General features: G+C 43.2%; 2 protein-coding genes and 2 long non-coding RNA genes across 7 annotated transcripts; 1 reads left to right on the top strand and 3 right to left on the bottom strand.

Annotated features, from left to right (window-relative positions):
• Positions 1-34236: 34236 nt before the first annotated feature.
• On the bottom strand, positions 34237-53365 carry MTPAP (mitochondrial poly(A) polymerase). The gene is made up of 9 exons (XM_006177911.3): positions 53171-53365; positions 47360-47532; positions 46449-46682; positions 45253-45477; positions 41074-41285; positions 38643-38869; positions 37005-37097; positions 36851-36924; positions 34237-35203 (listed from the first exon to the last, which is right to left on the bottom strand). Exons 1-9 carry the CDS (start codon positions 53322-53324, stop codon positions 34850-34852), a joined length of 1746 nt encoding a protein of 581 aa, XP_006177973.1. The 5' UTR covers positions 53325-53365; the 3' UTR covers positions 34237-34849.
• A 15869-nt stretch (positions 53366-69234) lies between these two features.
• On the top strand, positions 69235-93557 carry MAP3K8 (mitogen-activated protein kinase kinase kinase 8). Of its 3 annotated transcripts, none has more exons than XM_032473565.1 (8): positions 69235-70046; positions 74016-74374; positions 81636-81803; positions 83931-84192; positions 85672-85778; positions 90458-90610; positions 91265-91511; positions 92417-93557. In XM_032473565.1, the coding sequence occupies exons 2-8, from the start codon at positions 74039-74041 to the stop codon at positions 92545-92547; spliced, it is 1404 nt and encodes a 467-aa protein (XP_032329456.1). In that variant the 5' UTR covers positions 69235-70046; positions 74016-74038; the 3' UTR covers positions 92548-93557. The 3 variants fall into 3 exon arrangements, with proteins under 3 accessions (XP_032329456.1, XP_006177974.3, XP_032329457.1); XM_006177912.3 differs by lacking the exon at positions 69235-70046 and adding an exon at positions 70090-70430; XM_032473566.1 differs by lacking the exon at positions 69235-70046 and adding an exon at positions 70543-73062.
• A 3533-nt stretch (positions 93558-97090) lies between these two features.
• Positions 97091-116205, bottom strand: LOC116661488. The gene is made up of 3 exons (XR_004317363.1): positions 115978-116205; positions 97415-97430; positions 97091-97101 (listed from the first exon to the last, which is right to left on the bottom strand). It is a non-coding gene; the product is annotated as an uncharacterized LOC116661488 (long non-coding RNA).
• Positions 116206-124933: 8728 nt separating this feature from the next.
• On the bottom strand, positions 124934-138237 carry LOC116661487. Of its 2 annotated transcripts, XR_004317362.1 has the most exons (4): positions 137599-138237; positions 135118-135479; positions 133227-133372; positions 124934-125057 (listed from the first exon to the last, which is right to left on the bottom strand). It is a non-coding gene; the product is annotated as an uncharacterized LOC116661487 (long non-coding RNA). The 2 variants fall into 2 exon arrangements; XR_004317361.1 differs by having other exon boundaries at positions 135118-138237.
• Positions 138238-144179: the final 5942 nt, after the last annotated feature.

Here is a 144179-nt window from a genome sequence, read left to right as displayed (position 1 = left end):
TTGTGTAAGACCTGTACTCAAACAGCACTGTTTCAGTACAGTCTGTACTCTCGGAAACCTTTGTCTGCACTTGACCATACTTGACATACAAAGGGAGGATCAATGACTCCGGCTCAGAAAGTCTTCCTCTGAGCCCCAGCTCCAATGCTGGTTGGCCAGGCATCTCTGGCTTTACCACCTTCAGTTTTGTCATCTTTAAAAAGGCATAATAATTCCTGCCCCACCTTTCATAATTACCATAGCTGCTGGTTGAAATCATACAGGTGGAGACACCTCCAACAGGAGAAGTACAAATGTGAAATGCATAGTTTTTAAAAGTCAGACCCAGGCCCTGTTGACATTTTCTTTTCTGCTCTTTTCAAAACATCCATCCCTTGTATAATCTCAACTGGGCTTTCGTATTTAGCTGGAGAAATATGACTGATTGCAACCATGCACCACCTGGCTAGGCTAAAAGCAGCACTGAGATGCTTCTGATATGCAGGGTGTTTTCAAAGAGGCCTTGCCTCCTCCAGGGAGCTGGTTGTCAGACTACATCCTGGCATGTGGAGATGAGCCCGTCCTCCTGCGAATCGGGGCAGGGCCAAGGTGGAGGTCCTTCCTGGTGTTACCAGTACAGCTGAAGCCTCTTCTCTGTTCAGCAAAGAAAGTACCTCATGACTTCCTGTATTCTATTCTCCAGGGTCTCATCCTTGCCAGGAAATACTGAATTCAGAGAGGAAATGTGTTTGCTAAAATAGAAATAATAATTAAGTCATATAAATCAAAATAACAAGATACGTATGGAGTTTCAAAAAAAAAAAGCACAAAGAAAATCCAGTGAGTCAAATCTAAATGTAATCGTATGAATAACTGACTATGCTCAGCTAATTAACAAGAATTTATCAAACATGTGTCTAGATGTTTTTGTGCTGCTTAAGCACTGCTCTGTATTTTGTGAGATGTCTACAGTGATCTTGTAATACTTTAGTGATCAGGAATGGGGAGAGTTCTGTCAGAACAAATGGAGTATCTTTGCAAAAAAGAAATGCAAGAATGATAAACTCAAAACTGATGAGTAGGTAGAAACAGGATGGGAGGTGGGGTGGAAGGAAGACAGCTTGGAGTACACTCTCACTTTTTTTTTTTTTTTTTTTTTTACTTTTGAACCATAGAAATGTCTTATACGTTTAAAAAAAACAAAATCAAATCAAAATGGATTTTTTTAAATCCTAAAACTGAATAGGAACAGAAGCAAAGAAACTTTAAGAGTGATAAAGAGCCACATACAATGCTTGAATCTCAGGGGGATCCTGGGTTGGACAGAAGAGTACAGAGTACCTATGACAGGATGTCACGAAATGCTGTTCATTGTAGGTGTCATATTATGACATTGCAGGTATGTAGGCGAACATTCCAAGGAGATTCCTGCTGAAGTAGCAGGAGGTGAACCAGTGTGATGATTACAATTTACTTTCAAATAGTTCAGCCAATACATGTACATAAATCCACAGAGAAAAAAGAGAGAGGGACAGACAAAGACAGCGAGAGAGCAAGAACATGGGGCAGAATTGGTGAATCTAGGCCAAGAGTACATGGGTTGCACTTTCTGGTTATTTCCATTTTTCTGCATGTTTGAAAATTATCAAAATAAGAAGTTGGTGGGGGGGAGTATTGATGATAATACCTTTGAAAAATCAAATTAAGTTGCTGCAGGAGAGAGAAATGATTGATCTATGTTTTGGGTTAAGAATAGTAACTTCCCCCACAGCTGGGGAGGAACACCGCGGCCCCGCCAGGCTCACCCTGTGACTCTGAGCATGCCTCATTAATTTAAGAGGGCAAAGCTGATCCACATCCTCCCAGGCAATCGCTACAAAAGCCAGGAGCCCTTTCCCAGGGCAGCCAAGGGTCCAGGCAGGCAAAGCTTTCAGGGTGAGAGGACTTTCGATTCAGAAGAGCTGGGAGGGAAGTAAATGGGACTTGCCTTTGAAAGACGGGGCAGGCACATGTCAAGTGCACGACCGGAAAGAGAAAGCAGCAAATGACTGACGGGATGGGAACATGGGGCTAGAGCGTGGGCTCTGAGATGGAAGCTTAAAATAATTTAATGCATGAGAGTGAAGTCTCCCAGTTTCCGGGAGAGCGTTTTGGCTGTTGTTAAGGGAAGACTTTCTCTGGCCTCTCAGCCTGGCCTGGTGATTTCACCTACCCCTCCCCTGCCACGCACATGATCATCTCTCTCCACGACCTCTCCTCCCCACTCCCTCCTCCAAAGCACTCCAAGAAACACTCAGCAGCTAGTTTCCTGGTACCCACTCGGGTTTTCCAGGGTTATTTCTGTGCTCAGCTGTGCCATGAAGGGTGGCTAAGACTTGTTAATGCTGAATGAGGGGCCCTGCAGAGTGGAGAACAGGCCAGGGCACCCTGGCGCTTCATTTCTTCCCATGAAATCCATTCAAAATATCTTCTATTGCCACTTTTCATAAACTTTTCTTCCTTGAAAAATCAGATTATAGATGTATCGAGCTCAAGTATAAGACACTTGCTTTTGTATAATTCAACAAGGACTCCTTTCCACAAAGGACTCAATTCGTACCCGACAGGTACTAAATATATACGTGCTTAGTAGAACCTGAAACACTTTATGCTCCTTTTCATCCTGGGGACTTGGAGGGCGGGACGAATATTTGTTGGATGGTACCACAAGCTGGCTAAATCCACTTTCGATTTCCCACTGACTGCTGAGATGTTCAGAGCCAAATTTGAAACCCATCTCTACCAGTGTGATCAAAACCTGATGCCCTGCATTTGGGGCATGATTTTTGCAGCCCCCTGATGTGTTACCTTAGATTGGTTGTAGTTTCTGTAATTCACTTTGAATCCTTCTTGGAATGAGGAGGTATGTACGGGTTGGACAGAACACAGGCCGAACCTAGACCCTTGCAGAGGCAGCCCAGGCTCCAGGAGGCTCTCAATTTGTAGTGGACCCCAGGATACCTAGCCAATCATCAGGGATAATTTACTGAAGAGCCCCAGGCCTGAACCCAAATTCAATTCTGACCTCCGAGAACAGCAGACTCCTGGAGAGCAGCTCTCAGTTGGCAAGACCAGTACATGAAGCTGCCATTTTTTGTTTCTTAGGACGCACAAAGCGCGTCGAGGAACAAGGCGGGGCTGCAGTGCGTCACCCAGCACAGGGACACCTGTAGACCTTTTCATGATGCACAAACTAAGAACCTGAGAGAAAGAGGAATGAGCTGTGCTGGACACTTGGTATACATTAAGCACATACACTCTGTAACAACCCTGTAATGGAACCATACTCTACTTATACAAAGAATCTGAGGCTCGTAGAAAATACATTGCCCAAGATCATGCAGCTGCAAGAAAATGGCAAAGCAAGAGTTAAAACCCTTGTGGGTCTGACTCAAAGTCCTGGGTCCTGGCAGCATGCCCTTGCCTCCATTTCCCCAAACATCAAGTGCATGAATGTCACTTCTGATGAGGCCACTGCATGAAGTCTATCAAGTATTTTAATTCTTTGGAGGCAAAGAACCTCAGAAACATAAAGCCAAGTGGAATGAGGCTAAAGAACCTCGGGATGACTGCCTGGCTGGATTTTGGGTCCCTGTAAAAATTAGGGAGCAAATGTCAAAGAACAGATCTAGCCCTCGGGTACTCACAGATGTCACAAAAATTCATGGAAACTCGGGAGAAATCCTGCAGACTTCTGTAACCACCGCGTCATGGGGCGGCCACAGCTCCAGCACCCTGAACTGTCAGCCCCATCAGCAAGCCCTGAGCACAGGCAGAGGCAGGGCTCGGAGGCCCCTCCTCCTCCTCCACGGGAGCCACGGCTGGTTTCCAGCCTGGGCTGCTGACAGCGCAGGCCAGGCGCTGCAATGACCCCAGGGGACGTAACGCTCAGCGCTTCCTCGGGAACCCCCAGTGAACCTGCTTCAGAATTTGTGCTTTTCACGTCTCAGATCCTTCGGAGTGGTCCTAGAAGGTGAGTCCTGAAATATCTGTCATCCTCTCCAAAGAGAACCTGTATGCTCCTCTTTTTAATAAAGCTCCAATCCTTTCTTTTGGATCCCTTGTCTCCTTCTATCCTGATATTACTGACACTTGTCCCTGTGACTTCTCCTCTGGACCATGCTCTCTCCCATCACCAGCCTTTGCACAGCTCTCCCTGCAACACTGGCACCCGCCTGTCCTCAGACCCCTTCCCTGGCTTTGACTTCCAAGTAGTTCTTCTAGTTTGGTTAAGTCATCACTTCCAAGAAGGCCTTTTGGCTTCCCTAGAGGGTTAGAGCTCTGCTAAAGAGCTCTGCTGTAGTGCCCTGTGGTCCTTTAGCTTTCATTCCTGTATGATTGTTATGAATTGTCTGTCTCTTCCGTAAGTTCCATGAGGGCAGAGGCCACACCTTTACCGGTTGCTACTCAAAGTTAAAACAATGCTGGGCACAGAGCAGATGCCCAATAAATGTCCAGTGAATAAATGAATGACTCTTTTTTAAAGAATGAAGATAAAACTCAGATTAATGCCATAAAATAATAAAATGTCCTCAGATTTATGCGGCTCTTCATAGTTTAAAAAGTGTTTTCTACAAATCTATGACAACAAATTTGATAACCTGGGTCAAATGGATCAACTCCTTGAAAGACAGAAGTTGCCAAAACTCATACAAGAAGAAATAAACAATCTGAATAGGCCTATATCCATTTAAAAAAAATAAATCAATAATTCAAAACCCTCCAAAACAGAAAGCACCAGGACCAGGTGGGTTGAAGTCTACAAAACATTTAAGGAAAAAATCATACCAATTCTCTACAATCTTTTTCAGAGGATAGAAGTAGAAAAAATGTTCCCTAACTCATTCCGTGAAGCTGGAATTACCCTAGTACCAAAGCCAGACAAAGACATGATAAGAGAAGAAAACTGTAGACCAACATCTTTCATGAACATAGATAAAAAATCCTCGATAAAATATTACCAAATGATTTCAATGATGTAAAAAATAATTGTACACCATGATCCAGTGGGATTTATCCAAGATATGCAAGGCTGATTCAACATTCAAAAACCAATTAATGTAATCCAGGACATCAAAAGTCTAAAAATGAAAAATTACATGATCATATCAAGGATGCAGCAAAAGCATTTGACAAAATCCAACACCTGTTCATGATTAAAACTGTCAGTAAAACTAGAAATAGAGGGGAACTTCCTCAAATTAATAAAGAATATCTACCAAAAAAAAAAAACAAAACAAAAAAAACAAACAAAAAAAAAAAACAAAAAACAAACCCCTACAGCTCACATCATACTTAATGGCCACAACAATAAGCTTTTCTTCTAAGACCAGGAACAAGGAAAGATGTCTCTCTCACCACATCTTTTCAGTATCATAGTGGAGGTCCTAGCTAATTCAGTAAGACAAGAAAAGGAAATACAAGGCATAAAGATTGGGAAGGAAGAAATAAAATGATCTTTGTTTGCACATGACATAATCATCTATCGGAAAATCTGAGAAAAAGCAGCCAAAAAACTTCTGGAACTAATAAGCAATTATAGCAAATTTTCAGGATATAAGATTAATATAAAAAGGCAATTTCTTTCCTATGTACCAGCAATAAGCAAATGGAATTTGAAATTAAAAATACAGTATCATTTACATCAGCACTCCAAAAAAGAAATTCTTAGGAATAAATCTGACTACAAAACTCTGATGAAAAAAATCAAAGAAGGACTAAATAAATAGAGAGATGTTCCATGGTCATGAATAGGAAGATTCAATACTGGCAAGACGTCTCTTCTTCCAACATGATCTATAGACTCAACAAAATATCAGTCAAAACCCTAGCAAGTTGTTTCATGAATATCAACAAACTGATTGTAAAGTTTATATGGAAAAGCAAAAAAGCAGAATGACCAACACAATATTGAAGGAAAAGAACAAAATTGGAAAACAGACACTACCTGACTTCAAGACTTACTGTACAGCTGCAGTGATCAGATAAGTGTGGCATCAGCAAAAGAACAGACAAATAAAGCAGTGGAACACTACAGAGAGCCCAGAAAAGGAGCCACATAAATGTAGTCAGCTGATCTTTGATGAAGGTGCAAAGCCAACACAAAGGAGCAAAGATGGTCTTCAACAAACGGTACTGGAACAAGTGAACATCTACATGCAAAAAAAAAAAAGAACTAGACACATACCTCACATCCTTCACAAAAATGAATTCCACATTATAGACCTCAATGTAACATGCAAAACTGTAAAATTCATAGCAGATAATATAATAGAAAGCCTAAATGACCTTGGGTGTGGCATTGACACCAAAGGCACAATCCCTAAAAGAAAGAATGTATACGCTGGACTTAATTAAAACTTAAAACTTCTGCACTGTAAGAGACAAGGTCACGAGAATAAACAGACAAGCCACAAAATGGGAGAAAATGTTTGCAAAAGACACATCTGATAAAGAACTGTTATCCAAAATACAGAAAGAACCCTTAAAACTCAACACCAAGAAAATAAGCAACCTGATTAAAAAAGGGGCAAAAGATCTTAAGAGACACTTCATTAGAGAAGATACACAGTTGGCAAATAAGCATGTGAAAAGATGCTCCACATCATATACCATCAGGGAAATGCAAATGAAAATAACACTGAGATAGCACTACACACCTATTGTAATAGCCAAAGTCCAGAATATTGACAACACCAAATGTTGGCAAGGATGCAGAATAATAACTCTCATTCACTGCTGGTGGGAATAAAAAATGGTATAGCTACTTTGGAGGACATTTTGGCAACTTCTTACAAAACTAAACACATTCTTACCATGTGATCCAGCAGTTGTGTTCCTTGGTATTTATCCAAAGGAGTTGAAAACTTATGTCCACACAAAAACCTTTACATGGATATTTATAGAAGCTTTATTCATAATTGCCCAAACTTGGAAGCAAACAAGATGTCCTTCAGTAGGTGAATGGATAAATAAACTGTGGTCCACCCAGATGATGGATTATTATTCAACAGTAAAAAGAAATGAGCTGTCAAGCCATGAAAAGACACAGAGGAAACTTAAATGCATATTACTAGGTGGAAGAAGCCACTCTGAAAAGGCTACACACCATAGGATTTCAACCCTGGAAAAGGCAAAATTATGGAGACAGTAAAATGATCAGTGGTCGCCAGGGTTTGAAGTGGAGAGGGATGAACAGGCAGAACACAGAGGATTTTGGGGACAGTGAAAGTACTGTTTGATACTATAATGATGGATATATGTCCTTACACATTTTGTTATACATTTTCCAAACCCATGGGATGCACAGCACCGAGAGTGAACCCTAATGTAAACTATGGGCTCTGGTAACAATGAGGAATCAGTGTGAGTTCATGAGCTGTAACATGTGCCCCACTCTGGTGGGAGATACTGACCATGGGAAATCCAGCATGTGGGGGGGCGGGCAGGGGCTTTATGAGAAATCCGTACCTTCTCAGTTTTGCCGTGCATCCAAAGCCTTTTAAGAAAAATGCTTTCACGAGTACCCTGTTTGATAACACTGTAAACTATGTGTTTCTTATAAAAGTCTTCCTTTATTTTTTTTTGAAATCTTTCATTCTTGTTAGTATATTTTTGCCTTGGAAGTGGCAGCAACCCCACACTCCCACCTCTTTGTAATTTTTCATTGACATAGCTAATGTTTATTTAGCCCTAATGGTATACTAGGCACTTTACCTAAGATTTCTTACTTAAAACTCAAAGGAGGTCTTATGATCCCAAACTTACTGGCTGGCGGACCGACCCCCCGGCAAGACGCCAGCTTCTCCATTTGTCTCCTGGTCTGTATCCCTTCGGCCCCTCCTACTTTGGCCCCCATTTCTGCACCTGCTTCTGCTCCCCCACCTCCTGCCTTCCAGTTTCTGTCTCCTGCTAAAGGGGAGCACTCACACCTCGGGATCTGACTCAGGAGACTGGTCCCAGCTCCTCCAATACTGGCCATGCCCACCCCTCAGACCTCCAGGTCCTCAGGGAGCTCGAGGCTGGCGCCACCTGCAGGCCCCTCCTTGGTCCTGGCCCAAGTCCACCAGCTTCATCCTGGCCCTTTCTGGAAGCAAAGAGAATCTGACCCTGGAGTACCTTCCTCACCAGAGTCAAGTAAACACACGTCCGGCAATTTAAGAGGGCATCAGAGACAAGGCTGCAAATCCAGCAAGAGGAATGTGGATGGTGACCCCAAAATTAGCTGCTGATAGAGGGTCTACCCCCAGGAAATGAGAAGGTCTTTGCTCATCTGCCGCCAGAGCCAGAGGTGGTTTTTGTCCCAAGTGGATGCTAACTGCAGATACACTGGCTTTCAGAAGAGTTCATGAGCTTTTGGCGAGGAGGGGACATTAAACACAAGACCGCTCAGGGCAGATGTGCAAGATGGCAGATCGCATGCAACTCCAACTCACAAACTCAGGACTGGTCTGGCCTGAGGGTGAAGAAATGCAGTGGAACTGGACCTGAGAACTACTCCTACCTTCATGGAAAGTGGGGGGGGGGGGTGGGAGGGGGAGCTGGGAGAGGGGAGGACATTCTCGAGGCCACAGGCTGCAGGGGAGTCTGGCCCTGTCCAGGGTTTGGCTGGAAGACTCACATCATAGCCAACTTCATAGTTTATGTGCTTGGGTAGTAAATTTATCTCTTTCTTTTCTTCATGGGGTGAGGAGAGGGGACAGGAAGAGGAGAGAGGCCAAGAACAAGTCATCTGACAACGTTTGAATTAGGTGTCTTCACTGTATTGGAAGAAAATATTTGGCTACTGGATTAAAAACTAAAAACCCAGAGAATAATAAATAAAGCACAGTGGACGAGTACCCCGGGGGAGGTCTGAGGACTTGATCCAGAACTGCAAATGCGAACTTGAACTCTCTTTGAAGTCTTAGGCTTGGTCTTTGAAATTCATCCAATTTTGCATTCTGCCCATTACTGTTTATTTTCATATGAAAATAATACTTTCTCCTCCAAAATCTTCAAACAAAACCCAGTGCTCCAGGAAGGTGTGGCAGGGGAACACACAGCCCAGTTTCATATGTCTGGGGATTTGAATAAGCAGGTATCCAAAATATATGTGCATTTAGAGCAACTGCTGGTTGACCATGTGGTTGCCGTGAATGACAGATACGAGCATTGACCCCGGGCTCTGGGTGGACGAGGGATGCAGAGGACCTCTCTCTGAGGGAGGAGGGCAGAGACACTACGGAGCATCTTTCCTAAGTCTCACTAGGAAAAAGCATTCTAGCTTGGGGCAGGCACGCAGGGTCTCATGGGCTACTGCTGCTCTCGGTGTCCTTGTTAGAGTCTGCGTTAGTTCCGGTGGGTGACACAGACATGCAATGCCTCAACACCACAGAAACGTCACTGTCCCCGGAGGTCCAGGGAAGTGGCTCTATTCCATGCAGACATGCAAGAGCCCAGGATGAAGGTGGCTCTGCCATCTTTCACATGTGACTTCCAAGGTCGCCTGGGGTTGCCACCCCAACCACCAGGAAGAGGAAGAGAGCACGTCAGAGAATGAGTGTTAAGCTTGCAGGTCTGGAAGTGATACACGCACACTCCTGACCAGCCACGTGATCACACTGAACTGCAAGGAAGTCTGGGAAAGGGAGTCTATCTGGAGGTTCAGGAGGAAGAGAAACTGAGATTGTGTCCAGCAGTACTTTCTGCCACAACACCTAAGACCAGGGGCCCCACAAAGCTGTGGGGGTTCATTTCACATGGATTAAATAATGAGATCGCTGCTGCCCGGGGCACCAGCACACTTCTGGGTGACTCTAGGCCCCATTCAATATCTGTTACATTACAGAGGTTCACCCCAAGTCAACAGGCTGCTGGAAAGTCTCCTTTTTTGTAAATAGGAGCGTTTTTTTTTTTTATCATGAACTCTTTTATTTTATTTTGTGTATGTGTGTGTGTGTTTATTTTTATTTTATTTGTTTATTTTTAAACTTTTTAAAAACATTTATTATTTATAGTCATTTTACAATGTTGTGTCAAATTCCAGTGTAGAGCACAATTTTTCAGTTATACAGGAACATACATATATTCAGATCATCAATTCTTTTAAAAGTTTGATCTGATTCAGTTAATTCCAGGCCTTCTGTAATGTAATTAAAAAAAAAAAAAAGTCACTCTAAGACCCAAGTTTTCTGCCTAAAGCCATCCCTTTATTCCTAAGACTGTCTTCCATTTCAACCTTTTAAAACTAAGAACTAACAAGCATTTCTCTGGAACACAGGAAGTACCAATGAGACTGATTCAAAAGAGCAAATAATCCAACGGTCCTTCGCAGACGATCTCCCCGCACGCTGAGTTCGCTTCCTCTCCTCGTGGACTGGGCTCGCGCAAACACACTTTGTAGTTTGGCACGTTAGAGTGGTCGTTACCAGCACGATGCATATGACAGATCTTGCTCTGAACTGAAACGCTTCACTCTCAGATTCAGAGCCGGGACTGGCGTGGACTGCTTTTCCAGCAGCTGGAGGGTGAGTGTCCAGCACCACATCTCTCAGCCACTGTCCTCCACCAGGCAGATTAGGTAGGCCACCCCCCGGCCACAGCCAAGAGACACCCTGGATGTGTATGGCTTCCTCGCAGGACTTTTGTTTGCAGAAGGATGGGACTCATTTCAAATCGTCTGCCATGGCTTCTTCCTTCCTCCCAGTGACGGAGCAGTGCCACATCAAGGCTTGTGTGCAGTGTGTCCTGAGCTGTGCCCTTTGATCTTCACCCAAAGCACCACACTGCACAAGTCCAGTGCACCTGAACGCACCCCCTTCCATCATCACATTAAACAAAATAATAATAATAATAATAAATCTAAGCAAAATAAATAAAACAAGTCCACACCTGAACACATCAATAAAACTGCAAATCAGAAGCAAAGAGAAAAAGCTTAGAAGCAACCAGCAGGAGCCCTCTTCAGACCGACGTACTGTGCACAGGCGCCCAGCCTGTGGCAGCAGCAATAAAAGCCAAAAGGCGGTGGAAGAGCATCTCCAGGGCGCTGAAGGAGTCTCACTCAATCCAGACACTTACAGCCACTGAAACTATTGCTGAGAAATGAGGGAACATTTAAAATATTTTCAGACAAACCAAGACTGAGAGCAAGGAGCCCAGGAGCTCTCACTGAAGGAATTGCTAAAGGATTTTCTTCAGGAAGAAGTAGTTAAATCAGGAAGAGGCAAATATGACATAAGAAGCAGTGGAATAGGTAAGCATTCAGGTAAATCCTAATTAGAATCAGTTGTGTAAAAACCAGTGTTGGATTTTAGGAAAGAAACACAACAAGTGGAATAAGATACCAGATACCAGTAACACGTTTGAGGAGAGACAGGAGGGGCAGAAAGTCTCAGGGTCTGCACATTGTACAAGAGAAAGGCAGAAAGAATGGATGAGTAGAGACTTCGTTAAGTCAGGGATGGATAAAAATTGCAAAGGTAGCCACTAAAAGAATAAAAATAGAATATATAACTTCCAAAGCAGTGGCAGCAAAAGAAAAGGAAATTAAGACACCCCAATCATTCCAGCAGAAAGCAGAAAGGGAGAAAAGAAGAAGAAAAAAACTTACATATACATACGGTGAACAGAAAACACAAAATTATACGTTAGGAATGAGGTTTTTAAACCTCGATAAACATGGGATATATAAAATATATCTTAAAATATAGCCATAAGTGTCAGTGCATTAAACTTACGTAAGACAGATTTAATTCACCTCCTGGAAAAGGATGCAACGCACAAAAGATTTAATACAACTGACTACAAACATATGGAAAGAATTCTCGGCCTCCCTAGTAATTAAAGAAACAATGAATTCACATATGGGTTTTAAAATGACAGTCCTTAGTGCTGAAAGGAGTGGGTAAATTGGCATTCTTTTAAAATGTTGACTACAAAGTGAACTGGAACACATTTTCTGGAGTATGGTTTGGAACAGGCATCAGAAGCCTTAAAATACACACACTGAGCAACTGCGCTCTGAGGAAGCAATCAGATGACAAGCAAAACTATCTGCAAGAATATTCTAATGGATTATTTATAATATCAAACACTGGAGATCTAAACATCCAATCATTAATTAATGGCAACTATTACTACTAATAATAGTGATAAAATATGATACTTCTTAAGGGTCATTATGGGCCAGGCATTGTTCTAACTGCTTTACTGATTAACACTTTGATCTCCGTTATAGCTGTATGACATACGTGTTATAATGACCCTTATTTTACAGATAAGAAAACTCAGGCACACAGAATTTAGTAATTTGCCTAAAGTCACTCAACCATCAAATGGAAGAGCCCCCCCTCACCTTTTTTTTTTTTTTTAGGAAGGTCTTGTTTTCAGTGGTTTGTCTCTTCCACGTCACAATGCTTTTTTGGGACACTCATCACAATTGAGAGCCAGGGGCACTGACAGATGGTGCTGAGAATCGGTAACACACACCATGGCAAGTACCGAAGCCCACAAGTCCCCTCCCGCAGTCTGACCCGGGCTGTTCTATGTTCATCAACTCTGTTTAATCTTACATCATTCCAGTGATTAGCCTTTTGCAGAAGACAGAAGGACACAGAAGAACAGGTTTTCTCCAGTGATTACAGATTACTGGTGTGATAGCCAATCCAAGCAGTGAACATCAGGCCATTTTTTTTTAATAAAAAGAAGCATTTTCCCAGGTCACATGTCTTCCAGAAACTTGCGGCTCCCCCGTTAGGAGGTGAGGACCCATGTCCCTCCCCAGGAACCTGGGTGGGTTCTCCAGAACCACCACGGCGCATGTGTTGACGAGATTATGCAGCCAATAAAAAACATGTCCGAGGGAATATTATGTTTTAATAACACTAAACATAAGAAACAATCTGTGTAGTAAATCCTAATATTGTAAACAACCGTGTATGTTAGTATAAAAGTCATACTTATACCATGGGCATATTTAGATGCAGAACAAGTATGGATATATTGTACACTGAAATAGTAACAGTGTTTGCTCTGGGTTCCAGGGTCACAGGAAACTGTCTTTTTTGTGCTTACTTTTCACATTTCTACAAGGAACACATATTACTCACGCAATTTGAAACAAAGACTAAAAAAAGATAAAACATTTATAATTTCAAAACTAAAAAAATCGATGTGGCTGGTGGGGGAGTTGGGGTGGGAGTCAGACTTGGAGGGAGAAGACATCTTCTGTCCACTCAGCAGGAAGCTGCTTTGCTTCTGAGGTTTCCCAGTCCCCCTGCAGCCTGATGTCACATGTCCCCAGCACCCAAGCCAGCCAGGTCCTTTTCCGTCGACCCCCAGCTGCACCTCTTGGCAGCCATCTGTGCAGGGTCAGCTGCTTCGCCATTGTTCTCTTGGTCCAATCCAAGAAGACGCTAAATTACTTGCGGGGGTCACACAGGTATTTCCTTTACGTCATCTGAGGAAGTGAGGCCAGGTGTACCGTCCACAGTGGGGGACAATGGCGATCAGTAAATTCATTCAACAAATGTTGACTGGGTGCCTACCACATGACGGACACCATCTTTCAGGTCAAGCACCCTTGCATTCAAGGACAGTAAACTAAATCAGCCTCTTCCTCTAGTGATTTTTTTTTTTAATAAAGACCACAACAAGAAAGTTACCTTTGATATAGACATACACCATAAACTCCTCCTGTGGCAAGATTGTAAAAGTTCTACATCTGAGAACAAGACTTCCTTGATCCATTGATAAGCTCATACATACTAACAAATGTCCAAGTAGTCATTTGTGACTCATTTGGATTCTTAATTGAGTTCCTCAGTCTTTAATCACGCTCTGTAACATCCATTCCCAGCCCCCCAGAGCAAACAGAGGCTGTGGCAGTGCTGCCGCCTCACTGCACTTTTAAAGCAGTGAACTATTAGCCTCTTTCGGGTGGAGACGTCCAGCCTCCCGGAAGCTTAGAAAACGCTTCCGGCTCAAAGCACACCTTCCATTGCAGACTTGCCCGAGTCTGAAGCGGCAATCTGATGAGGCCCTCAGGAAACACCCTCAGGCTTTTGAGGTGAAAATCTGGAGATATTCTTCCTCAGGGTCCCAGTTTTTACCTTCCCTGGCTCACCTCGGACCTTCCAGCCCTTCTTAAAAAAGCCGTACGTAAACCAACAGTGTCCAGAACCCTGCACAACAGGTGTGCTTCTCCTTGAATTAAAATGGCACTTTGAAGATGGAGCTTCAGCCTTTTCTCTGTTACAAACTCTTTTTCTCTTCATTGTTGGGATGCTAAAACCTTGCTTCAGCTAGCAGGGAAACATTCTATCCACAAGAAGCCAATCTGAGAAAACGTGAATAAAAACCTTTCAAATGAGCTTTTCTTTTTCCCTTGGCCTGTTTCCACATTTACTTTATTAAAATGTTATTTATTCATTTATTTAATGGGATTTCATTTCATTAATTTAGAAGTCATCTAGGTTATCATAAACTTTATCTCCTTAGAATCCCTACACTGGTCTAAACTAAATTAACCAGAGCTCTGAGTAGATTATTGCTTGGCTATTTTGGGGTTTTTTCCCCCTGAAGTTATTAAAGATTTACACAAAGTAATTTTAACTAACCAAAAGAAAAAGTTATTTTTCTTACACAGCAAAGACTGAAAGAAGAAAACATATTGCCACATGCCCCATAAAGAAAAATCCCCTCTAGTGTTTAACTGGACCAAGGACTTAGGAAGCACGGTCACTCCTGATCCCTGCCTCCCTCCGACAAAGAAATTAAGAGGCGTCTGGAAATCAGACTCAGCCACCTTGCACACAGTAGTCCAAAGCTGGATGAAGACTAAACATCGGGTCACACGTCCAGGCATTGAGAGGATTCTGTTTGTATTTTAAGTCTCACTTACTTGGGGACATTGATGCTCAATTATTTTCTCTCTCTTCTTGTGTCCTGGAAGCAAAGAAATCTCTCCTCTCTGAGAGAAGTGTGGACAAGTCTCTTAAAAATTCACATTTTTCTCCCCATAGCCAGTGGCCAGTGCCAATGCTCCAGTCCCCACCCTCTTTACTTCCTCCAAATACACAAGAATCAGGCAGGGTGAACAGTGTGACTTGGTGGCCTGTGTCCGAAGTGCAGTTCCCAATACAATACTTGTTTTTTGACAAGTTAAACATGTGCTCCCATGTCCCGTGGAATCTCAGAGTTCGCTGCCATCACAGAGCAAAAGGATTGGAACTAGCGTTTTAATGTCTGGCTCAGGTGGGCTGAGACAACGAGCCCCAAGACCATCAGCTGAGTTCTGGATCCTGAGGGAGGAGGGTTTTCTTTTCAGTCAAGTGGAGTTCCAATCGCTGAACCTTCGGTGGCTTCCGGGTAAGTCCTGCTCTGACCCTTCTCCAGCTCAAGATGCTGTCCCGGCAGGGATGTCGGTGGGAAAATGCACGTGATCTTTCAAGTGTCACCTGCAGAGCCTGAGTGCTAAGCACAGCACCCCGCGAGACGAGAGGGAAGCACGTTCACCGCGGCTAGCTCTGGGCTGGAGGCTGAGCCATGTGTTTTCCTCTTTAATGTGGTATCAATTTTCAAAACCATCTACAATGAGCACGTAGTACATTTATAATCTGTAAGATGAATTTAAACAGTGGATGGCAAACTACATGGAAAAGGCAATGGCTCTCCCTAGAGACTCCAGGGATGCTGAGTTCTCAGGATGCTAGGAGACTTCTTGTGGCCTATCCCTAGAAGGTAGATTTTCCAGAGCCTTTTGGAAGCGCTCTGGAGAATCACACTGGACTAAGGCCTGTGCACTCCCAGGGTGGTGATCCACCCCATAGCAGAGCAGTAGTGAAAGGAATAGCTAACCTGATTCTCTAAGAGCATACAGTTCATACGTCACTGTGTGATGGATACACAGCTCTAAAATCTCCAACGTTAACCAAGGGACCCATAGATGCCTTGGAGGAAAAAAAATACACTGAGCGCCCCCTGCAGGTCAATGATAGTATTAACTGACCACCTCTCCATTCTTGGCTTCCTTGAAAGAACCCAGGACCCAGGACCCAAGCTGCTGTTATTTTAAAACAAAATGAAATGTGCTGACACCAAAACAATGGAGAGAGAGAAAAAAAAAAAAACCTTCTCCTGTGCATGCTATGGTAGCAGAAAACAGTATTTTAAACACATACAGAAAACAGAAACAGCCCTTGTAATTTCAGTTCCAATGAAAAAAATTCAGCAACGAGTGATTAAAATAGCATTACCAGTTCAAAAGCCAAAACCAAGGCTGCAAGGGCAGTCTTCCCAGCTCCAGTGGACAAAGGCCTCCCCCACGTTCTCACGCTGCTGTGCGAGCTGGAGTTGGTAAAACAGGGGGCAGGATCAGAGAGAATCTATTATTCCTTCTTCCACGTGTAAATGTTAGTCGACTCATTGAAAGTCATTCTCATTCTCCTCAGTAAAGTGAGAGTAGGTTAGATCCTGTCTCAAGATTCCTCTAAGCTCTAACAGAAAAGAAACAAATACATGATAGCAATAATATGTATTTGTTACCAACGTATGTACTAGAGAGTGTATGGTCTGGATCCACAAGTTGGTATCGGGGTGTAATCAGAAATCCTGGGGTCACCTGCACTGGTGAGACTGGGAGGGTCACTTCTCCTGGTGTCAGTCTAAGCACTGGTAAGAGCGGGAATATTGTCAACAGTTGGAAGACGTAATGAAAGAAAAGTCGCCACCTTCACAGTAGCAATAATATGGATAAACTTCTTAACAAGAAACGGGCATGACTTATATGAGGAAAACTGAAAGCACACCACTGAGGGAAACAAAGGAAACTCTAACCAATGCAAAGGTATACACCGTGCTCTCAGGTGGGCAAACTCAACATCACATAGCTATTAATGCTTCCTAAATTAATCTGTTAATTTGATATAATCCCAATTTTAAAAATCAATTAGGTTTTGTTGAAATTTGACAAGATGATTCTAAAGCTCACATAAAAAGGTAAATACACAAAAATAGCCAGGGAGGTTCTGAAAAATTAGAGTAATGAGAGGGACATAAGCCCTTTCAGATATTAAAACAAATTATAAAGCTATAATTTAAAGAGTTGTTTAAACAGCTTATTAAAACAGTTTGATATTGGCACATGAACAGAGAAATAAAAGAACATAGAAAGTCAAAAACAGACCCTGATACAAATTGGAATTTATTATTTAATAAAGGCAGGAATTAAAATCCACAAGAGAAAGATGTGTTATTTGATAAATGATATTGGGACAACTAGGGAGCCATCCACAAAAAATAATGGACACCAATTTCATATATCATACTAGGGTAAATTCCAGCCACATCTAACACTTAAATGCAAGCACTGAAACTGCACAAATATTGGAAGAAACAATTAGATAATTGTTTGAATAGCCCTGAAATGGAAAAGGCTAATTTCACTCTAAACAGAAAGTTGATATACCTTACCATATAAAAACAAAACACTTCTGCATTGCAAAAACCACAATAGCCAAGTCAAAAGACAAATGGCAAACAAGAGAAAAACACAACCACTTCATGGTAAGGAGCCAATGTCCTTAATATATAAAAAGTCCTTACTAAACAATAAAAAAAGACAGTAAAATTTCTTATGAAGGAAGTAAATAATTCACAGAGTAGGAAATTCAAATGAATCTGAAACTTTAAAAGATACTCAACATCACTTATAATAAAGTAAAATTATGACATCATTCTTGGAGTGATATTAGTAAAGATTTAAAAATTTGATACGCTTTGGGTGAGGGTACAAAGTAACAGGCACTCTCGTACATTGATGGGAGGGCAGCTTGGAAGTACTCTCAAAATTAAAATGCACAAAACCCTTTGACTCAGAAAGTCCACTTCGAGGAATTTATCCTATAGATACATAAAATAAATGATCATAATACAAAAATATTATTAGTAGCATTGTTTGTAATTGCAAATGATTGGGGGGAAGTGTCTGAAAATAGGAGCCTGGTTAAATAAATTCTAATTTATCCACTCAGTAGAAATTTATGCAGCTATAAAAATGGAAGAGAAACACTCATTATGTGATACAGAACAATTACTAATATATAATGACAAATGAAGTAGAGAGGCAAAAAAGTGGAAAAGAAAATATATGCAAATGTTTTTGCATGAGCATAAAAGATGGCCGGCAAGACAGGCAAGAGATGTGTAAGACTGGGTGCCAATGGCGAGAAAATGTGGGTGGCGTGGGGCCGGGTAAGAGGAAGACTTTTCACTTGTTTCACGGTATATCCTTTTGTAAATTTTAAACTTTGAACTACGTGGAAGTTTTCCCTGTAAAAGAATTAAATTATAAGGGGTATATCTTCAAGCTCATTTCAGGCAGAGGGTTAAAGGTGATGGATAATCTTTATAACTACACAGCACACAGTAGGTTCTCAACAAGTGGTTCTTGAAGAATGAGCGAGCATTGCCATCTGGGATGGGGACTGTCTCTTGTCACAGTGGCTGGTCCCAACACCAATGGTCCAGTCTCTCCCTGGAAGAGTTGGTTCAGGCATTCTCGGACGCCTGTGACTGGCCTTCCCACACTCTTCTCTCTATATGTTTGAATCCTACTTAGATTAAATATGACTTCGGCTCAAACTCCAAGTCCCAGCAATAATTTTTTCTTAAAGACAGAAAATTTGAAACCCTACTCTCATGGCATTCATGCAAAGAAGACTGAGAAGGGAAACTGTCTTTGCAAGATTCTCTTTAAAGCTGTTGAACAAAACCAGAAACAAAATAGTTTAACCCAGACTCTGATCGTGCAAACAGAACCTGGTGTGCTTGCAAGGATTTGCCTACCGGACAGGTTATGACAGCACTGTTCCATTCTTTTTAGAAGGAAGCAATGCTAAAGCCTAAAGCTAAAGTCAAGTGAAAACGAGGCGTTTCCCTTTATGCAGGAGTTAAGATGATTGGTTGGAAGACAAGCGAGCTGCACCATATTCTAGACCAGGGTTCCTGCAGGACGGGCCTCAGCCTGTGAACTGTGTTTTACTGGTCCTTGGTGTGATAAGTACAGAAACTGAAAGTGAGAGCATAGAATATTATGTCTACTGAATCCAATATCTTAAAATTAAGCTTGCATTTTACATTTTGCTATTTCATTTTTCCCCCCAGTAATTTTTTATTTTACTTTACAAGAATGTCAGTCCAAAATAGATTGGGAATTTGAAAAAACAAAAGCACTGGTCCTACACCAGAGGCAGTTTGAGAGGCACTGTTCTGGTCTACATTTTCTTCCAGACACAGTGACTGTGAAGTTCCAGTAGAAATCGTGGTCTCCCATGTGGCAGCCACTAACCACATGTGGTTACTGAGCTCTTGAAATGTGGCTGGTCTAAATTGGGATGTGCTGTTAAGGGTAAAACACACACTGGATCTGAAATCTTTGTGCAGAAAAAAGTACATTATATCAATGTTTTAATAATGATTGTGTTGAAATCACAATATTTTGGATATATTGGGCTACACAAAATATATTATGATTAATGTTTCTTTTCACTTTTTAATGGGGCTTCCAGAAAATTTAAATTACATGTGTGGCATATATTTGAGGCTCACATTATACTTCTAGTGGACAGTGCTGAGCGCTGCTGTGGACTTTTCCCTTCCTGCTGCCTTTGAACCAGTTTCATGGTGCCCAGTCTTTTCACTACATATTCAGCTTAAATATCTCCTCTTCCATTAAGTCTCATGAATCATGATTAAAAGTAAAGCTGTTTTTTTTTTCACGTGAATCTTTATACATTCACATAAAGATTTTCGCTGTGAACATAGTTTATAGTTCCCTTGGGTGAATATATAGGAATGGAATGGCTGGCAAGGATATGATTAACTTTACAAGAAGCTACCAAATTGATTTTCAAAGCAGTTGGACCACTCTGCATTCCCACCATACTCAATATGAGAATTCCAATTCCTCCTACCTTTGCCAGCACTGGGTACCATCTAATCTTTGAAAATAAGTCATTTTAATTAATGAGTAGTGGTATCTTATCTGCATTTTATCTTGCATTTCCCTATGACTAGTGATGTTGAGCATCTTATTTGGCAACTGAATGTCTTCTTTCATGAAGTGTCCACTCAAGTCTTTGGCCAATTTAGTTTTTATGGAGTTGTTCACTTATTGCTGAGTTTTGAGAATTCTTTATATATTCTGGATACAATTCCCCCAATAGATATTTGATTTGCAAATATTTTTCTCCTAGTCTGTGGCTTGTCTTTTCATCCTCTTAGCAGTATTACTGTAGATCAAGAAGTTTTCAATTTTGTTAAAATCTGATTTACCCTATTTTTTAAATGGATTGTTTTTATGACATATCAAAGAATTCTTTGCCTAACTCAAGGTACATACAGATTTTCATACATGCTTTCTTCTAGAATTTTTTTTAATTGAAGTACAGTCAATTGCAATGTGTCAATTTCTGCTGTACAGCACAATGTCCCAGTCTTGCATACACATCCATATATTTGTTTTCATTTTTTCCATTAAAGGTTATTACAAGATATTGAACATAGTTCCCTGTGCTATATAGAAGAAACTTTAAATAAATCTATTTTTGTATATAGTGGCAAACATTTGCAAATCTCAAACTCCCAAATTTATCCCTTCCCACCCCTTTTCCCTGGTAACCATAAGATTGTTTACTATGTCTGCGAGTCAGTTTCTGTTTTGTAGATGAGTTCATAATGTCTTTTTTTTTTTAAGATTCCACATTTGAGTGATATATTTTTCTTTCTTTCTAGCTTACTTCACTTAGAATGATGATTTCTAGGTCTATCCATGTTGCTGCAAATAGCATTATTTTATTCTTTTTTATGGCTGAGTAGTATTCCATTGTATAAATATGCCACAGCTTCTTTACCCAGTCATCTTTCAATGGACATTTAGGTTGCTTCCATGTCTTGGCTATTGTAAATACTGCTGCTATGAACACTAGGGTGCATGTATCTTTTCAAATTAGAGTTCCCTCCAGATATATACCCAGAAGTAGGATTGCTGGATCATAAGGTAAGCCTATTTTTAGTTTTTTGAGCAATTTCCATACTGTTTTCCATAATGGCTGCACCAAACTACATTCCCACCAGCAGTGTAATGCTTTATAAAGTTCATTTGCATTGTAACAGATCAGAATTTCCTTCCTTTTTTAAGGCTGAATAATATTTCATTGTATTTATAAACCATATTTAGTTTATTTATTTAACTATTCATGGACACCTGGACTGTTTCCATCTTCTTACTGCTGTGAATAATGCTTCCATGAACATTGGTATACAGGTATCTGTTTGAGTCTCTGCTTTCAATTGTTTTGAGTATATACCAAGGAATGGAACTGCTGATCACACGGTATGATCATTCTATGTTTACTTTTAGAGGAACCACTAAACTGTTTTCCACAGTGCTACTCGTATTATATTCCCATCAGCACTGTACCGGGGTACCAATTTCTCCATATTTTTGCCAACGTGGGTTATTTTCCATTGTTTTAATATAATAGTCATTCTAGTAGGAGTTTGAAGTGGTATCTTATGGTTTTGACTTGCATTTCCCTAATGACTAATGATTTTGAGCATCTTTTTATGTACCTATTGGCCATTTGTACAGTCTGTTTGGAGAAATGTCTATTCAAATCCTTTGCCCATTATATTAACTGGGTTGCCTTTTTGTTGCTGAGTTGTAGGAGTTCTTTATACTTTCTATATATTAATTCTTTATCAGATATACAGTTTGCAAATATTTTCTCCCATTTTGTGAGTTGCCTTTTTACTCTACTAATATTGTCCTATGATGCATAAAATTTTATTTTATTTTAATAAACTCTAACTTTTTTTTTTGGCCTATACTTTTGGTATCTTTTCTGTATGTAAACAAAGAGGGGAAATCAATATTGCAAGTGAGGAGAATGGTCAGGAGTCATGGCAGTGTGAGCCAGGGCACTCAGGGCAGAGATGATGGAAAGCAGACACATCTGGGCTGTACTCTGGAGAGTAGCCCACAGGACATGCCAATGGATTGGAGCATAAGGATGTGGGAAATAAAATAATCAAATTCCAGATATATTGGGAAGCAAATAAATCAGGCCAACTTTTCACTTTTAGTTTGGACTTTAAGAAAAACCACTTGGCTGAAAAACAGAAATGAGCTTGAAGATGAATCAGAAGATATTTTCAGACAGAAAGAATGTGAAGGTGTATAGATACAATTATCATTTTACACTATGATGCAATCCATGTTTTAATATGACAGGATCCTGCAATCTGAGAAAACTGGGACAAGAGCATCTGAAAGAGACATAAGCCACTTCCCCACAACTCCCCAAATAAGGCCTCATCTGTGTTTCCTCCACACCATAACCAGTGACTTAATCCCTCAGTGCTGGAAGAATGTACATTATGACAAAGGACTATATTGCTCTTAAATCCTTTGGGTGCATATGAGAAAATTATCATTTTAATAAGCTTCTGGAAATTTCTGTGAAGCCACTACTTTGGAGCCAAATGACAGCCCTCATTTTGCCTTTACATTTTCAGAGAACACCAGCCCTTTTAAGAATAAGATTTCTAGTCCACAGAGCAACAGAGCCTGCTTTAGTAGCACAGAAAAACAGTAGTTGGTTTTTGTACATAAATTTTTTATTACCAAAAATTTGCTGTTGTTTTCTCAGTCGTGTTAAATAGCTTCTGTAAGGTGACACTGCACCTAAGCCTCCAGATGCCTTCCCTAGCGGACCAGCCTTCTCTGCCCAGAATGTGTTCTTTAAGTAGTCCCTCCTGGACCGAAGCGCATCAAGGCTGGGGGAGAGACGTGCTAGGGTACTCTACTCTTTGCTGCCTGGAAATGCTACGTTCCAACTCTTATTAGCAAATATCACTATTAAATTCATTTCTACAATTTTTCTATCCAAGACTAATTATGTAATTTTTTCTTAATTACAGCTATAAACCCCTTGCACATTAATATTTGTGCCAAGAAATATGCATCCTTATGAATATATTAAAAATGTGCTATGGCTTAGTGATACATTTCAGGACGAAGTATTATTACTGCATAATGTTTGAAGCATTTTTTTTCTGGTGTCACATGTAGAGTATATATAATCTTGCTAGTCTTCTGAACTACAACTTGTACTGGCAAAATTAAAATATCCACCACTATTCTTGCATTCCTTTTTCTCTTCAATGTAAGTAAGTCACCAAACTTCTACTTTTCCATCACTTAAGGCTAAGTCTTCCTTTCATTTAGATGAGCAGGGTGTTCTAATCTAATGCAGCTTTCAGAGGCAGAGACCAGGCATAGACAGACTTACAAAATTATTTTCATTGAACCTAAAGAAAAAAGAATATAAAATGTCCAAATTTAGGAGATTCTTGATTTATAAATCAGTGTTTTTGGATCAAAAGGCATTATTTCTAATAGAAAACTTAGAGCCACTTTTCCAGTGTTGTTTCCAGATCAGTATTCCAGTAATTAGAAAGCCTCCCCAAGCTTGCTTTCTTTACACCGTAACTGATGTAATTAATGTAAGTCCATAATGACCCAGTGCATACAATAACTATTTCCTCGAGACACAAAAGATTTGACAATGGATAATTGTCAACAAATTCAAAATTAACTTTTTTCCTCTTACCCTTAGGGGGAGAAAAGCCAAGTGATTAAGATCAGTATAAAGCACATTTATCTTATAGTATACTTTAAAAAACTATGATGCTTTTTCAATTAACCTATTTGCCATCATTAAAATGATTTTTAAAAGGCAAAGAAATATCTTTTTAATGGATAATTTTTTAAGGTTATCATTATAAATCTAGTTCATAGTGTAATTGGTGAAAACTAAATTTTACTAATAAAATTCAAGGTTTAAGGGTTAAAAAAATTGTAACCCTAAATCATTATGTGACTTTTACGTATTTAAAAAGATTAATCAATACTGGCTTCTGCTTCCAGCTAAGATGGAATAACAGAGACTAGATTTATTATCCCACCTAAAACAGCTAAATGTCAAACCACGAAAAAACAGTTTTCATGACTTAGGACATAAAGTAAAAAAGAAGTGAGCCCTGAGAGTTGGTTTTCCCAGCTTACTGTCTCAAGTTTCCCAGATGCAGCTCTGGAAAGGGGAAGCCGGGCAGAGACATCTCCCGATTTCCTTTACTTCTTTGCTTAATGATTTCCTTGATCTCTTGGCATATTCAAGATATTCTAAAGTCAGTTCCTGTTAATTTTTTTCCTCAAATAATGGGCCATATTTAGTTCCTCTGCATCACACTATTTTTTGAAACTTGAACATTTTGAATATTATAATGCGGCAACTCCAAGTTTGTTGTTGTTGCTTTGAGGGAGGTTGCAGTCGCTTGTTTAGTGCCTTTTAATAAACTAATTTTGCAGACTATTTTATGTCACTAGAGGCCACTGGAGTCTCTGTTATATAATCTTATTGGTAAGCTAGTGATTTGAGAAATTTCCTTGAATGTCTTGAGCCAATCACCATATCCACCATCATCATCATCTCCCAGTACTTGCAGATTGGCTCTGTGTTTGGACAAATTACCACAAAGTTCATGGCTTAAAATTCTGAAAATCTCTTAACTTACACTTCTGGAGGTCAGAGTCCTAAAATCAGGGTGTCAGCAGGGCTGATTCGTGTGGAGGCTCTGGAGGAGAATGTTTCCTTACCTCTTCCAGCTTCCAGAGGCTGCCCACACTCCTTGGCTCATGCTCTTCAGAGACAGCAGTGTAGCCTCTCTCTTCTGACCTCTGATTACTTCGTGACATCTCCTTCCTCCTTCTGAGTCTTCAGCCTCCCTCTTATAAGTACCCTGAGTAATTATGTTCAGTCACCCGGATAATCCAGAATAATCTCCCCAGTTCAGGGCCTTTAACTTAATCACACCCGCAAGGTTCCTTTAGCCACGTGAAGTGACGTGTTCATTTTCTGGGATTAGAATGTGGACACAGTGGGGGCGCTCAGGCAGTCCAGCACAGCAGTAGCCTTTGGCTGTGCACTAATGCTGAGGTATGTTTACACATATACCACCTCCATCACTTCACTGCCAGTCCCGAACGTAGATACTCACACTGTAAAATGGATAAACAATGACTCACCTTTCACAGAGGTTTTCCCTAATGTACTCATTTTCTGTGACTACGTAACAAATGACCAAGAACTTAGCAGCTTCAAATCATACACATTTCTCACAGTTTCTGTGGCTCGGGGTCCTCTACTCCATCTCAGAGGCTAATGTCAAGGTGTTGGTCAGGGTGTAACCTGACCACCTGAGACTCAGGATGCTCTTAAAAGCTCCTACATTTATTATCTCACAGTCTCCTTTTGGCTGAAGCCAAGGTCCCTGATTGCTTGCTGGCTGTCGGTAGGGGTTGCTCTCAGCTCTCGGAAGCCACCCCCATGTCTTAGCCACGTGGCCATCCACAATATGGCAGCTTACTTCTTCAAAGCCAGCAGGAATCTCTCTCTCCACTCTGCTAAGGAGTCGTAGCAGGTAACAATCACAGGAAGGATGCAACCTTCACCTCTGCCATTCAATGCAACACAACAAGGGAGGGACTATTCCATCATACTCACGGGTCTGACCATACGCAAGGAGGGGATTACACAGGGTGTGTACTCCAGAGGGTGAGGATCTTGGGGGCCATCACAAAATTCTGCCTACAATATCATGCATCAATTTTGAATCTTTCTTTTAGAAAAAGAAGTTAAAATTTTTAAATGGAAGCTGAGCTCTTAAATTTTTCCTGGTACTATTTTTATTTCTTAATACCTTTAAAATCACGGGCTAAGAATGGGGGCAGGGTAAGGGAGACAAAGTAATGCTTAGATCACCAGATATATGCCAGGTAGCGTGCTAGGCTCTATGCTTTACAATCCATTCCACATTAGAGAAAAGAACTGCATTTGAACTAAGGAGGTACTATGAGAAACATAACCAAATCAAATACGAAGAGTGTTCTTAAGGTTTTAAGTATAGATAAGGAAATCAGACAATGGTAACAAATGTCATTAAGTTGACAGGCTAAAACTAGTATTTCAAAATTTTCCCTAAATGAGATTGGGTATGCCTTTGATGGTCTTGGAAAACAAATACTCTACATTTCCCAGTGTAATGAACATTTTATTTTTAAAACAAAACAGATTTCACTGCACAGAATTCAAAACAGACTGTAGCTTATGTAACTAAATTTAATGGCCTAAATATTTTCTCCTAAATCATGCTGCACATATTTTATTAATCCATGAATAAAATTTCTTCCAGGATGGTACCACACATATTTAATCATAGTCAAGTCTTTCTTCATCTAGAAGATCAAATACAGCTAATATTGCTTAGAAAATGGGAACTACAAAGGGCTTTAGAATTAAATGTTTTAAAACCACATTTAAATTCAAATACCACTTAGCACAATTTTCACCCTGAAGTATCAAGGAGAAGGTTGAAGTACTGGCTTTTTTCAGAGGAATTAAGACAAAAACATCTAATAATTCCAGCTTTCAAAATGATTTTATTAAATATGTAAAGACTTGAATTAAGGTTTCTGGCAATATAGCAATGCTAGAATACATGTAGCAAACTATAAACACAAGTTGAAAACTAACTCAAAATAATGACAGCTATTTTTAATTGCTACTTCTCTGTTACCTAAACAAATACTGGCTGGTAATATAGCTGGAAAACCACAAGAATGAAATAGTCAAATATTAGAGAAATAACTCATAGAAACACCTGAATTATTTCACTGATGTAAAAATGTACTAAAATTTTGTGTTCATAAATAAGATACCCTGATAATAACATATGCTTGAAGTTCAAAAGAGAATTTTTAAACTCTCTTATAAATCATAAAACCTTCAAGAAGCATTTTGGCCTAAAATGCTTCATTCTTGGTCTCAACTCAGATAAATATTTTGGAAAACTGGAAGAAAAACTGTATTTCATAGCTGCTGGAGGTGTCTGAATATGGTTGGAAAAAGAAGATATTTTCCCCATTCTTATTTGGGCACTTTGCACTCATTCACACATGGCATAAATTTAAACTCTGAATTGGCATGGATAAAATCCTGTAAGGGAACCACAATCCAGAAATAAAAGTTGGCAATTCCTGATGTTGAAGCAGAGCACAAAACGGCGCCTGCACGGCCTTGCTCCTCAGCAGTGAAGACCTGGGCTCTCACCCCAGCCAGGTGCCTGCACAGCCGCGGGGGCCCAACTCAAGGCGTGTCTGCAAGTGAGACGTCACGTGAGAGCCCCCTACAAGGAAGTGAGCTAAACGAACAGTGTACATCATTCTCGCAAAATTAAAATTATAAAATATATACATATGGCAACCAAAAAGAACTCAGTGGCCTCCAGTAATGGCAGACTGGGTTGTATATACCAGCTCTCTTGCTGGGCAAAACCAAAAGCGACTGCTTGAAAGCATGCGAACGCTAATAAGGCCGTGAAGAACAATTGGGCTGCGCAGAAGCCGACCTACACGAGCGAGCCACTGATTTGGGTCTGCTTTCCCCACAGGGATGTCTGCTGATGGGGCCATTCAGAGCAAAAGCAGAGCTTTCAGGAGGATCACAGGGAAAGATGACAAAAACTGGAGTTCAGGGCCTACCCAGGAGAAGAGGCCCTGGTAAACGCTCGTGGCTTTGAGGGAAGGTCCATTCTGAGTCTGGAAATGAATCCAACTTCAAAACCTCAAGCCCTTTCTGGACCAAGGTGATCCAGGATGTTAAGTACTCCTATCCATCTTCCAGAAGTGGAAATAAGTCCATTCTGAAAGATGATCAACATCCTCCCTCAAGCCATCTACTGTTTTTCACATACAGTGCCAGCATATAAAATGACAACAGTTAGGTACACGAGGAGAGAAGCCAACATCACGCAAAACAGAAGCAGGCCAGATAATCCATCAAGTTATCAGACAGACTTTATAATAAAATCAAAGGTGGAATGGAGAATTCTGTCAGAAAATAAGAAAAAAAATATTTTTAAGTACCAAGTGGGAATTCTAGAACTGAAAAAAAAAAAATAAAAACTAAAACCTACTATTGAGAATTCAATGAATGGGTTTAAAGAAAAAAAAAATGGTAAGCTGTAATATACATTAGAAATACCCAGAATGAAGAGATAAAAAGAAAAAAACAGGAAAGAACATGATTAAAAGTTTTCTAAAACTGATAAAATTAAAAAATTAAGTTATTAAGTGATGTTGAACCGCTGCCCAGCACATGGTCCTCTGTGCTGACAAAATGAGGCCAAGCCATGTTGTGAGACAAACAACTCAGTACCTCCAATAAAGTGCAAACAGAAAAACACATGAAGCAGAAACCTAAAAATTCAAGAGACTTCTGAAACAGGTCAACCAATCACAATGTGGGGACTGTAACTGGATCCTGATCTATACAAACGTACTTGGGAGAAAACCACCATGATGTCCGTAAGACAACTGGAGACTTGAACTCTAAATGGATGTGCAGATACTAGAGAATTATTGTTTTTGTTTGTTCTACTTAGGTTTGATGATGATTTGTTACTATGTTAGAAAAAAGTTCTTTTGGCAATAACTGACATATTTACAGATAAGATGACAGAATGACTGGCATACGCTTAAAATAATACAGATGGGTAAGTAACTGGGTGATATATTAAAGACAATTAGCCACGAGTTAATTACTGAAACAGGTGGATGGATTTATGCAAGTTCATTATACTTTTCAGTTTACTTTTGCTGTGTTCAAAATTCTCTATCATAATAAAATTTTATATAATTATCAGTAAGCTTGACCATCTTTATTGTTTACTTGTCCATTTTAATTGCTTCTATATCTTTGTCATTGCCTATTACTTATATTGATTTATAGAGCTAATTATTAGAAAAATTAGCCCCTTTTCATCAGAATCAGAATTTTAAATTTTGTTTATGGTTGTTTTATGGCAGTCTTCCATTTTAGTGAAATTTATCAATATATTCTTTTATAAATGTATGTCATGGCTGAAGAGGCACACATCCCCACTCCAAGCTTATATTTACCTATGATTTCTTTAGTACTGTGTGATTCCACTTTTTCCCCCTCCACGTGTAAACTCCGACCCGTCTGGAATTTATTTGGGTATAAGAGACGGATCAAACTATGTTTTTTTCCCAACAGCTACCAGTTGTCCCAATAATCCATTTTTCTACTTACTTTAAATGTTGTCTTTTATAATATTACTATAAACTCCCATATATATCTTGAGTATATTTCTGGACTGTTTCATTGATACATCTATCTCAAACAAGTAGTCTTCTGTTTTAATGTTACATTTACCTTATATTTTAATGTTATTTTATCAAATTAAAAAAATGTTTTCCCCTGGCTATTCTTGTTTATTCTTCCTCATACACTTCCAATGACTTTCAAGTTTCTTTTAAAAATCCCTATAGGATTCTAACTGATTGCATCATTATTAATATGTAGGCAAAACTTTTACCCTTACATTAAGCCTTTCTGTTCAAGAACAAAAATCATTTTTCCAGCTATTCTAACTTTTCATCTCTTAATATATCTCAATTTAGAGTGTCTGGTACATAGCAATCACAGGTAAATGTTTACTGAATGAATGACTCCACTGTACCAGTATTTTGGGATTAAGCGTCATTATTAGAGAAGTTTGAAAACTTTAAGTCAGTGGAGTTTATAAACAGAATATATTGTGATGTTACAGGAAAAATCCAGGGTTTTTTTACTAATTAGAACCTTCATTCAGTATCTTTTTGTAACCTGCTCACTGATGTTTAGAATGAACTTAAAGCTCGGTACAATTCCAAGCTATCTTTAGAACTACAATAGACACACACATGTAACTTACTATTTACCGTAAGATGTGCTTTCTTAACTCTTATTCCTTTGAAAATTGATGGTTTACATGGGTGCACAGAAGAGGGGAAACACTGGGCTGGGAAACTAGGTAACAGATTATTGTATTAAATTAGAAGAGAGGTGATGACATGATCTAAACTAATGGCAACAGAAATAGAAAGAGATTGATTAAACAAGGAGGGAAAAAAGGAGTCTAAAAGGACCCCAGAGTCTGAGCTATGATGGCAGAGAATAATGGTGCCAAACAGCAGAAACAGGCAAACTAGGAGGTTAGCAAATGTTAAGGGAGAAAATCACTCTAATTTAAAACAGGCTGAACTGGAGTAAAGCAGAGTCCAGCGCACAATACTGACGTGGTTCCTGAGGGGGGACTAAAATAATGATCTGGCAGTCATGTGCCCAGAGGTGAGGACAAAGCTCTGGAAACCAGTGTTTACATGAAAAATGTGTTTATTTGAACCCATCTTATCACTCAGCAACAGGTAAATGAAGTGCCACTGCTCACTGTTAGAATTTTAAAAAAGAAAAATCAAAATATAAAAATATTTTGATCTAACACAAAACTATAAAATATGTTAAAATGCTGTAATTCTCTTTTTAAAAAACTAAATTATATAAAACTGAAGAAACCATTCAGTCCTGGTGGCTGAGCTTTATAACCAGTGATGCCAAGAAATCAAGCAGGGAAACTCCAAAGATGCTCACTGTGGGCTCCGTCAGAGCACTGGGGGAAGAGGGGTGTCATCACATAAATTATAAACAAACAGCTCTTCTCAAATCACCAAAATTAACTGCTAAAGAAGAAAAATAAGGTGAAGCTTGTGCTAGTTTTACACTGATTTGTGTTACCTATAGAATTATAATATACATTTCACATGGTGTGAAAAAAAAAATCAGGCTTTGAGTTTCAAATTCCATTGCAAGACATCGGCCAGCTTCATAAGCCACCTTTTACTTCAATGTTTGAGAGTTTCTGAGATGAAAGAGATGTTAATATGTTATTTCATACCACTCTCCATGCCCACGTGTAAGTCTAGCAAAGACTAATTAAAACTCTAATTATTAAACTACATTAATCTAAGCCAAGTATCAATAACTCTGTAATAGGAAAAGCTTCAATTTGTATGAAATTCATTTTCATTATACCTGACAAAGGTAACATATTAATGGATTTTGGTGACACAGAACATAACACAGGCCTGATTTGTAATCTTTCATTAATTTGTTCCATCTTATTTGACAGCATCCATTATAGTAAGTTTTCAATATGTGATACTTCAAAACAAACCCAGAAAAAATAACAATCTATAATTTATATTTTTCATTCATTTAGATTTGGCCTATTCCCAATTAGGTATTTTACCATACTATGTATTCTTCATAGTGTTTACTGTCTCAAGTCCTATCTTTTCAATACTCTCTTTAAAACATCTCAGCATCACAACCTAAAACTTCGAAACTTCGCCCATGAAAAAACAGGTTTAAATGTATTCATCTAAAAGTAAAAATGAAATAAAATTTTTTATAAAACAAGCAAAAAAATAAAAAATTAAAAAATAAAAGTGAATGATGCCTTTAATCTAGCTCCGACTCCACCGAGTACGTAGAGGGGTGGATACACACACACACACACAGACACACACACACACACACACACCAAACGGGATCACATTTAAAACACGAAGAGTGTATTTTAAAAATAATTTGTGGTGATTTAAAGATCCTGTTATCACAGATATTACAGATTAAAGATTCTACCTAAAATAGACATGTTCTGGGAGTCGCTGCACTGGGAATTCCAGACGAACACTGTCATGCTCATATTCTTTGGAATATGTACCCACAAGTAATTGAACTCAGCATGGAAGCTAAAATAAGCCTTTCAAGTATTTAAAATACATTTCCCAGCATCATCCCAAGGTGAAAAGAGACTTCTGGTCATGTCTCTGTTCCTTTCCAAGTACATTCTGCAAAGAATTCCCATTAGGAAGGCCTGACATAGAAGCACACGTCCTAACGTGACGATGCTTCCTGACGACAGCTTTACACTTAAACTGGGGTTTACGAGAGTCAGAGCCTGGAACTCAGTGGAAAACTTAACAGCCAGATTTTATCTAACTTAATGATGGGGCTTATTATGGTACTCAAATTTACTAAGAAAAAAAAAAAAAGAACCAGTGTTCTGTAATTACATGGTACCAACAGGTTAATCACTGAAAACACTGCTTTAATTTTTATTATTCTCTTACACAAGAACCTTCAACGCTTTACCGCTGACAATGCACTTGACTTCCTTGAACTCGCCACTGGTGGTCCTTCACGATCTCGCCCCACCCTGGTGCTCCAAGCATCCCAGCAAAACCACAGCCCAGCCAGCCCGGACTGCCAGTCCTCCAAACACGCTTCTGCCTCCCTGTTCACACTGCCTTCTGCTCCCAGAACGATAATCCTTGTGACCCCTCCTGGTCCGCATAGATGATGATTCCTCCAGACCTACCCTGTTCTATTCGATGAAGCCTTTTCTGATCATCTCAGGCAGAAACGGTCTCTACCTTTTGAATGTCCCCCTCCTACCGTGCTTTCCTGAAGGTGCTGAATGGAGATGCAACAACAGCTACTCACCAAGTGAATGCCAAACTCTGGCAAGTGGAGAGTTGCCGCCTGCTGCCTGGACCAGCGGGGCTGCCTGGCTGCTCTTTCTGCTGGCTTCGCTGCAGACAGTCACTGTGCAGGTCTAAATGGGACATGTAAGGAGAGCTCTTTCCTACCATGGCACCAGCAGGCTGTACGGAACTGAACAGAGCTGGACTTTTAAGGCCAAGGAATTTCTAGGAAAATGAAGTGACTTATAACAGTCTAAATGTGTTCTCACCCTAGAGCAAAACAAACAGGCAAGCAGTGAATGACAGCAGAAAATGTCCTACGTCAACTGTCTGTATTCTCTCTCCTCCTGATGACGGAGATCTGTGAATGAGACAGATTATACACTGTTCTCCTAGAATGTCTCTGGTCAATTTTCTAATTGCCTAAAACTGGGTAACAAATCCAGGAATTAGACTAGTGGGCTATAAAATCTAGAATGATGTATAACTGAAACCAATCTGATCCAGGGAGGCTCATATCAAAATTACTTTCACCCACAGACTAAAACTCAATGTTCACAAAAGCTAGTCAATGACAGCCTCATAATAGGTAGAAAAGAAAAACCTTGAAAATGTTTTCCTTACCTTTACTGCTGCAATTAGTTTTAATTAAGAAATGGCAATGACAAATAATCGCTGATTACCCCTAAGAGGTAATAAAAACTATTTTGTAAAAACTTGGGAAGTGACACTCTGAACTTGCGAGAAAACGTAAGAAATCTGTTGGTAGTCTATATGCAATTTACTAGAATCAAAACTTTACATTAAAAGATTGGTGCGAATTAGAACTCATCACATAATTAGACCTCATTCTGAAACGCAAAACAGACCTACAGTGTCACAGCTGTTCTATAAATTATGAAAAAGAAAGGAAATGCTAACACATATATATATTTTATGTGCTAAAATGACCATTTTAGACTTAACACCAACCTAAAAAGGAAAATATCCAATCATATTTCTGTGAACAGAAAAAAAACACAATTTCATTCAGAAGCTTTTAAATATTTATGTGTTTTAAACCTCTTTGTAACTCAATACAGATTTCCAGCCCAACAGAATTAAAGAACACATGAAAGATGGCTTTTAATTTAAGGACACAGCCTGTGTGAAAAGAACGCTAATAGCTGCCTGTCGGTTTCAGATGTGGAGTTAAACAGCACATCCACATGGGCACAGAACTCATGTGCTTCATAACAATTCCATTAACGTGCTTCCCATAGTATCTCAAGCAGAGCTCATTACAATTTCTGATCCAAAATTTAGATGAGAAACTATTTTGAAAAAAACACTACAAACTCTACAAACTCTAAATCTGAACACTGAGGAGCAAGGATAATAATTATACACAACAAACACTCAGAAGGAACAGCTAAAGAGAAGGAACATGCACTAAATGCCAGGCCCTGGACCCAGCACCTTCCACGGGCCTCACTCAGTCTTCCCCACAACCTGGTAAAGGAGGCACGACTGTCACCTCCATTCTGCAGATCAAACAACTGGGGCCCAAAGAAACTGAGTAATTTACTGTGAGGTCAGCCTGGCTCAGTGTTTTCCAACACTGCATTATTTGCTTCTTAACCTGAAAGTACAGGGAACATAATGGAAATTCTATTTCAATACGTTTCTGTTTCCTACAGGAGTTCTCAAAAGAGAAGGGAAGGAATATTGGCAATATCACATTAGTAGAAAAATGATTTTATTTTTGAAAATAGGAAAATTTAGTAAATATTTTTAAACACAATGTACCAGTATTTTTTATATATTTGGCTTAGAATACCTAGAATGTAGTCATTGAAGTGGCATTTATATCTTTTAAAAACATGAACATTTCTGGAAATCAGTACCAACCAGTTTTAATTTATATGTGACTAACAGTACTTTGAAGAATACTAAAATAAAGAGTACTATCAAATTTTGCAGCTTTATTATATTCACTGCCTACACATGTACATACCTAGAAGTCCTCTTAAATGATTTACACCCAGGGACTGATGTGGTGATCAACAATGGTTTGACTCTAAATCTGATTTTTCCCCTTTCGCTTAGCGTGGTCTGTCTAAAGCACATTCCGATCTTCCCCCGCGTTCCCGTGGCTAACACTGTGAGACACTGCCATGGGGCACCGGCCTGCACACATCGCGGGGCATCAGAGCAGTTTAAGGGGCCCAATGAGAAGATCGTGAAGAGACGTCAGATGACAGTGAGACCTGGGAGGGTCTCCCTCAGTTCTTCCAGGTGGTCCAGAGGTCCCCTTATGGGATAAAACCAGTTCTGAAGGCAGGGCAGCAGCCATTATGACTGAGGACTAGCTGCTCTTTTTCCATTGGTGTTGGTGGAATTTTCTGGACCGCTTTTTATGGATTCCAACAAGTTTTTAATTCTTTCACTTGCTGGCTTCTTCTTCTTGGCAAGAGACACACCATTTGCTACAGAAGGCAGCAGCAGGGCTGCCAGCCCCCAGGGCTGGTTACCTGACGGGGAAGGACGACCTTTATCTTCCTGATGTAAAATCCAGGCACTTTCTCTGGCCAGATCTACGAATTTTTGCAGCTGGCTTTGACTTACATTTTTGCTGATGTTGAGAGAAGTTTCAAAAGGATTCTGAATGTGCAGTGGAGAAGATTCTGGTTTGTTCTGTTCCTTTCCCTACAGAGCATTACAAAGAAGGAAAAAATGTAGAAATATTCGAAGGGCTCAGATATAAAAACAGTTTGGTTTAATAAAATGTCAAAAACACGTAAAATACCAGCATTAACTTTACAGAGTAGAGTTCCTTTCCCACGGGGACGGGTATGGATGCGTGTTGTGCATTAGTGTTATATATGTGTGTGTACTTCTGATATTTTTCCCCACTGTAGTTTTACGAGTATTCTTTAGAGAAAAATAAATTAGGTTTATGAGCCATGGAAGATGATGTCACTGCTCAGATGAGTGGTATCTGGACCAAGTCAACCAATAAAAGTATTTTTAACATAACGTAACTTTTACCTAACAGGATAGAGCCGGGAAGAGAAAAAAAAATATGAAAAAGAAAAATAACAAAAAATAAGATTAGATATACTTATTTTTAAAACTTGCTAAAAACACACCTATTACAGTGGGAATAGAAGCACACAAAATCAGAAGCCTTAAATTAAATATGGCAATTAATGTTTCACAAGTATGAAACGAGAAAGGAAAAGAAGGAACAAGGAATCATCCATTATTCATTTTAAAACACTAAAGATTTCCTATGTACACTCCTAAACAGCCAATTTAAATAAGGCTCTGCCAGGTAAGATACCTCACAGAAATAAAAGCAAAGCTAGGACTCCACTCCTATGAACGTCAGGGATCCATCAGCCTATATATACTCTTCTCCTCTTTCACATATATAACTGAAATACTACTAAACCAACAGTAAAGGGTCTCCAACGTGAGCAGCACCTTCACTCCCTCACTGCTCCAAGCGCCGCCCCGCAGGGGCCCTGCCTGTCCGTCACCTCCGAGCCCTAAGGGGCGAGGGTCCAAACAGGGTCAAGAACTTCCTTGGCCCCCTGCCCTTTTTCTTCTAGATTGTGTTCCAGAGCTCTGTCTCTCTACCCCTTCCCTTCCCCACACTTTTTCTTTTCTTTAACAAAATCTCCACGAGCAGGACAAGCGTTAGGGAAGAATGAAAAAAGGAGAATTGAAGAAACAGCAGAAAAGAATACCTGAGTATGTGTTTTATGAAGCCAATCTTATAAGGGCCGTCACCAAATATCCACCCGCTACACAGAATAAACCCAGAGAGCTAACTCAAGTACCCCTCCTTGTAAACAAATTGTGCCTAGGGGCTGCGTTGATACGTTTCCTTTTATGGAAAATGTCTATCATTCTAGCTACTCAGAAGAACCAAAGTCATAAATTCACTAGCCTAAGGGCTCAAATGGAGGGGAAGACCAAAGTTTACCTCTGGGGCGAGGTATTCCGTTTCTTCTACAGAAACCCAAATCCAGCTCAAAGAGAACTGTATGTAAAATTGTGCTTTCTAAAGAACTTTTCATAGCATATCCCACCTTTTGAAGGATACAGTATTAGTATAAGTGACAAACGCAGATGTCAAAAGAGCTGACGCCTGCTCTTCCAAACACCAGACGACTGATCTTGGCCAAGTTCCACAGCTCCACAGGCATCACCACCCATTTCCTCATCACCACCTACCACTGCAGAGCTGCCATGCATTTGCTAGAGTGCTTTTTCAAAAACTAAACTCATTAAATATTAGTACAGAAGACCATATGCCTAATAACCAAATATTAAAACAGTACTTACCTGCCGAATATTTATGGAATTCTTATTGAAAGCGAAATTTCCAAAATATTCAAAAAACTCTTTCAGAAGTAATTCTGTAAGAAAATAAAACAAGAAAAATAAGAAGAAAGTCTGTTTCAGTCCAAAAAGGAGCAAAGAAAAAGAAAGTACCTACCGAGCGTCTCTGTGTTTCCTGAAGGTTTAATTTTATTCAAGTCACGAACAAATGTACAGTTGTGGCCTTCTATTATACACTTATCTTCTGCATCTTAAATAAACAGAAATGAAAAGTATTTCACAATCTATTTCAAGGATATTTTCTACTTCAGAAATCCATAATCACATGTATCAAAGTTACAGACTAATGTGTTCTATTAGCGGGTATTTGTACACGCATAGACAGTAGGATAAAAACTCCATTAAAAAAGATTTGACACCAATTATACTATGGTGAAATTATTTACTTTAGAAAACCAGAATTGTCTATCAACACTCAGTGATTCCTGACCTATCTTTTGACATCATCAGTTTTTAGTTATAAATGAATACGTAGATAGCTTCCATCTTTCACCAACTTAAATCCTTGCATTATCCTTGATCAATAATATTTAATTTAGATCTCCATTTTCATTCTTACTACCCTTTAATACATTTACTTTCAACAATTCATCAATGACACACACAAACTGAATCTTCTAAGAGTTCTGAAAGGTGCCCACCACTCCACCTCCCTGAAAACTTCCAAACTGCCATTAACCTATCACACAGAGCTTTTATTAAAGCTCAATTTCAAGCTATACCAACACAGCATTCACAGGAAAGAAGAGATCACTTCCAATCTGAATAATAAGGAAAAGTGGCATAAAAAAGAGTTTAGAGAAAAAAAAGCACATTCCAGGAAGAGACACAAAGCATCAACAAAGGAGTTAAGAGGAAATGTTATGATCGTATTGTTGGCTGAAATGTGGGAACATATGGAGAGGAATGGTGGGAGAAGCAGCTGCAAAAATGGGTTGTGGCTACAGGTGAAGATCTTAAACACCAAGCTAAGTAAACTGAGGTTTATATTATAGGGAATAAAATCACATTAACGTTATTTTAAACAGGGAGGATTCAGGGATGTACTTTAAAAGAATTAGGTGGCAGCAGTATGTAGGTAGATGGAGTGCATATACATTTCGAGTACATTCCTGAATTATCTTCCTTTTGGAATTTAGGACTGTCATACTTTGGTATCTCCTCCAGTAGTCTATCAAAATTTTAATTTACTTATAATATAAATTAAATAGTATACTAATTGTAAAATAATTCACGTAAGATTGCTTATAACCTTTAACTAAAAAAAAATTTAGGATCTTAAAACATCATGAAACGGTTTTTAGCATCTCTAACAGAAATCAGGAAATAGCTTCAGACTTGGAAAGCCATCTCTGAAGCTGTGATCCAGTCAAAAGCTGTATCCGGAATGTTTTTTTCCCCAAGATTACTCTAAAAATGTTTTTTCCCAAGGTCACTCCAAGCTCGGTCAACTAAGGGAGAGGCTCCAACTGTCTCCCGACAGTTGTAAACAACGTTGCCAACTGACACAACCGGACGGAACTCTCAAAAAATTCTAAAGGCCTCAGCTTTGCAAACCATCTTCTCTCATGACCCCTGGTGGACACCGAGAAAATAAAAGGCACTGAAATTTTAGATTCATAAGGCTTTGAAAATACATGACCACCAACACACACACACACACACACACACACGGCTTGGTTAACACATGGTATTTCTATCCATTCAACCATCAGACAGATGCTTCTAGTCTCACCTGCTAGGGTTTTTAGGTAGTCTAGTGTTGGGAGAATAGGGGGTGATCTCCTCTGGAGAAAAAAGATGACCATGATGGTAAGGGAGAAATTTGTAATCCAAGCACCAGGAATACTACTCGTTAAGGAATGTGCTCGAGCCCAGCACCGGACAGTGAACACCAAAGCTCTCACTCGAGAGTCCAGGGCACCATATATATAAAGGAGCTCAGAACTTCTCAAGGCAATCCTTCAAAAGAGAAAAATAACAAGAATTTTCAAACCCCCAAATTATGATCCCAGAATAGAATGAAACACATACCTGGGAACATTTCTAAATATCTTACCATATCTGAACATATTCAGAACAGCATGAGCAGATAATCGAAAGCACTATGTATTTGCAACATAAAATTTAATGTGAAGGGTTATATACCAAGTACATTCATTACCAATAAAACAATCTCTTAAATGCTGACAATCATGATGCAGTTCTAAAGCTCAGAATCAAAGTTCCTAAACATGCCTTAATAAGAGAAAGACACTGCATGAGTGTCCTTCAGTAACCGCCAATAAAGACACAGACGCGTTCGTAAATGAGGCTTCACATCTCAGTTTCACACCAGGTTATCCAGTTCTTTCTTTTTTTTTAAGTTGTCATTAATTCATGTATTTGTTTGTTGCACCCAAACAAGTAACTTTTGTTATTTGCTTTCCACTGTTTTTAGACAGCATTTAAGAATCCCTGTAGTAAGATGTCCAGGGATGACTCTATAAATTTAGATCAAAGACACAGAATGAACACAGTCAGCACCAGAATCCATCTGGGCTGTAGGCATCCGGGCCAACAACTCTGCAGAGTAACCGAAACTGAGCTTCAAGTCTGTCTCCGATCTTCCTGTCAGATGTAGCGGGAAAGCAAATGGAGTCACCTGCAGGATTTACGTTAGCCCAGGGAGCAAATACGACAACGCCTCTGGGGTAAGCATTTCCTGACAACTGAATTTCAAAAACAAATCTGACTTCGTTTTGGACTGTAAGTGCGGTGACCTTATACTTTATTATCCAAATCAGGACACTTTCGAATGGGAAAGAGGGGTTATCTAGTTCCCTGGTAAGGAAAACATTTTACTTATTTTATCAAGTATAAATGTCTTAAAATTCACCCCAAATTACTTAATATTTATAAAAACCCAACCCATGAAGATAAAATGCCTATTAAGAAATCAAACCTATTTTCAGCAAGTTTCCTGGTCATAACGTTACAATGCAAAGAATTAAATGAAATACTTTAAAGTTAAGCTTTACAGTTCAAAACATGTCTTGTAATTTCTCAGAGAACTGAGAGGGCACAATATCATTTAACATCAACTCCCACTTGCCTACACAGTCCCACATGGATGGCACTTGCTTCCTGAGTTTAAAGAGGAACAAACAGCAAATTAGAAATTCAAGGTGATTAAGCTTGATTAAGCTAAATTAAGCTGAAAAATAAATATCAAATAGTGTGAGGTATCTGACATAAAGAAATAAATCTAAAAATAAAAACCTGAAGCATATTAAAACGATTTTTTTTAAATTTTACCAGCAAGACAATGAAAATAGCACAGTAACAAAGAGAAATGTCATTTTATTCTATTTACATACTATAAAGAAAATATTACAATGATAGAAAGTATAGTATATATTCTTACTAATTTTTACTCCAGGGCTACTTGAGAGAAATTCAGAAGTACTTAAGCCCTGATTTGTTAGTGAGCCTGAGTTGAATCAAAACTGCTCTAGATTGGATTTTCTGAATGTATTATTAGTTATGATTATTTATCTAACAGGTTGGGGAGTGAAACCAAATGCACGCGTGAGAATACCAGAGAGTTCAGAAAGAAACCCCTCCCCTGAGGCGTGCTCCCTACTGAGAACCAAGGAAAAGGAAACAGAGTATGAAAGAACTTATTCTCATCCCATTGTTTTAAAAAGCAAACAGGTTGATAATACAGTAAAAATATGGTAAATAAAAACCACTGTCTGACTTTGCAAATACGAATTTGTTTGGACACAAAATTGACTACATATCTGGAAGCAATTCAGAGGTCAAACTCAAGTTGCTACTTGATTTTCTAAGTACACTTAGAAGACTGTAATATATACTTAAGTACTTTCGGTTGTTATCAGACTACATAAGTGAAAACAATGAAATATAGTTCCTCTCAGATGCTAGGTATGTTAGCATTTTAACACAGTGGCTTAACATTAGGAACACCAAAAAAAAAACCCAAAACCCAACAGATACATGTAAGAGAAAGTATTTTCTACTTTTCAGTTCAAGTGCTTCAAATTTTTAAAAATTATTATTAAAGCATATCAAAGAGTCAAAAGCCACTGTTTCTGTACAAGAAACATTATGTTCACGACTTACAATAGTCACACTTAAGATAACAAACAAAGAGATCATACCTATTATTAGTCGTCAAGTCACACTGAAATCCAGAGGCCTGGTGTGAGAACCTGACGAGCGGACAGCGAGCATTTAGTATTTTTTGTACTCCCACACAGCCAGGGCCAAAGTGGTCGAGGCATTCTCCTATCACAGACAGGATCTTCTGAGATGCAATTCTTTCTGAAGGAACGTTTTTCACTTGAAATTCCATCAGAAAATTTCCTGAGGCCTGAATAATAAAAACACTTGTAAACAGGAACTTTTTATAAAAAGGAATTTCTTAAATAACTTTTCTAAAAGGATGCTCTAAGTCATTTCTGGCCAAACACACATACAAAAAACCCAAACAAACAAAAAATCAATAACCACACACACAGACACACACACACACACACACAGAAGTCTTCATGAAATTGCAGCCAAAAGCGGACCTAAAAAATCTACAGTTTAAAAAAGAAAAAAAAAATCTTCAGTTGTCTTTTGCTTCTCCAGAGTATAAAGTACTAAGCTGAAAAATTACTGGCTTTTTATAATTAATTTATACACCACAGTGTATTACTTATAAAGTAATACTATACATAGAACCATAGAGTATAAATTCAGTCAATACACATGCTCTTTCCAAGCTAGCCTTCACATTTTAATAGATCCTATAAACCCACAGCAGTTACGTAGGAAATACATGTACAAGAACAGATCAACAGAAAAAAACAGTATAAACAGACGTAAGTATATATAGAATTTAATATTTAATAAAATGAACTCTGCAAATTACTGGGGGAAAACTGCTATTCAACAAATAAGTGGCCATTAAAAAAATAAACTAGACTAATCTTTAAATAAAAGTAAATTCAACATGGATCAAAGACTTAAATATAAAAGGTTTTATCGATAAAGCACTGGAAGATAATGGGTGAATGCGGTCATCTTAGACAGGGGTCCCTAAGTGTGACACAAAATTCCAGAATACCCAAGAAGAAATATGAAGGAATAAAAAAACCATCTTATGGTCAAGCATATATTCACTACTAGATAAAAGACAAAGGAAGACAATAATATATAGGTCATATAAAGGGCTAATTCCCCTAATTTATGAAGGGTTTGTACAAATAGAAAGAAGGAAAACCCACCCAATCCTAAAAATGACCAGAAACACTTGAATAAGAAATTAACAGAAGAAATAAACGTGAGTAAGAAACACAGTAGCAGATGTTTTCTAGAAACTAAGAAGAAATTAAAATGGCAATGAGATTTCTCATTTATCAGTCTGGCAAAGACAAAAAGGGTGACAGGACCTGCACTGGTGGGTGTGGGAAAACATACACCTGTCAGGGGGAGTGTCAACACTGACATGCTTTTGGGACAATTTCAATACTGAAATATCGGGACTTTAAATATGTAATGTTCGGACTAGCTGTTAAAATTCTAGAGCTCTATCTAGCTTAATAAAGCCCCCTACCCTCAACCACCCCTCTTTGAGAACTCATTCTGACTGAAAGGACTGAGGCCCCAACAATGTTTATGATGGAAGCCACCCCTCCCCGCAGCCACGTGGACCAGCATGGGCAGCTGACGTAAGTGCTGTCAGAGGGCACACTGCCCATTCACCCAGAGATCGCCACCAAGGACTGCAGCCCAGGCAATCATGTGGCTGAAATGTAACTCAGAAGCTCTGGGGAGGCACATTCTATACCACAAGGATGAAGATGTAAAGAAAACAACGAGGATGGGGAGAGGGGAGTGAAGGGGGGAGAGAAAGATATTAAAGCAAGTATGAGGAGAGAAACAGAACACGTCATGGACTCTTGATAGTTTATACTTCCTAGTCCCAGTGCTTTCCTAAGACTGACCCACACTCCTGACTGAGGGTTCTAAGATCCTTCCTCTACTTTTTTTGTTTAAGCAACTTTGGGTTGGTTTCTGCTATGTACAACCAAAGAATATTACCTAATACAGCTGGCAAAAAGGGGTGAAAAGATACCACCCTCTAACTGTCTAACAAATTAAGGACTGGGTAACTAAATTACAGTCCATTCATTCAATGGAATATTCTGCAGCCACTGAAAAGGATGCAGCAGATTGAATTACTAAGAAACTATTAACTGGGAAAAAAAAATTCACCTTAAACTATGTATAGATTAAGTTATAATCTCTTCCTAACTGCCCTCAAGTCAGGCCAAAGAATGAAGCAAGCCCAGAGGATTACAAACCTGAGTGGAGTGCCAAGAGACACACAAAGTACCACGAGGCAGGAGGAAGGAGAGGCTCACGACTGTGTAAAGTAATCAGACAGGGGGCTTTATGAACGATGAATTTAAAAGTGCTTCTGTTTTTCATCATATTTCATTTTTAAAATGTTTCTATTAGCAAAGCTATTATAATTTTAAACAAGTACTATTTCAAAGTACACATTCATAACAACACTGCATAAATTAAACCTATATGCAAAATAATGTCAAATTGTTGAGTGAGACTGGAGCACTATCTTTTAAAATATCTTTCTCTAAATACCTTTATATTTCAGAAATCTAACATCCAACTAAGTTTCCAACTCCTCCCTCTGATTCCAACAGAAAAAACTGTATTTCTTACTTATGTAATAATAGAACAATTAATAATATTGCTGCTGGTGGTGGTCAACATTTGAACACTTATTAAGGGCTAAGCACTGTCTATCAATCTTCTCAAACTACATGACTTGGTGCTACAGCACTAACTTAATTTTATAGCTGGGAAAATAGAGGAACAGAGAAGGTAAGTAACTCACCTAGGGCCACACAGCTAGTAAGCAGAATTACTATTCTGCCATTTGGCTCCTAAACCCAAGCTTTCACTGTTATGACATATTATCATGAGTCTTAATTATTCAGTAAGGTCTTTTATTTAAAATAAAGAGAGCCCAATACAATTTAAGTGTACCTGCCAGGAATTTAGTAAATTTCAAGTACACGTTAGTCTCAGTAAGAGTGATCTGTTCCACTCTGATGTGTTTCGTATTCCTTGGCCAGTTTCAACTCAGTAATTATGTATTGAGACAGGCACTCTGTGCATTAAGAAAATGAACACACGTGGTTCCTGCCCTGTTCACGTTTATGATGCAGTGAGAGACACACATCAACCACCAGCTGAACATGCACAGAAGGGATGTGGGACAGACAGAAATATGAGCAGGTACTACAAAAAAAAAAAGTGGTTAATTCTGACTGGAGCAGATGAAAATCAAGCATGGTTTCAAGAAGGTAGAGTCAGAACTAGGCCCTGAAAGCTGCTCAGGAATGACAGTCAGCAATGGAGAGGAGCTCACTGAAGAGACAGAATACTCTTTGGTCGTTATTCATGTTCTAAAAGCGCCTTATAATTAGCTAATAAATGGTGTGACTGGAAAACTGGCATGTGAAGATACAGAACGAGAAATGATTATTAAAATGAATTATGAGAGATCACTTCAATTCTACGTTAAAAAGGAAAATCACTGTCAGTTTGTGGATGATCCAGTCTGGGTTTTAAGGTAACTACAGCAGAGACTGAAGGCTGGAATACCAAGGCACGACACGAGGAGTGACAAGCGGAAAGCTGGATGCGGTTACACTCACCTAAGTGGGAACTTATAAGGGACTGTGCGACCACAGCTTTGAGGATATAAATGAAGAGGCAGACCCAAAAGAGAGCTTAGATATCTTTGCCTAGATGACAGCAAACATCAGAAAAGCTAAGATGCCACTAAAACATGGGAAACATATAAGAACTTTTACAAAAATTTATAATTGGACATCTACACAGAGACGATTGCTAGTTTGAAATATACAAGACAGGGTCATAAAAACCTAACATTTTACAAAAACATAGATGTCTTTTCCAGTCAAAGTTGTAATTCAATTAAAGCATCCCTTATATTGTTTGGGATGATGGCAGAGAGACTGATTAACTTTACTCTGTCAGGCATGCATGTTACTAAGAACATAAATGGAATATATAATTTCTAAGCTGTAAGAGGAAAGAAGGGAGAGGTAGAAAGTGCAGAATAAAGAAAATCAATCCAACAGGAAGAGGGAGGAAAGGGAGTGAAAAGCAAAGAAAAAAATAGGAAATAAAAATAAGAATAAATAATAAATAAAAAAGACTCACAGATTGGAGTCTAAAGATTTCCTTTTTTCCCCCTAATATCTTAACTGTGTGATCTAAAGAAATATAATTACCTTGTGAGCACTAAATTTTCCAATGTCATCTAGATCCAAAAACATGTCCAAATCACATCCTAATTTCCCAAAACTGTTCACTGAGGAGCCAAAGGGTCTGATGGCGCAGTCAGGGAAGTACGCGGCAGCTACGTCTTCGATGAGGGAACAGGTGAGGTGGCGAAGCCTGGTGTTCTCCTCCGTCAGCTGGAGCTCCTTTGTCAGAGTGTTCAGCTGATCATCTACCTAGCTGGCCAACACAAAACCCATGAAATACAGAAAATGTTCAGTTCATACAAAATAACTGTCATTTTACTTGGCTTAGGAGACCTACCTTAAAAATATGCAGTCTTTTCAAAGGTAGCCTTAAAAGCAGATTGCACAAATGCCCTTGCAAAAGCACTGAGGAATGAGGACAACAGCTGGCTAGAATTACTACTCCTTTTCTTAAGCCATGAGTATAAAGTTTTGTTTTCAGACAAAGAAAAGAGTAAAATGCTCCAGAAGAGGACATCAAAACAATCACAAAGCTAGACACTTAAGAAAAGTTGTGGGGAGAAAAGAACCAATGTTAAAGGTAAGAAACACAGGAAATAAGCAAGGCTGCAAGGAACGAAGGCCCAAGATCCCTCAGCTCCTTAGAATAACAATCTCGTATGTCCACTAGAAGACTGGGCTTGAAATGACCACATTGTGAAGATACACACTGACGTTGAATATTTAAAATAAAAACCACAGTCTCAGACGCCCACATTTGAAAATAATATTGAAAATAACTGAACTAAGCATTTAACTTAAGAAAAATAAATTACAGAAAGGAAAGGAAATACAAAAGGTTAGAAGTAAAGTTTTAAAAATTAGAAAATCAAACCAAAAAATAGTATTTTGATAAATAAAACCAAAAGCAGATTCTCTGAAAGGACTAGTTAAACCTTTAACAGGTCTGAGTAAAAAAACCAAAACTAACATAAACACTACTCAGCAGAAAAAAGAGATAAAACCAGAAATAAGATACTTCAAAATTTATACAAGAATGGTATGTACAATAGTACATCATTGTGTTGACAAGAAAAAGAAAACCAGGATAATCTAAAGGCCCAAAACTTTTACTCTTCACTCAGTATATTCTGTAGTTTGAATATTTAATAATAGTCAACTTATACAAAACAAGTCAAACACACACATATAAAGCTGGGGAAGTATACCTATAAACTTACATTTTCTGCACAACAAAGTAAATCAAAAAGCTTCCTGCTTGCAGGAGAAGACTGATTACTGCACTGAACACTCGGCTGGCCCGAAGTCTGGTTTGATGGATTCTTCAACTTTAAACTGAAGTAACGCGATCTGAACGGAATCGCAGCCTCTGCGCCCAGGCTCGGCGTGCGAGTCACACTCTGTAGGGAAGCTACACTTTCCTTTTGATGAAACTCTACAACGGCGTAAAGACCCTAGACCAAAAATGTAAGAAAAACAGAGCACACTTCAAAATGCTATTTTTAACAGAGTATTTTAGTTCATATTGCAAAGCAATTTTCATAACATGGAAAATTTTTTTTAATTTTTAAAATTTACAATGATACGCTTCTAACACAAACAACGGTTTTAATCATTATAAGCAGATGAAGAAAAGAAACATTATAAAGTGGTATGAGTTAAAAGAAGCTGAAAAGAATGCTGAAGTAGAAAATTAAAACACACAACAGAGATCTCCCACTGGTCTCTATTCCTAAGATAATGGAACTATTTAAAATATTCAAATAATGGAATGATTCAGTTATAAATTGCTTAGAATTCTGTAATACTCCTGTAAGGATTTCTATTCTCATACCAAAAAAAAAAAAAAAAAACTCATTAAAGAAATGGGGAAGGATATAGCTCAAGTGGTAGAGCACATGCTTAGCTTACTTACAGAAGGTACTGGGTTCAATCCCCAGTACCTCCTCTAAAAGTAAACAATTAAACCTAATTACCTCCACCCAAAAAAACAAACAAAAAAAGAAATTCAGATAAAGAAAGATGTAGGATATTAGAATCTAACTGTACCACATTGCAGAGGCAACATAGCAAAAAAATCACTTAAAAAGAAAGCATGAATGTTAAGGCAGATTGTTTTTCAAATACTTACAAAGCTTTCATAGAAGAAATGGTTATTAATAGGTCCATGCTGGGATAAATACTTGAGAAACCTCTTCTCACTGATTTTGCTCGGGCAGTGAATGAGCACAGTCCGCTGGGCCTGCTCTCGCCTTTCGCTCTGCACCTCACAGAATCTTTTTTTGGGAGTCCTGTCTTCAGAGCCTATGAACGAGACAAAAATATTCCCAACACACATAAACACATAAAATTTAAAGTATATCTTATAAGATAAACAATTTATATTTTCTATCTGAGTAAAACCAACTTTATCCTAATCTCATCTCCTCTCCCTATATGAGGGTGAACCTATGCTGCTTCCAGTGCTCATTTTTCCATTCTCTTAGGACTACAGTTAAACTCTCCACTCTATTTTGCTTTCCTATATTCAATGTATAGCGCTACTAAGGGAGATTTCCACAAAGTTTTAAAAGCAAAACCAGAAAAGTAAACTCACTCACGTAACCAACCCTTCCACAAAATACAACTTACACAGACTTCGTATGTGTCTAACATTCCAAAGCCTAAAAGAAATTATTACAAGCCTGAGTGTTATGAGACAATGAGCTTAGAAGTTTAATGTGTTAAAGTAAGTTGTTATAGTTTTTCTTCCTAAAGAGTCTTGATCTGGCTCAGTCAACCAGTTACCAATGATCATGCACTCTGTATCACAAGGAATCAAAGAGCTCATGATCCTTTCTACTAAAGAAATATAGGTCTATTTTTTTTCCATTAAAAACCACTCCAGGGGTTTGAGGTTTTGCAAATCACAGGAAATGAAGATAAGAGCCGTGATAGGCAAGGATTAAATATTAACAATCAACTGATCACAAAGGTAAGATCAACAAGTGAACTAAATGTAAGGAAAAAGAAAATAATTCAAGCTCTAATTCCAAAGAGATCAAATGGAATAAAAATGTAACTGATGCAGAGAAATAAGCAAAGGCTTTTAGCCTCATCTTCTTTCAAAAGGTTACAAAACTGATGGATAAAGGAAATACTGCACTTACACTGAAACTTCACTTCAGCAAGTGCCAAGACATCGTCATGGACAAGACAGAGCAACATAGACTGATGACAATGAGAACCAGCGGGACCCTAAACTCTGCTCATCAGTGTCGCCCCAGAGGCCAGCCTCCCCGGAGGACTCTGGACCCACACCTACTCCACATTTCTAACAACTGTTCAAACATACTGAGTATCTTTCCTACATTCACAGTGTAGATGTTAAAAATACATCTCTTACATAAAATACAAACTTGTGGTTGCCAAGGGGGAGGGGGAGGGACAGACTGGGAGTTCGAGATTTGTAGATACTGACAGGTATATACAGAATAGATAAACAAGTTTATACTGTACAGCACAGGGAAATATAGTCAAGATCTTGTAGTAGCTCACGGTGAAGAAGAAAATGAAAACGAATATATGTATATTCAGGTATGGCTGAAAAACTGTGCTGTACACCAACAACAGACACAACACTGTAAACTGACTATAATTCAGTAAAAAATGTGCAGCCTCATCTTTATTCCAGATGCCAGTTCTTCAATATCAATCTCTCATTTCAGGCCTGGAACACAGCAGTCTGATTCCTAAACTGGTCTCACTGACTCTTGTCTGTCTCAGGCTGTTCTCTACACTGCCGCCAAAGTGATCTTTATAAAATAATCTTTTTTTAACTGTCTTATTCTTTGACTTGCCTGCTTCAAACTCGTCAACAGCTTCCCTACCGCATCCGCGATCAAGTCTAAACCCCACAAGTGGGTATCAAGTTACCGTCCCCTCTCTCCTCTCGAAGTCAACTTGCACCACTTCCTCCGTCTGCAATGTTCGCTCACGGTCCTCTCCACACACAAGACCTGCACACATACTAGGAACGCTCACGTCTTCTGTCTGGCTGGAATGCCCACCTTCTCATTTTCTGCCTGGCAAAATCCCATTCACCCTCGCAGTCTGGCTCAGGTCTGTGAAGACTTCTGACCCTCCACGGCAGAATCGTTTCCACCTCTGCGTTACCTCACTCCAACATCCATGAAAGAGCGTAACTCATGGTGTTGCAGTTACTGAACAAGATGCGGGGACACCTGCCTCCCACACTGAGGACAGGGACCACTCTTGCTCACTTTCTTCTCAGTCTACTGACAGCCCTTCCAACTGCTCCCTAGCCCCTTCTTTTTTTTTTAATGGTATAGGCTTTGCCTGGACCACTTCACCCACTTTTCCAATCACCATTACTACCTCTAACTTCCTGTCTCTGATATTTACTGAGTAGACTGATGTCCAGCTGCTTACTGTAAAAGTAAAGTCAAAATAAAATTTTACAGAGCAAAAGTATACATCCTCCCCTAGGCCTCTCCCTCTAATACCCAAGCATTAGGTTTGATACTTATCTTTTTTACCTCCAGACATTTTAAAGGCATATGTAAACAAATACATTTGTATCTCTCCAGAGATAAACCTTTTTCACACAACTGAAATTACTGAAAATGTACTATACACATTCTATTCTGTTCTAATACACTTTCAAATATTTAATACATTGTGGATATCTTTTCATGTCAGCAGATATCCATTTACCTCATTTTTTAAATAATTGCATAAGTATTCTTGGATATTTATGGTAATTCAGTCAATCCTCTACTGATAAATATTTAGGTGATTTACCTTGTTTCACTATTACAAACAATACTGCAACGTTAGCTGTATACAGCGCCTTTGCACCTCCATGCAGGTCTATCCCTGCAGCTGGATTACTGGGCAAGAGCAGAGACTGAATCTGAGATGGAGACGGAGAAGTTTGATAAAAGGTGGAGCATGTGCTTGAGAAGATGAGAGAGGGGAATGTCTGAAGTACTGACAGCCCTGGCCTTGAACAACAGTAGGTATGAATGACGGAGACATGAAGGAGTGGACAGCTCAGGGAGCATAAGTTTAGTATCTTACAGAAGGCTTGTCAAACCTACAAATGACACAAAGTTGGGAGGAAAAACAAATATGTGCTAATATTTTATGACAGTCAAATTTGCAGTGGTCTTGATCCATAACCTAGTGAGCATAAACACAAAAAAATAAGACTAGATTAAAAACAACTTAAAGACACATGCACATAATGGGGGGAAAATTCAGTTAGCAGTAGATGTATAAGAGGCCCAGAAGTTTGATTTGATGAAAGTCCGGGGAATGCCTTAACATCGGGGGTGAGGACAAGGAGCAAATACAGATAATCCAAGTTCAAGGGGTAACAGCACTTCTTTCCTGTTCACTGGTCAGGCCACACACAGAGCATATGCTCTGCTCTGGACATAATGGATATGAAGGATACTGATGAACCAGGGAGGATCCAGAGGAGAGCAATGAAAGGTCTAGAAACTCTTGACAGAGACTTACTGCGGATGAAGTGGGGATTTACAAACTGGAAAAAACTAACGAGAACCTGAGAGCTGCCCTTCCACTGTGCAGCACTTCCCAGTTTTTACAAAAACATTCTCTTCTGAATCTCACCACGACCATTTGAGGTAGACAGCGCAGGTATTCTCCCTGGTGAAAAACTGCACAAAGACAACCATCTAACAAGCCAGGCAGCTCCTGCAGAGTTTGCTGCTGCTGGGGTGCTGGCACCCGTCCCCCTTGTTCTGATGAAAGCACAGCCCTGCTTGTAGAACACCAGGCTGTGTGTTTGTGGGGCTGTCAGGTTATCCTACCCATCACCCCACCTGAGAGGCCAAGACTATCAGACCATTTAAAATAGCTCCTCTTGGTTCAAAAAGTGGGGGTGTGACGATCAAAAGCTCTTTCTTAGAATTTTTCAAATTCAGGCAAAAGATTATTTTATTCGTCCCTTTGGAAAAAGCTGCAAGCTGTGAAAGTGGAGCTGCTGGTGGCCGTCGCCGCCCCCTACCCCGGCAACACCCCTGCTAGGCCAATCTGAGATGAGGAGGCCGTCAAACAATAGCTGAGGAAACACCACCTCACTCTGACCCCATCCACCCAGTGACCTGAAAGCAGCCGCGTCTCTTTCTGGGGTTTGGTTACAAGGTTCCTGTACCCTCCCTTTTCTACCTACGCTAATTCGAGTTAGTTTCTCTCACCTGCACCCAATGAATCCTGAACAATACACTACATATTTTTGTTCTTAAATCAGGGTTCTTCCCACTACTCACATGAACACTATGTCAAAACTAAGACCAAAAAGGAAATGGGAAATGAATAGATTTAGCTCATTATAGGTATCTGTCAGCCATCAAAGCCTGACCAAAAAATGGAACTGGCTGATTTATCAAACGCTGTGTTCCCTGTTACTGGAAAATGTTACTAGCAATGTTTTGGCAGTGAGTTTTCACCTGAGGGAAAAACTCAATTAGATATTTCTCAGTTTCCCTAATTACAACATTATATGCTTCTAAGTGAGTTACAAAGGTGTAATTACCTTGTTCTCTTTTTAAAAATGGAAAAGAAATTCAAATGAGGATTGTTACCTGTTATCCGCACAGGAGTCCCTGAATATTTAGCTACATTATATTATATTAGTGATACAAAATGAAACACATTTCCTGGGAAAACTGCCTAGCTCTATTACATAGTAGTTCGACCTTGGAGTCAAAAGGTTTTATTCTTACCTTTGCTACTCAATAGCTGAGTAAGTCTGAACTAGCCACCTGGCCTAGTCTGTTTCTGCATCTATAAAAGGAGTAACAGTAATTCCTTCCAAACCTAGTTCACAGTTTTATTTCTCAAGGAACATATGAAAAAACTCTCCAATTTAAACCCCTATACACATGTTAAACTATAACGACTTCTGTGGCAGAAGCCTTACTCAAATTTTCAGTCACTAAAGAATTTTTAACAGAAGCAGCTTCCACTGAATACAATCCAATCAGTATTTTCATGAGCTGTCATACTACATAATATTTCTCACTCTCAACATGAGTCTTTCACAGTCTCATAAGAACAGCAATCCTACCATTTATTTCAGGGGGAAATATAGTACTTGTTTAGACTACTTTAGAACTGTTCCCAGAAATAATTTCACATCTTAAAACTACAGCTCTAAGAAATGGTAAAAACCAACACATTCTGTTTAACAGCAGGACTGAGGGTCGGAATTAACTCAGCTGTGCGACGCTGCACGAGTCACTTAGCTCTCTGAGCCTCTTTCTACACCTGTAAAATAGAGGCAGCGATACATTCCTTCCCAGATTGTTGTAAGCGCTGTAAATAACGTCTACACAGCTCGTGGGCCACAACGGGGGTTCACCAATAGTGGCCTTCTCAACACACCAGCATATACATTTAGAACACCTGCGGGACGACAGCCTGTTCCAGCGGACGCAGACCTGTCATCAAGCTGATCTGGCTCAACATGGCCAGAAGAATAAATTAAACGGCAGTAAACTTCACAGGCAGAGCCCTGCATTTGAGGGTCAGGAACCCTGGTTATTCATCAAGGCTTCACTATGCTCGGCCTCCACCAGCACCTTGTGAGCGATGAGCAGCTGACTGAGGTCCGTGGCATCACCACTGTGACTGGCAACAACATTTCGTCAAACTGAAATAGCAAGCTCGGCTCCTGGCCTGCACTTCCCTTAGGTCTGAACAATTTCATTCCCGGGCACGGGAGTCCCCGAAGGAAGAAACGTCGCACACCCCGCCACCACCGCGAGCAACGGCGACGGCCTGGGGAGGTCAGACGAGGACGGGGCACAGGGTCCGCGGCCGCTTCCGAGGCCGAGCACTCGCCGCATCCCGGTCTCCTGCCGCTTCCCTCGCCCGCCGTGGGTCGCGGCTGCAGACACCGCGCCATTACCTGTCTCGGCGCTCCCCGCGGGCTGCTCTTCCCTCCTGAGGTCCGCGGCCACCGTTCCTGGGTAACTGAGAAGTCTGCGGACAGGACGCTGGACTGGACTTCTCTGCACACAAAGGGGCAAACGGGTCAAGAGCCCCACGCCGCGGGCCGCCATTGTCGAAGCCGCAGGACCAGAGACGAAAGGGCGCCGGGCTTCCGCGCAGGCGTGCTGCGGCGAAGACGACGGGAAACCTCGAGGGTCAAACTAGGCGAACGCGCTCCGCTTAGAAAAGAAATTGAACTGGGGCTTGAATGAGGATGCGCGAGCTTTCAGACAGGTCTTATTTCTGCTTCTCTCACGGTTCTCCGAAAGAAGATCCCCCAAGAGAACGCGCACGCCTCCGACTCTTGCAAATAGAGTCGTGAAAATAGAACCAGAGAGCAAGGGCGTGAGGAAGGAGCACTGACTTGGGAATCTATGCTTATAGTAAACAACACTTTTTCTTTACCACTGTTCTAACTGCTTTACATGTGTTGATTCTTTTAATCCTTACAACAGCCCTGTGAAATAGGAATTCTTATTATCGCCATTTATTTATGGGGAGGCTAAGGCATAGAGACGTTAAGTAACATTCTTAAAGTTGCACAGCCAGGCAGGGGTACGGATGGAAGTTAAAGCTAGGTTTACTGGTACAGGCTTTTTTTTTTTTTTCTTTCTTTCTTTCTTTCTTTGTAACAATTTTATTGAGATTTAATTCATATACTATATAATTCACCCCTTTAGATGTACCATTCAATGGTTTTTAGTATACTCACAAAGATGTGCAATAATCATTATCATTTTTAGAACATTGTAATCACCTCCAAAAGAAACCTTGTGCCACTAGCTATCACCCCTAATCACCACACTCCCCCTAGCCCTAAATAGCCACGTATTTGTTATCTATGGAACTGATGTTCATGAAAAGAGTGGTTTTAATGGATGATAAAGATGACAACCTGATTGGAATGGGTTCAAGTGCAAACAAGAGGAGAGAAATTAAAACAAGAGAGTATAGAAGATTATTTTAGCGATTACTATACAGGTGAATAGAGAAATGGGGCATGGAGAAATAGCACATTTATATGTTGATCAAAATAATCCAGTAGAGATACAAAATAGATACTTATGAGGGAGAGAAGGGAAATTGCTGAGCAATGTCTTCGAGTAGTTCTTAAGAGAGGGTGGATGGCATCTAGTTCCCGAGCGGAGGGACTAGATTTAGGAATATGGACTACATGGAGCTGATGTAGGTGGGCAGTAGGTGTGTTCAATGAATGACTGACAGTTGGTCATAATGATAAAGTACTTGCCCCAGGAAATTCCACCTGTTGGCCTGGTATCATGGGGTTTTCCCTGATCTTCTTTGTGAACCGAGGTCATTTTGTAGGTTATAACATTAAAATGTGGGTCCAAATGCTCACTTGTTATCACTTCCTTAAGACTGGCTCAACCATTCTTTTACCTGAAAGCATTTTTAATGTAATGTATCGGGAAACCTACTCAAATTCATGTATGTTTCAAAAGCACATTCATGACTTTTATCCAACATTTTCACTTCTAGGAATTTACCTTATAGATTGATTTGCACAAGTGTGCAAGTTTATATGTACAAGGTGCATTAATTGAAATAGCAGAGAAATGGAAGTAAGTTCAACATCAATCATTGGTTACATCAACAAAGGCATGGATATATAATGGAACTCTATTCCAGAGAGTGAGGTACTATTTCTACAGGGTACCTTTGACATGGGAAGATTTCAAACTTTTTATGCAATAGAATTCTAGTTACGAAATTTTTTATAATAAGCATGTGTCAACATACTAATTTAGCCATTCAAAAATTCCATATAGGATTCTTGAAGGATAATGGTGGTGTTTTATTTTTTAAACTGTGTGGTGTGGCTACAGTTGTTCATTTTATTAGAATCCTTCTTACCACATATATATTTATAAATATTATTTTGTTTCCACTCAATATTTAATAAAAAGTTACACTCATGGTATCCGATTATTTTCTTGTTTGTGATTTCTCCTTTGGAAAGGCAAATGCAAATACACTTTTGTCAATAAGTTGGAGGTTCTGGTTAGCTGAGGTTGGTTCATTCAGGTTTCTCTATGTCCATCAATAAGGACCCACATAGATTCTCAAACATGGGGGAAAAGAACCAAACTTCCATGGATTACTGAGTATTTGAGTACTGAGTACAGATGGTAACCTTAATTTATTGGCTTACAAAGTTTACCTACTATTATGGATTGAATTGTGCCCCTCCCCCCCAAAAAGGTATATTGAAGTCCTAACCCACGACCTCAGAATATGACCTTGTTTGGAAATACTTACTACAGATGCAGTCAGTTAAGTTGAAGTCATTCTGCGGCAGGGGGCTGTGACTGGTGTCCTTACAAGAAGACAGCCGTGAGAAATCAGAAACACAGGGGGAGAGTGCCCTCCGATGAAGAGGCAGAGACTGGAGCTACAAGACAGGGAACACCAAAGATTGCCAGCAGACTACAGAAGCTAGGAAGGGACAAGAAAGAATTCTCCCACCGGCCTCTCCCACATAGCCTTGCTAACAACTTGATTTTGGATTTCTAGCCTTCAGAATGGTGAGACCATAAACTTCTGTTACATGGTGATACTTTGTGAGGCGGTGATTTAGGGGCTGAGATGCATAGACAGAGAGACTTTTAGCGTAGTTTTAAACACTATCTACTTAAGAAAGTAAAAGCTTATTTTAAAATCATATTCTCTTTCATTTAATCCTTCTGAGTCGATTGTAGAAACCATGGAATGAAGATTGACATGATGTTCTATGAAACAGAATCAATGAAATACGTAGATTGATCATCTGACAAGTCAGGTGTTTAATAGGTTCAATGTGCTCATTATAGAATCCCTTCTAGTTGTATTTCCAAACTCCGGTTCCCAGCGTCTCCAGAAGTTCAACCCAGGAGGCTTCTTAGGAATTACAGCCTGGCATCAGATGTCAGTCCCAACCACTCACCAGTATTCAGTCTTAGAATTTGTCGGGATTTACAAGGGACAAATAAAATTGCCGGAGTGATTTCTCATGGTTGTGTGACGCGGGGAGATCGACTGTTCCTACACAGTTTCCGTAGAAATGACACTGAACCATTTCCCCAGCTCACATGTGTCTCTGAGATCTTAATGAGGTCATCAGCCAGCAACATTTAAAGCAATCGCTGAGGCCCTCCGATTCAGATGGGCAGCGCTGTCCCTTTCCTGAGTCTGTCTACCTCAGATCGTTCAAGAATCCAAGCGCAGGCTTCTGTCTTCCTGATGGACACTCTGCTCAACCAGCACGGGGAGAAAGAACTGAGGAATCTCATCATTTCTGACAACACAAGCCTACTATCTGCGGGTTCTGTTCCCATTACGGCCACACGGGGTCACCATTGAAAACTGGTGATTTCACGTAGTGCAACGCAGGCTGCTGTGAAGCCAACGGGAAGCCAGGTGTCCTGCTGGCATCTCAAGGTCCTAGTAAAATAGCTTACATTTATTTTGAACTTACTATGGGCCAGTATTGTACTGTGTCTAATTGCATCGTATTATTTAAAGCTCACAATATGCCTGCATCAAAAAACAAAATTTGACCAAGTCAGTTTGAAGATCCAAATAGTTTTATTTAGTGGCTCATTAATTGCGAAGTACCCCATCTAGCAACTATAAGGGCACTCCAAGGGGTTGTACAAAATGGAGGGGTTTTATAGCCAGAAGGGTGGTGCAGGGAGCTATCAGCAAAAGAAAAGGCTTATTTTCAAGTCAAGACACTTTTTTTTTTTCAGGTGGGGTGCAGGTAAGGGAATGATGGCAGGGGTTTTATCGTCCAGATGCCTCTTCTGCCTCTGGGGAGTGGGGGAATGAAAAGGGTCCACATGACAGATGACATCATTGCTGCTGACCAGAAAATTTCAGACTGGTTGATTAAGATTTCATTTCTAGGGGAGATTGAAACTGTAGACAGGTTAGGGGTTAAGTCTGGGTTTGATACTTTGGACGTTAGCAGAAGTGATGCCATTCTGGGCCTCTGGTTTTTCTCTGTAACACCTGTGAATTTTATTAGTCTCCCCATTTGATAGATGCAAAAATTGAGATGTAGAAAGGTTAAGTGAAGTGACTAAGATCGTTTGGTGATGTGGACCCAGGTTTGACTGACTTTCTAATCACCATGATTGTAAGTCCATCCTTTCAATATGTCCCTGCTTCCTGACCCAGTATTTCCACTTCTGGAAATCTATGGTAGTCAGAGGTGCACGTCAAAGTTTACATACAAAGATGCATGATGCAGTATATAATGGTAGAAATATCGGGGACAATCTACAGGGCCACCAAGGAAGCACTAATTTATAATCCAACCACAGGTGAGAATACTAATAGATTACATGTATTGAGCGATTAATGTTGAGTCACAGTTCTAAGCATTTTGTTTCTTGGCTCAGTTAACCCTGACAAAACCTTAGGATATACATATTATTATATTTCATCTCATCTAAAACACCACTATTATAAGACACTCCATTATTTTATGCACCACTAAGAAAAATGGTGCCAATTAACCTAGGACACAATGCTTTTTTTTAAGTTGTCAGTGGTGAGGTGCGTTCTGATTTCATAGATATTAAAATATGGGGGAAATGTTCATCTTAGAATGGATAAAATAAACTATTACCATCCCTCACTTTATGAGTGAATAAACTGAGGCATAGAGAGATTAAATAATTTGCCCAAGATTTTTTAAAAAAGGCAGTAAATAAAGGTAGAATAATAATTAAGGTGACCAAAGTCCCAGGTTGGTCAATGTCTCTTTTCTCTTTCTTTCTCAAGAAAAAATATGATATTTTAATGATTAAAAAAAAGCTAACAAAAGACCCTGAAGGAAAGAGTAATTCAGGCAACTCAGAACACATGGAGGGTTTTTGCACAGACCTCAAATCATAGGAAACGTTGCTATTAGGAGCACAAGAATCTCTTCTATTCAGTAAATTCAACAGAGCTCTGAGCTACAAAGTTGCCTTAATTGAAAGAGTTTTGCAAATCTATGTATGTATATACATGACTGGGACATTGTGCTGTACACCAGAAATTGACACATTGTAACTGACTATACTTCAACTAAAAAAAAGTTTTATATTTTCTTCACTACCGTCTGAGATGCTTTATGTGAACGAGTAGCACTAATAACTTTTCTCTTTCTCCTGGGATTTTTTTCTAAGCAATTGCTACTATTCATGGAACATAAAGACTGAACATTAGATTGAAAGTTCTGTACAAATGCGTATAAGCAAATGTTTTAAAATGTGAACATCGGCTTTGGGAAGGTGACACCAATGTTCTTGCAGTTTAACTTTGTATATTTCACAATAAGTGTTCTTTCTCTGGTTGGGAGGCTAGGGTTTCTGACGTTGGTCCTGGGACCTGATTCTTGCATCAGAAGCATTTGGTGAGCTTACTAAAATAGAGTTCTGGGTTGTACCCCAGACTTATTTAATCAGGCTGTCTAGGGGTGGGATTCAGGAATACGCGTTTTGTTTTTTTTTAACAAGCTGTTAGCATTAGGTATACTAAAGCTTCAGAACCAGTGCTGTGTGTGTGTGTGTGTGTGTGTGTGTGTGTGTGTGTAATCCCGTGGAATTTTACACTTTTCTAAAGAAGTTAGTTGTTTACCCCATGGAAAACACCTCACCTTATCTAATTATTGCTAGAGTTAAGCACTTTTCTCCATGGAGAATAAGTTACTACTTTTTTTTTTTTCTCCATCATTGTAATGTAGGGGAGGAAACCTTTTCTTCTTTCCTTCTAAGTTCTTTGGCTGGTCTAATAATTAAATTGACATATGATGGATTAAACAGGAGAAAAACAAATTTAATTTTGTACTTAGGGGAGTCCATAAAAATATGAGACTCAAAGAAGTGACTAAAGCAAGCAACTTTTATACCTTTTAGACAACCCCCCAGAACAACAACAACAACAACAACAACTAACAATAAATGTGTGAAGAACTGACAACACAAAGAAGTTTGGACTGGGGATTGTAAATTAGGGAGGAAGCAATAAGATTTGTTTACACAGCCTTCTCAGCCTTGAATTCCCTATCTCTGGTGATAAGGATGTCTCTCTACCCTCCTGGTACAGGGAGGGTAACCTCACATGGGAGATTTACTTCCTCCTTTCAGGGGGACAAAGGAGGGTCAGTGTGTCCATCTTGTACCAGCGGTTTCTCAAGTGACTTTTTTAATTTTATTTTTTATTGAAGTGTAATTGATTTATAATGTTAGTTTCAGGTGTACAGCAAAGCAATTCAGTTACACATATACATACATATATTTTTTTTCTTTTCAGATTCTTTTCCCTTGTGTGTTATCACAAGAAATTGAGTATAGTTCCCTATGCTGTACAGTAGATTCTTGTTTATTTTATATATAGTCATGTGTGTCTATTAATCCCAAACTCCTAATTTATCCCTCCCCTGCCCTTTCCCCTTTGGTAACCATAGTTTGTTTTCCATGTCCGTGAACCTATTTTTGGTTTGTAAATAGAATTTGCATTTTTTTAAAGATTCCACATATAAGTGATATCATATGATATCGGTCTTTCTCTGACTTACTTCACTTAATATGATAATCTCTAGGTCCATCCATGTTGCTGCAAATGGCATTATTTCACTCTTTTTTATGGCTGAGTAGTATTCTCTGGTGACTTTAATTCAAAGTAATCAATATACTAAAGTGGTATATTTTGAGGTGGCATATTCTGCTCCCTTTCAATAATAATAGCTGTATTTGCTGAATTTGCTTACATGAATTTTTTACTTGGATTTTAGAGTTTTACTGGTTCATTTGTATGTGATTTTGAATCGTGATCCCATGTTATTGGCAAAGTCTATGACCTTCCACGCAGACAAGCTCACGAACTCAGCCACATAGTCACCAGTACAGAAATACTCATTTCTGTTCCTGTCACATTTGGTACTAACTGCATATCTTGTTTTCTTTTTTAAAAAGGAAAGGAAGAAAGAAGAAAGGAGACTCCTTTGAAGAGCAGGAGGGAAGCGAGGTTGCCACACCAGCTTTCTCTCTTCTGTGGGCTGCTGTCCGGCTCCTCTGGTGGAGCCATCTGTCCCTGGCGCCCTCACCCATCCCTCTGGAAATGCTGCCGCCACCAAGCTGTGGTGAAAACGCCTTTTCCAGGCAGAAATGCCTGCCAGGGGCAGCAAAGTGGAGGGAAGCAGCCTCTGGTTGGAGGGGTCCGGTGTCTGGGAACCTTGAGACAAAGCCCACGTTTTCTCCCTGGGTCAAACCACTTTCGCTGGGTCCGCAGCAACCCAGCTGTGTTAGGAAAAGAGCAGCCTGCCTTGGGGGCCTCAGAGCTGAAGACTGAGGCCAATTCCTGTCTGTTTCAGTGTTCTAAAAAGTGAGCACTCCATGGAGGTCTCCGAGACAGAAACATCGGCCTTTAAATCGACCTTTCTAAACAGGCTGTTAATATTTCCCTAAAACCTCTGCAAATGGTGTAGAACATTCAACAGCTTAGTTGGGTATTTCCTTAAAAATGTCCTGGTTCTTATCGATTTCAGATATTTTTCCAAGAACCCCAGGGAGATTTGCCGTGGGGTAATCCAGGGCACTGGTAAAAATGAAACCACTACCACACAGCTTACGACGCAGTAAATAATGCGAGTGTAATAAAAGAGGCCCTAAAGAAAACCGGAAGGTTTGGTATCTTAAAAAGAAAAACCACAGTGACACGGCTTCGACTTGCTGGATTGGTTACCAGGTTTCTCCACGCACGGACTTGGGGTTTCTGTTACTAACCAGGGCCCTATTCAGTTGAAAGAAAAATCCAGCCACCAGCAAGTTCAACTCTGTTTCTCCTGCATTGAAGACATTAAATTTTATCACTCTATGTATGCCATTTCCACCCCCTCATAACCACTTACTGTTTTCTCCATTTAAACATTGGAATAATAACCTATTTACTAGGCATCCTGGTTTCATAAAGGATTAAGTAGCTTTTCCAAATCACACAGCTAGGGAAAGGCAAAAAAAAAAAAAAAAAGGCATCTGGATGTTATGTAAAATCTCTATTCTTTCTTTCACCCCAGACTTTGCATCAGAGGGAAACAAAAATGATGCAGATAGGATGCAACTGACTATATTTGGTTACATTGTGTTTACGGGAGCCACAGAGAGCGTTGTTTCCTTGTATTACTCCTCTCTGAAAGGAGTTGTGTGTTACAGTAATAATAGATGGGGTCCGTGGGTTAAAAAAGTTAACTTCTAGACATGATTCTGCTCTCTGCTCATAACACGACTCTGGCTAAGTCACCCTCTGATGTCATCTTCATATTTACAAAGTGCAGTGTTGAATTAAGTCACCTCTAAGATCTTTGCTTCCTTTGAGAATCAACCCACATCAACTTATAGCAAAACTGAAGCATGGATTGAAGTGACCGACGGCTACTCCTGCACAGCGACTTTCGACCCGGTCCAGGTGGCTATACTCTACACCATCATCCGTACGAGAAGGGCACATGCTCAGAAAGGTCCTCTCTGAGCTTAGCAAGATTCAGTCCATAGCATCTTTCACTTCCCTTTACTTCCTCCACCTTGTTCATTTCCTTCGGGGCACTTGTCATAAACTGAACTCTTCTGTATTTGTTTATCTGTCCAGTGTTTCACGGTTCCCCAAGCTGTGGGCTCCCTGAAGGGGAGTTTGCTCCCTGAGTTTGCTCGCTGCTGTTTCCCAGCACGTGGAGCTCTGCCTGCCATAGAACTCCCACTCATGTGTTCGGTGAATGAACAAATGAGCAGCAAATTGCTTTTTAAATGGTGTGGTGGTTATTCTTTGCTTCTCACTTGCAAAGTTCATTTTATTTTATTTTATTTTTAATTTTTTGTTTGTTTTTTAAGGGGGAGATAATTAGGTTTACTTATTTATTTTTGGAGGAATTACCAGGGATTGATCCCAGGACCCTGTGCATGCTAGGTATGCGCTCTACCACTTGAGCTATACCCTCCCCCCTTCAAAGCTCATTTTGGAAGCAGTCACCCGGGGTAAAGGCAACAAAATGTTAATTTCTGTGCATTACAAAAATAATCAGAATGATGTTCACAACAAGGTGGACAGCAGTTATCATCGATCTGAGCGTTGGGACTGGGGGTAAAAATTTCATGATCTCTGTTTTCGCAAAGGTCTTTCCCGAACATAAATAGTTTCACAATCAGATTTAAGTTTTTTAAAAGTACAGACTCTTCCTGTGCTAATTTGGTGTTCTTCCGGGAGCAGTTACAGCTACGGCTTGGACATCGGGACTAGGCACTCACGGGAGCTATGTGGTGGGTCCAATGCTCCTCCATCTTAAATTAACTACAGCTAAGAAGATGCTTCTTACTACTCCAGCCCTGTTTGGAGGTCTGTGCCCCAGACCGCACATGAATCTTGGATCTGGTGGGTGGAGCAGGGAAGCTGATTCTGCAGCAGTTCAGCTAGCTAGAACCCCCCATGGTGGCAGCTTTCAAGTGAGCAAGGAGGTGGGGGGGGACCAAGCTGGCGTGGACTCTGACAGAAGGGCTGCAGAGGAAGTGGGGATGACAGGCTAGTGGCTTCAAGGACAATAAGCAGCAGCAGACGGACAATGAGGGTCTTATCTCTAGAGTCTACTGATCCACATGAACGGCTCTTGAATGAAATGAAACTTAGCACCTGCTGAGTCCAAGAACATCATAACCTAATGGCTGCCTGGTTTTGAAAGCAGCAAATTTGGGCTAGAAGTTTGGCTCTGTGTATTATCTAAGTGATCTCAGACAAGTTACCTATCTTTGCATTTTAGATTGCTTAAATGTAAAACAGCCTAATTACAGTAACTTTCAAGGTTTTTGTATTAGTGATAATAACTTACAAAGAAAGGAAAGCATTATGTTTTTCAATAGTATTTTAGTACAGTTTAAATACACGGAATAATTGATTTCACTTCTCTCATAATGTCAAAGCTGTGGGTTATTGACAGATAGCAGTTGATATTAAAGAAAAAAAAGGAAAGGAAAGTGTAAGAGTAAAATGAAAACAAAGTAGCTTCTATTTTTTTTCTCTTTCTATAAAGAAAGAAACCAAAGCTCCATGAATTTAGTGATTCGCCTACTATCATGTGGACAGAAAGTGGCAAAGCGGAGGTTTGAATAAAAAAAGTGCTTTTTTCACTTGCCCCGTATCTCCCAGCTCCATTCTCCGGAAGCTTTCTGAAATTCAGATCTCAAGCCCCTTGCACAGAACAAGAATTCCCCAGGCAATTCCTATGAGGCAAGGGGCAATTCTGACCCTAAGCTCCGCCAGCATCAGCTTGGGAGTTCAGATTATTAATGAACATGTCTGCCCCACTGCCGGTGGCCCGGCTCCCTGAGCCCCGAGGGGGCATCCCAGGCCACAGCCTGGCTCTCAGGACAGGCTTCTGGTGACCTGCTCCCCTTCCTGTGGCTCTGCTGTTAGAACAGAGATGAAGTTCCAGAGATGACAGAGCAATATCTCCAACCCTTCGTTGTTGGAGATATTGCTACTTGGGTAGACATGAGAGATATTCCGATGAATTACTGACTATTGGAAAAGGGAGGGTAGACTACAAAAACAACCTCAAGTGTGTCAGAGAGAACTAAAAAGTATGGCACAAGTACCTGGGCGCAGCGGTGTGCTGGTAAATATTTAACAAGCAGCTTTGTGAAAGCTCTGCCCTGGTCTGTAGCATTTGCTGGCTTCTGTGGTGTCAATACTCCCACGATGGCCTATTTTAAGCTGCTAATGCGAGGCCACTGAATGCAAGGTCGGAAAGAGACATGCTGTGATAGTATTTCCACCACTGTGGTGTAATGGACATGAGGGACCTCAGGAGCTTAGAAAACAACACAGCACAATAAAATAATCAGGAAGTGGTAATTTTTTTTAGTATTTATTACCTTATCTTTTCATGTGTATTTCACTTACTTATAATTTTATTTTTAGTAATGACTAGATTTAACCACCAGCTCCCACAGAACCTGGAGAGTTTAACACTGGCTCTGTGAGCTGGGAAAAATAGGCTGCATCCATCCCTCAGGGTCTGGGCAGAGGAATCATTTGGGGAGAGTGTTGGCCTGGAGGACTAGAGCTAGGTGGGCGAGTGGGAAAAACAGCCTGTGCATCCGCCCACAGCATCTTGAGATGTTCTTAAGCCCCTGCAGCACCTCCACACACCCGTCATCCCTCCCAGCACCAGGGGCGCGGAGATGGGGCAGGAAGTCTCTCTGGGTTCCCGCAGACCCCAAGAAGAATTAAAGCTGGCTTACTTTAAGCATAAGCAAAATTGGTGCTCCATCTCTGAGGTTTCCTGGGCTTAGCCCTCTTTCACATCTCTGCCCTCCTGGTGACAGCTGAAATACCTTCAGAGCTCTCCTCCTGCGGTCAGAGAGAAACGATTACAAATATGAAGGCCTGGTGGAGGTGTAGCTGAAATCCATTCATCTTGAGGATAGACCCTGAAAAGAAAAACCGACCTCATGCAAAAACAAGGCCGAGGCCGGGATGGGAAAGCAATGGGAGGTCTTCACAGCTGGCCAGTGGTCGGTCCTGTTTCCTCCAAGTGGTACCAACAATGATCAGCTTGCACCCAGGTGTCTCTGCTGTGGGAGGCAACCACGTGCTGGTCGATGCAGAAAGTTGGCTTTTTTGGGGTTTGGGATCAGACTGACCCGGATTAGAATCCAGTTTCCTTGGACGTTATTTAACCTCTTTAAAGTCAAGTATATCCTACTTGCAAAGGGAGAGACTAGTGCCTGCTTCAGGAGAGAAATAAGCAGAGTCCCTGGGCGCAGTAAGTACTTAAAATACAATGGCTATCAACGTGATTTTTAACATGGTCGAGATGTATTCTGATGCGTCATTATTTTGAAATCCATCCATCAAAGCATCTTGATGCCTAGGAAAAAAAGTTCTAATGAACATGACCCTTGGCTTTATTTCAGAAAGGAAAGAAGTTTCCCCAATCCACACTGAGTGGAATCTGTTGGCAATTGTTTTCAGGGCTGTAACGTAAATTGCAAGGGCAAAAACTGAAACGTGTAAAACTCACTTGGATCAACAAGTCACGAGAGAATAAGCAGCCAACACCTTTTTATTCAGGCTGTGGAAATAGTAATCTGGCCAATTTCCTAACGTGGACTGTCTGAAGAATACCATTTCAAAGGAGGTCAGGAAGGACTGTTTTTGGAGAGGATGCTACCCTAGTGGTTTTTTCTGGGTCTGCATTTACATTTGCAGATCAGATTATACTTACTTTTTTCAACCCATTCCTTGCCTCTCCAAGGCAACATGTTGCCAAGAGTCCCTCACACCACAGCCAGCGCTCTTTCTACACTGTGTTTGCAGGTGATGCATAGAACCGGGGTAGGGGATTCAGGTGAATAAGGAGTCGTGGGCCGGGCCTGAAACTGCACAGAGATAACTTCCACAAACACACCCGGGATGCTGCGACATTTGTCCCCAGAGTTTGGGGGAGCCTCACTGCTGAGCCTGTCTTCCCCCCCCCCCCCAAATGTGAAAAATGAAAGCTATTGCATCGCCCAGAGGACAGAACCTTGCAGTTCCTAGGGGCATCCCGGGCCATGTGGTAATCTTGGAAGCCTGAGGTTAAGAAATACTGTACCAGGAGTTTCCATCCGGGAGGTGGAAGGGAGAAGCACCACTCAGTAGTTTCTGTTTTCAAAGTGTGATTCAGGGACCTCACATTTGGGGAAGTCACAGCACAAAGCAGTGAACAAAAACATGACACACATCACACCGAACGGTGCGATTCAGGAACTTTGCGAGACCTGAGTTTTAGCTTTCTGTACAGGAGAACAGATCTCTGGTTGACACACGGGCTCATTTTACCCACGACCTCCATAGAGAAACAACAGCCACGGCTGAGAGCATTAGGAATCGGGGGATTTCTCACCCCCCCCCCCACGTGAGGGCTCCATCTCTGCCCCAGGCCCCATTTCCCTCCTTCAGTTGCTGTTCCCACTTTACACAGTGCTCGTGAAAGTGGGCGGGTACAGTGATGTACCACAAGGAGGGAGGAGGACAGAGAAGAGTGCCCCTTTCATCCTTGTCTGCCCTCCTCCCCGAGTCCTAGGGGGACCTGAAGGGGAAATCCCGATGTGGCAGGAATGTAGACACCCCTTTACTCCTTAAGGCAGCCAGCTGCCTATGTGGTCTTATCTGGGATGCACAAGTGGTCCCCTCAGGTCTGATGGACACCTCTAATCCACTGCAAGATGCTGAGGGAGGCCAGCAGGTCCGTCAGCCAGCAGCTGCAGGCGTCCAGGCTAGGCTGGAAGAATCAGTTTGTGTTTCCAGTAACAGAGGAGCAAGGCCAAAGCCCAGGGAGCATGGGCAGTGGGGGCGGGGCATGGGGTGCAGCTGGTGGCCCAGAGCTGGGGGAGGTGGCCTTGCATCTCCTCCCTTGGATGCTTCATCCTTGGGTCTGCTGTGTCTTTTTAGTGCCATCCAAGCTAAATGCTCTGACAGTGCGTATAAGTTTTGCAAATTACAGCTTTGTCACTTACGAGGACTTAATATGAACAGGTTCAATTCTAAATTAAATCCAATCACATTATCGTAAGAAACTTAACGTATGCCAATGAAAAATAAGTCCTACCAGACTGATTATATAAAATACCATTTCAACTGTGAAAAATTTAAAGATGACAGTAATGGTTTTAACTTCATTACTCATGTATCTGTACAGTTTCTCATCTGAAGGTTATTATCAGAATTTTGAAGAGGTCATTATTTAAACATCTTTATTGGTAAGTAGGTACAGTTGCTACAATAGAAACCAGATAGAAGGAAGTTACGCTTATGAAATTGGGCTCAAGTTCCTCTTTAAAAATATTGAAAGCTTTGCTGAAATTCAGTACGTGATCTTCCTCGAACTCTTTGTATTTTATTGTTATTATAATTTAAGAAAATGAAATGCATTTTTTTGCCAAGCCACATATAGGTATCCCCCTATTTATTCCAGTTTATCCCAGTAATCTCTAAAAATATTTTATGAATATGAATAAGACTGGAAAGCAGTGTCCTGCATTATATTTATTAACCCAGAGCCAGTTAGGGTTACACAGGCTGATGCACTGAGCGGGTAACCTTCCGTTGTTAATTGGTTTCTGTAAGCCAAGGAGTTCTGATTTCCAAACTACAGGTGACAAATCTATCATCGTCCCAACTTGCAAGTGGAGAAAGCGTCTTCAAGGAAACTGCAACGTTGCAACTCAGTTTTAAAGTGCCTTTTGTTGGCTGCAAACAGCTTCAAAATCTGTTTTGTAATGTACTGTAATAATGGTCTCCCGAGTGTGAGTATAACTCAGTGGTAAGACCCATGCCTAGCATGGAGGAGGTCCTGGGCTCAAATTCCAGTACCTCTGCTTAAAAAAAAAAAAAAAAAAAAAAAGTAAATAAATAAACCTTATTACCTTCCTCCCGTACAAAAAAAAGAGAGTGAGACTTCCTGAATCACATCACCCTCTGGTGGCTTCCCCTTGCAAGTTTAAATTCTCACTTTTCTAGCACTTTCCTGAAAGACAAGGATTGCTTTTGCAAGCCTGTGTAACCAAGTTTTGACCAAGAAAAATGAAAAGTTTGCAAACTTTTTATTTCTTTCCAGTTATCCTCTCTCTATCCAGTAATCCGGGTCACCAGATCGAGTTTTTGCTAGACTTTAAAAACGTGTTTGAGTAAAACCTCCTCTAATTTACCCCACCAGGTGAAATCCGCTCTTGCACAAGCAATTAATAGCCAGAGAGCACCCTGCTGGAGCAGCCATTTCCCCAGCTCCCTAAAATGCAGCTATATTTGGAAGACCTCTATGTAGGAAGTAAGGCTAAAATTTAGTTCCCAGAAGACTAGGTGTGGTTTTAATGAGCTCATCAAGGGGGTGGGGCAGGAGTGTTTCCATGTTTCTATTTTTAAAATGCTTATAAAGACCACCCTTAATTGTTCAAAGACAACAGAAGCGTTGTCACTCACAATTAGAGGCAACAACCCGGCCAATCTGGTTCCCAGAGAAAAGGCTAAGGGACTTGATATTTCAGTTTCAGCTTAGAGACTCAGATAATCTGCCCTTGAACCCAGGCCAAATTCAGCGGAGTCCGCGTCCAAGACAGCCAGGCTTCTCCCAGGCTGGGCGAGACAGGGCGGCAGGACTGGCCCAAGCCGCACTCCCTCCTCTAAGGCCAGAATAAAGCCCAGTCCCCCTGGACCAGGCGGGTGGTGCAGGCTTGTGACCGCCTGGACCTGGTACGCGTCCCCGGTCATTCATGCCGAAGCACTCTAGTGTTTCAAATAATTTGGGTCTGCCTTACAGGACCTGAAGGGAAATCTGAGCGGGGCGGGCGGTGGTTCTGGGAAGCTCCCTGCGCCTCCTTGCAGCGCTGGGCGCCTCTGTTCCCCCGCCCCCACGCCCAGCCCCGCCTCCCTACTCCTCTGGCGTGGGGGGATGGGGACGCGGTAAAGTGCCGGGGACACCCAGGACCTCTCCTTCTCCGGGCTGTCTCAGGAAATACTGGCGGGGATACTGGGTTGGGGAGAGGTGGGGAAAGTGCACTGCAACTCAGGAGGTATTGGAAATATCCCGCAGAGCGGATTTCGTGGAGAAAGGCGCTATTTCCCTCGAACTTTCTTCTGGCTTCACCGAGAGTAAACGCTTTCCACTCGAGAAGGAAGAACACTCTAGACGAACTTCGATTTTCTTCCCAAGCAAGACGGAGACTCTCAGACTGGGATTAGGAGGAGATCAGTGCAGATACACTCCGTAATTGGGCGGTGCCGCAAAATAACCAGTTCCAATAAAAGCTGTAAAGAGCGAAACCAGGTTTCGCTAAGTACCCCGGCCCCGGTCCAAGCGCTCGCCCTCCGCCCACCCAGAGGCCGCCCCTCCCGAGCACGTAAACTGGAGTTGGTGCGTGCGGAGCACAGATCAGCGAACTCTGTGTGCGTGACCAGAAGTGAAATCTGAGCGGGGCGGGCCGCGGTTCTGGGAAGCTCCCTGCGCCTCCTTGCAGCGCTGGGCGCCTCTGTTCCCCCGCCCCCACGCCCAGCCCCCCCCTCCCCAATTCCTCTGGCGTGGGGGGATGGGGACGCGGGAAAGTGCCGGGGACACCCGAGGAGCGCCGTGGGCGCCAGCACGTTAGGAAATACGATCTTCCTTCGGGGGCGGGTAAGGGGTGCGGAGGCACGATCGCCCTTTCCAACTGCGCATCGGGGCGCCCTCTACCATCGGAGGGAAAACTCGTAGGTGTTTTCCCAGGCGGTCGGCCGGGGCCACGCAGCGGTCCCGACCCCGGGGAGAGGAGGCGTGGCGAGGTCCATCCAGCTCGCGGCGCGCGCTCCTCCCCGGTCCCGCCTCCAGCTCCCCCCGGCGCCCCGAGGGCAAGAGGGGGGAGGACGGAATTTCCCAGCGCGGGGGCTCGGGCTGCCCCGCAACCCGGCGGGCTCTTTCTGTTTACGGAGAAAAAGGGGAAATGGAAAAGGCGGGGAGGCGGCGGCTGGAGTCCGCTGCGCCGCCCCTCGGCCGGCTCAGACGCCGTGAGTCAGGGGCCGACGAGGGCGGCCCGGGCGCGCGGGCGGCGCAGGGCTCAGTCTGCTGCTCGGGCCCGGACGACGCACCACGCTGAGGCCAGTCACCCTGGCTCCCGTTTCTGCCGCCGCCGGACCTCGGGGCCCCGGCGCGCCCGGCTCCCGGGGGCCGCCCGCCAGCTGCGCGGCGAGCCGTCGGGGGACAGCGGCTGGAGCGCTCGGCCAGCCGGGGCGCGAGGAGGCCGCAGGTAATGCATAGTCGGGGGCTTGGGGGTGTCGTTACGATCGCAGCCCTGCTGGGTGCCCCGGCGGTTCCCACCCGGGAATCCGGGAAGCCCCGGCATCATAGTGGAGTCCAGGGCTCCGGGAAGGTGGGAGCTTGCTCGCCTCCCGCTGCCGCGCTGCGGTCCTACGCGCAGGTCGCCGCTGCACCTGGCACGGCTGGAAAGCACCTTGCGCAAGGGTCTCACCGGCCGCGCCTCGCGACTCCTCCCCCTTCCTCCTCCTTCCTGGATCCCTAGCGTGCGAGCGGCGCAGGTCCCGGCAGTGCGCGGGGAGGCAGCCACCCGCTGTCACCGTGCCTCCCGCCGCGCGCGCCACCCGCATGGCTGCACTCTCCCTGGCCAGACCCGGTGAGTGCACCCCGGAGGCTGGGGCCCCACTGCCGCTCGCCCTTACTCTGGATGGGTGCTTTTTTAATTTGCAAGCCCTTTAAGGCTCCCCTCGCCGTGAGGCACCGGAGTGGGGGTGGGGGTTGGCGGGGCTGAGAGCTTTCGAAGAGCTGAAACTTAATTTCATGCTTGCGTCCTGGAGTCTATTCTGTGACTAATAATAGAGCCGAACACGAACGCTGGGCTTTCGGCCTAAGAAAGAATATTAAGGGGGAAAAGTTATTTCGCAGATGTTTCCCGGTGGCAATGCGGTATCAGGACTCCGGAGTTCTAGTTCTAGGCAGGGAACCGCGCTGAGAAGGAAGCAGAGTACAGATTGTCCCAGACGTGACTAGGGAAGACCGCTAGCTGTCTTTTGGTGAAACATCTCAATGTCCGTGTCAGTTTTGGAAAAGACATGTTTTGGCCCAGAATAAAGGACTGCTCCGGATAAAAACAGGGAAAGAAACACTGAGGTAGTTGCTTTCCGTGTCTGTGGCCTGAGTCTTCAGTATTTGCCGAGTAGAACGTAGCCTGAATCAGCAAACGCCCCCAAATCTGATGGGTTGAGGTTTGTGTGCAGTATTTCTGCAGATGTCCTATGAGGAAAATCGGATAGTTGAGGCATCTAGAGGTTTTGAAGCAGAGTGGCTGTCCTTCTAATACAGCTAGAATGGTGTCATTCTAGGGCTTTGTGAGAACAAAAATATTATTGAGGGAAAAAAAAAAAACCCTTACAGAAGATGTGCCTTCAGGGGCAATGTACAATTTTGGCAGAAAAAAAAATCTTTTAAATGGGAAGTAACACAAGGTAAAATCATCCTTTGTTAGGTGGAAGTTTATGCCAGTAATCTTGACCATTTTCATTCACATTTACCAGGAAACACTCAACTTTTGTTTATGTGGATGGAAGTGGCCGAGAGTATGACATTCATATTTAGGAGTAGTATTTTCTCTTGATTTTGTTGACGATTTCAGAAATAATTCAGAGCAGATCATTTTAACTGTATCTGCCCATTTGTCCATCTCTAAAATTGGTAACAAGCAGGGATTTAGTGCAAATTCTTACTGTAAACCGTGTGGGGAAGGAACCTTTTTGCTAAAGTAGAATACAGATACCTTCACCATTCATACTCTTTCTGGATGGCTCCTGATCTTGAATTAACTCGGAAACTAGCCTCCTGTCTGCTTAGTTCAGGCCTGAAAGTGCTGAGGCTTTTTTTGTGTGTGTTGGGGGGGGCATTTAGTGGGTGGACCGATAGTCAGGGTTGTCTTGGGAGCAGGCAGATTTGAGTGAGCTGAGGCTGGTACTGCTAAGGAATTAGTGGCACTGAAGACAGTTCTGGTGTCACACACCCCTCCACCTCCTTGCCCTTCCTCCCTTCCCTCCTTCCCTCCTTCCCTTCCCCAGCGCCCAGATGAGAGACGTATTTCACCTCTTAGGTTTTACATTTAAATGCTCCAGACTTTTTGCTGCGTGTAAAAACCAAAACCTGCCTTTCTTCTCTGACCTGTAAACTGTATGGACCTTTCCCTCTCTTTCTATAGACATGTTACCGCCAGAAACTACTTTCTCTCTGATTAACCATTTGATTAAACCCAGGGGCCTTGGAACTTTTCATCCAGTGGGGTTCCAAGTTGGGCTGCTTTTGTTTTAATTCCTTTTTTTTTTTTCTCAGCAAATTCTCCAAGTAGAAACTGCAACTAAATGACCCCATGAAACCCAAGTCGAATGTTCCTCCACTGACCTAAGAAATTCCTTTCATAACTCAACAGACTCCAAGAGCCTGAATCAGAGTCTTCCTCAGAGACGTGCAAGGTGTCAGAGACGGAGCTTCCTTCGCTCTGTAGATGTAACCATGCTGATAACAGCCATCAAAGCACTTCATAAGTTTCTGCCTTTTTTTCTTCATGTCTTATTTTAGATAGTCTTTAAAACCTTGCGGTGAAGAAGCAGGGGAATAGGTAGTCACATCCCATATGCAGATAAGAAAGGAGGCCTGAAGCAGTCTCTGCAAAGCCAGGAATCTGACTGCACACCTCTCTTTGGTGCACGGATTAGCAACCTCAAATGACACAGTTTATTTACCGTGTGCCAGACACTGCACCAAGCATCTTATGCTCGTGACCTCTTTTAATCCTCACAACCACCTGTGAGGGACGTGCTGTTACCACTTCCATTTTTCAGATGGGGGACGCTCAGGTGCCCTGAAGTTAAAGGATGTGCCCAAGATGGTGCAGACAGTAAAGGAGGGAGGGGTTGAGATTTGATCGCCGGCAGTGAGTCAGACTATAGGATGTTAGACTGCTTTCCACAGACACAATTTTGTACATCAGATCATCCAGTAACTTTATAATGACACTAAATTGTCTGGTTCTTTTCCCAAATGAAATTCACCAAAGGGCCTCTGTCTGGTCCTGGAGGCAGGTGGTCCCAAGATGGAATATTTCCCAGAGCTTTGTGCTTGTGCTCCTGTGGCTTTGAGCACTGCGTGCTGAATGCCTTGAAGGCTTGTGCTTTGAGGAACCTGAAACGTCTTGAAGAGAGAGGCTGTGCTTTCAGGAGCACAGTAGTTTAAGCAGACACATGTACCTTTAAATTCTCTTAGATCTCGTAAGTCCTTTTATCTTTAATCCTGTGGAATGGAGTTGTTCCAAAATCCTGAGTAACCCCAAGTGTGGTTCCTGATTTGTAGATAAGAGCTGAAATACAGTTCTGGCTAATCAGAGTTTACTTGGCCTTGCCCAAGCCTTGCTTATGATAGACTGGGCTTCCTTGGCCTCTAGAGAATCACCGAGCTAGACATTAAATTAATCTTCTTGGGCCTTTGAGATGTACTATGAAAGAACCCTGGTTTCAGGAGGGAGCACTGATTGACAGGTTAAATGAAACTTCTCCTTTCTCATACCATCCTTGGCAGAAAGAGGATTTGAGATCTGTTGTCTCCCTTCTAAATAAGCTGTTTAACTTACTTGCATAAGAATTATTCCTGAAACTTGACTTATTATCATCATTATATTTGCTTAAATCAAAATCTATTTCACAAGCTTCTGGCTTCAGGGCCCGAATTTTATTTGTAAAGTTAGCTCATTGAATTTGATGTTGTAGTTTCTTTCTTTCTTTATTCTTTTTTTTTTTTTTTAATCACCCAAGGCATAAAAGCCACAGAAATCGTGCAGGAAGGATTGTCCCCTTGGGGGAGCAGCAGGGTTGGAAGCTGTCAAGGGCCAGGAGCCTCAGCTCGTCAAATTCCTGCACTGCTCTAGTTCATGCTTATGTCTGGTGAAAGTTTGTTTTCAGTGGCTCTAACTGATGCCACCAGCTCCATGAGTGAGTGACAAGTGAGATCTCTGGACCTCAGGTTTCCCCTCTGTCACACGAGCGGTGGACTGAAGGTCATCTGAGGTCCCCTTCTTCACTTGACTTCACACACACTGTTGACACAGAGCCCTTATTTTATAAACAAGGCATGCAAGCAGCCTTCTCCCCATTCTTCTGTCAGTTTCCTGTTGATTTCAAATGCAGTAGGAATATAGTAAACCAAGTTGTTGTCTTCTCTTTTGCAGACTCTCTGGAGAGCCCGAGAGTGATGGAGTACATGAGCACCGGAAGTGACAATAACGATGAAATCGACCTATTAATGAAGCATTTGAACGTGTCCGATGTAATAGACATTATGGAAAATATTTACGCGAGCGAAGAGCCGGCAGTTTATGAACCCAGCCTGATGACCATGTGTCAGGACAGTAATCAGAACGAGGAGCGGTCCGAGTCTCTGCTGCTCAGTGGCCAGGAGGTGCCGTGGTTGTCGTCGGTCAGATATGGAACCGTGGAGGATTTGCTTGCTTTTGCAAACCACATATCCAACACCGCAAAGCGTCTATATGGACACCGACCACAAGAATCGGGAATTTTATTAAATATGGTATGTTTTTTTTTTCCCTGATCAGTTGAGTGCTGTGCATTCAGCTCACTGCTGCAGCTTTCATTTAATGTGGAGTGAGGTCTGAACTTGGTTTAGACTGGCTGCCAGGTATGTTTTATTAAAATGTAGTATCTGTAAGAATCACTTCCATGTTCAAGATGCAAAAAAAAAAAAAGTCTTCTTTAAAAGTTCCATTTAAAGAATCTTTTCTGTATTTTAGGAGTAGTTCTACAAATAGGCAGTGAAGAAGAAAGAATTTTAATTTAATGATTCATTCAGGAGCTCATTTGTCATTTAGGCAGAAGGGAGAGGCTTATTGAAACTCCATTTGAGAAGGGAATAAAGACTCCATTTTTAATTAATATATGTATATTTTATTGAAGTATAGTTGCTGTACAATTTTATATAAGTTACAGGTGTAGTGTAGCAAGTCACAATTTTTAAAGGTTATACTCCGTTTATGGTTATAAAATATTGGCTCCATTCTCTGTGTTGTACAGTACGTCCTTTTAGCTTATTTATACATAACAGTTTGCACCTCTTAATCCTCTACCCCGATATTGCCCCTCCCCCTTCTCACTGGGGACCACTGGTTTGTTCTTTGTATCTGTGAGTCTGCTTTTTGTTATCCTCACTAGTTTATTTTTAGATTCCACAAAAAAATGATATCATATAGTATTTATCTTTCTCTGTCTGACTTACTTCACTTAGGATTAATACCCTCCCAAGTCCATCCATGTTGTTGCATATGGCAAGATTTTCTTCTTTTCTATGTTTGAGTAGTATTGCATTGTGTATATATATCTATATACAGCACATCTTCTTTAGCCAGTCATCTGTTGATGGACACCGAGGTTGCTTCCATGTCTTGGCTATTGTAAAATAGTGCTGCTGTGAACACTGGTTGCATATGTATTTTGGAATTAGTGTTTTGTTTTGTTTTGTTTTTTCAGATATACACCCAGGAGTGGAACTGCTGGGTTTTATGGTAGTTGTGTTTTTAGTTTTTTGAGAAACATCTGTACTGTTTTCCACAGCGGCTGTACCAATTTACATTCCCGCCGACAGTGTATGAGGGCTCCCTTTTCTCCACATCCTCGCCAAAGCTTGTTATCTGTGTTCTTTCTGATGTCACCTCGAGCATCTTTTCATATGCCTGTTTGCTATCTGCATGTCATCTTTGGAAAAATGTCTGTTCAGGTCTTCTGCTCACTTTTTAGTTGGGCTGCTTGTTTTTTGATGTCGAGCTGTTTATATAGTTTGGACATTAACCCTTTATTGGCCATACCACTTGCAAATATTTTCTCCTAGTTGGTGTTTTGTTTTGTCAGTGGTTTCCTTTGCTGTGCAAAATCTTTGAAGTTTAATTAGGTCCCACTGGTTTATTTTTGCTTTTATTTCCTTTGCTTTAGGCGACAGATCCAAAAAATATATATATTGCTATTTAATTACTATTTTTGAAGGCTGAATTTTTTTGCTCCTCTCTTGTCACATCTTGAAATGTCACAATATTACTATTGGCTAAATTCGGTTCTTGCAGAAATGTAGTTTGTGGGCAGTAGATAGTTATCCACAGATTCACTCTCTTTAATTGGCAAAGTGTGAATGACAAATGATATGTTTGTTTAGTCATCCCAAGTATGCAAATCATCCAAAATATTGTGACAACACTCAGTTGCCACAGTAGAAGATCAGGTGATGTTTTTAGGTGTGCCCAGGATTCCGTCCGTCTCTTAGTGTGTCAAAGGTGAACACAGGTGCTGGCTACAGGTGATCTAATTTTTCAAATAAAACAATTCACAAAGGAGTAGGTGGTAACTTGCAAAATCTGCGTATTGATGAAAGTGCCTCCCTCTCCTTTGGTCTAAATGGCAAGATGGCTCATGTGTGGAGGTCAGGACTGGACAACTAAAGAGTCTGAACAAAGTACTTAATTACTTTGTTTTTTTTGTGCACCACATTCATTCAGTTAAAAACAACGCAGCGATTTAGGTCAGCTTTGTAGTGAATTGTTTTGTTAGAAGCCAGCTGTGTTCAGCTATTGCTCAATTTGCAGCAAGATGGAAAACTTACATTTTGCAAAATAAAAATTACATTTTGCATAACTGTATGGCTTGCTTTGGTCTGGGTACACCAAACTGTATTTGATAGTTGACGTCACCTTGAGAAGAGTACTTCTTTTTATACATAGGAAGTGACAGTTTGAATTAGGAGCGATACCTGATTTTCTTAGCTGAAACATACCTGGAGAACTCTGGTTCAGAGTGGCATAGGTGTCCCCGATCAGACACCAAATGTTTATGTATTTCTCTCTCTTGCTCATTTTTTTACATTTGTTAAAATGGGTGTTTTAAAAGGAAACTCTGCAGAATAAACACGTTATTTTTGCTTGTAAATACATAGAATTTATTTCATCTGGTTCATCAGACTGATGAGAGATGGGCCATGGGGTTGGGGATGATTGGAAGGGAATTCAGGAAAATTATAAAGAGTACAAAGCATAGATTCCTGAAGGTTTTGGTGTGGGAAGAAAAAAAAGGCTGATGCAGCAAAGGACAGAAATGAAGACACTGAAAGAGGTAAAAATTTTATCAGCCAAGGGTAAGAGTGAAATATTGCCAGTCCCTGCCATGGGGCCTGCACTCCAGAAATGAACCATTGCACACTCAGGAGAAAATTTAATACTGGGACTTATCATAAAAGCAGGGATCTTTAAAACTTTCAGAAAGCTTTTCAGTTTAAAAAATGATCAAGAACATAAAACAACACAAGAGGTCTTAAAATGGAATGGAATAACAAGAGAAGGGAGAAATGCACAGGAATGTGGCCCATGCCTCATTGGGTAAATCATTCCGTGGGTGAGAGTTCTGGGGGCCATGGTTGGCTTTCCTGTCACTGCCCTTAAGGGCTGGATACATGCTGGTGACGGCTAGTAACCGGTCACAGCTCTGTGATTTATAAATAACAGCATAGGAGCGACTTGCCATCCCACATCACAGCAAGTCTGAGACAAGATGTTGGAGGCAGTGAAGTTGGCTTCCAGCTTCCTTCATCCTCACACTGTGCTCTCCTTGGAACTATCCCACAGCCAAGACCTTCCTCTTCCCGTGGTCCTTCCCCTAAGACTCTATGAAAACTTTTCTCTTGTGGCCTTGCTGGTCTCTGTTTCTCTGTTTTACAAGATGACAGCTAATTATGTACCAAACAGATTGGTTCCAAGGTAAAGTTGACCCAAAAGTGTATCTACCTAGGGACCAAATGCTTTCCTTCCAGAACTCATCCACTCATGTGCTAGTCAGAGCTTGGACATCTGCAGGGTAGGAGGACTGCTTCAGGTGCTAGAGATTCAATGTTGAACAGTCTGTGTTCCCTGGTAGTTTTCAGCCTGCAGAATCAGGAGGCAAGTAAACAGGCAATTATAGTCCAGTGTGGTACTTCCCAGTGAGCTACACCCTGATCGCTATGGAAACGGTCAGACGGGATGCTTCACATAACTATGAGCATGTGTAGGAGGAAGGGAGAATGTCTGAGGCTTCCAAGAGGAACTGATGTGCAAGTTACTGAGTTGGAGCCAGTTAGATGAGGAGGACAGACAGCAGAGAATGTTCCAGATGGAGAGAATGGGAGGCACAGATGCCTGGTGTGTTCCAGGCAACCAACAACCACGACGCCCATGGAGTTGATTAGACGGGGTGGAGGACCAGGACAACAAGAAAATCCTGCAACACAGGCATCTTAAAGGGTGGTCTGCGTGGGGGTGCACTGTGAATGCTATTCTCTTAAAAATAATATTTACAAAGCTTCCAGCAATATCCTGCAGGGTCAGGGAGGACACTTGAAGAGGCCCACCTCAGGGTCGCTTTGTGTGCAAGTGCCACAGGTTACTTATAATCCAGACCCACACGTGCCCTCGTCTGGGGGTGCACAGCCTAACACGAGCTCTGAACACTCAGCTCTTTGCTGATCACTTGGGAAGTGGAGGAGCTCCAGAGAGCTCGCTCATAGATGGAAGGGTTAGTCATGGAGCCCAGGTCTCAAAAAAAAAAACTTAAACATGTACTTGAGTCAAAGCCTCCGTCTGGTGCTTGAATCACCCCATTCATCATCGCCAATAATTGCTGGAGCATTTTGGTCTGTGCTTCGATGTTGGTGATGAAGTGTTCATCATGTACTGGGGCGTTTAATGTCACATCGGGCCCATGCTGATCGTAGGAAAGTCCTTCCTTAGACAGCACTAAAATCCATCTCCGACACGCCTTATCCTGGTCCTGCTTTTTGGTGATAAAAAATGTATATATCTGATGAGTTGTGGTGAAGATTGTAGGCCCTTGAAGGTATCTCAGCTCTGAAATGGACTAGTTGTGTGACATTGGGCTATGACAGCCCTCTATGCCTCAGTTTACTCATCTGTAAAATGGGTAACAATAGGTAAGATGACCACATTCGCTCTATATAGTTGCTGTGTGGAACAGATAATGAACACACGTGACCTGGTGACACAGAGTGAGTGTTGAAAGGATGTGAGGCGTTGCAGTGGTGGTTTTCACTCTCCTTCCTACGACAGTCCTCCAGTGTCTAAGACCTGCACAGTCCCCATGTCTTCCCTCCTCTCTCACCGACACTTCTAGTCATTCCGGCTTATCTCGCGTGCTGTGGGGTGACCTTCCTTCTCCTCCGAGTGGTGGCCTCTGGTCTCGAGCTTGTGCCAGTGCCCTCTTACAGCCCAGAACTTGAACATGGCCATCCCTTTGCTGTGGGACCAACAGAGCAGGACAGAGCCAGGCTGGCCTTTGTTCTAGATTCCAGGCCTGAGTGCAGCCTGAGGTCACGCAGGTCCCTTATGGAATTATTCTTGCGGGCACACCTAAGGCCTTTTCTCAAGGGCTGCCGCGACAGTGATCTAGGCGAGGAGATGGAAAGCTTGCTTACAGGCTCTGCACTTGACAGTGGCTTTGGAACACTGAGGAGTTAGCAGAGAGAATGAACAGCATGCATTTCCATAAGATTATTTGGTGGGGCCCCTAGAAAGAAGAAGAAGAAGGGGAAAAAGCCTTTCCAAACCCAAATAGGGAAGGTCAAGGGCTCGGGGAAGATCCAGGGACGTTGCAGAACCACAGACTGGCCAACACTTGTGTGTCACATTGCACGTTCAGGGACTGTCATCAGAGGTGGCGTGGAGAACTTGTGGGTGTTCAGAGGAGGGTCCATAGAACGGGGAGGGGACTGTAAAACCAGGCGAAGGAACTTGCAGTATTTGATCTGAAGAGGAGACGGCCAAGGTGTGCTCAGTGATGGGTAAGTGGAGGCTTCTAATAACTGGGTTTTAATCATGGCTCAGCCTTAATTACAGCCTCTGGAAGATCAAAGCATTTTGTCCAAAGAACAGGGACTGTGGCTTTGGGGTCAGACAGACCTGAGTTTGAATCCTGGCTCTGTCTCCACCTAAAAGTTAGGTCACCACTTGAAGCCAGTTTCCTTGTCTGTAAATGGAGCTAAAACATGATGCTTACCCCCGAGGACTGTCGTGAGACTTAGCTGAGTGAAGGTATGAGATACTCGGCACAGTGCCTGGCCCAGAATTAGCCCGTGGCAGACGGCTGTTATCATTACTTCTCATCCTCTTGGCTAGAGTAAGAGGACACCGGGTCACAGTGGGTGACAGCAGATTTGGGTTGGACAAAAGCAGAACTTTCACGAAGGCGAGCTAAGCATGGAAGTGGATTCCTGGAGAATCAAGTGAAATTGAGTCCCCTGAGTGCCATGAGCGGGGCCTCTTCTGAATGTGGGAAGGGCCTAAATGCATCACGTTCCCGGCGTGCTGGCAATGCAGCCTCCCGTAACTCAGATGACACGCTTCTTGAAAGCAGGTCATATTTCACACTCAGCCAGACCAGGGCCTCTGCTTCATCGTGTTACCTCTTGGGTCCCGCACGGAGGGCGTGCTCCGTAAATACTTCATCTTTCAGTGTAGTGACTTCACATTTCTAAGTATTTGAGTGGTTCTCTGCTTCATTCCCTGACTAAGCTTGAGCACGTCTGTTGGTGGGGTGTAGCCAAGATTAGCAATAATGGATCCAAGTGAATAACGCTTACGGTCACCAGGATTTCTCCCGGAGCCGTGACGGCACACAGAGCCCCGGGCATCCACAGATGAATCGGGTGTTCCTTCCTGCCCCACGTGATCTGCATTTCTCTTCTGCTTCTTCCATTCCTGAGATAACTTTGTGTCACTTTGATAGATTCATAATCCCCGGATTCATAGTCTGAAGTCACAATAGTGCTAATTAACATGTCAGTGAAAACCTGTATTTTTCAGAGTCCAGCCCTTGAAAGAACACTCCACACCTTTTTTTTAGGCACGTGCTCTGGGTCACATCTTCCATGGACTGTCTTCTTAATTTGTTTTCATTTTAATTATAATTATTTCTCCTTTTAATTTTTCACTTCTTAAAAATTGTGATAGCCATTACATGCAGTAAAGCACATAGCTCTCTGCTGTCCAGTTTGATGAGTTTTGACAACGGCACATATCCTGATAGCCCATGCTGCCATCAGGGTATCTCTCTCAATTTCCGACTCAACTGGTTGAAACCTCTTATTTGAAGTGTTTGCTGACTCATGAACCCTCAGAGGTCAAGGGCCATCTGTTTCTTGTCCTTAGATGCCTCCTCAGCACCAAACACAGTGCCTGGCATGTATCATGCCCTCAATAAGTATTAAATGAGTAAGCAGGTGAGAAACAATTCTTTTACTCAAGTAGCACTGGCGACTCACAGCTCTGCCATAACACATTGTTTTCCAGACTCCTCCGTGTTCATCAGTCAATTTCTACACTCTCTCTGTATGCATCATCTCTGAGTAAGACTTATGCAGACTAACAGGTTAGCACATTCTAACTGGAAACAAGGCAGCTTGCGTGCCCAACTTATATTTGTGCAATCTTTATTTTCAGCCTTTTGGTCACGGCAGTCATGCTCCCACAGATAAATCATTTTTCAGCTTCTATTTGGCAATGAATTACTCACCAGGAGCTAGAAATACGAGCAGGTCTGACCCGGGACGTGTCTCTGTTACATGCTTTCTCTGTCATGCCGAAGCTCTAAATATAGTCCCTGCACACTGTTATGGTTACATACAGTGACATTAGTTTCCAACAGGGCGTGTAGGAATGCAGTCTAATGTAACCAGTTTCCAAAGGGTGGGTCTTAGAAAAAGGACTTTGCTGAAATTCTCACCCTCCCGCATTTTCACTCTGTTGCAGGTGATCACTCCCCGGAATGGACGTTATCAGATAGACTCTGATGTCCTGCTCATCCCTTGGAAGCTGACGTACAGGAACATTGGCTCCGATTTCATTCCTCGGGGGGCCTTTGGAAAAGTGTACTTAGCCCAGGACATAAAGACAAAGAAAAGAATGGCGTGTAAATTGGTATGTACTTCATAACCAGACAGCGTGCCCTGCGTGTTGGGCATTGTGGCTCTTGTGTGTTTATTTGCTTTCCTCACAGCCGGCTACCCTTGGACTGGATCTTATCTAAGGATGCTCTGTCCAAAAAAGCATCTATGTTTCTAGATCTATTTGCTACCTGCCCCTAAGTCTGCTGAAGTGCACAGTTGATTTTCATCTCGTTTGCTTTGATTAAAAAGAAAGCACTGGCTTATTTGGCATCAGTGTGGGAAACCGCATCCCTCCTGTGGCCCGGTGGCAGGGGGAAGGGAGCTGTCCTGCAGGAGCAAATTTTGCTGCTCCTTTAATCCCACCCCCTGGAGAGGGGACCAGGCGGGGAAACAGATGCTGGGAAAGCTGCCAGGCTTCTCAGGACTGCAGATTAAAGGGCTGAGTTTAAATAGACCAAGTACTGGAAATACCTCGTCTCTTCTCACTGAGCAGTCATTACTGAGCTGCTCCCACTTTGGAAGACTGTTTGGCAGGACCTACCACAGGGAACGCACACACGCCCGGTGACCAGCAGTCCCGCTTCTGCGGGCGTACACTCAACAGGCTTGCGCATGTGGTCACCGGGAACTATGTGCCAGGATGTTCATAGCAGTATTTGTAATAGCCCCGAACTGGAATGTTTCCAGATGCTGAAAGGTAGTATGTTTACACAATGGGATGCAGTACAGAAAAGAGATGATTCACAGCTGTACTGATGTAGATACAGCTACATGAGGTTAGGCCAAACGACCAGGCACAGAATAAGATCTGCTGTCATGAGATTCCATGTCTACAACGGCCCAAAACAAAGGCTGAACAAACCGGTGCTGCTGGTAGTCAGGTGAGCAGGTGCCTGTGAGGAGTGGCGGCAGACAGGGGTCAGGAGGGGGTTTCTGGGGTGCTGGTAGCGGTCTGTTTCCTGTCTTGATGGTGGTTATGTGGGTTTGTTCAGTTGAAAATTCACTGAGTTTGATACTTAACCAGTTTTCCACTTTTATGTGTGTCTGTTTTAAAGGTTTTTTTTAATACAATAAAATAAACTCACTTCTGATTTAACAAAAACCAAAATGGAAAATAATTACTGAATATTATCTTAATCTCTGTTATCATAGAAAGAGCAACAATATGTTGGCCTCATTTTTTACTCCATCAAGGCTGGCTAGAGCATCTTTTATTAAAAGGAAAAAAAGGACGTACTTACTACTAACTTACTGTAGTAAGTCATTTGAAGGTTGCATTTGGAAGGAGATATGCCTAAGTTTTTAAAAAAATCTGGAGATATTTTATAAAGCTCTTAGAACCAAAGTGGCCCATTTTTCAGTTTCATTACAGAAAAATGGCTCTGTGGGTTTGTTTTCCTTGAAGTGCTTATATTTAATTTTTAAGTAGTATTTTTTCTTAAAAAAGAGAAACATACAAGATGATTAACAATCCCACACAGGTTCAAAAGGATGCAGGCTGAAAAATGAGATCTCTTTCCTTGAGGCAACTACTGTTCATGGGTTCTTACATGTCCTTCAAGAAAATTTCTATGGACATGTATATATTTGCTGAAAATTATTTTTCAAATGGGAACATAGCATATGGCCTTCTGCATCTTGCTTTTTCCAGTCTAACACTGTATTTTGGAGACATTCTATATCTATCTATACTGAATTCCTTCCCTATTAATGCCTTCCAATCTTTCATAGAATAGACGACCAGTGCTATTCAGGTGCACTGTTAGACCATGAACTGTGAGGCCAAACATGTCTTATTTCATGACAAGGAATACTGAAAATATGACCTCAAATCTAGGTGCCACAGAAATTACACGTGAGAAATTATTTCTTTTGATTTGATCATGAATCATTCTTTGGTTGGATGTCTATATTCTAAATGAAGTAGTATTTCATTATTTTGTTTTTAATTTCCTTATTTTGAGTATTTTACCTGAAGCAGACATAAAGGCAGATCTCAAGTAAACATCATCTTAACTTGGCAGGACAGCTTGATAACACATGCAATCCTCGAGGGGGTGTATTTGCCTTCTGGTTGGCAGGTTGACCTATATTGTGTATACATTTTTTTCATTATCCTGTGGTTGTTTAGAATCTTCCTTGTATTATTGTGTTCCAGATCCCAGTAGACCAGTTTAAGCCATCTGACGTAGAAATCCAGGCTTGCTTCCGGCACGAGAACATCGCTGAGTTGTATGGCGCGGTTCTGTGGGGCGAAACCGTCCATCTCTTCATGGAAGCAGGCGAGGGAGGGTCTGTTCTGGAGAAACTGGAGAGCTGTGGACCAATGAGAGAATTTGAAATTATCTGGGTGACAAAGCATGTTCTCAAGGGACTTGATTTTCTACACTCGAAGAAAGTGATTCACCATGATATTAAACGTGAGTTTATCTTTGGATGGGTCCCTTTTTGGCTTAAAGAAACTAGTTAGACCGCAGGCAGACAGGCTCCTCCCTTCAGTCTGAAGGTCCTCAGCGGCAGGGAGGATCCCCAATCCCAACCCGACCCCCACCCTGGGAGCACTTTTCGCTGTCCTCCATTGGGCTCTGGAAACACACTGTAGAGTCAAGTGAGGTCAGTAAAGCTTTCCAAGTCATAGGAAAGAATGATTTTCCAGTTGTTGTGGAAAAGATGATAGCCACACGTCAGTAACAACTGCCTATGCCCTTGTTAATGAGGCTTTTAAAGCAGTTATTTCCTTAAAAACACAGTCAATATTTTTGGAAAACAAGTAGCTTTCTAAGTCTGAATGCTAATTTGTCAACAGTCCATTAAAGAAGCCTTCACTGACTGCATTCTAGGAGTGAGAGACTGTGGAGAAATACTCGAGAGAGACCCACCACGAACCCCTAATATCTAATGAGCAATCGGACTCGCACAACTTGTGCTGACAAAAAGTGGGTCTTTTACTTTTTTGTTTTAGAAAGTGGCTTGATAATAGTAGGCTTATATCTTAGACTCTGAAACAATGTATCAAATATTTAAAAATATTCTTCCAGCTTTACTGAGATATAGTTGACACACAACATGTGAGTTTAAGGTGTACGATGTAATAATGACTTGATACATGTATAGATTGCAAAATGATCACCGCAATAACGTTAGTTAAAGCATCTATCACTTCACATGTTTATATTTTTTTTTGTGGTGAGAACTTTTAAAATCTACTGTCTTAGCAACTTGCAGATGTACAATACAGTATTGGTAAACAGAGTCACCATGCTGTACATTACATCCCCAGGACTTATTTTTCTTACTACTGGAAGTTTGTACTCCCATGTTTTGGCCCCCTGCCCCACCACCCCTGGCAACCACTCTGTTCTCTGTTCCTATGAGTTTGTTGTTCTTGCTGTTCTTTAAAAAATTTCTCACGTAAGTGAGATCATATGGTATTTGTCTTACATTGCTTAGCATAATGCCCTCAGAGTTCATCAGTGTTCTCACAAATAGCAGGATTTCCTGCCTTTTTATGACTAAATAATATTCCACTATATGTATATCTCACATAATCTATATATATGACATATCACAAAATTTATATATATATCTCTCATCTTCTTTATCCATTTGTCCATTGATGGGCACTTAGGTTGTTTCCATGTCTTGGCTGTTGTATTTTGAGAATTATTAATGGCTGCAATCATTTATATCCACCTTGGCTGAATTCTTGACAAATCTGAAGTGATTTTTACCTAAACTCTCACCCAGATTCATCCTTCTTTATTGAATACAATAATACACCTATTTTAGTAGGGGAAGCATTTCGATCTATATTTAGAACTCATTGTTTTAAATAATGTTTTCATTTTATGTATGAATGTCTACACAATTTTTGACTGAACATTCTTCTCTCTCTATAGCTAGCAACATTGTTTTCATGTCCACAAAAGCTGTTTTGGTGGATTTTGGTCTCAGTGTTCAAATGACTGAAGAGATCTATTTTCCTAAGGACCTCCGAGGAACAGAGGTAATTATAGTCAACAGGAATGGGCAAAAATCTTATTAAGAGGAAAAATAAAATGTTCTAGCTTTACTGCGAAAAGGACAAAGAAGGGAAGGAAAACCATTGGATTAAATCATTACTATCGATGGAACATACTAAACGCGCATTCTCTCTCTGCCAAATATTCAATTCAGCACTTTATTTTTTTTATTGAAGTACAGTCAGTTACGATGTGTTGATCTCTGGTGTCCAGCACAATGCCCAGTCATGCATATACACACATATATTTGTTTTCATATTTTAGCGCTTTACAATAAATTACATTATTTAATCTTCGTAACAACCTTGTTATTGGTAAACACCGTTATCGTAGGCAAATACTATCATTCCCATTTTAAAATAAGAAAATAAGCTTGAAGAGGTTAATTAAAGTGCCCAAAGTTCCTCAGCCACCAATACATCAGAGACTTGAAACTATCTTTTTTCTGAGTCTAAAGTCTAAGGTTTAATTTCTATGTAACTTTTTAATGTAATGAATATATGTTTCTGGCATAACCAATATTTTTGGTTCAATTACAGCCAGAACTGTCATGGTCATTAATAACATTTATTGAGAACTGACAACATTTCTGGTCTCCCTTTAATCCTGGAAGTCTTATAATAAGCCTCCTTTATTTTAGTAGAAATATATCTTATTTGAAGATAGGAGCTTGCTATAACATTTAACTCATTTGTGAAGCAAAAACAACAAACACAAAATGTTCCTGATTCTAAATGGGATTCAGGGAAATGCATTCATGGGCTTTCAATATTAGAATCAGTAGTTGATTCGTGTAGTGTCTATTGAGCATCTGGTGTGCTCAGGCTGTCATGGGTACCAGGGACGGAGCACTGGACAAGCCCACAGTGGACTTTCTACTTGCGGGAAAGGACCTGTTTTAAATTTACCCGAATTATGAAGGACTGATAGTTGAGCTCACAGTAGGTTGTGGTAGGCATGGGGTTGGATTTACCTGGGAAGGTAAATGGGGGTAGAAGTTGTCTTCCTGACCCACCTCCATTACTATGGGATGCTCAACCAGCCTCCCAGCCCGGGCCCTTCTCTCTGTTGAAAGTGCCCACAGGAAATGGAGAGGGGGTGGCTGGCTGCACCTTTACCTCAAGATTACCAGGTCAGTCCTAGTGTTCAACCAAATGGTAACCTTTAGTTTAGCTAGAAGATGTATTGCACTGAACCCTGCTGCAGTACAAAAAAAAAAAAAAAAAATGTGTGCATTTCAAACCAAGATTCTGTAAGCCTTTTCTTAACTTTCTCAAAGGAAAGACTCTCCTGGACAGGAGAAGAAATCCTTGGTTTTGCTGTTATTACCGAAGTTATTCTGGAAAATACTTGGGAGAGGATTGTTGAGAGTTGTCTCTGAGTAGAGTGATATTCAGAAAATAAAACTGTAGTCTTATTTTTTTAAGGAACGTTTTAGTCTCCAGATCTTAAGAACCCTTCACCAAAGCACAAAATTTAATAAGACTTAATGCTTACGACATGGTTTTTTTTGGAAAATATTTCAGCATATTTTGGCAGTAGTCAGACGTTCAGATATGGGACAGTCTACCCTTTTTCCTGGAGCCGGTTTGAGAAACAAACTATTTATGGTATTAAAGATGGAAAATACCTTTCTCTTCCCAGAAGTGTGATCAAATTGAACATTTTGCAATAGCTGGAGAGAGACATCCCCTTTCTGGGATTTTCTTGCAGAAGGAGAGTGGATGCTGGAGTATGAGATAAGAACACGGTGTCTAGCCCTGAGCAGTGTCTGCACTGAGGTCTTTTCTCCAAATGTACATTGCTGCTTATGAAGTGCTGAACCAGCTTTGGTGTTCCTAGTTCCAAACCCTTGTAAGCAGCCTGCCTTTGTTTACTGTCCATGAGGCACTCAGGAGATGAAGTGTGAAGCTGCTAGTGAACGCTCTCAGCAAGCTTGTCTTGCCTCCTCATACTTAGACAGCCAAGAAGATGTAGTTAGTCAAAGTCAACCTTGCAGACTCGCTTTACATTAGAACTTGACTGATCACTTGGCCACCACGTAGCTGTCAATGATTTCTGATCCCCCCAACATGGCTCACGAATCCAAACACTGGTCCCCTGCAGCAACTGTATGAACATGATCTTGTAACCATGTGATACACACACACACGGCTTATCTGGCATATCTTTTGTGTGTGTGTGTGTGTGTGTGTGTTTGGTTTGTTTGTCTGTTTGTTAATGGAGGTACCGGGGACTAAACCCAGGCCCTTGTGCATGCCAAGCATGCGCTCTACCACTGAGCTCTATCCCCTTCCCCTGGCATATCTTTAATCTATTGTTTTTGAATTACCTGGTACAGAAAAAGAATAAAGAGTGAACGTGAATAACTAATTAGAATCACTTTTATGGCATGGTTCAGTCTTTTCAGTTCTTATGTAAGTTAACAAGTCACAGCACATGTACACACACACACACACACACACACACACACACACAGTCTTGCCCTTTGTAATAGATGTGTTGCAAGGTCAAGGCTTTGACCTTGACCTTTGCTTCAGTGCCCGCACCTGAGGGTGCACAACTCCCAGAGAGCCTGCGGGGGTCCCACCAGGCCTGTTTCATGGCTGCAGTCAGCTGGCCTGCAGTCCTTAACCCCACGCCCTGCTGCTTTGGCTGCTGTGGAGTTTGAGGAAGTAGGATCTGTGAGCCAAGGAACTCTGGGCAGAGGCTGGGGGTGGGAATCTGCCTAGGGGGCAGCCACCAGGCTACCAGGTGGAGAGGATGCTGCCGTCCCCAAATGCACCATCACACAGCACCTCCGGGGCCCACGGGCACAGTGGCCACTGGTGACACCAACAGTAACGCGCTGTCTAATCCTTCCTTAGGGGTGGGGGGAGGGGGAGGGGGCGGCCTCAGTTGACTGCCATCCCACCCACTGCGTGTGCTGCCAAACTTGGTGATTTTATTTAGTAAGAAAGTCCCTCAAGATCCAAATACTCTGTCGTTGCTCTAGGGGAAGTTTGAGAACAGGGAGCTTGGTTTAGCCTGTTTGCTGAGACAGAGACAGAGAGACAGGCAGAGAGAGGAAGGGAGGGAGGGAGGGAGGAGGAACAAGGCCGGGAACCAAAGCCAGCCAGCCGGAAGTGTGTTATAGGAAGGACTGGAACCGCGTTGGGAGGGGAAACTGGGCAATTTCCCCAGTTTTTGTAAGCCGGTTCTTTACTCTGAAATGTATTCTGGGAACACTCACCTCCTTCTCCACAAATGACAGGCAGTATTAAAACTTCTTAAAGCCAAATACTGACAGTGAGGGTAGTGACTGTGTCTGTACCGGCCGTGACGACGGGGTACGGGTCCGGGCTCACCAGCATTTGCTCTTTCTCTCCTTCTTTATATTTAGAAACAAACACTCCTTAGAGAAACTCTTTCTGAAACGAACCCCCCTTTGCCAGCGCTGGCTCACAGAGCCAAAGAGTGCGCAGACAGTGTTACCAGCACGACTTTTAATATTTACCTGCTGGGCTACCTGGTAGGTGGAACTAAGAAGCAGTTCATAGAAATGACCACTTAGGACCCCTTTTCCAACGTTACACTTTGAGTTCTTTTCCACATACTCGGTGCTAATGCCCTGTGCACTTCTGCCTCTTACTGCTGCAGATAATTAGAGGTTTGGTGTTTTAATGACCAACATGAAAGGAGGACATGTATTTGCAGGGTCCATTTAAATATAAAAGGAATTGGTGTTTTAATAGAAACATTTTTTTTAAATTGAAGTAGAGTCGGTTTACAATGTTGTATTACTTTCTGGTGTACAGCACAGTGATTCAGTGATACATGTACATACATAGATTCCTGCTCCTAGTCTTTTTCATTATAGGTTATTACAAGACATTGAATATAGTTCCCTGTGCTCTACAGGGGGACCTTGCTGTTTATCTATTTTACACACAGTAGTTAGTATCTGCAAATCCTGAACTCCCAATTTATCCTTCCACCCTGCCCCAACCATAAGTTTGCTTTCTATGCCTGTGAGTCTGTTTTGTAAATAAGTTCATTTGTGTCATTTTTTTAGATTCCACATGTAAGTGGTATCATATGATATTTTTCTTTCTGTCTGATCTACTTCACTTATTACTTTATTTTTCTCTTTTGTATGATAATCTCTGCATCCATCCATGTTGCTGCAAATGGCATTATTTTATTCTTTCTTATGGCTGAGTAGTATTCCATTGTATAAATATACCACAACTTCTTTATCCAGTCATCTGTTGATGGACACTTAGGTTGCTTCCATGTCTTGGCTATTGTAAACAGTGCTGTGAGGGACATCAGGGTGCATGTATCTTTTCGAATTAGAGGCATTAAATGTTGATCCAGGCTTTGCAGAACTTTGATGAGGGGGAGTCGCAGGTGGGTCCTTTGCTGCCAGTCCCATCACGTGTTCATTCTGTGGGGAAAGGTGTTCTTTGGCTGCAGGGGCACCTCGGCCAGAGCTGCCTGGCTCCCCGAGGGTCTGTGCTGCTTCACTTAAGGGAACGTAGCAGTGACGTGCTCTTCTGAAAGGATGATGTGTGCAATGAATATGGTGAAGGGGGACGAGCCAGCTTCCAGAACCGGATGAGGGAACTGGTACCCAGACAGATGAGGGGAGTCATGCTAATGTGTCCTGCTTCTCTTTCAGATTTACATGAGCCCAGAGGTGATCCTCTGCAGGGGTCATTCAACCAAAGCGGACATCTACAGCCTGGGAGCCACGCTCATCCACATGCAGACGGGCACCCCGCCCTGGGTGAAGCGCTACCCGCGCTCCGCCTACCCCTCCTACCTGTACATAGTAAGTGGGGCAGCTGGCGCGAGGGCGGAGGGAGAGAGCTGGCCTTTCTCCGGGAACACTCACCCTGAGGGGGATAATGCTGAATGAGGGACCCAGGGGAGGGAGCTGCAAGTTCCTCCCACACTGAGGGATGGTCCAGTCTTGCAAAGACATCACTGTTTCAGTGGGAAGCTACCAAAATGTGCATTGCACGGAATAATATGCTGTTCCGTCATACAGGACGCCACTTAGAAGCATCAGAGTGGCATAGGTCATTGAGCCAAGGAACTTGTAGATGTTCTTTGAACACTTCCCCCCGCCCCAAAGATACTAGATTATAGATCCCTGTGGCAGCCTGGCACGTGGTGAAGCATGGTGAACACTGAGTATGTTGAGGCAGGTACTTCCCCGTGACCTCACAGTGACCTTGGCTGCTCCCATTCAAAACCGCCCCTGTTTATCCAGACCTAACATCCATCTTTGACTGCTGTAAATCAAAAGATGGGTTTAACTTGGTGTCCTTTGGAAACGGAAGGAAAATTTGTTCAAGGGTAGGAACTATAGTTGCTTCAGGGCATGTGGTGGGAAGCCAAGGACTTGCCAGGTCCTGTAACCAGAATGCTTGAGGGTCTCTGCCTGCCCTTGATGCTGAGAGAGCTGTCTGTCTGTCGCTAGATCCACAAGCAAGCACCCCCTCTGGAAGATATCTCTGAAGACTGCAGCCCCGCCATGAGAGAGCTGATGGAGGCCGCCCTGGAGAGGAACCCCCACCACCGCCCCGGGGCGGCCGCCCTCCTGAAGCACGAGGCCCTGAACCCCCCCAGGGAGGACCAGCCCCGCTGTCAGAGCCTGGACTCTGCCCTCTTTGAGCGGAAAAGGCTGCTGAGCCGGAAGGAGCTGGAGCTTCCGGAGAACATCGCGGGTACGGACGCCCTGCTGTGTGCGGGGCCCTGGCTGCCCCTCCTTCTCTGTCTTCATCCAGCTTCCCATGGAGCTCATAAAAACACTTGGGGAAAAAAAAAATGAAGTGACTCCTTGCGTGCTATAAGTTGTTTGAGAAACTTCAGCCAGAATGTTAGCAAGAGTGTATTTTTAAAAACTGACTCATTTACCAGCAAAGTCTGACAGGTTTCTGGTGCACGTGGAGGTAGAGCAGACACTGAGAATCGCCTCTGCCTTGCTTTTTTGCAACAGAGATGAGCATTTGCCTTAAAAAAAAAGATCAGGCATGACGGTTTGGCTGCTGGCAGAGAGCGGGGTTCTGGTCAGTGCAGTCGTGGTAAGCCACGCCAGCCCTTGGTTGGAAGCATCACGGCACTAGTAAAACATTGAGTTTGAAGTCAGCTGGCAGTTTCTGTCTTCCTCTGCGTAAAATCTCATGGCCAGCTGTGAAACTTTCCCACTTAGGAAAGTCAGGGACGCATTCCGGGAGCACTGAATACACACGGAGAGAAGTTTCTATTTTTATGATGAAACTGTGGCATTCTTAATCCATGTGGGACCAAACCCAGACGTCACGCCTGGGACGCTGGTTTGTGTTTCTCCGCTTCTTGTCTGACTTTTCTGCATTGGAAGAGAGCCACCTGGGGTGTGGGAACACAGGCCAGGAGTTCAGGCTGCTTGTGGTCGCTGACTCCGTTTTTGAATTCTTTGCTGTATAGTCGCATTGCATCAACTAGCCCACAGTGTTCGACTCGCCAGCTCTTTAATACCACCACAGCCCGATGCTGCTTCATGAGGTTCAAAAGTACTTATTTTTCAAAGGAACACATGTATTTTTGAACGTGTCCCCTGGTCATTTATTTTTTTCAATGTTTCCCTTTTCAGATTCTTCGTGCACAGGAAGCACTGAGGAGTCAGAGGTGCTAAAGAGACAGCGTTCTCTCTACATAGACCTGGGGGCCCTGGCTGGCTATTTCAACCTCGTCCGGGGTCCACCAACCCTGGAATACGGCTGACTGATGGCGTCCTTTGCCCTCCGTTACGACTCAGCGTTTCTCTCTCTCTGGGAAGCTGGTTCTGCTGACTCTGCACCGGGGCTCTGCCGAGTGAATCGTGCATTCCTTAGCCGGGCTCCCGTGGGCTCACGGTTGTGACTCCATGTGGCTCCGGCGTGCTCTGGTTGGTGAAGCTGCCCTGGGACCCACCAGGCTGGAAGGGACTCACCTCTCAGGTGGTACGTCTGACGCACAGGATGCTAGGACTTACACGGAAGGATAGCTTCTGGTGACTGATTTCATTCACTGTGCACTTTGCTCGAAATTTTTAAAAGATGCCAATCACAAGGATAATATACTAGCCTGAAATGACTATTCTTGGGTTCTAACTTAAATCTGGGAACTTCGTGTAACTCAAAACAGTTGTGTGTATATTGGTGTACATTATATGATAACCCTCTGAGCCTTTGTCAGTAAATTCCAATATATATTAAAATCTTTATATTTTGGGTGAAGAGAACAACTTGAATATTGTAGCAATAAGCTGAACTAATGTCTTAAAAATGGCCAACTGGTTAACGGGGGGCCATCTGACAGCAGGCCACGAGTCACGGGTTCTGTTATGTTCCTATGGAAACATTTTGTATTGTACATGCTATGCTTAAAACATTTAAAACATGATGTTTTGAATGTGGATAAAACTGTGTTAAACCACATAATTTCTGTACATCCCAAAGGATGAAATTGTGACCTTTAAGAAAAATGGAAATGTTTATAAATTATTAATGATGCTACTTTTATAATTAAGGCTCTTTTCTTTAAAGCATTTGTATATGAAAATAGCATACTGTGTATGTTTTCTATCAAATGCCTTCATGAATCTTTCACATCTGTATGTACGTAGTTTTAACACTGTAAAGTATGTGAGCATTCCTACTTAAAGTAAGTTTTTACATCATGCAAATGAAAACAACACTTTTATCCGACGTGCCTGGTCAAATCAACTGAATAAATTCAACATGTTGCCTTAATTATAGTAAAGAGTGTGATTCTCAGCTGGGACTGGGATGGGTCATGGGGGCTGGGAAATAGGTTGGAGGAGAACATGAGCCAGGAGGAAGCAGACAACGTCTGAGAGCTTTGCAAACTGTATGTCTCCTCTTCTGCTGCTGTGTTAAGCACTGTGTTTCATCCCTTCAGTACATAGTGGTCGGAAAATAATTCTTGGCCGCTGGTTCAGTCTGTGTTGTTCTATTTTGCATCTTGCTTTTATACATTTCTGCTCCCTCTGAGTAGATCTCGCATCCTCCATGCCTCTTCTTGTCAAGCTAATAACCAACTTGCCTTTGCAGAAGGCAGATTTCAGTCACATGAATGAACTCTCATTGAGAACTGTAGAGTGGGAGTCTGAACCACTGTTCACTGAGCAGATAGTCTGAAACACCCGTACGTGTGTTTCATAAGACACGCCATTCCTGTAATTCTCAACAGCACACGCGTGAAGGATGCATTGCCACCTCTGGTGTTTTTCAGAGGAAGAAACTGAAACGTAGTGAGGTTAGGTAACTTAACGCTCAAGGTCACTAAGTGAGAGACGGGTGGTGTTTGAACCCAGGCCATCGTGGTGCCCATGATTATTTTCTTCCTTGCGTTGTGCTGCTTGAAAGTGACAGACACCATCATAAGCGATGGGGCGTCTCAGTGCAGAGAAAGCCCAGCGTCTGCTAAGGTGTGCTTCTCTAAGGGCACAGGTGGATTCACCACTGAAGCTAATGCAGCTTCAGCCTTGGCTCCTCACCTACCTGGGCCCCTACTTTCCTGTTCTTGCAGACCAGGCCCAACACACCTGGGCCTGCACTGGGGTCAATGTGCACAACTGATGATTTCCGTGAAAAACCTAAACAGACCCTGTGAACTGAGTTCCAGTTAACCAGTTCCGCTTGCAGAAGAACATTCCTTTTAAATAAACTGGGGCTCTCGTGGGAAGATCCGGGGATGTTTGTTTGCTGAGGTGATTGGGGTGGCAGGGCAGGGGCTGAGACTGTGGTCAGAACAGCCAGGGGAGTTTGGGACCGAGTGCTTAACCCATTCAGACATCTGTTTCATCAGAGATTACAGAGAAGGAGTGATGAAGCTGGCTTGTCTGGCTGCCCAGCGCGCAGTAGCTGCTTTCATGAGATCCTGTAAGTTCCGGGGACTGTACGAGGGGAGCCCACTGGAAGCACAGTGAGGGGCGAGCACGGGAGCACAGCTTCCTCTCATTACAGCCCCGCGCCCAGCCGGAGGCGCCCAGCCGGAGGCGCCCGGTAGCGGTGTCATCCCAGGACTAGCACTGACAATTGGAAGAGTCAGGGGCTGCTCTACGAATACGGGCCACGGTTATTCTTCCCTTTCACTAATGCACGCTGCATTCTCTCTCCAGGAAGCTCTGTGGACTTCAGGTCTACCTTTCCTGTGTGAATGTAGCACTTCAGAGAGCAGGAATTGCCCTGAGTTTCATGGAACCCGTCTCTGTAGTTGTCCACAGATAAACTCCAGCAGACTTGGTTCTTCTGAGCCTAATTAACATTCTGCCGAGGGATCAAGGAGATGAAAAGGAAGAAGGATGTTCTCAGGGACAGGAGAGTCAGGCACACTGGGAGTGGAGCTGATTTCCAGCTCAAGAGTGCTTTTCACCAGAGCACATGTGCGGACGGCGGGGCCGTGAGCCCACGGGCAGTGAGGATGACGGAAGTTACAGGATGGCAAGAGCTGGTGCCAACAAGGTGTTCTGCCAACTTCCTGGGCTCATGTGGGAAGGAAATGGTATAACCTCCCCAACCCCAGGTATTTCTTCTGCTTGGAAATTCAGGTCTTGCCAAAGTTTTGCTCCCAATAGAACCAAGGGCCGGATGGGGACTCCCTGAATCCCTCACAGCCCCCCATGTGGACTCATCTCTGAACCCTCACAGGACCAGCGAGCGAGAAGCCCCAATTGCTTCTATCTTAATGAACTAACACAGGAAAGAAAGAGCACACACAAGGTCATTAATTTGGCTTTTCTCACCGAAACCCCAAGTTACATTTGCTGCCTGGACAGCGGGGCAGGAATGAACAGAAAGATCTGGCAAATGCCTTCTTCAGTCTCCTCCTTGGCCCCGACCAGTCCCCAGCCCAGTCTCCAGAAGCAATCGCTGCTCAGAGAGTCTCCACCAACACACACGAGATTATCTAGCACCTTCTCTGTGAAATGACAACAAGGCAGGGAGATCAGTGCACCGTCTGTTGTCTTGTATTGTTGACACCGTGTCCCGGCAGTGACAGAAGGCAGTGTTTGCAGAAGAGCAATCGTATTTGGGGGGGGTGACCAGGAGTCAGCAACCAAGGACAGGAGACATGTGCGGTCAAGTGACCCTGGGAGGTGTGCGACTTGTGTTAGATGCACAGTTCCAGGAGAAAAGCACTGGGCACTGCAGACACTGGAAATCCTGCAGCATCCCTTCCAGGCAACAAGGCAACCTGAGAGAAACGTGCTCATGGAGGCACTCCCTCCAGAGGCAGGAGTCTAGGGGAACCGCAGGATGAGCAGGCAGCTCTGGGCTGGGCTGGTAGCAGCAGACTGTCACCAACTCCAGGCTGGAGGGACCAAGGGAAGCAAGTGGCTACTAGACTCGGAGCGAGAGTTGTACAGAAGAGGTCACCTCGGAAGAAAAAAGGACCTTTTGGTCAAGGGACATGGCCAACCCCAGGGCAATCTCACAAAGGAGTTAGAGGACCTCCAGTCAGAGACCAGAGAGGAAGGGTCCACTGGGGTTGTCGGAGCAGGTCAGCCCCCACCGGGTTGAGAGCCGATGGGGAAGGAGGGGCGGATCTGGACGGGCATTTGGTCTCAGAGAGCACCTTGTCCTGGGTCTCTTACCCTGCTGTTTTTTTGTTTTTTTAAATTAGATGAGAGATGACGCAGGTGCTCAAGAACCTAGCACCAAGAGCGACCTCGCAGGGAGAGTAGGACATGGCCAGGCGGATGGAAGACTGTCACGTGCAGGGAAAGAGGAACAAACAAATCCCAGGGGCAGGAATGAGCAAGGCAGGTCTGTGGAGCTTTGAGGGGTCTTCCTGACCCAGCAGAACTTGAGGGATTATGAGAAATGCTGGTCAAGGGGTGGGGTCATGCTGGGAAGGGCCAGCAGGTCCATTTCCCTCTGGTGGGGCAGGGAAGAGGTTGCGACGGGAGGTCTTGAGATGAAAGCGGCACTGAGGAAGACCAGCCCCAGCAGAACAATAAATCCACTGAGAAAAGGGGAAATGGGGTTCAGGGAGCCCAGCTGGGAAACCCTGAAGTGAGTGCAGGACAGGAGGATGGAGCCTGGATTTGAACCTGGTAGAGGACTGGCAGGACTTTATTTGCTGGGTGTGGAAGTGAGAGAAACGGGCTAGTGGTAAACATGAGTTTTAACCTCTGGTGACTGGAGAGAGGGGATGAGTTGACAGAGGGAAGGTGAGACGCCCGGTCATCCAGGGCAGGGGTGGGGACCGCGGTGGTGATGAGCTTGGGCTGAGACAGGCTGGGACGGAGAACACTTGTCTCTTTCGATCCTGATCCTGACACGTGCGACCGAGGATGGGGAGGTGGGGGCTGCCCTCCATGGGGCAGGGAATAGCAGGGCACTGTCTACAGAGAACTCACAGACAGTAATGAGATCAACAAAAGTTGATGTGCTTTTGTTACTACGATGACCTGGTCAGTGATAAAATGCTCCTCCTTGAATAAAATCTTTTGTTGGTCTGAGTTCTAAACAACTGCTGTGGTGACTGCTGACTTTTCATAACATATGCAAGCTGAAAGTCGGCATATTTTAATTATTTATCTTTTTTAAAAAATTAGCTGTTTTTAAAAGTGGTGGTAAACTGTACAATTGACCATTCTGATCATGTTTAAGTGTGCAGCTTGGCGGCATTACGTCCATTCACATTATTGTGCAGCCATCACCACCACGCAGCCACAGAACGCTTTTCATCTTGCAAAACTGAAACTCTGTCCTCATTAAACAGTAACTTCCTGTTGTCCCCCCTCCCCCCAGCCCCTGGTGACCACCCTTTTACTTTCTGTCTCTATGAACTGACTGCTGTAAGTACCACATAAAAATGGAGTCATTACTTATGAATAAAGGCATGGTAGTCGGCTTAGGCAACTAATTATAAAGTGAGCCCCATGGAGAACTCAGCCACACTAAGAGTGTCCGCTAAGTTTTCGGCAGAAATTTTGAAGGCCAGAGGGGAGTGGCGTGATGTATTTAAAATGATGACAGGAAAAGACCTACAACCAAGAATACCCTGCCTGGCTCGGCTTTTGTTCAGATTTGAAGGAGAGGCGTCTGTGACAGTTTTCTCTTTTGAGGTACCATGTTCATTTCAATTTTAGTTTTTCCTACTGGCATGGCTACTGTGTGGCTGAAGTTCAATATAAGAACGTTTTCACTTGTCTCCGCTTCTTTTCTGGTCGTAACTGTAACTTATTTTATTTCATGATCACGACTGAAAAAATCTTGCCGTATAGAGAAAAGGAGGGTTAAAAAGTGATCTGCTCTGGAGGTTATGTTAGGTGCGCCCCTGTGACAGTCACACCTCTCTGCAAGTCAGCCAAAGGGGACTTTTTTCATTAAGTTGCTCAGAACACTGAATAACTTCCTAACTCTTGTTCGAAGTTGGAGGCGAGAGCTGGGACCGGTGTCCTGCCTCAGGGTATCCAGATGCTGGCAGACCAGCATCCCCATGCTCACTCACAGTGGGCTCTTTGAGACATATTTTTTTTTAATTGAGGTATAGTCAGTTTACAATGTTGCAAGACACATTTTTTGAACAAACAAACGAATGAATAAGTGAAAGCAAGCCTCTTCTATCTGGCAGTTCCCTTTCTGCACAAAGGAGCACGTGGGATCTTAGCGTGATTTATAAATACACCCAGAAAACATCACAAGGATGGTGTAGTGTATGGGTATAAGGTTTCCAGAGGATTTATAAACGTTGGCATGGCTTTCAATGTCTCAGCGGTACACAGACTAGTTAGCAAGAAATTGTGAACCATGAAAACAGGGTGTTTCCTTAACGAATAAAATTAAAATTGAGAGGAAGCTACGAGGTCAAGAAAGCTGACAGAGTAACACAAGTTGCTGCCAGGAGGAGGGGATGACGCAAAGGAGGAGGGGCGCCACGGTCCCTAGTCAGCTACAGCACCGCCAGCACGAGTTTTGGCTCTTTGATGCCCAAACCAGAGAAATGAGGCTTAGCAAGTTATGACTCTGGTGTGAAGCTTAACAGAACATTCTGTTCACAGCTTCCATGGTGGACCCATCGCATCTGACCTAAAATAGCCCAACAAGTCACAAAGGGTGGTATTCGCTTCCTTCCTCTTCTACACTCGCTGATGGTAATTAAGAACTTGGCTGGGAAAACTAAAAAAAGGTCCGAGAAAAAAGAAGAAGTGTATGAAAATGGTTGATGTGAGTTTTCAGTACATTTTCGGTTAGCGGGTACCCTGTCAGTTTATCACTATGGTGTCTCCCCAGTCGGACTCCCAGCTCACAGTTCAGTCCAGGGGGCTTTCTTGATGATGTGCATGGCGCCGAGTGTCCCTGCTGCGATGCTGAGTGCTCCTGGGGGAGTCTGGGAGCGGATAGGGGCAGGTGAACACTGGCAGTCATGCCCGGGGGGGCCTCCTATTTAGCTACTAGTCCCGACAGGCCTTGCTCTATTTGTAGACCAGTTGAGGGCTTGGATTGGAGGCATGAAGTATGAACTAGAATTGGAACAAGGAAAACACAGGATTAATTACATAGAATTAGGACCCGGAGAGGGTTTTAGCTCGTGCAGAGGAGAGCCCAGGAGAAGCAGGTTTACTGCAACGTTATTTACAGCTGTGAAAGACCAGTAACAGCCAGCAGGTGATTAAGTCAGTCATGGGAACTCTACTTATGAATCTCATGTTATCGATAAAAAAATATATTGTGAAGAGTCAATAATTAGACAAAGGAGTTAATCCCTACTTCATTACTGTAGCTACAGCTGTCTTACAGGAAAACCTGATTATGCTCAAAAGGAAGTCTTTGTTCCTCTTAGGATAAAAATACACACTCAATGGCCTGGCTTACATGGTCCTTTGCTGCTTGTCTAGAATCAGCTTTTCAGCTTCTCTCGCCCCCTTTGCCTCTGTCCTGCGTGCCTGCTGTTCCCTTCCCCACTGCCAGGGAACTCCTGCTAATTCTTTAGACCTTTCACTTGGACTTCACTTCACCGGGGGAACCTTCCATGATCACCCCCTCCAAGGCTGGACTGGGGACCTAGAAATGTGCTCTCTCTGCACAGTCTCATGACTGCCCCGTTACTTCTGACACTGGATCAAGCTCCAGGAGGGTGGAAGACACTGCATCCCCACAGCTTGATACAATCTTTCACACGTACAAACACTCAGTGAGTCGATGAATGAGTTTTAATATTAAGTGAAAATAGGAGAATCCACAACGGTATGTGTGATATGATTGCAAATATTTCTAAAAAACCACACCTTTTAAAACAACAGAAAGAACCTACCGAGTGTTAATATTTTATTTGCCAATTTTCTGTTGCAAACATGTATTATTTATACAATGACAAAGGATAAGTTTTATTTAAAAAATGTGCAGGGAGGGTATAGCTCAGTGGTAGAGCGCATGCTTAACATGGTCGAGGTCCTAGATTCAATCCCCAGTACCTCCACTTAAAATAAATAAATAAAACCTAATTACCTTCCCTGGCAAAAAATAAAAATTAAAAATTAAAAAAATGCAACTGAAAATAGGAAACTGTCTGAATTCAATTGTGCAGTTAAGAATGGTGTTTCAAGCATAGAGCCTGTATCTGTGATTTGAGTTTAAAGAAAAAAAAAAAAGCTTAGGGTAATCTTTTGGTGGAGGGAAGTGACATTTATATAAACTACCCGCATGCCGGCCACAGTGGAGGTGGGCCCAGAGCAAGAGGGGAAATGAAACTCAGGCCTGGTAGCACCTGCCCAGAGGCGGGCAGGGGACCACTCTGTGGATCAAAGAGGGCAAAGCTTGCAAGACAGGTTTGGGGCAGGAACAGGGATGTTGAAGGAACTGAAGGGGTGCCGAAGAAGGGGCTGGGAAAAACCGTGCGAAGAGTGAGGGACAGGAAGGAGCAGGTAGTCTCTGCCAGGACGAGGATGGGCTTGCCTGGTTTAGATCCGTAAAGCAAAGGAGGGAGGGGGACAGAGGGGAAGTCCACCAAGTGGAGGTGACGGAGGTGGAGGTGGTGGGTGCGTCGTGTGCGGGTCTGTGGATCTAGCACACACGGGCAACAAAGTCTTAGAAAAAGACCCCAAGAGAAATTCATAGAAGGCGACACTCAGCTTGACTAAAGGAGCATCATATCTCATCTGGAAGAAAGTTTAAGGTGCCCAAAAAGAAAGGTGTCAAAGGTGAAGGAAACTTGGGATTTCAACCACGATAAATAAACCTCCCCACGTGGTGAAACTCAGCTGGGAGCTGACACACACGTGACTAACGCAGCCAGCCAGCCAGGGACTCGGCTTAGCGAGGGAGGAACTGGGGAAACGGGCCCGGGGATGATGAGCAGTTGTTTGTTGCGCCAGAATAACTGGGTGGAGGTGAGTGTCCCCGACAATTTCTGGCCTGTTGGGCGGTGGCTGGGCAGTTATGTAATGACAACTCCCAAGGACCTTCCTAAAATAACATCACGTCACCAGCAGCTGATAATCACGAACAAAACAATAACAAAATAGGAAACTAGAGCGATTTTTACTGATAGAGTGCTATGCGCTCAGCAGGAGAAGGCACACCTCCCAGAGGTTAGGAGGTGAGAGGTGGAAGATGCTGGACGGGCTGCCCCCCTCCTCAGGTGGGCAGTGCAGGGTCCAGGAACCCCAGGGCGTAGGGAGGAACTCTGAGCCAGGACATCCACCCTCCCGGAACCTAGCCTGGCCCTTCTGGCTGTCCACTTAGGGCCTGAGAGTCAATCCAAGCTGGTTCCTGCCTGGATTTTCTGACTGGGGACCCAATGCCGTGAAGTCAGTTATCTCAGTGCAAAAGGACCAAGGTACATCAGACATTCACCAAGCATGTCAGTGAAACAAAGTGAATTCTCCCTTACCCAGGCATCAACAAAACCTGGCAGAAGCATCTGAAAGGGCAACAGAAGGCACCAGGGTACATATTCCACCAGTAAATCTGTTTCCTGCCTTAATAACCAAGCAGCTGGGCGACCCCTGGCCTGTATCTGAGCAGAGGTCTCACCACCACTTGGCAGCACCGGGAGGTATGCCCAGACCCGCTGTGCCCTCCCAGCCAAGTGTGACCTCAGGGGCTCCTGGCTGTCATGCCCCAAGTTCACACGTAGGGATGGACGGACACAGAGCTGTGGCTGCACACACATGAGCGCACATGCACACGTGCGTGTGCACGCACACACACACACAACACTAAGGTGGGGAACTTGGGAGCTTAGAAACCATGTTTCCTGGCATGTGGTGATGCCAGTCATCAAGGAGGGAGCCTCAAGCTGATGTCCCCCAGACAGGATGTGCGGAGTCTGGGTGCTCAGGTCTCTGGCTCCAGTCTTTCTTCGGGCTCAGCTGCATTCCTGCATGTCCCTTTGTGAACATTTTTCTTTGATCCTTGAGTCAGTGAGTTCCCCTCTGGAGCTAAACTAGCTTGAGCTGCGGTTCTATCCTTTACCATCAAAACAACACGCAGAGGCTGGTGAAATCAGCGCGGGCACTGGCCAGAGAGAACCTAGCTGCCGAGGAAGCAGGCTCGTCGGAGTCTGGATGTTGACGGCCCAGATGTTCTTGCTCTTGACCGAGGGGATATCCCGGGGAACGCTGCTGTAGGTGCTGTGAAAGAAAGACAAGCAGATGAAGCTGGAAAGCGGGGACAGGGTGGATGAAGGAGGTACCAGAGAAGGCTAGGGAGGGCTGGCAGGGGCACGGCAGGGACACGGATGCTGTGGTTACCAGAACGCCAACTTCAGAGACCACGACCATGAGTACGACAGCAGGTTTACCCACCCAGGTAGGGAGCTCATCATTTAGAGGATGAACTTGGCTGATCTGGGGACAGAGACAGACAATACATGTGAGTCAAGATGCCATGCATCAGGAATAGTGCTTCAGATCTGCAGGATTAGGACGTAAACGCAACTCATAAAAGAAAATTATATGAACTGTCAGCCTTATAGTAAATCATATGTCTGCAAACAATAGGGTGACCATAAAACCCCGCTCGCAACAGCCCTGATTTACACCCATTGTTTCAGTGTAATTGTTAACAGCACCCTCTTTCCCACTCACAGCTATCTGAGTTTGGGTGGTCAGTTCCTCAGTCACCCCAGTGAGCAGCTAACCTGCCACTGTGTCACGGTCAAAGGGAGAGAGGGGTTTCAAGGTCCCAGCATGGAGGGAAAATGGTAACCTCTGCCCAGAAAAAGTACAGGGAAACCGCAGAGAGCCGTGAGAGGGCAGGAAGGAGGGAAGAGGCAGTTTGGGGAAGAGAGAGAAAAAAAATGAAACTGCTGTCCCATGTGGTAGCAAAAGAGGAAGATATAAGGAATAAACAAAATGATATGGAAAACAAAATCAGCAGCCAGAGAAAACTGCTGAGGACGGTGGGTGGAGCTGCTGGCGAAGCCTGGTGAGCTCAGGCCCTCAGGGATGTGTGGTCCCTGGCACAGCGGGGATGACTGTGGAGAATATTGAGGTGTCACGGATGCAGAGGGGTGAGTCACAGAGGTTGAGCCAGACCGGGCAGATTCCAGGGCTGAGTGACTTGCTGCAGGCACTCAGGTCAGCAGGCGTCATCCCCAGGGACCAGAGCCGGGCAGAGCTGACGATGAACGAGCTCGGGACTCAGGTCTGGGTCAAAGGGAGAAGACGGACACAGTGGACCCTCTGAGGAAGCTGCTGTCTGAGGTCCTCCCAAGGATTCATGCTTTTGATCCTGAGAAATTCAACGTCACCGTCAACTCTGACTCTGGGACAGACATCAAATTCTAAAAATACGATCAACTTACATTAACCCCTTAACTTGGGCAGACAAGGAAATGAGATCCAGGGGGGCCGAGTGGCTTTGCTAGGTCCACGCAGCCAGGCGGTGGCATGTCTGCAGTGCAGTGACAACGCGGGGTGGCCTGGTTCTCAGGGCAGCTCTCAGTGCATTGTAAAGATCACAGTGGTCCGTGAGATGCTCCCAGAAGCCCTTCCTTTTGGGAATGAACCATGTCAACCAGAATGGTAAAGGGCTTCAGAAACCTTGAAGTGAAAAATCAGTTTAACCCAGGATTTTCTGAGTAAATTTGATTATGATAGTTTTTTTCATATAACATGGAATTCCTTTTTCCAGGCACATATAAGAACATACTTTGGTGAGGCAATCCATGTGGTTCTTGGCTGCTTAGAACACACCCAATTTCCCTGGGGCGAAGGGTGCCTCCTTGCCTACCAGGAGCTGTTGTTAGTGTAATAAATGTCTACGCCCACCGTGTGACAGGATCGGCTTACTCATCACCTGCCTGCAACTGTCAGGCCTTTAAGGAAAGGACGTGCCTGCCGTATTACTGTGCCAAGTACATAATGTGTCTGCAGTGAATTGATAAAGAAATAAGTATCTCAGAACCGAGGGGGGAAAATCAAGAGAAAAAAGCAGGAATATGGGGAGTAACATTGAAATAGAAAAATGAAGCCAAAACCTGAGTGAAAGAAAGAAAAGAAAAGAAAGAAAGAAAGACAGAAAGACAGACAGACCCTGAGGAAGTGGTGAAAAGAAAGGGAACTGAAAATAGGGCTATGAAAGCTCAAGGCACAGTTTGCAGGGACAGAGGACCCGGGAGGCAGTACCAAAAAAGAACAAAAGTTGTCATTTATTGAGTAGCAGGAATTCAAAAGACTCAGATGGTGAGGACTTGTTTTGTTTGCTGAGATTGATGAAGATTGCATCTCCATTCCACATGGAGGAAAAGGGAAGAAGAAACATCTCTTTCCTTTTAAAAGCACAAACTACTATACAAAATTAAGGCACGATTACCATATTATATTATGTAATCGGCCTTGTGTGGTGAGAGCACTTATAAGTGAAATAACCCAAAACACCTGCCAATAGTGCGTTAACAGACGACGTTAACAGGGCAGGAGCCCTGCTCTCGGGTCATTTGCGTGACGCCAGCATCCCTTAACCTCTTCGAGTTGTGGGCTTTTTTAAATTCCCGCCTCCTATTAAACTATAAGTGCAGGAAATTATATTTAGTAACTTGCAGTAACCTATAATGAAAAAGAATATGAAAAGGAAGATACGGGCGGGGGCTGGGCCCAGCAGATCTGTGCCGCAGGAAAAGGGTTCCCCTCCTGAGAGACCGTGTCCCCTCCTGTCTGGTCTCTGTCCTCGCTGATCTGTCCCGCTTCCTGGCACCACTTAGTAGACTTTTTCAGAGAAGAGGACGGGAGGGGGAGTCGGATATTTCCCAAGAGTAACATCTGAGTGAAAACTAGAGAGAGGGCAGTGCTGGCCTAGAGGGGATTGACAAGGGATGGGTGGTGAAACCTCAGGCGTTGTAGGGAAGGTGTTCTGTGGGGGAAACAGAGGAACCATTATCCTTTCCAAGCCCTGTGTGGGCGACTGTGTCCCCACCCATCTGTAAGGCTGGTGCTGGGTGAAAAAGTTGCCGTGGTGTTTTTGCATCTCAGACCTCTGCCAGCCCCAGTGCAGGTTGGCGAAAACTGCTTCCAGGCACCTGTCGCTCTGGCTGGGGCTGGCACTTGGCTGGCTCGGAGCTCCTGTCCAGGTCCTACGGATTCCCCTTTTCTGCATCTTGCTCGCTAGTCTATATCCTCAGACTTCCTCAGAGTATAAAATGTTGAACTTGGGTGTAACTTGGGAATGGTTTTGTTTGATTAACTGAAGTACACGGAAAGGTCCCTGGAACAGTTATGAGAGATGCCAGCCTGTCGACCCCCTGCTGCCCTGGAAGTCTAATCTGCTCCCTTTTTTTAAAAGTTGAAAGTGTATCTGTAGATGAGCTTGGGAATTTGTACCAAACTTTGTTCAAAGTTTTCCCTCTTGAAAAGCTGCAATTCTATTTCACCAGGAGAGAAGGAGGGAGAGAGAGAGAGCAGCTTACTGGCAACGTGAGGCAAACCACCTGGTCAGTCAAAGGCACAAACAGTCCCTGCAGAGGGTCCCCCAGGCACTCTCGGAAGGGGTATTGGGGAATCCCTCTAGCGTGCTGTCCTGTTTGCGGGGCCAGAGAGGGAAATTTCCCTGGACCTGCGCTGACCACTGCTCACCCCTCTGAGGGCTCCAGGCACCGAGCCTTCACCACTTCCTCCCCATGCTTTCCCTCATTTTCTCTGCTGACCGAGACACACTGCAGCATTAACCCCTCAGCCCTGGTGAAATAAGTTACCCTAATCTAGAAAACAGCACCCCATCTAAACTGGTGCTGCGTTTGGAACCAGCTATTCAGAACTAATAGCTATTTAGAACTCAGTGGAAGAGGTTAGCATCGTTTCATTTATTGTTTTGTGGCTACAAGACCCTGAACAATGAATCGAGAATATGCCAGAAGGTGAAAAGGTTGCTTGGATTTCAAAGCAAAAGGAGACCTGAGGGGAGATTTAGTAGGAGTTTGTTCAGTCAGAGCTGCAGAGGTGACCTCCCAAGCAGGTAGGCTGATGGTCTGAAAGAACAGGAGCCACCAAGAGTCAAAACCAGAACAAGAGCCCAGGTGTTCCTGGTGTCAGGCCCTGTCCTATTTCTAGAACAACAGGGTTCCAAACACACTGAAGGAAAGCCTGTTATATCACAGTTTAGGATGGGAGGAGGAGGATGGATGGATTCAAATGATACATAGTTTTGAAAGTGAGATATATGATGTTTAATGTGACAGTAACTGGAAAACCAGGAAGATTTCAACCTGGCGGGTTTATCTTCAGAATTCAGCAGAACGCTTTTATAGAAGCCCATTAGGGCGGAGAGTATGCATTCTCGGAGGACAGAAACTGTCACCGGGGTCCTGTGTGCAGTGCCCACCATGGGAACCTGGACCATGGGTGCTCAAAGAGCAGTAGCCACGATGCCCCCTTGTCTAGGACACTCTCGTGTCCAAGGACACCACCAAGAACTCTGTCCGAAACACACAGATCTTCCTTGGAGCTGAACTTGGATGTGATTCACCCATCCCCTTAGCCTAAGTTTTCAAGCAACCAAAATATACGGGCGCAAATAAAGAAGTAAAGAAATAGATGTAAGAGAGACAAACTGCTCTGTATAAAATAAATAAGCTACAGCGATGTATTGTACAGCATAGGGAAGATAGCCAATATATTATAATAACTTTAAATGGAGTATAATCTATAAAAATATTGAATCACTCTGTCCTACAATCAAAACTAATATTGTAAATCAACTATACTTCAATAAAATTTGAAAAAAGAAATAGTAAAAAGAGAACGTATATATATTTTTAAGGTGTTTGTTCCTAAAGCATTGTTTAACATTGTTTCAGGACAGGAAAAAAACACAAAAAGTAAGCATTTCTTTATTGCAGCAGTGACCATACAAACCATGGCCTGTGTGGTCAAAACCACTGTTCTGTGATTTTTCTGATGCCCTATTTTGACTCCTACAAGTTAGCACTTCTTAGCATTAAACATTCTTCTCCTGAGACATTGACTATTTATTTAGCATTTACGGCAAAGAAGATAAAATTCAGAATATATGCAGAAAATATCCATTGGGCCCTTCTGGAGACTAGGAACTTGTATACACTAAGCCTTAAGTATTTATTTCTTTGCTAAAGTAAAAAGTTACAATGCCGGAAAACTTAGCTAATTTCTAGTTTGCCACAATAGCTTTTTTTTCTCTTGTTCTCCTTTACTTTTCTTCATCACTTGCGCCTTCTCCCTGAGCCCCAGCTTTTGAGACCAGCATCACGCCTTCTTGGTGCACACCTCGTGGGGACTCCATCCTCTCTCCCATCTGCCTCTGCCTCTACCTGGGGGGAGGGTTTAGCACATGCTTACTGTGCACAAGGTCCTGGGATCAATCCCCAGTACCTCCATCAAAAACAAACAAACAAATAAATAAATAAACCTAATTACCATCCGCAAAAGAAAACAAAAACAAAAACAAATTTTTTTTAAGTTAAAAAAAATTTTAATGCCTTCCAGTTAGGTTTTTTGATGTTTTTATTAAGACAGTGCTTTGAGGAAACATAGTAATTGGTAAGACCATTTTGACAAAGGGGTTGTTATCTTCAGAATTTTAAATTAGACATTCCAGCTTGGCCTGCTTTTATTCAGTTTCCCTTTCAAGAGGGCTTGTGTTTATATTGTGCATTTTACCTGAAGTAGAAAAACATCTCATTTCTTGTACTTAGGAAGTGGTTTTGGCACCTGGAAAGACCTCAGACTGTGATAAGCAGACCTTGGCAGGATGGAGGTTCTGACAATACATGCCCCAGGCCACCCAACGAGAGGCAGAACCGTCCAGAAATGACGCATGCCAGTGGCTACGGTTAACCCGTATGAGTTTGCATCAATCTGCCCAAATGAATGACGAAAAGCCACAGAAATCACACAATTTGGTGTTCCTGCACCGAACAGTTTCTTATAAATCTGTTAGTTACAACAGTTTTTCACCTATGAATACAAGTCTCCAAACTCCGGAAAATTTAGCTAATTTCTAGTTTGTCACAATAGCTTTTTTTTCCTCTTGTTCTCTTTTACTTTTCTTCATCACTTGCGCCTTCTCCCTGAGCCCCAGCTTTTGAGACCAGCATCACGCCTTCTTGGCGCACACCTGGTGGGGACTCCATCCTCTTTCCCCGCTGCCTCTGCCTTTAGCTCAGCCTGATATTTGTTTCACGTTTGTCTACATTCAAGGCTCCCTCTCCGCAGGGCCAGACTCCAGTCATCAGGAGAGAATCCTATTTGATAATCTGAATTATGCGTCAAAGAGAATTTTCACGGGGCTTCCAGTGTGAGTGTGTGCACATGCACGCACATACGTACACACACACTTGCACACACACACCAAGAGGTGAACCCAGTGTTCCAGGAACATCATGTCAGTTTAATTCCTGGACCAGCCAGAAGAACCTAGAGGGGAGGGGAAGCTCCTTCCTCCCAGACGACTCTCATGCTGAATTGATAGCTGGCTGAGTATAGACGTCTACATAAGAAATAATTTCCCTTCAAGATTCTGCAGAATTTTTTTCTATTTTCTCTACCTATTCAGATGCTTCATCCTTGTCTCCAAGATTCTGAAACTTTGTGCTGATGGGTCTTAGTTCATTATTGTGACATCCTGGGATTCTTCATTTGGAAACTCATTTTTCAGACTTGGGCAACTTATATGCATAATTTGTTTAATGGTATCCTCTCATTTATTTGCTCAGTTAGCTTTTTTCTGGACCCTTAATTAGATCCTAGAAATTTCTCGTGGTTTTTTCCATCCTATTTTCCTTTTTTAATTTCTGAGATATTTTCTCAATTTTAACTTCAAAACCTTCCAGAAATAAAAAATATATATATTTTCTCCCATTATATTTTAATTTTAAAGCACAATGTTGTTCTCAGGAAAACTTTCTCCTCTTTCCAGAAAATCAACCTCCAGTCTCGCGCCAGGGCAGGAAGGGGAGTTTCAGAAGTAAGTGGGAAGATGTTCTGGTTTCATTGTACTTAAACAGATTTTAAACCAAATCTCTAGTTTTCAGCTCCTCGGAAGCATCAGTGGTTGCATTTCTTCAGCCTTTGAACTTGGTAGTTTCTGTAAGATTCTTTCTTGACTTTTCCCAGCATTGGGTTAGGGTTCAGTTTCTTGGTTCTGCTATGTCCATTACCAGCTATCTTTCTGCTTTCCAATTCCCTCTATTTTTCCCTGGTCTTCATGATTTATGCCTTTCAAAAAATCCTTTGTTGTTATATTAGTGGTGCTTCAGGAGAACACGGAGGCTAAAACACACCCTCAGCTCACCATCTCTAACTGGAAGTCAGCCATAAGAGCACAGGGCACCTCTCCTTTGCATGAAAACAAAACTCTGTATTTCTCTTAAATCCCAAAAAGTCCTTATGCATTAAAATTTTTTTGGACGTGTGTGGCTCTTATTGTCTAGCAATTTCATCTCACTGTAGTAAAGGAAGTGTGTGATGTAAGGTTGAGAACCACCACTGCAGCATGTAGAGGCTGCTGAATTTATTACCCACCTGCCACTAAGGGCTCACTCTTCATGCTAAGCCTTGCTGAACACACCGATGATTCAGTGAACACTTAGTCACAGCAATTTCATTTTCAGTCTGTAATCCTTCTCAATGGCGATGAAAAGTAAAAGTTCCATATTCCCACGTGTCCTTATATGCTGTCTCTTCTTGTTTTGGTTTTTAAGTGGACACCAGACAAATGTCACCAGCACAATCTGTGTCCATGAGGGGGTTAGGTTCCCCGTGTGCCTCAAGGACTCAAAGCCCAGTGTGTAGTGCTGTGCGCTTTGGTTAGAGCTGGGGTTTATAATGGGATGGAGTCGGCTTCTAAAGCTGACTTAGCTGAGCTCCCTGCGCTGTGTGGATCAGCATCTCATGGGGAGAGTAGGGATGATTGGGGGCTGCCACATCCGGTGCTCCACGTGCCCCTGTGCAGGGAAAGTGCTGGATGAGTCTGCTGCTCAGTGTTACAACTCAGTTATGACAGCAACCTGGATCCGGGCGAGAGACCAAGCAGCACTCATAGAGTTGGAGAACTCAGGCTTATTACTCCAGCAGGCCCAGAGGAGTTAACACTCCAAGCTCTGGACCCCGGCTGCAGGTTTACACAAGCTTTTATAAGCTTCCAGTTTACACTTTGCAACATCATATGCAAATAAGGTATAACAAAAGTTGTCTAGGAACAAGCTTTGTAGAAATGGACCAATCAGGAGGGAGAGAAATAACCAATCAGGAGTGAGCTCAGGGAACCAATAGAATTTTAGGGGTAAGTAAGCCGTTTCAGAGGCAAAACGTGAGATGGAGCCTCTGGGCCAGGGAACCGGATGGTGCCGGCAGGAGAGTAGTGGCCCTGCCTGGGGGTCCTGCCTGTCTTTTTTATGGGGCTTCCCACCTCAATTCCAGCTGTCACAGAAGAATGGGTAACAACATGGGCTCTGGGGTGGACAGCTTGGGTTTGAATCCTGACCCCACCATTCATGGCCACTCTGTGACTTGGGAAGTTACTTAATCTCTCTATGCGTTGGTTTTACTTCTCTGTGAAATGGGGATTCTAGCATCGCGACCTCAGAGAGTTGTGAGGCTTCAATGTGGTAACGCACATAAAATGCTGTGAATGTGGCCTGACCTCACTCCCAGTTAGGAATCAGCATCGCAGACGGTGCACCAGGATCACCGGGTCACTCCTTCGTTTCCTGGTTTGGGGCTTTAAGGAGATGCGGTCGGAAAATTTATCCTGGTTCCTTCAGAGCAGAGGTGCAGCTGGTAGAGATGTTTCTGTGTAGTCATCAGAGCTCTGCTCGTCAAAACAAACAAGAGCTAGACTGTTACTCAAGGGCGTATTTTGAAAATAAATTTGTGGTCAGCATCATCTCAACTTCAGGATAGAATCTAAACTCCAAATCTGCATTAACTGCTCACTGGCCCTTAAGAGACCCACTAGACAAGAGGGCCCCAGCCGGTTCCACAGCTCAGGGGAACCAGAGGACAGCAGCAAGTGAGTGTTTACAAAGCTCGTGTGAGAAAAAAAATGTCTCCTTAGATTCTTTAGAACAACCACCACCACTAAACCGAATCGAGGTTACTGGTTTTTTTGAGGACGAGGAGGGTGAAGTTGGGATGGCTCTGACATTCCTTTTTAAGGAAATCAGCAAGGGATGACTCTCTGAGGACTGGAAGCAAGGATCAATGATGCGAACAAGGTCATACCGCTTAAAAACAATGTCCATTATCATTAAAGACTTTCCCATAATGCCTTTCTGCTCTGATTCCCCACCCACCCCGGGCTGCTGGAATAGAAGACACACATCTTAGCCCCTTCACAGGGGAGAAACTGCCTCCATGGAATTGGTAACTTTACTGTAGCTTAAAAAGTATCTCCAAGTAAGCAGATTTTCTTTGGTTTCTATCTGGAAAAGAGCCAAGTCAAAAAAACAAATACTAAAAACCATGACTTGGCAAAGATACTTAGAAAGTTGACTACTTAGCTCTTGTTTTAAAAAATAACCATGACTTTTTAATGGACTCTGGTTGAATCTACACTATAGGAAATCGTTTCCTAGAACAAACTAAACCCTAAATTGCTTTAAAATGTCATAAGATGTTTGTTTAGAAGTATATTTTAAGCACTTCATGCAAAAGTAATGCAAGGAAGCACGTCTTCATTAGCATAAGTCCAGTAGACTTTTTTCTTTTTGGTACACTGAAATAATACATATGCCATTTTTCACGGTGTAAAAAGAGCACTTAATTGAAAGGGTGACAAATATTTTGGCTGAGAGGTTTCAAGATATGAGACCCGGATGGGTGTATTTGTAACAGTTCCCAGGAGTGAAGACGGCAGGAAATGAAGACGCCCAGTCTCTTCTCCTTCCCTGCGCACAAGCAGAACTGTGGACACGATTCATAGAATGATGACAGTGAATGTTTTCCCTGAAACTACAGGAAATGTAATTTCAGTGCTTGTACTTTTTTTTTTCCTGTGTCCTCTTGAGATTCCTTTATCTATTGCGTTTTTTCCCCCTCTTAAGGTCGTTCTTCTGATGGACTTTCTCTGTGTGGCTTTGCCTTCTGTCTAACATCCAAACACACCCCTTCCTTCTGGGGGGATGGGCTGGACCTGGACCACGGGGCATGAGGGTGGGTGGGGGGAGAGTGGCTAAGCTGGAGACAGTGGCTTTTAGTAATTCAGGATTTTCTATAAGAGCTCTCTTTTTTCTTCTCCAGAGGACATTTCATGTTTCCAGACTTCTGTTTATTACCATGGCATGAATTGCGGGTACAGTCATCCACAAGATAATCGTAGTGACTTCAGGAGTCAAGATCCTATTTACTCTCCTTCAAGAAAAACTGCTCACTCTTTGCTTGCTTCTTGGTTTTTTTTGGGGGGGGGGCGTAGAGAAGAAGACACACAACTCACACTGTACAAAGCTTTTTGCTTTTCCAGGTGTGTTTTCTGATAGCAACACCTGGCCTGCATTGGAAGGAGAATTGGCTTCTTACTGGCGAATGTCTGAGAGATTTGGTTGGCTACTCAGAAGGTTAGTTTATTCTTTCATAAAGCATGCTCAGTGATGACTCTCAGGGGGCTATCAGGAAGTTCAAAGCACTTTGCACATTGCAAAACATTACTTATCTAGAAGTGTTCATTCTGAACGTAGCAGGTGCTTGAAAAAAAAAAGAGTTGAGCCTATTATGCAAGGCAGCATCCGCCTTCCACACTCAGTATTTCTTATTGGAGAGTCTCTTGCAGTTTGACCAGGGCTGCAAGTGTCGACCATTTACCTTCTGGCTTGAGCTGGATGGCCTGGGTGCACCCCCGGCTCAGTCCTCGCCACCCACGGGGCCTAGGACAAGCTGCCATCTAAGAGGGGCGTGGTCACCGATGGGTGCTTACAGCTGCCAGAGCCAGCTTGCTTGGCCATAGCTTGTTTAATTTCTGAGGCAGGAGTTGAAAAACCCCACTGACTTTACTGATGAGCTGATATACTATGTGGGATTTACTTCAGAATAACCCAGGGGATGGGGTGGGGGGAGAAGGGGAGGGTGGAGAGGAGAGGCGACGGTGGTCTGCGGGTTCACAGCTGCAGAAGCTGAGTGCCCAGGACCGGGCAGTTCAGTCTGTTGGTCTCTCTGCTTCTGCCTGATTTTGAAAGGTCCCATTAATAAAAAGTAAAAACAAACAAACAAAAGAGCCCTCCAAAGGGACTCAGGAGGTAACAATTTGGAAACCAGCTTCTGAAATCCCATTTGGTGTGTTGGTGTTTTTGTTTTTTTTTTTTTCAAACAAAGGAAAAAGCCCCTCAGGTACTTGAGCTGAGTGGGGGAAACATCAGCCCGGAATTCTCAGGAGCAGCTGTCTTCTGACTCATCCCAGCCCCCTCCCCGGGGGCTGCAGTGAGGTTTCTGGCTAGTGGACAGGGTATTCCCCTGTCCCACGCTGGCCTGCAGTGACTCATACGCCAAATCAAAGTTTCACATCTAACAGTCATGGGCATTGATTATCAAGGTTGGAACCCTGACTGAAGTGAGGAGAGCCCTCACTTGACAGCCCTCTTTAAAGGTCAAAACTTTCCTCCAGAGAAGATTCTTTTCCATCTGGAAGCTTCTGAGTTGATGTCACCCTAGCTAGGAGCTTAAACGGGGATGTTCCCTAAAAATACACTTGGCTCTTTGGTGACATTCATTTGAAGGTTGAAATCAGCCTAGACCATAAACTGACTTGTTTACTTAGGTTAAAGAAATGCCTGGTGGCCAGGGAGCTCACCCTACCCTTGGTTATTAGACTGTCCGCACAGCAGACCAGCTGCTTCACTTTGCCTCTGACGTCACTGGACTGTGGAAGAGGGCGGGCTGCCTCCTTTGACCCCGGCCCATGGATCAGACACGAACTGGTCAGGCCCTCCTCTTTCACGGAGCCAACAGCCGAGTCAGAGATCTTCCTTGTTCAGGGTGCCAGGCAGCCACTGCCCAGGGATGGCAAGTGAGATGAAGTCCTTTCTACCCCTGACCTCATCTTCTTCCCGCTTTTCAAGTGAGGGAACAGCCTTAGGGAGGGCAAGCCACCTCCCTCAGGCCCTGCCTGTCATGGCTAAGCTGGCTTTGAGGTTGCTTCTCTCTGAGCACAAGGAAACAAAAGCTGCTCTGCACAGAATTCAAAGATACAAATCAAGCCACAGATAAACATCACATGCATCCTGAGAATAAGAGAGCCACCATCTGCCCATGTTTCTCATACCTTGAACTAACGGTGTGGTAACTGTGTTTAGGATAGAAAAATCGATCCTAAGGTTTATATGAAATTTCAAGAGAGAGTTTGGCCAATCCCCAGATAGGATTAAAAAAGAAGAGTAAACTTGGAGGCCTCATACTTCCTGATTTCAAAACTTAAACCACAAAGCAACAGTTAATCAAAACTGTGGTACCGGCTTACAGACAGACATGGGGACCAATGGAATGGAATAGAAAGCCCGGAAATAAGCCGTTATATACATGGTCCAATTACTGATGACAGTGATGCCAAGACCATTTAATGGGGAGGTCAGTCTTTTCTGCAGATGATGTTGGGAAAACTGGACATCTCCAAGCAAAGATTGAAGTTGGAACTTTACCTTATACCATATACAGAAATTAAAGACCTAGGTATAAGAGCTAAAAATATTAAACTCTTAGAAGAAACATGGTGAAAAGTCTTCATGGCACTGGATTTGGCAATAGTTTCTTTGAAAAAACATCGAAAGCACAAGCAGCAAATGAAAGAGGTAAATCAAGCGCATCACAGTCAAAACCTTCTGTGCATCAAAGGACATAATGCAATGAAAAAAGGTAACCCACAGAATAGGAGACGATACTGTAAATAACTTTTCTGATCAGAGATTAATCTCCAGAAGATATAAAGAACTCCCGCAGCTCAACAACAACAAAACAAATCACCTGATTAAAAAATGAGCAAAGGATTTGAATAGATATTTCTCCAAAGAAGATATACAAATGGCCAATAAGCACAAGAAAAATCTCAAAATCACTCATCATTGCATACACGCAAGTTAAAACCACAATGAGACACCACCTCACACTCATTAGGGTGGTGAATATATAGATATTTAAATATAATAATAATAAAAACATACTAATAAATGTATGTGTTATTATATATAAATATATTTACATAATAAATATTTACATTTACATAATATATATATATCATATATATTTTTTTTAAACACCCAGAAAATAACAAGCATTGGTGAGTATGTCGAGAAATTGGAACCCTCGTGTACTATTGGAAGAAATGTAAAATGGTGCAGCTGCAATGAAAAACAACATGGTGGTTCCTCTAAAAATTAAAAATAGAATTACTGTCTGATCCAGCAAGTCCGTGTCTGGGTACATACCCAAAAGAATTGAGAGCAGGAAATTGAAGAGCCATTTGTATACCTCGGACACAGCAGCATTATTCAGAACAGCCAAAAGGTGGAAGCAACTCATTTGAAATGAGCACTGGGCAGGGGAGAGGAAGGGGAAAGGAAGAATCCAGAGCACAAGGAACCTGAGCTGTCAATCAGCCAGAGCGCAGGGAACCTGAGTTGGCAATCAATCAATCAAGCAATCATGAAACCAGGATATAAAAACAGGAAAAACAAAGGAACAGTGCCACTTTTCCTCTCTTGGATCGGCCCACTCCCAGTTCTCAGGAGTGCACCATCTTTCACTATTTCTTTTACTTCACTAATAAAAATCTTGCTTTTATCACGCTTTTTGTCTCTCGTCAAAAATTCTTTTTTTTTTTTTGGATGACTAAGAACCGAGGTCATTCTTATTTCCCTTTTCCTGGTAACAAAATGTCCATCAACACATGAATGAATAAACAAAATGTGTTTAGAGACACAATGGAATATCACTCAACCTTGAAACGGCAGTACATTTTGGAACCTGCTACAACACGGAGAAACCTGGGGGACATAATACTAAGTGAAATGAGCCAGTCACTACAGGGAAAATACCATATGATGCCACTCATATGAGGTACTAGAGCCGGCAAGGCATAACAGCAGAAAGTAGAATGGTGGTCTTCAGGGGCTGGAAGAGTGAAAAAAATGAGGAATTACTGCTTTAATGGGTAAAGAGTTTCAGTTTTTCAAGATGAAAGGAGTCCTGGAGATGGATGGCGGGGATCGTTGCACAGCAATATAAATAGAGTTAGTAACACAACTGCATACTTAAAAATGGTTAAGATGGTCAATTTTAGGTTATGTGCATTGCACCACAATAAAAAAGGAAATAAATGTGTTGATTTATTGAACTAATCCCCTAAAAGCTATAATACAGTATATTAGTGACCTCAAGCTTTCACTTCTCTCTTTATTCATAACTTTTGCCATCTGACTTAACGGTTCCTCCCAAGCAACAGAGCATATTTATTTTCTGTCCCTTCTCAAACCAGCTTAGATTCGCTGAACCCCAGAGAATCTGCAGATGCATGAGTGGTTATTAATGATTCTTGTTTAAAACCACTGAGTTTTGGTGTAATAGCAAGCTAATTTAAGTCCAGACACGCTTCAGATTTTAGAACAATATTAATGATGCCTGTGTGCATTTCAAATAATAAAAATACTCACACACCAAAACTCATAGGAGAGCATCCATGCATCACCCCTTGAGAGCACGTTATAAAACTGAGTAAGAGTTCTGCTTCTAGGAAGGTGAACTACAAATCCCGAAACCCTTCTGCTATAAAATCTAAAAATTTTAGGTAAAATTCAGTGTTTTAGGTGAATGGATAAGCTTGCAAGAGACTAAGGAATCTCGCATAAGAATTAAGCACGAGTTCAGGGATGCCAGCCCACACGGACTCTGTGGCTAAACCAGAAATATCTATTATTGCAGATGATCTAAGCTCTGTTTAAACAGCCTCATTGACAGACACAGGAGACAAGTCTTCTGCACCATTTGAAAGGGAGTCAAATCAATGAACACACCCCTCATAACCTAAAAACACATATACACACAGCCCAGACCCAGGAAAAACTAGTCACTCAGGAAAGAGTGAAGTAAGAAAAAACAAACAAACAAAAAAAAAAACACCAAAAACCCACATCACAGAAGCAGAGAACAAAGGATAGGACTATTCCTGCCTTGGCTCTGGGATAAAATTTCAAAATTCTTCCTGAGTATTCCTAGCCACTGGCCAGCCCTCATATCAGCTGGGTTTGCACGGCCTGGAAAGCCACATGTGGAGAGTTCTGATTTAAACTGGACGTGGTTGGCACCGTCTTCAGTGCCAGGAAGAAGCAAAAGAAAATCCTTCCTGAGTACACTCACACCAACTAGGCCTTAAATCTTTCCCACAGCAAAATGACAAACAGCATGGGCTCACATTCAAAAATTATAAAATACACATGGAAACAAGACACCATACAGAAGCAAGAATGAGCAAACAGAAGAAACAATGGGAATATCTCCAAAAGGACTTCGACATTGCAATGAACAAAAGATATAATTACTATAATCGAAAACTGAAGGCAGTATTGGAAAAGGTAAGTCTGAGAATTTCCAGAATCAATATAACACATTCAATAAGTCCAGCAAATTCCAAGCAGAGTAGTTTTAAATGCATACCCATAGAAAATTTATAGTCAGCTTTTTTTCTCGCAGAGACGGTGCTTTTATGTATGCCGGATATAGGTATGACTGCTCCTTCTTGCTGTATCACATGTGAATTCCATCTCTCCTGTGAGTCCCTGTTTGGCATTTCTTTTTTTTAGTTAAAATTTTTTTTTTAATTTTTATTTTTAAATGGAGCTACTGGAGATTGAACCCAGGACCTCGTGCATGCTAAGCAGGCGCTCTACCACTGAGCTATATACCCTGCCCCCCATTTCTTTGAAGTCTGCCCCAGTGTCTAGCTTAGTGCCATGCACTTGTTTAGGGCTTATTATAATGCTTGCTGAATGAATATACAAGTGTCTTGTCTCTCTAGTGAATGAGTTTTTAAAAGTGTTTCATAAATCAGTCATCCTTAACATTAAAAAGCTCTCACTCAGTCTGCTCAAAATCTCTTTTCATAAACGTTAATCTATTTCCTTCTTTGTAAATATGGAGAACAGTTGATGGCAATTTTCTCATTTAAAAAAATCCATGAAGTTTTTAGATTCCCAGCTGACCTTAGCATAGCTCTTTAAAGTTCCATTCCCGGGGTGAACCATGTCATTGCCTCCACTGGGGAGAAACACTTCTCTTTGTGGAGCTGGGCACGGCACGGTTAAGGCTTCATGCTGACAGTTCTGTGTAACTGACTGTATTTCAGTAGAAATATATACTTAATAAGGGCTTGGACAGGTGGCTTGCCTGCCAGGCTTTCTCTCTGAAACTCGCTGTGCGTCATGGACCCCTGGGCCCAACGTTTCAGGTAACCCGGGCAGAGCACCCAGCCTCTGGGGCTCTGTGGTCAGCCCTTGACAGGAGCGGCATCCACCTTCTGTGAAACCTGAGAGATGCTGCTGACTGGAAGTACCGTGGCTCACCACTGCCACTTCCTGCCTTCCTGCCCTAACACTTTTCTCTGAGGTCCCTGGTGGCCGGGTGTGCCCGGCCCCCGAGTCCTCCACCCCAGGCAAACAGGAACGTGGTCAGTCAGAGGCTGAGCAATGAGCCAGATCTTCCTGTTCCTTCCTGGGGAGGCTTCACCCTGGCCGCTCACTTCATGGTCATTCATCAGGGAACATCAGACCAATACTCATAGCATTACTGGGGGCCCCCGGTAGCTATCAAGTGGGCAGAAACATGCAAAGACTCCACTGGAGGAAAATATGGTCTATTACAAACTCACGGACATAGAAAACAAACTATGGTTCCCAAAGGGGAAAGGGCGGGGGAGGGATAAATTAGGAGTTTAGGATTAACAGATATACACTACTGTATATAAAATAGATAAACAACAAGGACCTACTATAGAGCACAGGGAACTATATTCAGTTTCTTGTAATAACATATAATGGAAAAGAATCCAAAAAGAAAAAAAATACATATATGTATATGTGTAACCAAACACCTGAAACTAACATTGTAAATTAACTACACTTCAATTAAAAAAAAATGGCCTATTGACTTTTGCCTGTTCTGTCAGATAACCACGGACTGAGTAGACAGAATGAACTGGGTTCCTCCACGGGGCTCAGTTCCGTCCTTAGTTCTGAGGGGAAGAGGAAACTGGACACAGGCCCTGCCTTCTGGAGAAAGCCTCTCTAGGGATGGGTTTCTGAATGGTAATTCATTCATTTATTCAACAAAGAGCTTTTGAGCACCAACTAGCGGACAGGTCCTGATGTTGGTGTGTGGGGCACGGACCAGAACAAAGACCCCTGCCCTGCAGACTGTCCATTCTGGGTGTGCCCAAATGCATTTCTATTCTCAGAATCTGGTTTTTGCATGCCCCGAGGGCAGCCGGCTGCTTGAGGAAACCTGATGGCATTCTTTTCTCAGATGCTGTCTCTTTCCTAGCCAGCCGCAACTGAGAGTATCGTGGGGGCCCCTCATGGTTCTGCAGTGATTTTGGAATCTGGAGCAACTCACAGAACCAGGGCCGGGCATGTAACTGGCCGCGCCCGGTGCAAAACGAAACTGCAGGACTTCTGGCTCTAAACACAGGAAAAGAGCTGTTTCCTTTCTTCAGACTCTCTCTCCACCTGCCTTTGTGCTTTTGATTTTCTCTTTAAGATCTCACTCCCTTAAGCACGCGGGTACTTGGAGGGTGAATACGGACCCTCAGACACCCAGGGCCCCACCGTGCAACTCAGTGTATGAAGCACGTGCATCCAGCCTGGTCCTCTCCAGGCCTGCGTCCAAGCCTCCGCTGGGGGTGGCGGGCAGCAGTGGTTGCTGAGAAGAAAGTGGCCAAGAACTTGGAGGCAGGGAGGCAGCCAGGGCGGGACGTAGGTGAGCCCCGACTCCAACCCTCCAAACATGTGTCATTGTCCTATTAGACTTCACTGACAAAAACAAGAAGTCAAAGACCCAAATAGTGAGAACTTCAATTAATAATGAATTAAGCCTCAGGTTCTGAGGCCTTGGAGTGTGGAACCCTGCACGACCACCTTGGTTGTCTACTGACCAAGCTGGCCCTGCGAGGAGCTATTAACTTGCATTATAAAGGGCTAAGAGTGCCTCTCTCCTGCCTCACAGCTCTGCTGTTAGAACTAAGAAAGGAGCTAGAAGAAGTATTTTGAAAACTGTCAAGTGCTGTATGTATGTACAGACATAGGCACTTCCTTACCTAAGCCCGGTTTCTTACATCTAACATTATGTTGGCTTCACATGAGCCACAGGCATGTGTAAGGGGCTTCGTGTCCAGCAGAAGATATTCCACTTCCCAACTCTGTGGAACCAGCTTATCTAAGGTGCCATCATGTTCTTTTATAAAGAAGCCTTGTAACTGGGCCTCTTGGAGGTCACGTGGCAGATGGACGGCAGAAAAGCTTCAAGATGGGCCTTGCCCACCAGCCCCTGTAAAACTCCTTGTCGTGTTCCAGGAAAATTCCTAAGAGTGTTTTACAATTTGTTCTTGGGAGTTTATTGGTCTTGGTGGCAGGAGTGACATCATGGAGTGGTTAATTAGATCCGGATTTGAACCCAGATCTACGGCGACTGGGAGTGTTCTCTAAATAAGCCTCTCCATTTCCTGTGAAATGGATGTGACATTAACACTGCCTTCCCCGAAGGCTTCTTGTAGGATGAAATGCACACGCAGAGGACTCGCCCTGCGACCAGGCAGGCAGGAAGTAGGTGCTCAGTAAATGTTAGCGACGATCATTTTTAGCCTGAAGGTTGTTTAGGCTCACGCAAGAGGCTTGAAGAGCAGTAGACAGCCTGGGCTGGATGCTTACGTGATGAGTATCATTTCTAGCACCCGAAGTAGATGAAGCATTGGCCACTAGACACCATGCTTTTGTTTTATTTTACTTTTTATTGAAGTAGAGTTGATTTACAGTGTTGCATTAGTTTCTGGTGTACCGCATAGTGATCCAGTTACACATGTATATATTCTTTTTCATTATAGGTTATTACAAGATATTGAATATAATTCCCTGTGGTATAACGGTGCTGTATACAGTTTTCATGGACTTGGAATTCTCCATTTAGGATAGGTTTGTGGGGAAGAGGAGGCGGAGAAATTACAACAGAAACAATAACCCAAATATTATATTGTGACCTGATTGAAACCCTGACTTTTTCCTATTGTCATGAAAAGGCACAGACTGGACACTGAGAATGTCGCAAATTCTGAACCCTGTACGGTGTTACTCTGACCTGAATTTTGTTTACTCTTTGGTTTGCATACACCCTTCTGATCTCCGTCTTTGAAGTCTGCCTGTGAAAGTGGACTGTGTAGAAATTTGATAACCGTGGTTTACAGAGAGCTGTTTCTTGGCCCAGTCATCCATGGAGATCATATTTAGCATCCCAGACTCTCATAGGACTCTCGTGCCTCTGATTCAGGATTAGGTGTTGCTGGTTATAGAAATCCTCAAGAAAGTCACCAACCACTAAGGAGAATATTGTACCAAAAGATCCAATGGCATCTCATTAATTGGGGATGAGTTAAGAACACACAGGAGCCAGTTCCCTCAGTGACTTGACGAATACATGATGCCATCTAGTGATGACTTTTCAAAATTCAGGCTCACTGTCTCACTTTCTGGGTCTCTCTCTCTCCAAGGCCGACACAAGCCTCACAACATAAGAAGCTATCTCAGCCAAAGCCATGCAGAACCCATGCTGAAGAGCATCACAAACCAGGAGCCCCTGGGAAGGTAGTGTGTACACACCTGTTTCATGGCTTGTCCACATCTTAACCAGCCCAGGCAGACGAGGATCCCAGATAACTCTATTTGGAAGCTATAATTTATTTTGTATTTCATCTGGTGCTCCCCCAAAAGTGGACGCTGATTGACCTACTTCTGTTTTGAGATGGGTTAAGTTGTGATTATTGACTCCAATTCTCCACCAAAAACTCTTTCCAAGAAAAAACCCAAATCAACATTTATTCCTTCATTTTTAACATTAACAGATGAAGAATTAGCCCCTCTCTACTCCAACGCCCACCTCTACTCCACACAGTCATGAAATTTGCCTTCTCCTTGGCTTTTAAAGTTTAAGAGGACCTTGTGTGGTTTTGACTCATTTGATTATTCATTCATTTATTCAACACGTGCATACCCTGCAACTCTAGGGGTGTGATGAAGAATGAGATGGACATGATCCTTGCTTTCCTACAAGAAACACCTTTGTTTGTTTGTTTGTTTGTTTGTTTGAAAGAGTGGGTTGTGAAATAATGAGGTCGATTGGGAAAAACGAAGGAGGACAGGACACAAAGACATGGCCTTGCACAGGGATGTGAGGAAAGAGCAAAAGCATCGTGGTTAATCCCGGGAAAGTGAGGCCATTTGAAAGTGAGAATAAAACGGATTTACTTTTGGCAAAGAGAATGAGCCGAGGAGACAAGCCCTGAGTCACCCAGGAAGGTCAGAACTCAGATGCGTGAGCAGAGGTGGCGCTACTCAGCAGGCGGGGCGAGGTGATTTCCACAGGGAGACTTAGGATTTCAAGTAGAGGAAATTTTTTACTCTTGATACCATTGGTAAAAACCACTGATTTGGAGCACTTCTGGAATAGAGCTGATGTGGAGGTGCACTGAATTTAATAATTTGTATCTTTAATAAGCTCTTGGAAGTCTGGTCCTCCAAAAACTTCCAATTTCCCCACTATGTTCTCTGTGAAATCTGCTATGTGTGTTCTATTTCCTTGTACCTGTTTCTCCAAAGTCTCATGCCTTCTCTGCTCTTACTGACCCTTGGCCTATTTACCTGTCCTTTTCCCTCCGGTGAAGCCTATTCCTTGTCCCACACCGTGAGCCCTTGTGCAATGCATCCTGGCAGCGGGTCACACATCTTGCAGGACACCAGCTTAGGAGGCAAACAAAACCCTACTGCGTGCGGACCAAGAATATGAGAAACTCTATCCCCTGCGTCACTGGGGACTTAGGAGTTAGAAAAAGCAAGTGACGACTCATCAGGCTGGGCTCCTCCAGACCAGGCCAGTGTACGCCCATGCGTCCCCATGCTGGGGCTTCCAGCAGGTGTTCTGGAAGGTGTTCCGCACAGGTGGCAGAGCAGAGGCTCATGGGAAGGTCGGGTGGCCCGACAGGGGGCGGGGCTGCAGAGCGGGCAGCCCCAGGTCCGCTGTTCCAGCTGGGCGACCTCTGACAGGTGATTCGTCTTCCTGCCCCTCAATTGCCTTTTCTTTGAAATGAAGATGGTAATAATCTTCGAGCCCTGCTGGCGAGATTGGAAATAACGTGAGAACCTGGGACAGATGAGCTGTTCCAACAAATGGGATTAGTCGTACTGTGAGATTTGCAGATTTACGTGATCTTTGCATTATTACTTGTTGGAAGTAACCGTCAGGTGGTAAATGGCGCTTTCACTGAGGTGCACGTTTTAAACTGGAGGGTGATGGGGGGGCCTCTGACCACAGATCTATGTGCTTTGAGCCTCAAAACATACCTCAGAAGCAAGGGCTGTAATTTGACTGCAGGATGCAGGACTTGAGGCATAAAGACTCGGGTAATGCAGACATGGTCCCTCCAGCAGTAAGGACAGCTGGGGTTGCCTGCTGAGTTTCAAATTCCAGGCTTGGAGAATGATCCTGCTTGACTCCCAGACTCGCCCTTCTCAGAGTACAAGTTAATAGTGCTGTCTGTGTAATTATTCAGTGCCAGGTAGCAGGCGCACTCACATTTTCCAGTGTGAGGCTGGTTTTCTGCTCTATTTTACAGCTGGGAGACTGAAGCAGAGAGAAGTTATGAATGTGTCCAGGACCATCAGCTAGAAATGGTGGCCTCGGGATTTGAACCCAGGCAGCAAGACTCCAGAGTCCAGGCTCTGAGCAACCAGCTCTGCATCATGCTCTCAGTGGGCATCCAATTTGGGGCACAAATTGTCATCAGCAAACTAGTACTGACGACTCCGTGTGACTGACATGGTGGGAAACAGGTGAGTTGTGATTTCTGCCCGTAAACCCAGTGACATCTTGCTGACACGCACTGTGTGTCAGGCTCTGTGCCGGGCTCTTTCCTTGTGCACAGCAGTCCAATGGAGGTGGACTTATCCCCATTGTTCATGTGAATGACTGAAACTCAGAGAGGTTAAGTCACTTGCCCATGGTCGCCCAGCTAGTTAATGACTAATTTGGTTGTAAACGCAGCTGTTACCAACTCCCCATGGCAGTTTTTTTCCCACGACAGTGCGCTGCCAATTTACAGGAGAGAATAAAGATGGACAAGCCTAGACTTTGGTGGGAAGTTTCTCCTTCAGCCTTGAAGGACTGTCCGAATACCGGCTGAATTCTCTCTAAAAGGTCATCTGAAGTTCATAGCACAGCTGTCTTGAATACGAAGACAGCATTCTTCACTTCCAGACACCCGGTACTGGGGAGGTCTGTCTGCATTTTCAAGACTGTTTGGGAAGAGTTTCCAGAATAAACTGGTTTGAAACATTTCTCAGCCTATTTATTAATGTACTTAGAATAATAATAATAAAACAATTACAAAGTTGGTGTATTTTTATGAGAATAACTATTTTCTGAAAAACAAAAAAATTTCTGTAAGAAGTGGCACTATCTTATGATTTTTGAAAATCGCTTTAAAGTCTGGCTTCAGAGAAGACATCTGGAGTCTTGTATCCGCTTCTTCATGTGGTGTCACAAGTCTTCTGTGGTGTTGTAAGTCGTGTACCCTCTGGAAACAAAATCACTGAGAGATAAGAATGAGAGGATATGGAGGAAAAAGGCAAACCATGTACTCATATTTGTATGAAAATAGCTTTGACTTGAGGACTCTCTAAGAGGATCTTGAGGACACCCAATGGTCACAAGGCCATACTTTGAGAATGACTGACGTAGAGACAGTGCAGTGACAACATAAAACAAGTCTGGCAACATTGACATATGAACGACTGGTTTAGGAAAATGTGCTGTGCTGATTTTATGGTATGAATAACCCACGTTTAATTTCTGGGGTTCCTAGTAGAAGTTTCAGAAAGAGCTTCCTGATTCTATTTCCTTTCATTAATTATGAAACCAATAGGTTTTCAGCAGAGAGGCCCACTGCCATGCTTGGGGAATCATTAGATTTTATGCTTGGGAGAATTTTATGTATGGCCCTAGGAATGCAGACTTTTGATAAGATTTTTAAAAAAATATCCTTCCTTTCTTAAGTGCTTGGAGATTAAAGCCTCATTTAGCACTATGGAGAGCACACCATGTTTGAATGCAGGCACATCACAGTTGGACAAGTTTAGGCAGGTGTTTTAGCCTCTCTGACCCTCCGTTTCTTCCTCTATAACATGCAATCATCGCGAAACCCGGGCTGTGAGGATTCCATTTATATACTCCACAGCCTTGGTGTGATGCCTGACGTCCAGGAAGGCACAGGCCGAATCCCAGTTCTGGCTTCAGCTGGGATTGAATGGGGCCTTTGCAATCGTCACGAGCTTCTGCTAAAACACCCCTCCCCACTGCCAACAAAAATGCTTTATTCTCCAGGCAGCCCCTCCCATTTCTGAGAGTTCTAAAAATTGTTAGAAAATTTAGGAAGCTACAACCTCCCGTCATCATTTCACATTGATCCCTGATCTTCAAACGTTAACTTAAGTCTTCTGTCCCGCCTAAGCCTTCTCTTCTCCAGACAGGACATCGGCACAGCTTTCAGCAGTCGCTGGCATGATGTTCCAAGCCCTGCTCATTTCCCTTTGGATGCAAAGAGGATCTGGTTCTGAACATCACAGGACTAGTTTGGACCCAAACCACAAACCGGACGTACTTTTCCTTTCCATTCCCACCTTTTCGTGTGTTTGTGGGATGAGTTCACCCTACACGTCAGCCTTGCGTTGCACCACATCCATTTAGGTGTTCTTGTTTGCTTGTTACTTAACCAGCCATGAAAGCCATCCTTGAAGGCACCTGTTGCCAGCTGAGCAAATAGCCTGGGACAGAAAGTGATGCTCCGACAACTCTCCATTGCTCTGTGTTTCTCCATCTTCAGTATCACATTGGACACCATGATATTGACTTCCAGGCTTAGCCTGATGAGTAAGACAGAACTGTGTTGGTTTTAGAAGGGCCTGTGCTCATCAGAGGTGCTGGTGAGTCACCACCTGCTCTCTGGGAAGCTGACATCAATGTTCACTCAGCGTGTCCATGGCCTTTGCCCCACATTGTGGTCAAAATGCTGACTCTTTCCCCAGTGCTGCCTTTTCACAATCCTTAGACTCTTTAGTGTCCCAGAGGTCAGAACTTTGAGAGTTATTACTCATTCCCAGTGCAGTCCCATTTCTGACCCAAAGAGCTACAGGAACTTCCCATTTTAAGTTCTGAGCATTTTGCAATAGCCAGCTAACGAGAACACATGGACAGTTTCAGGTGCAACGTGTTCCCCAAGATCAGAAAATCCCAGGAGTTTCACCAATGATGTGGCTGCCTTTTCTCTCCTCCAGCTGGAACTCAGAATGAAACTCTTCGCTGCCCCTACTGGGCATTGCATCTTCTGTCTACTTTGGGTTTCTCTCATGGACTCTTTGGGAAAAATACATCCTTAAGCCCTGGTTTGGGGGGTTTTACAAAGCTTCGTGAGCGTGTGCTCTTTTCTGAGTTTGTTGTCAGCTCTGCTTGGGCAGGAAGCGGGATGTCCCAGCTCCTAGATTGAAGCATTCAATTTACCAGAATTTAATGACTTTGGCTGGAGCAAGCCTGCTTTTGCCAGCATGGATGTTTGGAAAACTCACCCATCTCCTCTCTAGTTCTTCTAATGAAAGGAATCCTTACTGCCTCTTCCTGCCGTGGAAGTGAGGCCACCCACCTGGAATGGTCTTCTTCCAGCCAGACCTGTGGCGGCGGAGCAGTAAGGCTCAGTGTGGTCAGACTTCTGAGCCAGGCAGATGCACCTGATCCTCTGAAAGGGACCAGGAACCTGCTTGAAGGGTCCACAGGCGTTTAATGGTTGGAGCTTGGGAGGGACCACGGGTCTGAGACCTTGGCTCATTTTGCTTTCTTTTGTCCACCTCCAGTAGATTGAACCAACTTTTGGAAGTGCAAGGTATAAATTCTACTGGCATCTTGAGCACCTGCAGAACCCTCGGAAATAAACTAGAGGGTGTTTGAGATGGGTTGTTTAACAATCACAAATTCCTCCTCCTCCTCCATGTATACTCTGTGCCATGTGGCTCTTCTGCTCCTTCCTTTGAGAAATGGAGTATGTTTGCTGCCCCCATGAAACAGAGGCACGGCTATATGACTTGCTTTGGCTCATGGGACATTAGCACACATGAGACATATTGGCTCAAAAAGCATGTGTGCATTGGAGTTTGGTCTCTCTTGCCTCCTGAGACCTCCATGTAAAGAAGGCTGAGCTGATCTCCTTAAGAAGGAAAGAACATATGGAGAAGGGCAGTCAGCACCAACTTCAGGACATATGAAGCCATCTTGGATCAATCATCCCAAGTAATCCATCAGGTGATTGGGGACCTTGTGTGACCCCAGGTGAGACGAGCAGAAGACCTGCCTGGCTGAGCCCAGCCCTGGTTGCCAACCAGAGAATCATGAACAGTAACCCACTAAGTTCTGGGGCATTTTGTTACACGGCCATAGATAACTGATACAACTAATGAGGTATCCCACTGTTGAGAAGATCATAGTTGATGCCAGTATAGAAGAAATCAGCAGTAAAATGAGAACAACCCCCCTCTCCATTTACTCAAAGACTTAACAGAGAAGCTACTAATATTCTCTTTGAACATATGGATTCTTTTTTCTATAAAATTGAATGAAAGTAATTTCCTTTAGTCACTTTGGTTTGGTTTCTGATACTTCTTATCCTTCTATTTTGTCCCTTCTCTTCTTTTTTAGTTTCTCTATAAGAAACATCTGCTTTTTAGATACTTTAACTCTGCAGAAATTCCTCTCTCTACTTGGGGTAATACCATAATGTTGAAATTTCCTTTGCTTTGTGGACATTCTTTGGTTCCTCCACATGTAGCTTTGTGACTTCCTTTTTTCAATTTCTTGAAGATAGCCCTTAATTAGGAAAGAAGAACCTTTTTTACATTTCTTAATGTTTTCCTTGATTTTTCTCCCAAGAATTAAATACATAATCTTTATATTATAACTGTTTGAAATGATCAATATTCTTTATATAAATCTCTATACAGAACCCTGTCTTCTGTACAACAGGAACTGGCCCTTCACACACACAAAAAGATCAGAATCACATGATAGGGAAAGTTGTGAGCTATGAGACACTTGTTTATCCATTACTCTTAAATCTCATCATTAGAATGCATCCCTCATAAAGATTCTTCCTTTCTCTCTGAAAAGTCGTATCTTTCAGCCAAAACTTTAACATCATTGTAGCTCTTCTTTGACGTTCATGCATTTAGTCAACTAAACCTTCATTAAATGCTTTCTGTATACTTGGCTCAGCCATGGAGACATAAAGATGAATACAAAACTCTGCCTTCAAGAGAGGAAACATGATGATGGAAAAACAATATTACTTTAATATGCTAAAAATGTAATAATAGACCTGCAGAAGGCATTACAGGAATTCAGACGTCCCTGGGTGCATGTCTGGGGGTGGCTGTGAATCAGGAAAGACCTGACGAAGGAGATCCTGGATTAGGCTGTACATTACAAGTAGGAGTCAGTCACGAGATGCGTGCGGGCTGTGAGCCGGGTGTTGAAGTCAGGGCACATGAGCTGAGACACACAGTCACCAGACACAGGTGTGGGGGCGCCTGGCCAAAGCAGGCTTCTCTCCTGCCTCTCACTGTGGTCACTGACATGGTGCATTACGTGATTCGCTTAATGATTTCGTTTCACAGGTTGCTGCATTTTTTAAGCAGGCAGTTCTTCATGTAAATGCTCATCAGGAAAGAGCCCTCCCCACAAGAGAAGCTGTTTTAATTGAACAAAGGTCAAGAAGTTCCTTCCTGAATGATCAAAACCTTCCTGATTATACTACCGACCTGCTGATCACAGACCGCTCCTTGGCCATTTCTACTGCATTTACAAGAATCCTCTTTAAATAACATTTTCCCAAAAATGATGTGAGAAAAGTCAAACAAAGGAGCCTACGAGTGGTTAACAGATAGGGAAAAACAAAATGAATAGAGAAGCTTTTAGGCTTCTTTGCTTTGAGACAAAGGAAAAATAGTGTACCCCTTTCTCTTTAAAATATAATTTTTACGTTAAAAAGTTGGCTTTCTTGACATTATTACATATATTAATTTTGCATACTTAATGCAATCTTTTAAAAGAGGTAAAATGTTTTCAACAGATGTTCCTTTCATATTATAGAACGTTTAAACGATACAGACAAGTAAAAGAAGGCAATGCAAATCTCTCACAATTTCTCCAGTCTGAGATAAGCCGGGTTAACAGTCGCTTTTTGGTTTTCTTTCCTCACCTCCAGGGTGAAGGGAGCAGCACTGGCAGGTTTGTTGTGGGATGAGCATGGTCTGTGCCTGTAAGGCATATACTGATGTTTCCATAGGTGGAGGCGGTAAGCGATAAACTCAAATAAAAAAATCCCATCAGCTGGATGCCTGTAAAAGGCAAGTGCTGCGGGAGCTGTGGGGCCATTTTGTGTTGCGGGTTGTAATGAATGGGGTCTGCAGTTTGAGGACCAGAGTAGGGGTCAAGCTGAATCTTTCTGTGTAAGAGAGGGGGGAGGATTTTGAGGTCCATTTTGGGGAGGGGCAAGATGCCAGACTAGGGGGAGGAAAACAGGATCAAGAGAGTGGACAAGGTAGCAGGGATGGGGAAATAAGAAAAACCCTTGAAGCTGAAGGATCTGGGAAGGAATTTTGGTTTAACGTGAGCTGATCGAGGCATCGGCATCTTCTGGGATTCTACCGAAAATGCCAGGCAAGTCTTCATCACTTGCTAATGCTTTTGAGCAAGTAGATTCTTTTTCTTTTGACATGGGGTCCTTGCTACCAGGCTGTTTATTATCTGCTCGCACGACTGCGACCTCTTAGCATGGACACCTGCTCACCCTAATAGGTCTTTGGGAAAAAACTCAAAACTAAATAATTCCTTTCATTTCCCCTCCATGTTCCTCTTCCTGTGGCGCTGGGAATCCTTCTAAAGATGAGTGGAAAGAAAGCTTGGAAGGTTCTGGATTTATTCTCCTGGTGGTCTCATGGAAGCTTCTGGGTGGACCGGGGAACTCTCTCTAGTTTCTGAAACTCTAGTGAATTTCAGCATACCCCTATCCTCCTAGGGGGCTGTAAACACCATCTCTGCCTGGAAGGGGAGTCTTATCTGGGCTAGAGGAGGCACAGAAGCCAGAGGCAAGAATCTAGAAGGTAGGACTATCCAGAGCATTAACAAAACAAAGGGTCCATGAGCAGTTACACAGGTGGGGTTGGAGCCGGAAGACGTACAGGGAGGTCAGAGATGCTTGCTTCCAGCAGCATCTGTGGCTCACACTTGCTTTTATGACCCCGTAATGTGAGAGGATGGGTTTGCCAAATGGGAAAAAATTTAAATCTTACAGACAAAGCTTAAGGACCCCTTGACTTTCATCCCCATGTCCCATAGTTAAAAAAAAATTTTTTTTGAAGTAAAGTCTTTTGTTTAAATGAGATTTTTATGTAAAAGTTTACTGTTCATCCAGTAAATACATGAGTATCCCCTGTACACGTGTCCCATGTACTATCATTTGCTAGGGACGCAGCAATGAACAAGGTGCCTGCCCTGTGAAATACTCACATAGGATGATTTGAAATTGTGGTGCCTGCCGTGAAGAACTGCACCCGGGGTAAAGGGACAGAGAGTGACCGAGGCACTGGAAAGAGGACTAGGCAGATACAGTGGTTGGGGATGGCTTCTCCAAGAAAGCGAAACATGCCTGTCAAGGACAGAACTGATGCAAAGGCCCTGAGGCAGGAGACAACATGGCCAAGGTAGCTGAAGCGCAGTAACTCACACGAAGAGTTCCTTGTAGCTTATTTTATACCTAATAGTTTGTACCTTTTAATCCCCTTCCCCTACCTCGCCCCTCCCCGCTTCCCTCTCACCACCGGAAACCACTAGTTTGTTTGCTGCATCTGTGAGTCTGTTTCTTTTTTTGGTTATATTCACTAGTTTTCTTAATTCAAGCCTCAGAACACCTCTAATCGGGGCATATTCTAATGGTCATTTTACAGATGGAGAAAGTGAGGTTCTGAGAGGGTAGGCAGTTTGCTCAAAATCACACAGCCAGCAAGCAGAGGGTCCTGAGTGCGGCTGTCTCAATCCACAACCAGACGTGAACTGCAACACGCTGCTGGTGCAGAGGAAGAGGCAGAGGACCCGGTCAGACCTCTGGAAGCTCGATGAGAAGGAAGGAGTCTTCTTGCTTGTTTTTTGCTCTTGATGTGGCTTAAAAGCTGCTCTGCCTGGAGGGATGGAATTGACCAAGTGACTTCTTGGGGTCCACCCCAACTCTATGAATTTCCCTTTTTGTGAAATCCTGAGTTTTTTTAAAAAAGAGTTTTCCATAGTAAATACTTTGGATGGTCGAGTACAATTTTTTTTCTCTGAACTGCATCTTAATAAGGATTTAAGTGGTCAAACCACCAGGAGAACATTCATCCATGAAATCGGAAGTTTGTCATTTGGATACTTGGCCCCGGTTTGACCAGATTCCTTCACTGAGGTTGGGGAGCTGGCTGGCCTCAATTTTGGCCAACCTTGGATGTGAGGTCTGCTTCTTCTTTTGGGAAATCGGTTCCAAGAGACTTTGGGCCCCACTGCCTTGTCGTGAAGCTGTGCCCTCAGGTCTCTCTGGGGAAGTGGACACAGGGGGTCCAGCTCTCTGTTACCAGACTACAGGCCCGCACTGGGGGAGAAGCCCTCAGTGGGCCAGCATCCCCCGCCCATCCCACAAGATCTGCGGCCTCATTTAAGGATCCATGATGCACAGGTCACCTACCACCTGCTGAACACCTACTCTGTGTCAGGCCCCAGGCCCTTAAGGTGTCAACAGTGCTGGGAGGAGCTGTAGCCCAGGGGAGGGGACACCCACCCATGCAGGGGTCTCCCACTAATGGACAGCTCCAGGAAATATCCCCGACTGATTTCAGATATTAGTTCCAAAGGGTTAGGAACTGCTCGGCAGAGCAGAACCATCAAAATGAACACTAGGTCGAAATCCATCAGTAAATATGATTCAGGTTGCAAAAGCTGAATTTGCACCACTCTCCAGGAGTCGGGAGTTTTAGAATCTAGAGGGACTTAAGAAGTTCCCTAGGACAGGAGCACTTACTGCATAAAAATGGTGTTGTAGCCATTGTGTTCTACCAAAAACGTATCCTGAGCAAGCTATGAATTTGATATGGTTTCAGAATTTTAAGTAAAATTTGAAAGGGATTTCTCTTAAAGGATTGGTTATGTATTTATATGCAAGAATTCCCTATCTTCTTTTTTAATTCATATTTTGCTTATTTGCTCTTATGATGCCTTTTTTTTTTTTTTTTAATGATTTGTTCTTGTAGCTTGAATCTGGCACTTTTGTGTTTCTTCTGGGCTCCCTGTCAAAGGGGGGATTTTGTCTTTCCTTTCCTTGACTGCCATCTAGAGGCTAATTGGGGTAATGACATGCGGAGAGCTGGGAGAAGGAAGGGGTGGTGGGGTGAGCAGAAGGAATGGATTCTTCTTTCCTGCTTTACTTTCTGTGGAATGCTCATATGTGTCTGTGTCGTCACAAATATTTCAATTCTGAGGTTGAAAGTCTAAATGGTCTTTCTACGCTCTGCTCTGCCTTCTCTCACTTTGATAAAGCTGGCAGTTTCAGACAGTTCCTCAGCCTCAAGCCCAGAGCAGCAACAGGCGCCTCTACATTTGATGCAAAAGCCGATCTCCTTACCTTCTGGGCCTGGGGGTGTTAATCTGTGCCCTGAGATGCAGACACCAAGGTGGAATCAAATGAGGAAGGATTTTAGGTCCAGAGATGGTCATACTGAGTGAAGTGAGTCCGACAGAGAAAGACAAATACCATGTGAGAGCATTTATCTGTGGAATCCAAAAAAAGGACACAAATGAACTTATTTACAAAACAGAAGTAGTCTCACAGACCTATAAAACAAACTTATGGTTACCAAAGGGGAAGGGAGAGCAGATACACACTACTATGTATAAAATAGATAAACAATAAGGTCCTACTGTAGAGCACAGGGAACTGTATCCAACATCCTGTAATAACCTATAAGGAAAAAAATCTGAAAAAAAAATTTATACCTGAATCACTATGCTGTACACCAGAGACTAACACAACATTATAAATCAACTCTACTTCAATTAAAACAGAAAAGAATCAAGGAAGGATTTCAGCAGAGGATCTGCCCATGAGAAAAAATCAGGAAGGCGTGCAGGAGGCTGGGAGAGCCACCAGGCTGCCCTGCGAGTCGGCCTCCTGGTGACAGAGACGGAAGACAGGTTGGTGGGGAGGCTGGGTGTGGTCTCAGGAGGCTGGGCACGTCTCTGGAATCCCTGCAGGGGAGCCCGTGTCTCCCCGGTGAGCGTGTGCGTCAGAGCCCTTCTCTGCCCATCACTGGGTGGGTGGGCTGGGGAAGCCGGGGTGTCGTATCTCCGCAGCGGGACCTGGTCAGTTTCCCTCCCTGGAGCTTGTGATACTGCCACCAACCAAGGTCCCATGTGACCTTGTCCCCCCACCTGGGGTCTCTCTCTCTCTCTGACTTTCTCGCCCAAGTCATATCCAAGCCTCAGGGGCCTCCTAGTCCACCCACCCCAAGCCTCAGGGCTCCTTCCCACCTGGGCAGTGTGAGCTCGCCTTCGGGCCCACAGCCTGCCGCTTCCCGAGCCTGGGTTGCTTCCTCCAAGCATTCGCTCAGCTAGTGTCCACCACCCCCTCTTTCTCCATCTTCTCCCAAGGCTAGGCCTGACCCCGTATTTTATATTTCTATCTGCATCATCTACACCTGCATTCTTAATGCCACAATCTGTGCTTCCCTCCTTGTTTCTAAGAGGCTGTGTAATCTACTGACTTACTCAGTCTGTTTTAATGGTCTCCCTCCCAGGAGTATCAGCTGGATGAGCAGCGACCTTGGTTCTATGTCCTAGTATAAACCAATAACTAGAGCAGTGTCTGGCATGTGGGAGAAGCTATAAGTCTTTGTTGAATGCATGAGCGCTGCTTTTCTCTGACCCTTTTTGTATCTATATCTCCATCAGTTCTCTCTCACTTCTATTAGGAGCCTCTACCAGCTGCCATCCCTGCGCACAGGTGGTCACTCACCTCCCCGCATCCTTCAGCGGGTGTGTGAGCAGCCCCCATCATGGCCCCGGTGAGACAGCAGCAGCGATGCTAAGTCACCTCCAAGGCTACACCATAAAGACACGGTGGCATCTGCCTCGCTGTCCCCAGGATCACTGACTCTGGGGGAAGCGAGCTGCCACATCGGGAAGATGTCAAAGAGTCTGAGGAGGGGCCCACGGAGGGAGGAATGGAGGCCTTGGGCCCACAGCCTCGTGAGGGAGCCTCTCGGCCAGAGTGGATCCTTCAGCCCCGGTCGAGTCTTCAAAGGATGGCAGCTCCAGCTGACACCTGCCTCGTGGGTGGTGCTGAAACAGCCCAGCTGCTCTCGGATGCCCAGCCCTCAGAAAATGTGTGACACTGCACATGTCTGTGGTTTTAAATACCTACGTTTGGGGTAATTTGTTGGACAGCAGTAGACAACGAATAGTGTAGGTGTTGATTTTAGAGATCATGAACCTGAAACTCACAGACACTGACTTACCTAAGTTTGGGCACCTCGGGGGTGGCAAGCAGGGTTTCACTCTCCAGAGGGGCCAGAGTCCACTTGGCCCCACAAATCACTTCAAGTTCTGCACTTTCTGTACGTCCAGGGTGAAGGTCATGGTACGGGAGGAAGAGCGTTCACTTAATCTAATTGGGAAGATGCTGCTCCTCTGCACACACCAGAGGGTGGGTCGTCAGGCAACAGGCCCTCCAGAGCAGCTGAGAAGCAGAGCCACAGGCTTGGTTTGATCTGAATCTGTGTCCTGTGGCTCACAATGCCTGGCCACACGTCTCTTCAAAACGACATCAGGCCAAAGGAATTCATAAGCTGTCTGCCTCGCGAGCCCTCCCGCGACCTGTCTGTAATAAAACCAGTATCACCTTCATTTCAACTTGGACAAGCTTTCCGTCCAGGGTTGTGGCTGTGTTTGCTCGCAGTAACCAAGGATTTAAAATCTCAGTGATGCAATCTTCCCTGCCATGCCTCTCATTTTTAAAAAATGCGTGGCTATGGCAAAGCAATTAAGTCATTTATTCAGCTTCTGATTTCATTTCTCTGCCCCCAACCCTTTAGCAACATTCATTCCATCGAGTTAAAAAGAAACCTCATCGGAATCGCCTTTTTAATAAAATCGTCATCAACTTCCCTTTTGTTGGGCTTTATCTGTACTGTGGGGACCAAGGTTAACGGTCAATCAGCCGGAGCCGGCAGGCAATTTCCCCCCTTCCTCCCTGGGAGCCTGGGCTCAGCTGGAGGCCACCGCACCATGGCAACTCCCCAATGACATTATTTCTAATAAATGACAGCCTGAGGGTTTATGGGGTGTTTCTGGCCCCAGCTCAGTGTAACCAGCAGGAGCTGGGGGCAGGGCCATTTCCTGTCTCCTCTACCCAGTGGTTCCTGCTTCATCATGAAAGATCACAAGAGTATTTGATGTTGGTTCCTGGAACAGCGATCGGTTAATTAAAATCGCTGAGCGTTTGAACACATCGGGGCATATCGCTGCCAGCACGCGGGTGTCAGACAGGCAGACAGCAGCCCTTGGGGGAGCAGAGATGCAGGAGGGGCGGGCAGTGGGGTGGAGGAGACAGACAGACGGCAGCAGCTCCTTCTGGCCCAGCGCCACAGGCTCTCCTACCAGCAAATCTCTCAACCTGCAGACTAGCCGTGGAAACCAAATGACCAATTTGATTTCAGCTCTTCCTCTGTCCTGTACGGGGAAGGGCACACAAAGAAAAGCAGAGGTTCTGAACAATCTCTGAACCAGGCAAGCGTCATGACTAATCAAGGAACTTCAATGTCATGCTCAGACGGATGCCTGGTCCTCTGTCACAGGCTGACCCCTGCGTGCTATCATGTCTGGAATGACCAGCAAGAATCTGTTCCCTGACTATTCATTAGATCAGGGAGGGTAGTGGACTTTGCTCTCTGCTTGTTTGTGTCACTCAATTCAAAGACATTTCTTAAGTGCCTGTGGGACTGACAATCAAAGAATCTAGATGCAGGGCACGGGGGCTATTGGAAACATGTATAAAGATATTCAAGATATATCTGCATCGAGGCAATCAAGTTACCACTTCCCTTCCATTGCTGGGGTGCAACCAAGCCTGTCATGGGCTTCATGGCCACCAGGTTTACGATATTCACAAATTAGAAAACTGTGGCTTTCTGTTGAGTGCTAAAATACCTAAAATAAACATGGCCTGGGCCTTAACGAAGTCACCTGAATACGTTTCCTGCAATTTGCGAGATGGAAACATAGAGGCTTTCATTTTCTCTATGCCTGAATGTCTTCACATGCAAACGAATTCTCTATTATAATTAGCCAGTCCAATTATAAATGATTTATTGTTCAAGCATTAACTTTATGTTTGGAAGAAGCCTGGACCAGAAGCACATGACCCAGTGTTCAAAAATGGAACTAGAAACAGCCTCCATCAGAAGACGGAGGAAGAAGGCACCGGCCATTTGCAAGTCAGCCGCACACTCCTGACCGACTGCTTTGAACGGGCTGATTTGCATTTTATCAGATGCATCTGTCTGGTGACGTAAGATTGTAAGGCTGGTTTTCCTTTCAAAGAAAGTTACTTAAAGGCACGTAGCCTGTACATGTCCTCCCTTTGTGGTTCCAATAGCTGAGAAGCTGAAATTGGGGAATGGAAGTTTTTGGCTGGCACTGGCAGGATCCTGACATACAGTGGCCCCTTTTACCCCATGCAGCTGCGTGGGCGACAGTTTTGAGGATAGGCAGGGCAGGGAGTCGTCTAGGGCTCATGCTTGTCTGAGACAAGGGAAGCGGGAAGCCAATCTCTCCCACGTGTGCTTAAAGTCAACCTGTCCCTCCCTGCTGGCTGCGTCCCCTCCACCTGGACGCACTGTCAGATCTCTTTCTCCCAAGGTTAAAAAAACTAACTATCAAAAGTAAAAGCCCAGAGCCCTCCTCCCCAGGCACCTGGAGCCCCTCTGGTTATCCCCTACCTGCCCCAACTCCTTGAGAAGATGCCTGTGTCTCGCCATCTCCCCTGGCACGTCTCCCCGTCTGTCTCCAGGCAACTGTCAAGGGGCGTCTTCCTGTTCCAAGTCTAGGGGCATTTTTGTGTCATCTTGGTGACTTTCTTGCTTTGTCTCTTCCTGCTTCTGGCTCTTTGGACACAACCCTATCCTGGTTTTGAGCATGGGTCCCTTGAACTTTCCTGGGGGCCCTGAGGCCCTCTCTTCTTGCCGGGCATCCCCATCCCAGAGCTTCTGTTCGGCTCACAGCTCTTCTAACCCAGTCCTGAGCCGTGGGCTCCACGCTCGTGATCAACTACCGACAGGTGTGATGTCTCCCAGGCAGAATCTATGTTCCGGATCAACATGCTGGAAGTGGAGTTCACGATCGGGCAGGGGCTGCAATCAGTGCATCTCTGTAGAGCCAGCCCCGTGCATACCAGAGGCACTCAATAATTGTTTGTTGGCTGATGAGGATCTTACTCTGAAGGCAGAGTAGGGCAGAAGTGTTTGAGAACTTCAAGAGCAGATGAAAGTTCCCAAGCGAGGCAAGGAGCGTGGCTTGGAGTGTTTATCAGAAGCCTTCCTTCCTGAAGCCCTGTGAGAGGCCAGGTCTCCAAGACGACCGCTTCCTCTCTGGGCGCTGTTTTTAGCACCACCTGGTGGACATCCCAGGTCATGCAGTGCGCCCTTGATTTAAAATGACAACACAGTTAGGTTTGAACTGTAATAGCACCGACCATACATTTGGCGTAAATGGCATTTAATCTCCACAGTGAGGTAGGTATTCTCTCCCTCATCTTACAGGTGAGCCAACTACATCGTAGGAAGTTTAAGGAACTTGCCTGAGTTCACACACCTAAGTCCCCAACACCAGCCCTCATCACTCAGCTGCAGACGTTGGTTATTTTTTTCTCTGTGTTATTTAGCTGTTATTATTTTAGCTCATCCGTGGAAGAGCATGAGCAGTCAATTGACTGGTCTCCTAGACTGTGCAAGAGACATTCTAGCAGTAAAATAGTTAAACCAATGGTACTAATCAGAGCAACAACAGGGCAGAATGCGACGTACGGCCACAGTTCTGGTATTTCCTGGATGTCATCTCACTGAATCCCTGCAGCTGCTCCAGAGTCAGGCTCTTCAACTCCAGCAGGACAAACAACACAGGGAAGATGCTCAAAGGGCCGCAGGTGTCTCGATACAGGTTCTCTTGTTTAGGAGGTTTTTATGTTATAGGTACCAAGCAGAGCGGTTTCAGACAGCATGTCTACTTTAAAAGACTCTAAGTGGAAGGAAAACCTTTAGAAAAAAGGTATTTTTAGTAGAAATTGTCCTTTGTAACAGGGCCATTTGTGAAGGTTCATAAATAAAGGGGACGTCCTGAGATACTCAGTCAACATGTGATGCAGCAAAACAAAACTTGGGCTGTAAATTTTAACTTTTTGAACTGAAACAGTTTAAAAAGCATGTGCTTCCAAAGATCAATGCTTCCATTCACATGTTGGCTGAGTATTAAGTCAAGATCGTTCCCCTCTGACCGCAACTCGTCAAGGTTTACACTATACATCTTTTGTATTTTCTCCTATTAGTCATCCTTGGCCCCTCACCCTGAGATGTAATTTCCATGGACCCAATATTTATACATAATTGAAATGTGTCTACTCTGATTCATTTACATTTTCTAAATGGAATCATTTTCGCTTCTTACATCCATCTCACTTTCTGACAGCGGCAGGATTCCACAAGCTTCCAAAAGGCAACAGACCTGAACCGATCGTGTACCTCTGGTTGCCTGAGGTACGTGTCTGGGACATGCATCTCTGCGTAGCTTTTAACTGGAAAGAGCACCTGAGAACACACACAAAAATGTTTTTAGATTTTACTTGCCTAACTATATGAAGATCTGCTTTTTTTTTTAAATAGTGAATAGTTTTATCGTAAGGATTAGATCAGAGAAGACTATTGTTAGGGCCCGACTCACTCTCCATTTCCCACTAAATTCTTATGTTGAAACCTTAACCCCCAATGCAACGGTATTTGGAGATGGGGATGCTGGGAGGTGATTAGAAGCTTTTAAGAAGAGGAAGAGGGTGAGACTGTGTGAGGACCCAGCCGGGAGGTGACCCTCTGAAAGCCAGCAAGAGGGTTCTCACCAAGAACCAAATCCTTGGACACTTTGACCTTGGACATCCAGCCTCCAGGCCTGTGAGAAACAAGTGCCTGCTGTTTATGCCTCCCTATCGGTGGAATTTTGTTACAGCAGCCCGAGCAGACTGATACAAATATGATGAAGAAGAGGGTTATTGGTTGCTTTTTTCCAGTGACTTTTAAACACATGAGGTAAACATGGCATTTTGGCTTTTTAAAAAAATAGTGCGTTTTTCCCCCTTCAGGGTCTCTCAGTAAGGCAAGATGTCTTGCATTTCCACTGAGTCTTGGTTTGGTTCAATAGAAAACCTTCATTATATCTGTGCCAGTGGCCAACTGCACTCTATCAACAGGGCTGGACACAGTACAAGGCGGGAAATAAGGAAGTAACACAAGGTCAGGAGAAGTGCTTTTGCCCACCCTCGAATCCTAGCACCCAGAATAATGCACAGAAACACAGTAGGTACTCGAAAACCATTCACTCAATGAGTGGGTGGAGTGGAAGAGTGAAAGCATGGCACTGGTGATGGGAAGGCCATGGGTCAGGATCTCGCTCTTCCATGAACTAAAGAGCTGCCTGACTGTGGGCGGGGTGATGAATTTCATTTAGCTTCAGTTTCCTCCTCAAAATGGGCCTCATAATGTCAATGCTGCAAGGCAGTTGTGAAGATTTAAGGCGACAAGTGCAAAGTGCTTTGCATGAGCCCAGATGCTCATGGGACCCTCGGTGCTAGTGCACCTCTTGTTTCACAAAAAGAAGGGCTGGAGTTGGCAGGGAAAAAAAGTGCATGGAAGAGCCAGGGCTAGATCCGGATGTTAAAGGAATAAAGATAAACAGATGGAAAGATGTCTCATATGCCACTAAGGGAAAGACAGAATCCGGATGCACAAGACAGTGCAGCGCCACCCCAAGCTTACACTATGATCCCAATAATGGTTTTTTAAAAAGCTCGCCCACTAGGGGCATGAACACAAAGACATTTCTGATGTCACTGACATGCCACTGCAGTAGTCTACCTTCGGCTAAAGGAGGGATAAGTTGGGAGGTGTGACCAGAGATCTTCAGTTCTATCCTTCACGTCACGTGGTTTATACCTCTAATAATCAGCACACCTTACTTCTGTAAAATAATGTAAAGAACAGCTTACAATAGGAGGAGGGGACATTCAACTAGATTGAAAGGGGACGGGATTCCAAGGCAGAGGCATAAACTAAAGGTCTGTCACATAGTTTGTTTTTGTTTTTGTTTTACATTAACAAGAGTGCTTTTGAACACATAAATCAGAAATGTTTCCCTGATTCCCCTCCCTCCACCTTTCCTCCCAGCATCAGTTAAAGGGCTTTGCCAGACCCCCTTTCCTGGACCCGTAGTTGAAGTAGGTAGACATCTTACATCCTGAGCTATCTGCCTGGATTTGGACTCTCACCTCAAATACTAGTGCAAAGTTTCTCAAAGATGTGATTCCCTGCCTGCCCTCTTCACCCCTTCTCGGCCATTTAATCACAGGGGCAGGAAGAAGAGAGCACGTGACCATGAGTGTCACAGGCAGGATGTGGGAAGCAGGGCAGCCTGCGTCCTGTCAGGAAACTGTACTTTTTCCACATGGGCAACTCTTCTTTGAGAAACCCAGAGATTGCCCTGTGTGACTCCATGACCTCTTATCTCCAAATATCAAACAGCTCTTCTACCCTTAACGCCTGCAGGACACTTGGACAGAGCCACACAGCAATGAGCCCTGGACCACGGGATGAATCGGCGTTAAAAAGGGGTGGAATCCAGATCTCCTAACGGCAAGTGAAAACCTCCTCTGTCCCCATCCTTGCCGTCTGCTCCTGTGCTGAACAGGGTCAGTGTCACATCCTGCTGCCTGAGGCTCACGCTTTTTACATCATTTGATGAGTTTGTTTCCCTTTGTGTTTTCAAGGCTGTGCGTTCCGTGAAAACATTCCCCTGGTAATGATCTGTCACCATCGGTAATAATAACAAGCCACATCACGTGGCCGCCCTGGCAGCGGTCGGGGAGCAGAGCCCGGGTCTGGCAGGGCTGAACCAAGATGATGATGTGACTGCAATGCTATTTCTGGAATATATACCCCTCCAGGGGCCCGGGGGGAGTGCAGAGGGTAGAAGAGCTGATTTTTATTGGAATGTCAATCTGTTTCACTTTTGATCACACGTGGCATTTCTCTGAGCTAATTTCCTCCACCAAGTGCGGAACTGGCGTGATTTATGTGGACGAGGGCCCCTGAACTTCGGATCACACAACCCACGCGGCCGGGCTGGAGCCTGACTCGCTGGCCCACGCTGAGCCTGTCAGGTTTGGCAACAAAGCCGCAAACATTCGGATGATGTGGAAAGCAAACGTGTTTGCTTTCAGGAGAGGTGTGAATCCCCGGGCTGATGTGCTTTCCCTGGGAAACGTTCACAGAGATCCGTTTCCTGGTAGCTCCCCCTTCCCTGGCCCAGCCAGTGAGTTTCACAGAAAGCCCTTGCAGGTTACTTGTCACACCTCAAAGCACAATTTCTGAAAAACAAAATGATGGGCTTCAGAGATTACTCAGAGGATCTAAACTTGGCGGACCTGCGGAAGGACAGTGACACCTGCAATCTTAGTTACGCCTCACCGCCGCCCTCTTCTAACTTCTGACCACCCCCTCGCTTTGCTGTACACCTGAAACACGAAGTCAGCCATGCTCCCGCTAAAAACACACTTGTGAAAACTGTCTGTTGTGGAAACACTATTTTCTTTTCCCGACATGGATGATTAACTGGAAGTATTGAGGTCTAGGCTCTGAATACTCCTACCAACTGGAGATTTTTCTTTTAGCTCTTAAGAGGAAGATTATAAATCTTAACAGTTAAGATTTAGCTTCCATAATTGAAGGAACCTTAGCATAAATTTTTATGTGAGTGAATTACCACCCCATTCATTTCTTTCTAAGCCTGGATTTTACTATGGGGTTTTAAAACCACTTTATGCCATTTGTCCTGAATGGAAGTGGAATAGGTCAAATTCAGAAACCTGGGCGACACAGGGACCGCACTGCTGAGTGAGTATTATCTGATGACACACATTCCATGTCCATCTCTCCTCAGCTTCAAATCATAGTGCCGTTGTCCACTTCTGTTTCTTAAGAACATCTCACTCCTATAACCTTTTTTCCTCCTGTTATTTATCTGGGCCTCAAGTTCAATATTTTGGATGGTGTCTCTCCTTCTTTCCTTCTGCCCCATCCACTGACCACTCACGTCTTGAACAGCAGTCTTCTAGCTTTTTGTTCAATTCCGCCCTAAAATGATTGTGGCGAATTATCTGTCTGCTGGCCCCTACTTTCAGGCTGACGTCTAAAATCCTTTTGAAGGATGTAGTTCCAAACATTTCAGATGTATTGAACATCCAGGTTTGGGGGTGCATGGGAAACTTTCTTTCCTGAAAATTTATTTACAAACACATTTTCTATCAAACTATCATGTTTACAAAGAGACTCTCTGTGACTGTTTGTTGAATATGTATTTTGCATCTTTTGCCCCAACTGAGCTGTGGATTCAGCCCCAGGGCAGGGGCTGGCTTGATCCACGACCCAGGGACGAAAGCAGGTCCCCAGAGATTTCACTCCTCACTCTGGTCCTGGTGCCACAAAAGTATTTGCTAGAGGCGTTTACCTGGATAGTGATACAAGCTTAAGCGGGTATGTTTCAAATATGTGCTAATTTGTGCCAATTTACCACCATTTCATTTCAGAGGGAAACACAAAGACAGGCAAAATAATAAATATGAAATTGCTAATAAAACATTTATAATATGCTGTCACCCGAGGTTACCGGCTCACAGTGAAATAATTACTCTGGATATAATTTATGTAGATGCTCTATAGACTGGCTATATTAACAGCTTTGAAGAGCCACCGTCAGCTCTTTTCCTAACCATTATGCTTTTTGAAAAGGCCCTTCCCCGCCTTTGTAATTAGGACAATATTTTTTCTTTCTGAGAATCCCATTTTAGAGTGATTAATGTAACTATTTGTCTGCCAAATAATGAACAATGAACCAATTGAATTTGCTATCAGAGCACTAAAAAGTTGGCATCTATGATCCAAAAATGCATTTTTTCCCTAGACTGGGAGGCATATCAAGGTTGTATAGACTGAAAAAGTAAAACTTACTCTTACACTTGCTTTTCTCTCCTTTAGGATGAAAAGCCTTTTTCCAACAGCTATCTCTGCTCCTCCGGTTCACTCCCTCACAGGCATGAATTAACCGAACTTGGTTCCAAGGCCAATTGATCCATCATCTAGCTTTTGGCACGAAAGTCTCCTTTCTTCTTCTGGTAGAATCAAAGAGCTGGAAAGGATTCAGAGAGAGTGGGGAAGAGAGAGGGAGGGGGAGATGACAGTGGCTTAAGACTCAGGCTGGGAATGTG

The sequence above is a fragment of the Camelus ferus genome, chromosome 35 (assembly GCF_009834535.1).
Source record: "Camelus ferus isolate YT-003-E chromosome 35, BCGSAC_Cfer_1.0, whole genome shotgun sequence".
Lineage (NCBI taxonomy): Eukaryota > Metazoa > Chordata > Mammalia > Artiodactyla > Camelidae > Camelus > Camelus ferus.
Note: the sequence above shows the minus strand (reverse complement) of the source record. Positions and strands in the feature narration are given on the sequence as shown.

What these genes read in the sequence shown, in the direction of transcription:
- MTPAP (XM_006177911.3), bottom strand. Translation starts at nt 53,324, where the DNA reads ATGGCGGCCCGCGGCGTGGGGCTCTTGACCCGTTTGCCCCTTTGTGTG. An exon ending in TACTTTGTTGTGCAGAAAAT is followed by an intron (nt 45,478 to 46,448) that starts GTAAGTTTATAG and finishes TTGGCCAGCTAG; the next exon opens with GTAGATGATCAGCTGAACAC. An exon ending in AGGAAACACAGAGACGCTCG is followed by an intron (nt 36,925 to 37,004) that starts GTAGGTACTTTC and finishes ATTTTCTTACAG; the next exon opens with AATTACTTCTGAAAGAGTTT.
- MAP3K8 (XM_006177912.3), top strand. Translation starts at nt 70,403, where the DNA reads ATGGCTGCACTCTCCCTGGCCAGACCCG. An exon ending in GATTCACCATGATATTAAAC is followed by an intron (nt 84,193 to 85,671) that starts GTGAGTTTATCT and finishes CTCTCTCTATAG; the next exon opens with CTAGCAACATTGTTTTCATG. An exon ending in AGGACCTCCGAGGAACAGAG is followed by an intron (nt 85,779 to 90,457) that starts GTAATTATAGTC and finishes CTTCTCTTTCAG; the next exon opens with ATTTACATGAGCCCAGAGGT.